Consider the following 142,980-nt stretch of genomic DNA (forward strand, 5'->3'; position numbering starts at 1 on the left):
CAAAAAAAGTCAACATTTTTTTTGACCTCAAAATGTCATAAAAAACGTCATAGTATAGTAAGGCGTCAAAATCGGACAAAAAAAGTCAACATTTTTTTTGGCCTCAAAATGTCATAAAAAACGTCATAGTATAGTAAGGCGTTTTTTTCGGCCAAAAAAAGTCAACATTTTTTTTGGCCTCAAAATGTCATAAAAAACGTCATAGTATAGTAAGGCGTCAAAATCGGACAAAAAAAGTCAAAAATTTTTTTGACCTCAAAATGTCATAAAAAACGTCATAGTATAGTAAGGTGTCAAAATCGGACAAAAAAAGTCAACATTTTTTTTGGCCTCAAAATGTCATAAAAAACGTCATAGTATAGTAAGGCGTCAAAATCGGACAAAAAAAGTCAAAAAATTTTTTGACCTCAAAATGTCATAAAAAACGTCATAGTATAGTAAGGCGTTTTTTTTCGGACAAAAAAAGTCAACATTTTTTTTTACCTCAAAATGTCATAAAAAACGTCATAGTATAGTAAGGCGTTTTTTTCGGACAAAAAAAGTCAAAATTTTTTTTGACCTCAAAATGTCATAAAAAACATCATAGTATAGTAAGGCGTCAAAATCGGACAAAAAAAGTCAAATTTTTTTTTTACCTCAAAATGTCATAAAAAACGTCATAGTATAGTAAGGCGTTTTTTTCGGCCAAAACAAGTCAAAATTTTTTTTGACCTCAAAATGTCATAAAAAACGTCATAGTATAGTAAGGCGTTTTTTTCGGACAAAAAAAGTCAACTTTTTTTTTTACCTCAAAATGTCATAAAAAACGTCATAGTATAGTAAGGCGTTTTTTTTGGACAAAAAAAGTCAAAATTTTTTTTGACCTCAAAATGTCATAAAAAACGTCATAGTATAGTAAGGCGTCAAAATCGGACAAAAAAAGTCAAAAATTTTTTTGACCTCAAAATGTCATAAAAAACGTCATAGTATAGTAAGGCGTCAAAATCGGACAAAAAAAGTCAAAAATTTTTTTGACCTCAAAATGTCATAAAAAACGTCATAGTATAGTAAGGCGTTTTTTTTCGGACAAAAAAAGTCAAAATTTTTTTTGACCTCAAAATGTCATAAAAAACGTCATAGTATAGTAAGGCGTTTTTTTCGGCCAAAAAAAGTCAAAAATTTTTTTGACCTCAAAATGTCATAAAAAACGTCATAGTATAGTAAGGCGTTTTTTTCGGACAAAAAAAGTCAAAATTTTTTTTGACCTCAAAATGTCATAAAAAACGTCATAGTATAGTAAGGCGTCAAAATCGGACAAAAAAAGTCAAAAATTTTTTTGACCTCAAAATGTCATAAAAAACGTCATAGTATAGTACGGCGTTTTTTTTCGGACAAAAAAAGTCAAAATTTTTTTGACCTCAAAATGTCATAAAAAACGTCATAGTATATATAGTAAGGCGTCAAAATCGGACAAAAAAAGTCAAAATTTTTTTTGACCTCAAAATGTCATAAAAAACGTCATAGTATAGTAAGGCGTCAAAATCGGACAAAAAAAGTCAAAATTTTTTTGGACCTCAAAATGTCATAAAAAACATCATAGTATAGTAAGGCGTCAAAATCAGACAAAAAAAGTCAATTTTTTTTTTTACCTCAAAATGTCATAAAAAACGTCATAGTATAGTAAGGCGTTTTTTTCGGCCAAAAAAAGTCAAAATTTTTTTTGACCTCAAAATGTCATAAAAAACGTCATAGTATAGTAAGGCGTCAAAATCAGACAAAAAAAGTCAACATTTTTTTGGACCTCAAAATGTCATAAAAAACATCATAGTATAGTAAGGCGTCAAAATCGGACAAAAAAAGTCAATTTTTTTTTTTACCTCAAAATGTCATAAAAAACGTCATAGTATAGTAAGGCGTTTTTTTTCGGCCAAAAAAAGTCAAAATTTTTTTTGACCTCAAAATGTCATAAAAAACGTCCTAGTATAGTAAGGCGTTTTTTTCGGACAAAAAAAGTCAAAAAATTTTTTGACCTCAAAATGTCATAAAAAACGTCATAGTATAGTAAGGCGTCAAAATCAGACAAAAAAAGTCAAAAATTTTTTTGACCTCAAAATGTCATAAAAAACGTCATAGTATAGTAAGGCGTCAAAATCGGACAAAAAAAGTCAACTTTTTTTTTACCTCAAAATGTCATAAAAAACGTCATAGTATAGTAAGGCGTCAAAATCGGACAAAAAAAGTCAAAAAATTTTTTGACCTCAAAATGTCATAAAAAACGTCATAGTATAGTAAGGCGTCAGAATCGGACAAAAAAAGTCAAAAATTTTTTTGACCTCAAAATGTCATAAAAAACGTCATAGTATAGTAAGGCGTCAAAATCGGACAAAAAAAGTCAAAATTTTTTTTGACCTCAAAATGTCATAAAAAACGTCATAGTATAGTAAGGCGTCAAAATCGGACAAAAAAAGTCAATTTTTTTTTTGGCCTCAAAATGTCATAAAAAACGTCATAGTATAGTAAGGCGTCAAAATCGGACAAAAAAAGTCAACATTTTTTTTGGCCTCAAAATGTCATAAAAAACGTCATAGTATAGTAAGGCGTTTTTTTCGGACAAAAAAAGTCAAAAATTTTTTTGACCTCAAAATGTCATAAAAAACGTCATAGTATAGTAAGGCGTCAAAATCGGACAAAAAAAGTCAACATTTTTTTTGACCTCAAAATGTCATAAAAAACGTCATAGTATAGTAAGGCGTCAAAATCGGACAAAAAAAGTCAACATTTTTTTTGGCCTCAAAATGTCATAAAAAACGTCATAGTATAGTAAGGCGTCAAAATCGGACAAAAAAAGTCAAAATTTTTTTTGACCTCAAAATGTCATAAAAAACGTCATAGTATAGTAAGGCGTCAAAATCGGACAAAAAAAGTCAACATTTTTTTTGGCCTCAAAATGTCATAAAAAACGTCATAGTATAGTAAGGCGTCAAAATCGGACAAAAAAAGTCACAATTTTTTTTGGCCTCAAAATGTCATAAAAAACGTCATAGTATAGTAAGGCGTCAAAATCGGACAAAAAAAGTCAAAATTTTTTTTGACCTCAAAATGTCATAAAAAACGTCATAGTATAGTAAGGCGTCAAAATCGGACAAAAAAAGTCAAAATTTTTTTTGACCTCAAAATGTCATAAAAAACGTCATAGTATAGTAAGGCGTTTTTTTCGGACAAAAAAAGTCAACATTTTTTTTGACCTCAAAATGTCATAAAAAACGTCATAGTATAGTAAGGCGTCAAAATCGGACAAAAAAAGTCAAAATTTTTTTTGACCTCAAAATGTCATAAAAAACGTCATAGTATAGTAAGGCGTTTTTTTCGGACAAAAAAAGTCAAAATTTTTTTGACCTCAAAATGTCATAAAAAACGTCATAGTATAGTAAGGCGTCAAAATCGGACAAAAAAAGTCAAAAAATTTTTTTGACCTCAAAATGTCATAAAAAACGTCATAGTATAGTAAGGCGTCAAAATCGGACAAAAAAAGTCAACATTTTTTTTGGCCTCAAAATGTCATAAAAAACGTCATAGTATAGTAAGGCGTCAAAATCGGACAAAAAAAGTCAACATTTTTTTTGACCTCAAAATGTCATAAAAAACGTCATAGTATAGTAAGGCGTCAAAATCGGACAAAAAAAGTCAACATTTTTTTTGGCCTCAAAATGTCATAAAAAACGTCATAGTATAGTAAGGCGTTTTTTTCGGACAAAAAAAGTCAACATTTTTTTTGGCCTCAAAATGTCATAAAAAACGTCATAGTATAGTAAGGCGTCAAAATCGGACAAAAAAAGTCAAAAATTTTTTTGACCTCAAAATGTCATAAAAAACGTCATAGTATAGTAAGGTGTCAAAATCGGACAAAAAAAGTCAACATTTTTTTTGGCCTCAAAATGTCATAAAAAACGTCATAGTATAGTAAGGCGTCAAAATCGGACAAAAAAAGTCAAAAAATTTTTTGACCTCAAAATGTCATAAAAAACGTCATAGTATAGTAAGGCGTTTTTTTCGGACAAAAAAAGTCAACATTTTTTTTGACCTCAAAATGTCATAAAAAACGTCATAGTATAGTAAGGCGTTTTTTTCGGACAAAAAAAGTCAAAATTTTTTTTGACCTCAAAATGTCATAAAAAACATCATAGTATAGTAAGGCGTCAAAATCGGACAAAAAAAGTCAAATTTTTTTTTTACCTCAAAATGTCATAAAAAACGTCATAGTATAGTAAGGCGTTTTTTTCGGCCAAAAAAAGTCAAAATTTTTTTTGACCTCAAAATGTCATAAAAAACGTCATAGTATAGTAAGGCGTTTTTTTCGGACAAAAAAAGTCAACATTTTTTTTTACCTCAAAATGTCATAAAAAACGTCATAGTATAGTAAGGCGTTTTTTTTCGGACAAAAAAAGTCAAAATTTTTTTTGACCTCAAAATGTCATAAAAAACATCATAGTATAGTAAGGCGTTTTTTTCGGACAAAAAAAGTCAAAAATTTTTTTGACCTCAAAATGTCATAAAAAACGTCATAGTATAGTAAGGCGTTTTTTTCGGACAAAAAAAGTCAAAATTTTTTTTGACCTCAAAATGTCATAAAAAACATCATAGTATAGTAAGGCGTCAAAATCGGACAAAAAAAGTCAAATTTTTTTTTTACCTCAAAATGTCATAAAAAACGTCATAGTATAGTAAGGCGTTTTTTTCGGCCAAAAAAAGTCAAAATTTTTTTTGACCTCAAAATGTCATAAAAAACGTCATAGTATAGTAAGGCGTTTTTTTCGGACAAAAAAAGTCAACATTTTTTTTTACCTCAAAATGTCATAAAAAACGTCATAGTATAGTAAGGCGTTTTTTTTGGACAAAAAAAGTCAAAATTTTTTTTGACCTCAAAATGTCATAAAAAACGTCATAGTATAGTAAGGCGTCAAAATCGGACAAAAAAAGTCAAAAATTTTTTTGACCTCAAAATGTCATAAAAAACGTCATAGTATAGTAAGGCGTCAAAATCGGACAAAAAAAGTCAAAAAAATTTTTGACCTCAAAATGTCATAAAAAACGTCATAGTATAGTAAGGCGTCAAAATCGGACAAAAAAAGTCAAAAATTTTTTTGACCTCAAAATGTCATAAAAAACGTCATAGTATAGTAAGGCGTCAAAATCGGACAAAAAAAGTCAAAAATTTTTTTGACCTCAAAATGTCATAAAAAACGTCATAGTATAGTAAGGCGTTTTTTTTTCGGACAAAAAAAGTCAAAATTTTTTTTGACCTCAAAATGTCATAAAAAACATCATAGTATAGTAAGGCGTTTTTTTCGGACAAAAAAAGTCAAAAATTTTTTTGACCTCAAAATGTCATAAAAAACGTCATAGTATAGTAAGGCGTTTTTTTCGGACAAAAAAAGTCAAAATTTTTTTTGACCTCAAAATGTCATAAAAAACGTCATAGTATAGTAAGGCGTCAAAATCGGACAAAAAAAGTCAAAAATTTTTTTGACCTCAAAATGTCATAAAAAACGTAATAGTATAGTAAGGCGTTTTTTTCGGACAAAAAAAGTCAAAATTTTTTTTGACCTCAAAATGTCATAAAAAACGTCATAGTATAGTAAGGCGTCAAAATCGGACAAAAAAAGTCAAAATTTTTTTGACCTCAAAATGTCATAAAAAACGTCATAGTATAGTAAGGCGTCAAAATCGGACAAAAAAAGTCAACATTTTTTTTGGCCTCAAAATGTCATAAAAAACGTCATAGTATAGTAAGGCGTCAAAATCGGACAAAAAAAGTCAACATTTTTTTTGACCTCAAAATGTCATAAAAAACGTCATAGTATAGTAAGGCGTCAAAATCGGACAAAAAAAGTCAACATTTTTTTTGACCTCAAAATGTCATAAAAAACGTCATAGTATAGTAAGGCGTCAAAATCGGACAAAAAAAGTCAAAAAAATGTTTAGCCTCAAAATGTCATCAAAATGGTGACTAACTGATAAGTGGGAATAAATTTATTGAAGAAAAAAAGAACCACTGCCATTAAGTGTCCCTGTGACGATATCATTATATTAGCATATCAATCTGTTCAGAATTCACATGCTCATCATGCCTGATTTTTTATGTGTGAAATTTCCTGGGGGGGTTAGGGTCATTTTCGTGGCAGCACCACGGGCAGACCATGTAACCCACATCAAAACATTTCATAACTAATGCCTTCTGAGCAATCTGACCAAAATTCAGTGAGGAGTTCATATGGCGTATGGCGAGTACGAAAGGCAAAATGGTGCAGTCTTTCCAAAATGGCCGACTTCCTTTACATGGTGGAATTTTCCTCCAAGAGGTTTTTTTTTCTCGTCTCAATGTGATGCATCTGTGTACCTATTGTCAAGTCTGTAGGTCTTACAGTGAATATTTGCAGAGCCGTTTGGCCGCGCCAGGGGGTCAAATTAGCCGACAAAGTGGTGGAAGAAAAATAAAAGAGGAGAATAATAATAATGCCTTCAGTTACAATAGGGCTTCGCATGAATTTCGTGCTTGGGCCCTAAAAAATAACATAAGCAGTCCGTGTTTGGCACCACTCTGTGTTAAGTTTCATTATTCAGTTCTCAGAGGGATAACTCCAAACACGTAAAGAAGCACAGGCAGACCGGGAGTTTGCCAAATACAAAGTTTTTATTTCTGTACACAAAGAGTATAAAGCAGCCAGTAACCCACATGTTATTACAGTAAAAAGCCTTTCTTCAGAAAACTTTTTATACAGATTAAAAACTCCAGAGAAAAGACAGCAAGAAGTGTTTGAGTGCTGGACAATAAGATAAAATCAAAAATCATTAAACAATAAACATTTGAATGATTAATGAGGTATATTAATGGTGATTTTAAACAACAACAACAACAACAAAAAAAACACCTCAGTTCCCCAGTAACGTATGAGTGTATACATATCTATTTGTGTGTTAGTGTTCTCAACTCCTTGTTTGAGATTAGGTGATTCATTGCCCTGTGTGAGGTGACATACAAGCGCATGTGGCCTTGTTAGAAGATCAGATGCATGATAGCAAAAACACAGACGTAAAGGCAGTGGCGTAATGATGGGGCTTGTTAGCATGTTGGCTGACTACATGCAGTAACAGAAGTGTGGACAATGATAGCAGTGTCCTCTGGGGTGACTCATACCTCTGTGGAGAGCCTTTTTCTTCAATCACATAGCTTCGGTCACGCCACAGGGAGCAGGGTGTGTGTGTTTGTGTGTTGAGTTTGTACGTGGATCAGACCTCAGATGGTCACGAAGTCAGACAGGGATGCAGCTGGATGACCACAAAAGTCAGTCTAGAAGCTGGTGTCACACAGCAGCAGAGTGAAACACAAGGACAAACAGTGTATGGTAATGTAACTCGCTGTCATTAAACCACATAGTAGTCTATTTATTTCATTCTGCCTCCGCTAAAAATAAAAATAACAAATGTTGACATACAGCCCTAAGGGAAATGCTTCCTCTTCTTTTTTCATACGCTGTCACTGTTACATCATTTTGTGTACCAACATACAAAAGTATGGAGATAAGAGTGTGAGGGCGCTGGGTGATCATCAATGTGTAATGAGATGTGTGAATACCAATAAATAAATGTCTATGAATAAACATAGCTTGTCATGGATTTTTTTTTCTCTCTTCAACAAGCTGAGCTGCTACTCTTTGTTCTGACTTGTGAGAGCTTTAACAAAACAAATTGTTAAGCAGTGCCGGTGCAGAGATGGATTCAACAAATGATAATGGCTATTTTCAGCAGCTGAACAGTGGCAGGTTTCAGAGGAGGAGGAAGTGATGGAGAGGAGAGTTGCGCTTGGGAAACAAGACGCTCTCTCTTGCTCCCCTTAAGGCTATTAGCATATGTATTATGAACGGCACATCACCTTTCCAACTCACAAACCTGTGCAACTGCGTCCTTGGGGACAGCTCCCTAGCAACGGAATCAAAACTAACAAGCGGCGAATGCTGAGGAGGATAATTTAAGGTTTATTTACCCAGAGAGGGAGTCCATAATGAGTGCAGCACATATGCTTCACACTCATGTATGTGAGGTCAGAGTGCCGTTTTAAGGTTAAGGATGAATTCTTAACTGTTGGGGGCGGCCATGGTGCAGCAAGTTAAGTTGGACTTTGGACCGCCCGGAGATTGGAGGGTCGACCAAGCACAATGGATACGCACAATGGATATGGGTGGTGGTGAAGGAGATGCGCCCCCGTGCCTCTGTGACCATGGCCGTGGTCCCAGGCACCGATCTACCCCAGCTCCCCGGGCTCCTTCTAGGGAAGCCCCCTGCCACAGTGTCTCTAGTGCATGCTTATGTGTGTGTTTCGTTCAATTTGTGTGGGTAAAATAATTCATTTCTACTGCTTAATCCTCTGTCAGAGTCGAGGGGAGCTGGAGCCTATCCCAGCTGACAATGGGCGGGAGGCGGGGTACACCCTGGACTGGTCGCAGGGCTGACACACAAAGACAGACAACCACACACGCACAAACTCACACCTACGGGCAATTTAGAGTAGCCAATTAACCTAACCCATGCATGTTTTGGGGAGGAAGCCGGAGTACCCGGAGAGAACCCACGCAGGCACAGGGAGAACATGCAAACTCCACACAGAAGAGGGGTTCGAACCTGGAACCCTCTTGCTGTGAGGCGACAGTGCTAACCACTGCACCACTGTGCCGCCCGTAAAATAATTTGGGTAAAAAATTATTTCCCCAGGAGGGATCAATAAAGTATAAACTTAAACTTGTATATCTCTGCCTGTTCTGTGTGAATGAGGCGGTATGACTGCTGAAAAACAGCCAGAGCTTACTTGTTTCAGGCAACCTCTTGTCCTGCTTCTGGAGATTTTGCCGTGGCAGGCACATCAAAGTGGATCTCTCTCACCAGCCCTTGAGCAATAAATGGATTGGTTTTTTTTTTTTCCACCTGTCCTCTTGTCTCTCAGATCTTTAGTCCCTCCAAGCATCCCCTGGTATCACGGGTTCACTCATAAAAGCCCTGTTTAACTGGCTTCAACACGTGGATGCTCACGCGCTGTGATCCACGCTTTTCTATGCTTCATGTTACTAGAAATGAACCACTGGTCTGTCCAGGGACTGACACTGACACACAAATACACACTACTGATGCAATCTCCCTTCCCTGAATGTAAAAGCACAACAACAATACAAAAAGTCTAGAAAGACAAACTCTTGTTTTATATGGATTCAGTTTGGATTTAAGGCATTAAATGACTGTGCTATGCTTAGAACAGAACAGACTCTATGACCCTGATGTGATGAGGCCAAAGCCATTTCAAGCACTTGTCTTTTTGTAAATCTGAAAGCAATTAAGTTCGCATTAGCAAGGGAAAATGAGGCATGTATAGTCAATAGCTACTTTCCTTTTCAAATCTACATGGAGAGGAGGGATTATTAAGGATGAAGTCAGTGTAGGATCACACTATGGTGGTGTGCCTTGTAGCCCCCTGTAGTGTCTGGAATTGGCCTTGACGAGAGAGAGGGAGAGAGCTTCAGCCTGGCAGCACATTGCCTGGAGCTCTTTCCTTCTCTTTCTCTGCGCACAGCGGGAGAGCACTAAGATCCCAGAGCGGACACCTGCATGCTGATGTTTATCGGCAGAAACTTCCTCAACAAAACCCCAGCGTCAGTCACAATACAAATTGGCTCAAAACTGATAGCTTGTCTGAATCCCGCGAGCTAAGGAGATGAAATGGATCTCCGTTTTTAATGAAAGTGTACTGTCTGTAGTCTGTATTTTTAGTGATACAGCACAGGACATATTATTGATCATGCAAGGAGGGTATTTGTGCACAATGAGGGAAGGGTGCATTATAAATAGGGAGCATTGATGTAGCAGCAGCATACATGTGTGTGCGTACAGTGAGTGCGAGTGGTTCTCTATGAGCGTAAAGGGCTCACTTAGAAGAGGCGAGCAATGAGAGCGACAAGCAGTTTGAGAGGATTAGAGGAAAACAGTGTGCGCATACAGAGGCGCTGTGCTAGCGGGCACTTTGGCTGTCTTAAATAAATCATGGATTTAACTGATGATGTGTCATTCTCACAAAGTAAATAAGCTCGTTGTGGGTGCTGTCAACTCCCTGACAATCTTCACCATGCAGCCACATGAAATGCAGTCAGCCCAGCCCTAGTTTACACAAGCGAGCTTTAACACACCACCTCCTTTCAAAAAACAAAAATAACCATGATAACACATTCAAGGAGAAAAAAAAAGACACACTGAAGATACAGGCATTTGGACAAAACAAGGGGATATCCTTCTTATTCTTCTTTGTATTTTTTAAAGTTCCTTTCATAGAATCCATAGGGTCCATTTTGTGCTGTGGACTGATATAAAGCTTCACACCTCCGAACGACTACACAGATACTGGTAAGCACAGTGTCTTGGCTGGGCATTTTCCTTTACTTTAGTCTCTCCCTGACCTGCTGCTAACGTTAGTTTCCTTTGGCTCGTTAACAGGCTGCGCCACTGAAGTTATCGAGCACAGCCTGGCCAAACAGACATCAGCGTGAGCCTTCAGCAGTTTGCATGAAATAGGCTTTTAGTGCACAAAGTTTCAGTGGAGGGTTAGCTCTGGGTATCATAGCTACTGCAGTGGTCACAGGGCCTGGTGTATTGTGGCCTGACCTCAGCTGTATGGAGCTCCTCCCGCTGCTATCAGGTGTCCTTTCAGGCTTTCACTTTGCTCCTCCAGGCCCACTCAGGGTTAGATGTGTGAGGTGGTGCCTGAAATTAGGAAACAGAAGAAGAGAGGAAAAAAAAGGAAAAGCTTTTGCAATTTCAGGAACACATGCACAAGACTGGAAAAATGTTCTTGGTTTAACTAAGAAGGCTATAATTATGATAATCCGTTTCTTTGTTCAAATTACAGTCTTTGCACTGCCCAGCAAATTGCGTTTTAAATGCTACAGGACAGTTTGCAAAGTGTGTGAACACTGACGCACCCTTTCTCTCTCTGCTACTGTCTCTGTCTCTCTTTATCTTACTCCTCCTCTCTGCCATTTAATCTCCCCGTCCCTCCCACTGACAATCGACCCGCAGCAGTACATATTTGCTCTCCTCTCTATCTCTCACTCTCCTGAGGGGTGATGGAGGAGGAGAGAGTCTGTCTCCACAGTATGACGTGCCACGGCGGCAAAGAACCATGCAGCCGCTACGAACTCACCCGGTTCTGAAGGGAAGACGTTTCTCAGCTGCTCGATGACTTCCTGGAGCTGCAGGACCGTGTCCTGCTCGTGCTCCATATCATCTCCTGGCGCACAGAGAGAGAGAGATAGAGAGAGAGAGAGAGAGAGAGAGAGAGAGAGAGAGAGAGAGAGAGAGAGAGAGAGAGAGAGAAAATTTTACACCTCTGTGAATGGATAAGGGCGGAATGGGAGGGGAGGATGCATGGTTCCACATTCAGAGTGCATGCATTTGTCAAGCCCACATCTGTGCCTGGCTGCACGTCGCTGACCTGCTGCCTCAGTGTCAGTGGTCTCTCTGCTGGCTGGCTCCCCGTGGTGGCCTCCTCCAGACACAGGGGAAGACAGGGTTGATGGTTCTGATCCGTTGGCCTCTGAATCATCTTTGGGCTGTTTTTTTTTTTATAGAAAAGACTGATTATCATTCAATCCAAATAATTGCTCATATCCATCATGTTTCAGACCTTAGAGGCATTTAGCCTTTCATATAGCAATGAATGTGATGGTTAATGGCACTCAGCCAGCAATCCTCAACTGGCATCTCTGAGCAGAATTATTAAAAAAAAATTCCCAACAGCTGTTACACAAAACCATCAGGTTACTGTGATTTGTGCTTTGATAGCCATATAAAAAAGACAGTGAACTGCACTGCACACAGCAGCATTGTGGAAAACACATTGACAGAGTTGAAGGGAGATCTCAAATCACAATCAGAGATGCATAATGTAACTCTTGAGGATATTATATGCAACCTACCATCTTTTGTATTGTTTTTAGCAACACTGTAGCAATACTCAAGAGGTGAGTAAGTTGGGTTGTTGCAGTGAAACTGAGATGTCTGCAGAGATTGGGAGGAATTTATACATACACTTCTACAGACTACAAAGGCAGATTCTACAGATTTTATTTTTTGAGGAAATGAAACTGTGATATTGGTCCAGGGAGAAAAGGATTATATGACTTTGAATAGCATTTTCTTTTTCTTTTTTTTTTGCAGAGGCAAAAACTTCCTCTTTCTCTGCAACCATTGCCACACTCTCTTTCACCTTCATACTCAATTTTCAAGTCTTTAACTTGAGGAAAAAGCATCCTGTCCCTCTTTTTCGGTGTCTTTCTCTTCTTTTCACTCATTCCCTTTGCGTCCCCTTTATTCAGTGACCTGCATGTGCAATTTGCATCTGTACACCTGCTGCTGACAATTTACACTTATTATAGTAACCCAGTGTCTGTGTGTCAGCTTCCGCTTTTCTATCCATCTCTTTCTCTCACCTTTCCTTTAGACTGCAGTAAATCCTTTTATATTACACCCCAGTGTGTCTTAGGGCTTATCCCCTTTCTTGATTCTTTCAATACTGTTTTTTTTCTACTCCCACTACTGGTATTTCTATCTTACCTTATCGCAAGTTCAAATTTGAATTTTTTGAAAAAGCTGCCTTTTTGTATTCTTTTTCACATATCTCCTTCATGTTTTTGAGCTTTAAAAATGTATGTGAAGCACTGTGCTACCTGACGTATGCACTGTGGCACATACAAATGTTGAAACTGCTGAAATCAAATATGTCTCTGTGCCCTTTATTTGAGCTGCAGCTACAGGTACATGTAAGAAAGATGCTGTTGATGGACACTTCATGTTTCTGATTACTAACCTTCAGAGGCCGAAGAAGTACTCAGATGCTCTTAAAATACTAGCTATAAACATATTGATACTATATTGATAGTGTACAGTATCAGTTCCAGGATAGAGAGACTGTGAGAAAAATAAATTTAACAACCATAAATTGGGATACACTTCAGACCAGTGCCAAGGCCCCACAAAAACACCATCATCAATTCATTCATTTTAATTTTTATTTATTTTTTTTTTCATCTTGCCCATTTGGAACACTAAGTATCTTCATACACATGGCATGGGACTGCCAAACAGTACAGTCCTTTTGGCAAGAAATTGTATGCACCATCTCCACCTTGACAAATAGAAATGTTCCAATGCATTCAGCCCTTCAGCTTTTTAATGACTCCTCAGAGTTGCTACTCCCAGAAAAAGCATGTAAGATATGGCTGACTGGTATGTCAGTGGCCAAGAAGCTCAATGCTGGATATCTCCACAAACTTTGATGTTAAAACACTGGCTCAACAGTTTTCTGGATGCGGCATCTGACAAACTCTCAGCTGCACCAATGATGAAGCTGCCGGGGAAGCTCGGGAAAGACCTAAGTTTCAGTCACTGTTTTGACCCATCACTGTGAATGGCAGATTTTTTTTTGACTGCTATTATCAATTACTATTTTGATTTAAATTTTTAGTATAATTTTTTTAATATCCAATGCACAGTAGGGGCTGGGGAATGGGAGGGGATGGGAGTTGATGACTGCAGGTATTGCATTTGAAAAGTGAATCCACAAAGAAGAGTGAAAAATACAATATATCCCTCCGAAATGTAGTGGAATAGAAGTATAAACACTCAAGAAATGTGCCTGAAAAGTACCTGAAAAGTGTGCTTGTCACTTAAGTAGAGTACTTAAGTGAGTGCATTTACACCACTGCTCAACTCTCTCCATCTCTACAACACCCTATCATCATCATGCCTCTCACAGAAGTGTACCTGTAGCAGTAGCTCCCTGAGCCTGCGCAGCTGGGACTCCAGCTGTTTGTTGTGGTCCTCCAGGATCTGCATGCGGGTCTCCAGGCGTGTCTTGTGTTGCCGCAGAACGCGTGCCTCGGCCAGGAGCTCCTCATCCTGCTGCCCTCCCGCTGTGGGTGAACCTGGACCGCCCTCTCCAGCCTCTGTCAGCATGGGAACTGACGCTGCCTCTTCGTGTTTCCACTTGAGCCGCCTGTACTCGCCCTGCAGCACCCTGAGGACCCACAGACGAGGGGTTAGGGGAGCAGTCAGGTTAGTGCAGCGTACAAAATATATACACACAACCTGAGTTATCCAGCTCCTACCTGACATAAACAGAAAAGCACCTACATATAATAATCTAACCTAATCTAACCTGTACTCATGAATTACATGATTATGATAAATTCCCTACATGCCTAAACACCAACACACAGAAACCACATGGAGCACAATCATCTTCATTTTGAATATCAGCCACACTAAATCAATTTCTCCTTTCTCTTACATGTGTGACACTAAGGCCATTAACTGATTGCACGCTGTGCTGTGAAACATTACTAAAGGTGGTTTGATTTATTTGGGTTCTATTTAAATGCCAAATTAGTTGTAACATTCTGTGTTTTATTGATATTGGCTTTACATTTACAGCTTCCATTGTTGTATATGTAACATTAATAATAATAATTGCTAATAATTAACCTGTTAAAGAGGACCAAGAGTCTCTAGGACCCCAAAAAGAACATTATGGTTAAAGATGTTTGATTCTGGTATTGATTTATTGTTCGGGTATGTGGCACATGAGAACCTACATATAAACTACAGCAGCCACTGTAGTCATAAATAAGGACAACAAAGCACACTGCAGTGTCATAAAAGGAGGCATACATTGTGGGAAACCTCAACTGGGTCAAGGTTTCAGACACCCAGAGGACATAAGTGCATGTGTGTCTGTATGTAACTGTGTGTCTAGAAAGGTCACAACTGAACTGAAGACAAGTGAAATTATTCATATGAATCATTCACATAAAGGTTGCCTCTAGTAACCAATTAGGTGGATAGGGGAAATGAATTTGCTTCATTTATGGAAAATATCTTAGCCTCTTAGCTACAGGACACAATAGTTAGGACACAATAAATTCAAATTCAAGCATTAACATCTAAACGAATGTGTTTCAGAGATGCTTTACGCTTCTATCACAGCAGTCACATCATAATCAACTCTTTCTGCCCCTTAAGCAGGACTCCTATAAATTATCAAACTGATGCAAATCAGGGTTTGAGGGGGTTCCTATTTTCCCCTCATTATTTAACAGGCTTTACTGTCCGGCATGCAGACAGAAAATCCTTCTTGTTTTCTGTTGGCTGTTAAAAAGGATTTACAGTGTGAAAGTGTTTACGCTCTACAGGAGGTCTGCAAATGGCAGCAGACATACCGAAAAGAGTGTAATGCCTACGGACAACCACACACATATTTGTGTTTTTGTGCTTATGGGGAGCTTTACAGATCAAAACCACAGCTACAAGCCTTATCCTAAACCTTAATTTTAACCCCATTTATAACAAAATCAAATTCAACACAGCCCTCAATGCTTACAAAAATAGCAAGCTTTACAGAGTCAGAGTACTTTGTTGTCATACAACAATGTGCACCATCAGTGTATTTCAGAAGGATTTATTGTGTATGAAAACAAACATACAATAAGGACTCAACCACCCAAACAAAAGAAAAAGGAACCAAGCTCCAGACTCAATGCACAATGTAATAAAACATTTTTTTTGTTCCCCTGGCTACAGACCTGTTCTCATTCTCCAGGCGGGCCAGGGTGCGCTGGAGCTGCTCCTTGTCCTGGTGCTCCAGGTGAGCCAGCAGCATATGCTGTCCGCAGGGTGAGTCATGGTCCAGGGCTGGGCTGGAGTGACGCAGGAGGTACTGATCTTCATCCCTGAGTCCCCCACACAGGAGACAGCACACTGAGCCACCAGCACACAGCCACCAGCAGCACAAAGCAGAGCCAGGGTGGCATGGGAGAACAGACAGACCGAAGCACAGCAAGGCAAGGCAAAGCAAGCGGGATGAGGAAAGTCATTACAGGACAAGACACAATGAAACAAGGCAAGACAAGGTGGGACAGACTATGACAAAGGTATTGCACTGTGCCAGGTTCACAATACACACCATTATAAACCAACTCACATTTATTAAAAATGGAAGGTGGATCATAACCTATAAAATAGTATAAATCCCTAAATTAACACTTCATTGATAATGGAACAGAAACCTTAATGTACAAATCTATGATGGCAGACCTACGGCAGCTAAACAATAAATGCATCTATAAATGTCTTGCAATTATTTTATTTGTACGTTTTTATGTTGCAATAATGCTTTGGGCTATGAAGCAAACTACTTTACTGAGCCAAAGTTAAAAGCAAGTTAAAGACTTTGCATTGTAAATTCATATTATATATCACAGCAATTTTTATAGGCCTAGTTTAAACAGACTGATTATGTATAGAGGTGGCCAGATTCATTTATTTTCCTCTTTTACCTTTACTTTTGGATTGAAAACTCTGTGTTATCTATATATTTTTTTTTATCTCAGACACATTTATATTACTAAATCAAAAACTGTTTTACAAAACATTTACATTTTGATCATAATAATATGAAAAGTTACCTGCTATTGTAATCAAATTAAATGATCCTACTTCATGGCCAGCTTACATTAGCTTGCTAACATTGCTGTAGTTGGATGGATGGTGAGTTGTGGATGAAATGCTGCCACAGCCAAGTACCTAAGTAGCCTATAGTTCCTTAGCAGAAAAGCGAATATTTGCAAGTTTAATAATTTGATTATGCAAAATATTTAAATCTTCAACATAAAATATTTGCTCTAACATGGACCATTTTTGACCAACTTATTGAAGGTCCCACTGACCTATGCACATAAGGGTTTCATTATTTTCAAGTCTATTACCTGACAATAAGCGGTGACAGTGAAGTCAGAATAGTGCACACAGGTGGAGCATTAAGGCTACACACACAGCCAGCATGGTTCAGGACAGAAAACAGTGAGACGCCAGCCAAACACCAGCTGGAGGCACAGATAGCACAGCAGCATGTACAGAGCCATCCAGCAGGAAAAACAGAGAGGCTCTGACTGACAGAAGGATTGGTTCACAGAATAAAAACACCAAGATACAAGGGCACAAGAGCAAAAAACAACGCTGCTACACATAACAGGTGTAAGTGAAGTGTCATGCATACAAACACACTCTCAGGCATAGAATCATACACACGTGCAAATACTACATGTACATGCGCTAATATACACACATTTTTGTGACAAAGTTCCACCCAAGCAACACTCTGGATACATGCACATGGACAAGAAGACATTGGGAGAAGGCTTGAGAAGAACGGCTGTCAGTAGTGTGATGGAAATCTTGTAAGCTGGTTAAGTCATGATGGAAGAAGTTTCAGGAGACCCAGATGTCTTAAGCAGAAGCATTTACTGAAGCTCAATGCATTGAGGAGAACAAAGACGAACAATACAAGCCGACACTGCATAATGTTACCCTATTCTAAAGGTTATCTTCCTTTCAGGGCATACATAAGAATATCCAAATAAGGATATTCTTCCTGGGACCACAGAATCTTACCATACCATAACATTTGAAAAGATTCTTACCAAATCATAAACATAAACACCTACATTATGACCATTTAGTCTCCCATCTGGAGGCTTGGTTTATATTATCTGTACAAGCATAGGGTCTGTGTTACGACCTTTGTTGCTATGGGACTGCCACTAGGGAATGGGCCAGCTGGACACTATCAGTATCTTCACAGTTAAACATCTAAAGACCAAAAGAAGGACAAATTTATTCACAAGCAGTAAAAAGTATGGCACTGTTGAAAAGTAGTTTTGTCTAAGCTTAAAACAAGCTTTTAATGTGGTTTCAATCACAGCTTTCTCTCAGAACAGACACATAAAACACGCCTGAAAAGAAATAATGAGCACACTTCACAGTGCGCACACACACACACACCTGGAACCCTAAAAGACCAGAAAACAGAGCTGCTGGGCATGCAACCTTAACTTTAAAGAGCGATAAAAAAGGAAAACCATCTCAGAGCGGGAGGAAACGGTTGACAACACACATAGATGTCAACAAAATAAGATGTGGACACACACAAACACATGATCTCATATAAGCCTAAACCACTCTCACTATCTCTGATACTTTCTAGGCTTTCCACAGTGAGGACTCACCTTAGTGGCTGGCTCATTCACATCAAACATCCCTATTCCTCTCATTGCTGTAACCTCGTCACTGCCCCACCACTTAGCCAGCTTCTAAAACAGACACACATGCCTCTCTCTCCTTAGCGAAGGATCTGTGTATCCACCCACAGCCATAGACTTTAAACACAGCAGGCATGTGCGTGATGAAGGGGGACTGTGTGCACGCTGCTCGCTGTGGGTCATTTTCATTATGTGGCTGATTATTTATGTGATTACCCAATCTTACTCTAACAGTGAAACATACATGAACAAGCCTGAGCGCACACATAAACACAAACAATCAGTGTATCGAGAGGAAAGGGTGAACACAAACCACACATATAATCTCCATGAAAGGCTGCAGCTTTAATGAGGGTGTTTGTAGTGTGGGGGTTGCAGCATACTCACAGACTTTCATCAGGAGACAGGCTATCCGTGAAGAATGAACAATTCTGGCTCTCCATTTCTGCCAATCTATACACACAAGCGCACAAGGAGAGCACGTGACACACAAACACACACGTATACAAACAGGCACACAAAAGAGAAATACAGGAGAGTGGATGAGTCAGAGCAAATCTAAGAAAAAAAGCAAAAGTAATAGGTACTATCACACACTGGGGAAATATGTTTTACACAAACACAAGCTAAAACAAACAGTATGAACAGTTTAGCTTATAAGTTGTATGGATAAGACCTCTGGCCTTTTAGCATTATGGACTGTAACTGAACAGCAAGCTGTCCAGAAGCATCTGACTGACAAGACTGCAGAGTGGCAGAAATTGCAATTGCCATGGAACATGAACTATAAAGATGTCCACAAGGAGGGGGATAAAATCCTGATAAAATACTGTACACTGTCTAACAGCATGCAGGCAATAAAAAAATAAAAAAGCCTTTTAGAAATGTGATGCTGTCCAGCACCACAGACAGTAACTGTAGTGTGTGAGAGTGTGAGGAAGTGGCTGTGTGGCTTTTCAGGACCAAGGACAGCGCTTCTCGTTCTGCATTATGTCCTGCTGACTGTCAGTGGACAGCTGCACTGTACACGCTGCTCTGTAAGCGGTTTCACTGTGACATTAAATAAAATGTGCTGCGGTAAGGGAAACATTTTCAAGTGTTTTAAAAAAATACAGGGTGTTTATAGCAGCTTGTGTTTGATGGTGTAAATAAGGAAAAATCACAGCTAGGACATTCACACTCCTGTGTAGAAACCAAAAGGTAAAAATGAGAAAATAATGAAAAACAACAGAAATTTGATTTGAGAATGAATGAAGCATATATAAATGTTGTTTTTAGTCACTGTCAATACTAGGTGTATTTTTTTTTTTTTTTTACCTATTGTGATTTCAATATAAAAGATGGGGAATGAAACACAGAGTCCTCATTCTTTGTGGAAAAAAAACATCACAGAATGAGGTTTATATGAAGTTTCAGTACTCTGATTTAGACAAATCAGGCGGATATCTTTCAAAGTCACAGTCTTTTCAGTACCAAATTCCTGCTTTGTGTTTCCCCAGATGATGTTTCCTTGCTGAAAGAAAAACACTTAATTTGGATAAGTCAGTCTGCTACAGCCTTACATTAGCTTCAGCTAAAAATTTTAATGGATTTTTACATCAAATAGCATGAATTTGTCCTTCTTCATTTAAATTACAATCATGTTAGGAAGGATCTCCTCAAGACCAGTATGGACAGGAGGAACAATTACAGTGACCAAAATTTGTCACAATGTAAATATGTGAGTGTTGTTTTAAGACAAACTTGAAAAGATGTGGACCTGTGTTTTAAAGGGGCAATGTGTAAGAACTGTGCCATAGTCAGACTGGCCATCAGGCATAACAAGACAAATCCTGGCAGGCCCTGCATCAAAAAACCCATAAAATTTTCACCAGCCCTCTCTATATACCTTTTGATTTGGGGTGTGCAGGAGAGAGTGCTATATGTGTCTGCCAGGACTTGGCTCACTGGCCGCTCACAACCAAGATTCAATCGTCATCCTCATATTGAGCCAGCACAGGCTTGAATAAGTCTAACCTCAGTACAGGACAATTGTTAACATGTTGCCAAACCTACATGGATTGGGGAACAATGTTTTCCACAAGTTTACTTTGCAGTTGATAATCAAGCATATTTTAATGCAAATATACCAGCTTTAATAAACATAAGTAGTCACAAAATCACAACTCCCATGTTATTAAATTATTAAGCACAGTCTCTTACACTCATAGAGTGTACGAGTGCTTTTGTTCATTAGAGTTGGCATCGTTCCCAGTTGTTTGCACCTATAGCTCATTTTGGTGTGCAGCTGCAATTTTCGGTGTTTCATGACTAATATACTAATAATCTATTAAACTAGACTGCCTGCCTTTGCTCACATGCGAACCCATTTAAAACAATCATTAGCTGTGTTTTCTTTGTGTGTTCATTACTGCCCAGATTACCATTAAGAACTAATTAATTGCAAAAGCAACATTACCAACAGTCCACGATGCAGCCACAAAACTTGTTTTAATACTGCTTTTTTTACTAAATAACTTTTGCTCTGCATCACATTCGCCTCCTCCACCTACATTTATAGCTTCTACGTCAATGCATCAGGGTCACTCATTCTCAGGCACCTGTTAAAAGGTAATGTAGGAAGACATTAGCTAAAATAGATACAGACTGAGACAGTTAGAGTCACAGTGGGTTCACCACAAATTTAATTCACCACAGACTGCTGCAGTCCGCTGAATATCACATGTTAATGATATATAACAGTGTCAGACGATCAAATGATGGGTCTCTCCTTCAAGTAAGGTAATTAACCAGCAAAGAGAACCAACCCACAGATGCAAATGTGCTATGAGCCTTGTGGCTGCCCACATACATACATATACACATACACACACACACACACACGTGCCACATGAAAGCAGTATTAAATCTTCACTGCATCATTCCCGGTACACACAAACACACATCGACACACTCTGTGCTGCATCATCTTTCGGGGAGTGTCGTCAGCTGAAAGAGTGAGGGATAGAGGGAGGAGGAGGGGTGAGTGATGTAGAGCCTGTCAGGGACATCCACATTACATCCTATTTCTCTCCAGTGTCCAGTGAGACCATAACACTGAGAAATTTAGGATTTATCCATGTCCTGTTACAGGAGGCCCGGCCTGTGAACCTGACCACTCGTAATTCAATCTGCAACACTATTCATCAGAAAGCACTCCACAAACCTAGAGAGCCACAGTCAGGCACAGCAGCAAATGAAAAAGGAAAGAGCAGACAGTAACAGGAAATAGTAATGTGTGGGTGTCTTGCGTATACATGTGTGTTTAGCTTCACGCATGAATGTAAATGTATGTGAGAGGAAACAAGAAACGGGAGGGAGACCAAGGGTAAGAGAGGAGAAATCCTAACAGAGTTTTAATAGGGTTTTTATTATCTTCTTCTCATTCATCCTTTATATGATGTCGACGCAGTGCTGATGATGAAAGGAATCAACTCTACTCTTGCATCGAAATTGGGGGAGGGGCGAATGATACAGAGAGAGAGGGAGAGAGAGGGGGGGGGGGGGGGGGGAGGAAGGCATGCCTACAAATCTGGCTTTCCTAACCCCAAAACATCAAATAATTTAGCTCTTTTGAGATGACTAGAGACTACGCTATTGACACAAATTAACATGTATACTCCTCATTGGCTGGAGGACACTTTGACATAAAAGTGAATACACACATACACATACACAGAGATTACCACACACACCTGTCTAATATATCATCCCAGGGTGAGAGTTTCAGACACTGACCTGCCAGCAATGACATTCAGTATTTTGATATCGGCTTGGCTTTCCATTAGTGTCCAAAGTGAGCAGTGAGTTATGATTAATACAGGAAATGAATTCAAATAAGGAATGAGATTTCTCCTTTTATATCCTGTATTAACTGACAGCAGAAAGAAAAAGAAAGAAAGAAAGAAAGAAAGAAAGAAAGAAAGAAAGAAAGAAAGATGATTGAAGTCCATTCTGCACGCAGAGTACAGATAAAACAGTCACTATTGCCATAATAAGGACTGTCTACTCGTATTATGATGGTGCTCAGATCATGCTGGAAAATAAGAGGAGTGTGCTCACGCTGTTCTATTTTTTTCTTGTGTCTAAATGTGCTGCTGCCGATTCTCATTCATTTTCAGCCAGTATAATTCCTTTATAGCCACTGAACCAATGAACCACTGGTAAATCATCTACACATGGAAGTGGGACAAAAATATAGACGTTAAATGCATTCTGGATAAAAGAAAATTTATATAGCATTCATCAATGCTCAGTCTTTTATCTTTTAGCCTCTCATTCACTCATTCATATAAACCCTGACAATGGCAAACTATAATGCTATGCACTCGCCTAACCATTGGTAGCAGTTGGGGCTCTTTGTCTCGCTCGAGGACACTGACATGAGGAATCAGGGATTGATCCGCCAACCCTGCAATTAGTGGTTGCCCCAAATAGCATGCAGCCCCGTTCAACACATATATGCAACAGTTCAACACATATGTGCAACATCTTCGTGTTCTTGTACCATGTGTGACAACATGCAGTACAATGATAAAACCAATAGATACTCCCCTATAATGAACATTTATTAGCATTATATAAACACTGAGCAACTGGTTTACAACACACTGGAACAGCCATGATGTAGCTGTAAGCAAACAAAAGCACATTTTAAAGTTTTAATAATTATTTGTAACTATTCCTCTGAAAAATCCACAACTGCACAGTTAATGAATTTTATACTTTAAAACTGTTTATAAATGTGTTCTGAATTCATATCATGACAAGAATGCAACCACGATATGTTATCAAGCATTATCTATTTCTGAACCAGTAACAAATGCTTCATATGAGGACGTGTTAGCAAATAATTACATTTTAACTGTCCTTATAGCTGTTTACAGCGACATTGCAATGTGTTATAATGTGCTATTAACCCTTTAATAATTGATTATATGGTGTTTATAAAAGATAACTATGAATTGTTACCATTTTGTGACACCGTTTGAAAGACGATGACGGGCTGTTTTCCCTCACTAATTGCTTCTCATGAAGGAAAAAGATGCTTGAGAAACAAAGATTCCTGACGTGCAAAAAGCAGAGAGACGAGTGATGTTGCCATGGTAAAAGAAAGATGGAGTGGACGCTTCTAAAAACAAATAAACAAAAGAAAACAAAAAAAAAAAAACTAAACTCAGCCGTGGGAGTTTTTCTGGCATTGTTCTCAGCAGGTAGATGAAGGTGGACAAACTTTCTCTGTGAATGTGTCTCATTTTTTACTAAATTAGACAATTTTTCCATTTCTGTTCTCCTGGTTTATTTTGGTGACGGCTATTGGCAGCTACAATCAGTGTATTAGGCTGGTTAAGATTTTTCAGAGTGACTCAAGTGCTGTTTGAAGCAAATGGTACTGTAATTGGCAACAAATGAGAAAATGTAAGAGGATATAACAAAAAAAAGACATTAAAGATTGGAGAAGAAGAAAGGGCTAGAAGAGAGCGAGCAAGAGATTGAAAGAGAGGGAGAAATAAATGGGTGGGTGAGAGACAATAGAAGAGAGGAATCAAAGATAAGAATAAAAAGAAAAAAAAGCAAATAGAAAACAGGAGAAAGCAGAAAAAAGGGAGAGATAAGAGGGGTAAAGAGGACAATTGTGCCTGCTCTGTTGTTGGTGTGTGTTCCCTCTGTTTTGGCAAGATGTAAAGCAGTTGTGTGTGAGAGCCTCAGGGAAGTAATACACAATGGCACACTTACCAGCGCACACACACAGTACCATACACACTTTGCAGGCTCTGTGGAAATGGATGTGAGTGTCCAGCTCTGCAGCTCTTTGGGCAGAGCTGCCAGGAGTGTGGGAGTCCAGTGCTGTGGCCTGTTTATAACCTGTCAGACAGACACTAATCCACACTGACAGCTCCCAGGTGACCAATGGGCTCACTGCCCTAGCAAGTGACAAGCCGCTAGGCACACTGACCCCCGCTGACCTCCACACACACTCAACAATCACAAACTGCTCCGCTTGTGTGCGCCAGCGTGTGTTTGTGTTGAGAATAAGAGTAAAGGAAACTGCTGGGCAGTACAGTCTCTACCCTGGCTGGAGTACAGTGCACCATGCAGCCAAATCAATACTTCAGTGTGTGGTGAAGGCTAAAGGGTGAGGGAGCAGCGATGGTGGGGGGGAGGAGAAGAGGTGGACGCAGGGGTGGAGTGAATGTAAAGAAGAAGGAAAGAGGAAAGTGAAAGAGGAAAAGATTTTGTTGTAATTATTTGACATATAGCACAGAACTGTGGGCCACGTACCTGCTGGCATAATGTTCAATCCTGCTGTGTGTGTCTGCGTGGGGCAACTTAGGTGAGGAGCACGGCCTGGGAACAACAGAGAACAACATCAACACTTCACCATGGCATTTTTAACACTCCACATTGTGAATGTGGGGTTGTAGAAAAGCCAAATCTAAACCTAATTCTCATATACTGCTATAATCCAGAAGAAGAGTTTTAAGCAAAAAAGCTGTACTTATCTCATATGAAAAAAGTAACTAGTTACTTTGCAGATTAAGATTTAAGACACACAAAACATATGATGGTCTTGAAATATTATGTAATTTCACTGATTAAACCCTTGGTTGCCAACAATTTTTGGCCCGTGACCTTTTATAGGCAATAATTTCCTACCCATGACCCAGACAGAAGAAGCAGCTAATTTTGAGGCAGCGCAATTGCAAACAAAGTAAATGGAAAGATAAAAATGAAGACACGCCTGCGTGAGTTGAAAATTAGTTTAAATGTTTCAGTTTGAGTGAAAAATCAACACATATCCCAGGGCTTTTTCAATCTGCTTTATGAACACATAGAGATGAGAGGAAAAAAGGGGAAAGGCTGGAGTGAAATGACAGAAAGAACTGGAGTTTCTGGCCATACAAACACACACAGACACAGTCAGTGCAGGCATTGCTAGCTTGATAACACTTATGCTGTTGGTACATTTGCTATTTGGGGCGAATGAACACCAATGGTCCAGCGGTCAAATTTGTGCAAATGATGCAAGACAAAAATTAATTTCTGTCTGAGTACACCTGTAGCACAGGTTGCATGTCTATTAGATGTTCAACCACAGAGTGATGTTCCCTTCTCAGATTGTTTAATTTTATAGTTATTAGAGTTGTGAAATGGTAGAGCTATTGAATATTTCACACACCGATAAACACAAAAAAAAAAGACTTGAGAAAAGTTAGAAAAAAAAACTGAATTTTGTGTTGCAGAAAAGATTTTTCTCCTTCTTTCTAATCTTTTTAATCACCTCTTGACCTCTCAGACTTATCTTAGGGGTTGTGACCTGTAGGTTGGGAACAACTGTATGAAAACTAGAGCAGAAAAGTGCAATGAAAAAAAAAAAAATCCACTCTACTTCCACTAGCTACTCAATGCTAATGCATTAATGCATAAGGAATAACAGTCAAAAAAATCTATTAGTCCAACAGTCTGAAAAGGGTCATTCTGTATTGTAAGTACTACTTAATTTTGACACTTTGTACATTTTGATTTGATTTTTAATGCAGGGCTTTTACTTGTAATGGAGTAGTTCTATATTGCTTCACTGCTACATCTACTTGAGAAAAGGATCTGAATACTTCTTCCTGCACTGGAGTCTCATGTCTGCTCTGTGTCAGTAGATGGGATTAACTCACAGACTCGTGTAATGTTTTTTTTGAGGTTATATAAAGTGACCTTAGTGAGACAATCAGACAAAACATGGACCCATAATCATGCTAAATCTTCGTAGCTACTATCATAGCCCTGAGCTACGCTTCTTGATGATCTCATGGATTTCAGTCTCATCGCTCTTGTTTTACCCTTTGGGTGGGACTCGCTCATGTGAACAGAGCGGCTGACCCAGACTGAGATCACAGGAATAACATTATGTTAATTCTGAACACAGAGCTGTCCCTTTAACCCATCTCAGTGAGTCAGAGTGCCCTAAATTGTCAGAGCATGATAATTAGCCGACAACAGCAGGAGTTTGTAAGGGTGTAAGTGTGAGAAAGTGAGAGACAGATGACAGAAAAGCAGAGACAGAGAGATGATTGTGTTTGTGAGTGTTTACGTGTGGAACTCACGTTTCCGAGCTCTCAGCTTCCAGCACAGATTGCACTGGCAGGTAACCCCTCTGAGGGTGCTTGGTGAAGTACTGCTTTGACCTGAACTTATTCTTCAGAGTCTTGGCAAAGTCCCTCATCTTCTCTCCCGAGGTCGTCTGGAGTGTGATATTAGGAGTCGATGTGGTTGGGGTTGGGGTTGGGGTGTAGGAGGGGTGAGATATGGCGGTGGTGGTGGAGGCAGCGGGAGTGGATGGGTTGGAGACAAATTACGTTACTTAAAAATTCTTGGAAATGTTTCTTTCTCCAAAATGACCTCATCTGAAACAAGTCTTAGGGCTCGTTTGTCTTACTTTCACTTTAACTTATTCCTCCATCTGATTTCCCCTTCAGTTTCTGCTGCTCTTTCTCTGTGCATCCTTACTTCTTTATGTCATTCCAATACTTCCCTTTTCCCTCTCTCTCTGGCTCTTTGGCTCCTGCTCTTTCTGTCATATTAGAAATCTATGGGCGCCTGTCTGCCTAGCCGCTGTGAAAAACTGTATCTAGCTAATATAAAATATTGTCCAGTGAAAAAAAGAAAATCATTGTAAAGCTGGCCTTTTGCCATATTTTACAGCTCAGAATTGATTAGAGATTAAATCTGGCAGCATCTCAGTACACTCCAGCATCCCCAGCTACAGTACTACAGCTACTCCTTTGGAATTAACTCTACTTCAGGCACTGTGCGTGCAATCGCTTAGGACTTGGGTTTTATTGGGGTTTAGTGTGCAACATGTGCTCCAAATAGCACTTTACGTGAGCACTATGTGAGCCAAAAAGGATGTCACTGCTGAGTGGCATTCAACTTCTACTTGTTGTAGATCTGGAAGCTTAAGCATACGTAGCAGTGCACACTTAGAGATGATGGAGATCTTACAGTGAAGTGGCGACTAATCTATGTCTGGCAGCAGGAATCGGGAGATAGTAGAATTTTTTTGAGTACAGCTGAGTTTTCATTTGTCCCTGGAGCCTTGAATTTGTATTCAGTTAAGGCGGTACATAATGTTTGTCTTACTGGGGTATAGTACTCCATGATGGGGTAGTGCAGCTTCTTTCCCTTGGTAGTGCGGCCAGTTAGAAAACATGTCTGGCAGATGTCCACATTGAACTGCTTCAGACTGCGATACCTGTCAAGATCAATATAACAGAGAGGCTGAACTGATTTTTGCAAGAGAACAGAGTAGGGGTGTGTGTGTGAGTGTGTGTGTGTGTGTGTGTGTGTGTGTGTGTGTGTGTGTGTGTGTACAGACTAAAGGGTCAGTTTGTGTTTTTGTATTGAATTTATATGCTTGCCTACATACAAACTGTTTTCAGGGACAGGGATGCACTCTATTAGAGCCACATATTTTTGTTGACTTTCAGTATCTCCAACAAGCCTTCATCTGGTGATTATTCTAATCTATACTGAAAACAGGAAACACCAGCTGCAACTATAAAAATCTCTTTCACTTTTAAAGCATCCCCAAGTAATACACATATTCTTGTAAAATTAACAATCTGCAATTATATTGCAAAATTCTTTTTTAAAAAGTGTTGTTGTTTTTTTCTTATCATTTATCAAAAAATTAGCCACTAAACAGTTTTAACCTTTTAACTCCCATTTTTTATAATTATATTCTAGGTTTTATTTTACTGTTTTATTTATGTTTTTTCCCTCTGTTGTTGGTTGTGTATGTGTGATGCTGCAATAGCTTAATATCCCCACTGGGATTTCTGAGGAATCATTTTATGTCATATTACATTGCCTTATACATCCTTTATACATAGTACATTCAAAGTGTGTCCATTTACGCACTCAGGTACACCTACCTGAAGCCTTTGATGGGACACTGTTTGCAGACATAGCATTTGGCTTGGTGCTTGGTCGACTCTGCAGCAGCCACACGGTGGAGGACAGGCAGCCAAACCATCGACTGGGGCTCAAGGCTCATCCACTCCAAGAAGTGAGACACCTCAATGGCAGGTTTCCCTGGGGCCTGGAAAAGGAAGGTGGGAGGGAGGAAAGAAGTGCAGGAGACTGTAAACAACCCAAATATAGACCAACAGCAGGCCAAGTACATAAAGTAATGAGAGGAGAAGGTGTGCTTCCTTTCCAAAGGTGGTCCCGCAGTAGGCTATTGTAGAAAAAAAAGAATCAAAGAGAATATTAAAGTTATGGGAAGGAAAGAGAGGGTGAAAGAAGATGTACTACACTGTGGAATATCTGTTCCATGCTTTTATGGAATTACTTAAACAATTAGAAAGTTAAAACACATAAAAGACCCATAAACCCTGTGTCTGTGTGTATACTGTTTGTGTTTGTCTGCATGTGGTACATCTATACCAGAGACACCTTGTTGAGAATTCCAGAAAGCGGGATAAAAAGGAAGTCAACCTAATAAAAGAATGACTCGCCAAGCGCTGAAAATCCGTGATGTGCTAAATTCTCATTAAGTCTGCATCAGAGACGCAATAAGAGGTTGATTTCCCTGGGGCTTCCTCCACTGCTCAAGCAGAGTAGCATAATAAATGTGTCTGTGTGTGCGTACGGATCACACAGACTGTGAGTTGTACAGAGGTGTAGAGTCTCCCAGGGATGAAGGAGCTCCTCTCTGGTAGTAGAGTAGCCAGAGCTAGCGCCATGTGGGAGGTCAAATTGCAGCCCCTTGCATACTGAACTCCCGGAACAGGCTCTAACTATGCTGAGCATGCTGCTGCATCACAAAGCAGCACGCTGAACAGATGGGATACATTACACATCATTGGAAAAGTAGAGAGATAAAGATTCAGACATCCAACAAAACTCTATAGAGACCTACAGAGTATAGACCTATTTACGGAATGCTAAGTTATTTTGCCAGTCGAATTTGCCCCAGTAACCTCTGCAAATACCATGACTTACTCTGCATATTCTGTGTCTCAGATCGATTTCATCTTCTTCTCTGCCAGCAGAGTCTAACAGTCAATATCTGTGTGATGTGGCAGCAAATGCCGTAGCCATGTTCCCAAAAACTGATGTCACTCATTTCCAAGCCAAATGATAAATGGGCAAATGGGTCACCCCCCAATCCACATTACATGGATATTTCATCTACAACTAAATGCCCTGACACGGAGCAAATCGAGAAAGGAACTGATTTTAATCAGCCGTAGCTGAAACAGCAAGCATGGACCAGAATAGAGTGTATATAATTAGGATCTGCCTTGAAAATGAGGGAATTAAAAGGCTTTGCATAGGCCACCTTCCAAAAAAGCTGTGGCCTGTTCCTAACAACTCAGTAATTATCCTGCGTCCCGAATTGAATGTCACACAGTAAAGTTCCTGCACCAAACATACAAGTTCAGACACATTTAGAACAAGCAAAGGAGCAAATTAATTAATGCTCTGAACATGTCTCCTCATTAGTTGTTGCACTGTGCGGTACTGGACTCTGTGACCTTGCTTTATCATATCAATATTATATACTTAACATCCCCAAATAAACTCCTATAGTCTATGTGGCATTTGTAACATCATGCATTATCTACCACTGACTGTATTTTATGTGCATTAAAAGCAATGCAATGCAATATTAATGCGAAGTAACATTTGTAAGGCAACATTCTGAATATGTGTGGTGCAGCTGGGGCTAACTTAGGTAGAATAACTTCTCCATTCCCTGAGATGGTGCAATTAACTTCCTTCCTCTGCAGGAAAAACTCGAACTCTGCCGATGTCAGTAAAACATGCTTCACATAGCCGGCAATCTCCTGGTGTGACAACATAATTTTTTCATATTTGTTATTTGATGGAAAGCATCTAAAGGCAAATGTTTGATTAAGCTATTCTTCTTTTTTTTTTTTTTGGCCTTCAAAATTCTGTTTCTGCATTTGTAATATCATCTTGGTACAGATAACTTCTGTTCTGGTGATCTGGAGGTCACTCATTATTTTTCTACATATTATTTTGTAGATTAGCAGGTTTGAGGTACATCGGTCTTTCTTCGCCTGCTCCAAGTGTTAATATGGTGGTGCAACAGAGGCATTAGAGCACTGAAATCCATAAGAACTTCACAGCTGCAGTGGTTGAATCTTGTGGTGCTTGATATAGAACGATAAGACTACATCAGCACCAGAACAGTGTTTATCAGGTCAAATGAGGTAAGATGAACTCAGCATATGTGTGCATGTGTGCAGCAATCTGTTCATGCACCACTGCCTATCTGTGAATGTGTTTAGGCGTGACGTGAAAATTATGTGACTGTGTTCTCACCATACGGAAGCAGCTTCGGACGCTCGGCTCCACATTGCTGCCCCCAAAAGCAGCGACTTCACCCAACTGGCGGGGGATCTGGATGGCTTCGTGGAGCAGCAGGCTGAGGTGACGCTGGTCTGTCAAACCTCCAGGACCAGACACCTGACGGAATAAGTCTGCAAAAAATACAGTTATACATCAATTATGCAGTAACTAATCTGATTATACAACAGGGAGCATAACAGCATTATCTCTGCTCTGTATTTGTATGCATAAAAGACAGTTATTTGCATTTATATTATTATCATATCTGCATTTTTCCTACACGTCTACATCTGTTGATTTTGAGTATTTGTATGTGTTGCTATATGTGCTGGACTTTGCAAAATGTAAATTATGAATTTCTTTGCAAACACTCAAGGAAGCATCAACAGTTTAGAAAATAATTCAAATTGCAAGTCAACACTGCTCTCTATATTGCTCATCAGGGCAAAAACTTCTCGATTGTGCATAGTTAATCAGAAATTTAATGGAAAAAAATATGAATGTATATAAAAGGTAAATGACAATATAGCAAGGATTGGGTTGTGTCACTAACGACAAATTTTACACTGCCTTAGCATTCCTACACTGACAACACACTGAATAAGAAATTATTTATTTTACAGCAAACTGCATGCAGAGTTATAATAATGATAATAGTAGTAATAATGATGTGGCTCAAAAAGAATTGGGTTAGCATATTATGGGTTATAAGCTAAGGGGTTATGACCTATCGCCTTTAGGAATAGAACCCTAAAAATGGCACTGCACCATAATAGACAACTGCAGCATGAACATAAAAACCATGTTGAGTTTGTCAACACAGTAGCAACACATGTAGTTCTCATCTCATTTTTGAACAATGAGCCTAAAGGCAGTAAGCTTACCAAACCTAGTTTTGTGGAATAAAACTCACTTCAGTGACACATAGACAGAGACAGAATCGGTATTTGTGGTCTGGCTAGTTTGCTTGGAGATGAAAGAGCTGTATAAGTGGAGTCTTGTCAGGTTTCGAATGAGGCCTTTACCAAGCTAGCTGGGACTCTGCCTGTCACTGAGGAGATGAATGCTGACAGGCGTGTGAGGGTGCTGCACAATGCCAGTATAAGCATCCCATGTGTCCCCTTCTCTGTGTACTTATTCAACCCTACAGGGACAACACTTGGCTTTAACACCTGCATCTTAAACAGCCTCCTCTAAAATATTCCTCATAACCAGACCTGCGGCGTGTTTGACATTTTAAATGTTCACATTGAGCTGTTTGATAGTGATGAGGTTTAGCATGTTTTATGGAGACACAGTATATAACCCTATTATGTCTGAAATATGCAGTTTGCAGTGTTGCAAACCCTGCAATGAGATAATGTGTTCCTGGATTTGTCTGCACAAGCCACAGGCTTTCAGAACATCCTTTACTTTGTTTGTGAGGGCTTTAATAAGTTTTCAATAATTACTAGTTCATATGAAACTACCTCAGCATGCTAACACAACACAATGACAATGACAGTGCTTGTGCAGAGGCAAATGTTAAAAGCATGCAACTTAAGATGTAGTATCAAAAATTATTGTCACCATAAAATAATCAAGCTACTTTTGAAGAAGTAATGGCAAGCATATTTCTTTTCTGAATCACAGCCAAAGACTGGTGATGATGGAGTAAACACCCACCATCTGTATCTCAAAGCGGGTTGATGCAAATGCTTCAGATTTATTTGCAAATATTATTTCAGTGACGTCTGGAGCTGGCAAAAATGGGATCATTCAGAGAAATTACAAACTGTTAAGGCCACCACATGTCTACCTGAACCCAGAAAAAGAGGGCTTACTCACCTCAGGGACTATTCAGCTGAAGGCAAATCTGTTATCTTTCACTCTTTAAGAGCTGACACAGATGGTGTGCCAAGCATGAATAATCCTGGCATGGGGTTGGTGGTGTTGTCTCACATCCTGTTTCAACTACAAGCTGTTCCAGGTCCAACTATCAGCAGCTCAAATGCTCACTCTCATTTTACCTATATTTACAGGATTACTTGTAAACTGGGGTTACAATAGACCAGTAAAAACATATCTCAGGCTGGAGCGGTGCACTAATAAAATATTACAGCATAATTTATAATCAAAAAAGGAGAAAGAGAAAGGGCTTAGCTTTTTGCTAGCTGGCATGTGATGAAAAATGAGACTCAGAGCCATAGACAGAGAGTGTTCATGAATGGTGTCTTTGGCAAGCAATCCTTTTAAGGCCCCTGGCGTACTTTGCAGAAGTAAGGAAAGCTTTCTCCATTATGGCAGCAGAGTCATTTCCTCCATTAGACTAAGTGGATGTCTTTATGTAATACTGGCAATCGCAGCCGTTTTGTTTTGGCTCATTGTTTGCAGTTGACGAGATGCATTAGGCACATGAGCAAGCATCAGACTCACATTTGTACTTCTCCTGGACGTCTGCGTTGCACAAGCTCACCAATCCCATCTTGAAGCTGAGTGCTCTCATTTTGCCGTTTCGAGCACTAGAAGAAAGAGAAGACAGGGGAAAAAGGTTGCAAGGTTAGGACTTTGAACGGTGAATTATTCTAAAATCACGGTGTATTGTGTTGTGGTAATATATTCATACGTTGGTTGAGCCCTGCTGGGAGGGACAAAGTGTAGAGGAATTACGTGGGTCAAAGCTGTACAGTACAGGTCAGCGCAACAGTGTGAAATTGAATTAGATCACATCCACAGTAACTAAAGGCACTACAGGACTTGATGAAGTGTTAAGTCCATGTGAGTTTATGCCCAGAAGAGCAATAATAAGCTCACATACACCATAATGTCACTATGTCGCTTGCCGGCAAATATACATACATGCATACTGCATGAAAACACACACTTAAAAACACACTCATGAATTACATACAATTGTCTGATCACTGGCAAATGGCAAGGCCAGTGAAATAGATGGGATGTGCCCTGACCTGAGCCTAAAACAGTCACATTAACTTTTGTAGAAACTGTGGAAAGACTGGATTTGAGAGCCAAACACACCGCCACTGTGCCGGTTAAGATTTCACAGCTCTGGTGCCAAAACAGCCAGGAAAATTTTAGTGCTGAGCTGAACAGCACTGGCAGAAACCACAGGCTTATCGAATTAACATTTGAGTCATTAAGTGAGGAATCAAGAGCATCACATTCATCAGAGAACATCAGATCAATGAAGTATAAAATTGAATCAAAGAGTGAGTTAAATTTCCAGAGCTTGATGTTGCTTTGAATGTGTTCAAAAGCAAAGCACAGGCACTGTTTTTTAAATCGCCCACAGGTCAAAACACGATGAAGTGAAACATTAAATTGGAGTCACATGGAGAAGCATGAGAAGTCATAGGAAGAGCATTACAGTGGTTCCTCTATTATATTCAGGGCTGCAGTGGGTCCACAGGAGCTAGAGAGCACATGGGGACGACTGGCTGTCAGCACCTTTCACACACACTCTGCGGTGCGCCACATGCCATCTTCAATATGCACCCCTGTGCTGCTCCTCAGGGGACACGCCACTTCTGCACACCCAGCAAGTGTGACACGCCTCTGGAGGGCACGCACACGAACACATATGTACTGGTATAAACACAAACAAACACACACATGAAAATGGCCATAGAAGCACACACACACACAGACCTCATTCAGATTCACTGCTGCTATTTATTGGAAAACAAAAAGCAATTACTGAAATTTATGCGGAGGGTAAAATCTCTGATTGTCTCTCATTAGCAGCAAGTAGTTAAGAGCCACCGACCAAATTTACTGCACTCATGGGGTTATTCCTGTGTTTTTGTGTCTGTGCTTGGTGCTTTCTTTTTGAAGATGGCACGAAATAGTCAATCAGGAGGAAAAATGGGGAGAATGCTGGTGTGAAAGAGGATTTATTTCCCCTGTGTCTCAGAGGGGATGATTGGCCCTTAGCCTGGACTTTGTTATTGGAGCTTTAGCCATGCTGTGGCTCTTTATAGATATCTGTACAACAAGCCATTGAACTGGTTACATCAATCTGCAGGCAGACCTCTGTCCCAGGACTTTGATTGTTCAGAATAACTTTTATAGTAATGGTTTATGGTGGCATCACAAAGATTGAGTGTTTGTTCATTACCTAATGCTCCTTTACTTTTAACGCTAACACGTATGACCAAATGTAAAGTTAAAAAGTCCTTAGCAGTGCTAAACCTGGCTCTGTAGCATTTCTAAACCTGACACAGACCTGTCATACTATATGTCACAGACAAAGACTAACTTACATGGCACAGATATTTCTAGCATTTAATGAGAGATTTTATGCTCATTATGTATGAAATAAGAAATTAGGAATAGGAATCCACTGGAGGGAAACTGCAAGAAAACTGAGAGGTAAGAAGTTTACTAGTACACACTGTCTATAGAACTTTCAGTACTTTTTTTATATATGCCTAGCACCGGTATGAAATCCTCTGAAAAGGTGCTTTAATATGAAACTTTATGAGCATTTTATCGAGTGTAAAAACAGTACAGAGATGAGTATACTCCACCTACTTAGCACTGGACTCATGATAGACAGTTATTCAAAAAGTATCAAAATTGATGCAGAGGGACCAGAGGTATTGTATTTTTTTTTTTTTTATTTCATGCATTCTTCCTCCTTGTCAAAACCTGGTGTTTACATTACTGATATAGGCACAATGCAGCTGTTGATAGTTTGGTCAGAGACTCAGGTGTGTTATGCTAGTAGAGGCTAATATGGCCTCATGCTGCAAGCAGAGATGAGCTGCTATAGACATCTGGTAAAGTCATTTCTTTCTAACTCCACATCCCAAGATCTGTTCATTTTCAAACTTGCAGTCTTCAGCCCCAGCCGACCCTGACTCAAATGATATCACTTGAGACAATTTATCAGACTTCGCACAGCTCTCTCTAGAGCCACAAAAAGCTTTATACAACTTTTTTCACTTATGTACTCCAAAAGACCTGTAGAGTCTGATGTGAAAAAGTGGCACAATTCCCCTTTGAGTAGCCATTTAGGCCAATGACAAGTAGTAAAACCATCTTGGAAGATGGTTTATTGAACTTAAAAACTCCAAAGAGACACTCATGTTGCTCTGTGTCTGCTGGATGAATAGACACTAACTTTATTAGGCAAAAAAATTACTTGACGTAGCTTTCAACAAAAGTAGGTTTTAATAAAAAATCTCCCTCATTTCTACAAGGAAATCGTTCCCACCAGCTTACCCACCTGTCATAGACGTTGAGCAGCCAGTTCAGACACATGTCAACGCAAAGTGGAATGTTGACCAGGATGGACCTCTCCTCCTCCAGCCTCTCATACAGAGCCGTCAGACCGTGAATCACCTCCACCACATCCATCATATGCTCCCCTTGCTGCAGCTCCTGCTCCCGAAACACCTCCACAAGGCTGCTCAGTGCTACTAAATCCACTAAAAACAAACATGGATAGGTATTAAGCAACACAGGTACCTGGGGACAACAAACTCATCTATATTCAGCTGTGCACTTGATAATTTGTAATTTATGTGCATTTTGAGAACAGGTAATGCAAGCAAGTTTGTAAATTGATGCTTGATTTGTAAATGAATGTTTTTACTGTGACAGTGTGCATGTACTTTTTGATGCAATGCATGTTATGTGCAATATGCATGTGTGATATTTTTTATATTTTAGATGTAATCTTTTTTTCATATGGTCTGATAAAAGGTAAATAGAGGTTTAATCAAGGCTTAAAAGCACATTCACAGGCACGCAAATTCACATGCTGAAGTGTAAACACCTACATTCATACATACATGACTGCACGTTCATTTTCAAAACACAAACACACAGACACACAGAGGTGAACCATCATCCTCACCTCAACAAATAAAAGCACAAGCGGCAGAGGTGCATTTTACCCTTTTTGCCCACTTAAGCCCCACCAGATGTTTCAAGAGCAGTGACACAAATTTGATTTTGCTCTTCTAAACTAATTTGATGGCCCATCCCTTGGAGTGGCGCTAAAAGGGTGTCCACTGATGCCATGTATAATTGGATAGCACGATAATGAGGTAGAACAGAGAGAGGAGATAACAGGAGTGTTCTCAGGGTTGGGAGGGAATCACCTAAAATGTATTTCTGATGGGCTCTTATACAGTACTGCTCAATCATTCACAAAGTGTGCAGAGAAAAAGAGTGAGAATTCTGCTGTTATCAAGGCAGCCTGGCAATTAAATTCTATAACGATACCAAGCAGTAGACCAGAGGAGGGTGAGATAAGAAAGTGGGTAAGAGAAAGAAAGAGGTGGAGTCATTTAAAGAGGTTTTTCACAGTGGTATGCTACGTTTTTATTACAGAAACTCACAGAACAGGGATGGGAGGAAGGTTGCAAGAGAAGACAGAGAAGGAGAGGGAGTAAATGTGAATAAGTGCCAGTGGCAAGTGTGGGCTCATCTGGGGTCAGCGGGAGTTAGAGAACTGCAGGTGATGAAAGATGGACGAGATTAAGGGGCCGAAAGCGCAAAGATGGAAAAAGAAGGACCAGGTTTCAGGTAGTGAAAAACCAAGAGAGCAAAGACAGTACATAATACAAAATTATTGTCAGGAGAAGCACTGGAGGAATAAGCAATAGTTAGAAAAATAGGCAGAAAGTGAGAGTAACAAGTGCTGTGACCCTGATGGGGCATGCATTCCAGTCTCACCCATGCGGCAAAAACTAATTGCCTTCTCTTTTGTAACTCAAATGGACCAATTAATAGCTCTAATTACCTAGCATGCCGACGATGCAGGCCCTCATGAGAATGAGGAAGGAATCAGGTGGTTGAGTGGTTCTAGTGGCTCTTGAGTTTATCAATACTTTTGATTGCTGCGTTTGAAAGCTAATAGTGATGGAAAATACAGAGAATATTTTCAGCTACGTTTCCAAGTAGTGTTGAGAGGAGAAATGGTTCCTTCGACAACTGAATAAGGAAGAGCGCTGCAGCTAATCGTTATATCTCATTCCTGAAGAGAGCACGTCATAGTGGATTACTGATGGTGCAGGATAACAGTATGTCACTTAACCAACCATTCCAGCGATGCAGACAGAAAATACCATAGATGAAATGCCGTAATACGTACATCTCAGAGCCTTCTGAACTCGTCGCAGCTTCATAGCTGTTCTGTATGCTGAGAACTTGATGTTGTTCAGATCCGCTAATGGAGGGAGAGAGAGCGATAGAAAAAGAGTAGAGTAAATGAAAAAGATGAGGGGAAAACAAACCCATCCTGCACCACCCCACCCTGCCATCGAGGAATTAGGCATCACTATCTTTCCCCCTGTTCATCACACCATTGCAGAAGTCATTAGCAGTGTGCTGTATTTCTAATATTATCTGTGTATGTGTCTGTGCCATTCATGTATGTGTCTGTGAGAGCATGTGTATGCGACAGCGTGTCTATCTCCCCTGCAAGCTCCCCGTGTCAGATCAGATTAATAGTAAAACACATGATGTCGTTTAATCACAATTAATTAAAGGCTAAGCGAAAAGCAATCACAGCACAGCAAATTGGGCCTCGTAGGTTAATGACAGTAGCGATGTAGTCCCTAAGGTGTTTGAAATACTGGGCCTTTAATGAGCTGTGTGACAGGGCCTTCAAAGCAGAGCCCCAGTGGTGCCATGCTCCCCGTGCGGCTGCAACCCAGTGGGGTTCCTGGGCATATGAGCAGGACTCGGAGGGTGCTTTAATTGTCTCTTTACTCACCGAGCGCTTGGTACAGTTCTGTCATCTTTGGATGGTCCCAGCACGTTGTCTGGGCCTGATGGCTGGAAGAAGACAGAGAAATGAAACAAAGGCATTTGTGAATACGGCAAAAATGGAGGTGCACGGGCCAAAAAGATCAAGGCAAAATGGAGCACAAATGAGCCAAGAGAGCAGAGACAGGCAGGTGTGGCAGTCAGTAAAAGGAGTAAGATCAGAGGGTAGTAAGTGAGAGAGAAAGAGGAAAATGAGAGGGCAGGATAGGGCGGCCCTTGTTTACAAGGGATTTCAGGCCTGTAAAATGCAGACATGCGTCAAACATGATAAAGGAGTCAGGTTGAGGCATCAAAGTTATGTCTCACGCCTGCTCTGCTGGAGATATGCTGCCAGGAACTTAAAAGGTAGAAATCCCAACACACATCAAAAAACACAAATTTACACACCTAGCTCTATGGGCATATTCAGAAAATGTATCCTGAAAAAACACACATTCAATAAAAAATGACAAGCGCAGCAAAATAAATGAAAAACCCCAAAGCGCGAAGTCTTCCAGGACCAAGGGGCCTTTCAGGGCAGCACTCATTGTTTTGCCTGTGCAGGAGCACATTGATTGGTGCCCAGTGGAGTTGTGCACAGATACTACTCCCAATCCATTGGTACAGTAATATAGCCCATAAAGAACTGACTAGCAGACTAAAACAAAACCCAAGAGGTTGTATTTAAAATGATTAAGAAAATAAATACTCCTAGTCTGCAGAGGAACAAACTGTGCAAACACTTTCACGGTTACAAACCTTCACGCATAAGAATACCATCCTCTAGCTATAAACACACACCTACCTCTACACATGCACGCACACACACGTTCGCAGTTCATTGATAAAACCAACAGCTCTCTAAAGGTGAAATACTATTGATGAGGTAAATAGATAAACAGATGAGTGCTCAGGCAAACAGGGCTCACAGTAGCTCAATAGAGTTCCTCTCTGAATCATTTAGTATTTATCTGCTTTCTAATGGTGCCTCTGTACAAGTATATGGCCAGTAGAAATCTCTCTGAAAATATGAGTCAAGCCGCACTTAAAGTAAAGACGATGGGGGTTAATTCTCTTCTACTGAACCTGCTTGTATAAATGACATGTTACATTAAAAAATACTGCTTTACAGGCTGAGATCAGTCAGGTCACGAGCTGTGAGAATAATGTCACAAAGAGCAAGATAACAGCTGAAGTTTGAAATTTAATTGGACTGTTGAATGTGGAATGCTTACAAATAATCTGTGTTTACCCTTGTAACTGTTGCAAATGGCTTCAATTCAGGTGTCGTAGTAGATCCTCATTTATCTTAACATATGGATACCAAACACCAGGAACAAATTTTCAGAGAGAATACTAAAAGAGATCCTCATTTTTTTTCACATAAGCTCACAGAACAGAATGAATGAATGAATGTCTCTATTTAAGTTTCAAGAACTGAAGCACTACCCCTCACTATTACACCGACTTTTTGATGTGATGACTGCACCATTTGAAGTTGTTTTGAATCGGCTCCCATTGAGAAGCCACAAATGACAAAAAAAAAGGAATACTGCCAGTCAGTCACACTACAATACTACAAACAGGTTGTTTCTGTAGAGCAAATTATGGTCAAACCTAATCTTTGGTGAAAGAAAATGCAATCAATGTGACTCACAGATGTAAAATAGTCATGTTATTCCTCATAAAGTATAAGAAAATACTTTTGCTTTAACAAAGCCTCCTAACCTGCCCTGGAAAAATGCAGATGCTGACCCTGAGTTTGCACTTACTTGATGTAGTAGGGCACTTTGTTCGGCGAGATGGCGCGCTCCCATGGTATCTGCACTGAACCTGCACAAAGACACAGAAACAAAATCAATTTCAAAACAGGCATGTCATACATGAAAAGCCATTGTGCGCAGTTTCCCTGACAGCATGTCCAGACACCGTGTCCATTCAGACCTTCTTAACAGAGATGCTCTGGTGTACAACAGGTGCAGTAAAGCCAAAGGGACAGGTCTATTGTGTCCGGTTTCCACAGAGCTTTGGTTTGTTTGGCACGGCCTAACAGAATACCGGGAGGCAGGGGAGCCGGTGAGACAGGGTGAGTGTAGCATTTTAACTGGCCTCCAAGCTGAACCACAGGGGGTTCAGCTGAGGATCAAAGCGGACAGACTGCACTGGAAGAAGCAAGAAGCAGACACACTGATACAGAGGCATGCATGCAACTACACACACACTCACACAGAAACACACACACACCATCATGTCATTGTCCATTATTGTATCATGAGATGGCACAGTGTAGCCTTGTATGAAATTATTAATGGGTCAGTAAATAAGAAATACAAAGTTCTGCTACAAACATATGTATTCATTTATGTTTAATCTGTAAGAATGTATTGTATTTTATAAGATTATCCATTTTTTAAATGTAAAATCTTAAATTCAAAAGTAACCAGTAATTATAGCTGTCAGATTAATGTATAATGGAGTAGAAAGTACAATTTCCCTCTGAAATGGAGTAAAGTGGCATTAAATGTAAGTACTTCAGTAAAGTTCCAACTGAAGTACAGTACTTAAGTAAATGTGTTCATTTAAACCTCACCTACTTATGTACAATAAGGACCATATGCTTCTACCATGTGCTATTTTAAACTACATAACACACTGAAATAAAGGCATGTTGGTGCATAAAAAACCACACAGTATGTCCAGATGTTCCTGCAGGGTACAGTGGGCTGTACTGGCAGTGGAATAGTGCTTTATAAGCCACAGTGTGGTATTTCTGAGCCAGCGTGACAGCGGTAAAACTGGATGGGGTTGGTCAGGACATTGGAAACACTCAAGTACACAGCACCACTCCAGATCCACTCGCACAATGTGCCTTGCAACACACAGCCTTTCCACTTCTTCATCAGTTTAAACTAGGCAAAGTAAATCACATTGCTCAGCCCCCCTGCTACCTCTCTGTAGCCTTTGAAGAGCAGCAGGTAAAACAAGAGACAGAATTCACAAATATGTATCTCTGTTCAAATGAGATCAATGACTGTTGTGATGAGCATCGATGGTGATGCTTATGCAACAGTGTGCTGGAATTGATGAAGACAGACGAACAAAGGCTGCCAGCTCCACCTCTAACCCAAATACACACACAAACACAAACAGAAAGGCAGCATTTTATAGCGTCATCACAACAAAACTTTAATACACCTAACCCTCTTTTCATCCCCCCACACTCCAAGATGGTGCCTTGGCACAGCATGGCACAGGCTGGTGCGACATGAGGCACCAACTTCAAATAGCAGAAGAGGACTCTTACTGGAAAGGAAATGCTGCGATCCGGGGCCAAAGTCTCTATGTGCATCCTGGAGCTGCTTCAGCCGCTCCTCTATGGACCCCTGAGGACACACACACACACACACACACACACACACACACGCAGACTTAAATCAAAGGGAATCGTGCTGTTCATCCCTCTCCACCACAAATCCCCACAATAGAGATGCATACACACAGACCACCTGCTTCTCCTCCATTAGTTAACTGCGGAATATAAATTATGTCTTTTTCTTTTGCTGCCCCTCTTGAAGGACTCTGAAAGCCTTTGAAGAGCAGCAGGTAGGAAATGAAGACAGAGATTAGAAAATAATATATTTTGTTGAAATGAGGACAACGCTTCCTGGTTGCAATGTCACTGTGGAAAAGAGCTGGAGGAAAGTAAGAAGAGAGAAAGGGGGGTTACAAAGCCCCACATGTGCTGCGTCAATAACCACGGACTGAGTTGACAAAATTAAGTTTGCCATCGCCTGTGTAAAAGCATTTCATGTCAGTTTTATTTCCCACCAAATGGGATTTAGCCTGTCTAATCCTGGTTTATTTGAAATGTACTGGATTTGGCACATGAATCACTGTCAGTTGGATGTTTGAAACACGTCCTCGAACAATGGGAGGTAAATCCACTCACGGTGAGGTAGTGAGGCAGATAAAGAGAGAAAGAGAAAAGGGGAAAATGTGAGGGGCCGTTAGACTTCAAAGAGAAGCATAATGTGTGAAGTTAGATATGTTAGCATTTCTCAGTGTAGACACGTCATTGCTCCCTCAACACAAAATAAAACAATATAATCTGAGGCGTGATTTAAATTGGTTGGGACTAATATAGAGCATTGTCAATGTGCCGTGGAGATGTTACTGCCAACTGTGCGGTGTTGTGCAATCTATTTGTTGTACAGACAATTTTGGCTGCCGTAAGGAAGACAAATGACTAAATTATCCATGATCGACAAATATAAGCAAATCAAATTTGGAAATACATTTTCGCTGGTGTCTGAGACGCCAAAATCAACAGGGCACAGGATGTTGGGATTTAGCATTTATCATTTTAATTAACAGAGAAATTGGACACAGAAAGGGAGACAAAGAAATAGGTTTCTCCATTCTGCTTGCTTTCACACAAGACGTCAGGTCTGTGCATCTTATCGCATTGAGATTAATTAATGTGGATGATAGAGATGGCAGATTGACCAAGGTGCAAGGCAGCTTGAAGACAGCTGAAATACACAGAAAAGGTTGTGTTTTTTTCCCCTCTAAAACCATTTGCAGCACCTGTCTCTTCATACATCACTTGGGCTCTACTGATATCACAGAAGCTCTGAGACTGGTCCAAGATCTGGGAGATGAATATCTGCTGGTGACTATGGATACTAAAAGCTTTTTTAACAATGCTGATCATCAGGGGGGATTAGAGACTCTCACTTACTTCCTGAATCAAAGACGAGAGGACACACTGTCTGCTGAAGCACACAGTGCATCAAAGATTTAGAAAGAAATTATCCTGTGAAAGAACTTTTTTATGAAGACTCTTTTTACCTCTAGCGCAAGGGAGCAGCAAGATTAGTCCCAATTTCTGTTCTTTCTATGTAGCTCTCTTTGAAAAAGAATGTGTAGTAAGTCCCAACAATAATTTCCTAAAATACACAGGATGGTGGTGACAATCTTTAGCAGATGTCTCCTTGACAATTCAGGCTCCAGAACGTGTTTTGTTGGAGTTTTACGAATGCTTTTAATGATCACTTAAACTTCCCCATGCACCATGACCCTCATGAAAGAAACATTTTCAGGCATTTTAATTGAGACGGTAAGAAGACAGTACTACTGATGTGGGAAAAAATAAGACTGACAGATGTTTCTATTTATGTGTGAGCTCGTTCCATCCCACGCTGAAAATAATGCTGCTTATCAGTTATAATGGCTGTAGTTGTAGGATAAGAAGTACCTCTGGTTTTTGAGAAAAGAGCACTTTGGTCTGGTTTGGTTTGGTCAAATGAGCATCCTAAAAATAATCAACATTCTAAACAGTACATACTACATACTACATACTGTATACTGTTTTATCAGTTAGTATACAAAAATATCAACATACTTGAAATGACAGAATTAAGTGCAACATCAGATGTTGGTCGAACTTTTGTTTTCGAAGATGTTTTGGAGTTGTTTTACCACCAACTGCAATCTATTATTTTTATATTATCTTTTTTTTTCAGTTGCAAGCTGCTCCTCCATTTCCTTTGTACATTGCATTGTGGGAGAATAGTGTGCATCACAAGCACACTCAAAAAACAACGGAATTTAGTATGCATGATGTCTGGTTTCAGGATACTTTTCTTGCAAGAAAAACCTGCTAAGAATCAGGGTGTGGTATGGATTTGGGAAAGGGTGTAAAAGTCTTTTAACATGCTAATTTGCACAGAACACGATAGAAATGTAATTACTTTTACAGTTATTTAGTCATGATGTTGTGATATTTCACTTAAAACCAGCCCGAAGGCTGAGACAAAGGCTGAGAGATTTCAGACTGGACTATGGACTGAAAGACCCTCGAACCATGCTGCTAGCATGGCTAAAAATGACCTAAATCCTTGCATTAACTGCGGCATACAATATTCCAACCTAAGCTGAGGAAGATGTTGTGGAAATCCTCAAGAAGCACCAGCACGTGACTCTGTCTAGTTGTGATTAGGTTCTAGAAACAATCCAATAGGTTTCACTCAGAGGACAGAGGCTTAACTTGAAGGAATTGACTTTATTTGCTTCACTCAGAGGAGAGAGCACAGAAAAACACTGGCTTACAAATCAAACCCACAGCTATACTGATCTGCTCTGTTTTGTTGCGTTCTGTTCTCCTCATGAACTGCTTCATTCTGGGCTATTCGGGGCAGCAGAGGCAGGAGCAGTGAGCATGCAAAGTGCATACTGGATACTAATTTCTACATGAAAAAGAGACAGAGAAAAGGAGAGGCTGGAGTGGCAATTAAAACATCATGAAAAGACCACAAATGACAAGCTGTGGATAAGGTGTCATGATGGTTATCTAATAGGAACAGGGTGTTCTCTCATGGGGTGTAGTGAAGGCTGAGTGGGTTTTGTTGTGCTTATAGGAGCACTCCAGAGGTCGCTGATGGAGTGTGCAGCCTAAGCTTGAAAGTTGCACACTTCCGAGTTACAGTAATGTATCCATACATTCAGTTGAGCATCAAGGTGAGGGCAAGTCCAGTTCAATGCATCCAAGGCACTTTATCCTTGAAATTTTTAAAAGGCACTAAGAGTAAATGCCTTGGATTCATTGAATAATTGCCCTCTTCACGTGCGAGCACAGATTCAAATCTTGATTCATTTCATTTTCATCATTCATTCATCTATGTTGCAGCTTTTCTCATTTCTAGTCTGTGCAATGACTCAACACATTAACATTCTGACCAGTAGTTATACTCTATAACTAATGAGAACCATCTAAATGTTTTCTCATCTACTTTAAGTACGGTAAGTCATTAAAAAAATATTGAGCTCAACTCATCACAGGAATGAAGTGCAGCAAAAAAAAAAAAAAAACAGATGTTAGAAAACAGGTCCATACTTAGAATGTCTGACCTTTTGACAGCAATACTGCAATATTCATGCAAACTCACCATTTGCTGCAGCTGCTTCAGTGTGAGCAACCTGTCCATTACTGTGATGCAGCTGCAGAACGTGCTGTCGACACTAGTGACAGTCCCTGATGTTAGTTTACCAGGTCAGTCAGGTCTTAATTCAGGTCTTAAAACCCCCCTTATGGACCTTATGGTTAAACATATTTTAGTCCATTTACTACAAATCACTTTCATTTTGTAAACTGAGCTTGTTATATGAAGTTGGATGAATTTTATCAAGGTATCTCTTGGTGTCTATTTATTTTTCTTCTTTTTCATTTCTGCTCACTGTGGTAGGTTACAAAACACAAGCAATAGCCTCTTAATTGATTTGAAATGAGATGAACAGCAATAAACCGCTGCCCCTGGAACTGTGGGAAAACTAAAACTAAAACACAGCGTCCTGGTGGTTTTAAGATACTGAACACGTAACATGGCCCTTCATTCATCCCCTAAAACAAACCACTGACCTTCACAAGCTCAAAAAGGCATAAAAGACATTAAACAGTTGCAAGTCTGAGGTGTGGGCACCATTGAAGCCTCACAGAAATCCTTAACTTACATTAGGACAAACATTACACATGGAATTACCCTCTAATGTCTCCCTTGAATTTGACTGCTGGACAAGCTGCTGCTGACAATGTCAAACAGACAACACAGACCTGGCAGTGAACCCTACCTGAAGCACTTTCCATCTGCTATTGAGATGCTCCAGGGCGCGGGCATTCTCCATCGACAAATGGACATCGGAGATTGCCAGCTGGTGGGCCAGATCATTGATGTGCTTCATGCCCTCCTTCACCTGGGTCAGCTCCTCCTTAAATAACTGCAGCAGTAACAGAGAGAGAGAGTGGGACGAGCAGAGGGGCAGAGAGAGGTAGACGGAAATGAGAGCAGTGAAATAAATGAGAAAGAGAAAACAGATGAAGTACAAAATAGATTAAATATAGAAAAATATCAGGCACAGGCAGAACAAGAGAGCAGCACATTCAGTCTGGACAAACTCCACTCGGATTAAATAAATAACAAAAAATCAATTGAAACGTAATCCATTATAGCTTTCAGCTCTGTTTTAGAAACTATTTGGCAGAAACCATGTATTAGCTTCCTAAATCATAGGGAAAAGAATGCATAATGATATTGGACTAGCACCAGCCTCTGTTCATAGTAGATTTTAAATGTGAACAATGAGGGAAATAAGGGAATTTTTACAGTAAACAGTGTCTAACTCAGGATACAGCGTAACAATAATGGAGTGTGAGTGTGTGGGCAGCTCATGTGTGCATATAGCAGTCTATTTATTAATCAGTTTGCAGTGTTGGGGTATGTAATCATGTTTTTTTTTTTATTACATTTTGCCGTTGACTTTAAAAACATCTTGCAATCTCCACAGTGCCACCTTAGCTGCACTTAAATTATATCTAAAAAGATTTTTTTTAATACGTTTGTCATTATTTGTCCCTACATAGTAGAGATATTAATAAAAAACTGGAAATGAGAAGTACTATGCATCATTTAAAACTACTGAATTAAACTAGCCTCAGGACAGCCCGAAGTCACATGATTTTCAGGGATTACTTCCCTGCATTTCTTCCTTAGGGTGCTATTTGAATGACAGGAATGGGAATTCATGTAAAAAAAAAAAAAAAAAAAAAGAAAGAAAAATTAACCGCATCAAACAAATGTTGCTGAAATCTAATTAAGGTTTCATGTTTAATGTAACTCTTTCACTGAAACTCTTCTTCACACTGTATAGAGGTGGAATTCGCCAAATGCCTTCTTCTGATGGCAGGGCATTAATTCCTGATATCTCCAAACAAGCAGACTGCGTTTAGACACCGGCAGAAGTGATGTCAAAAAGGAAAGGCGACAGAAATGACGAGCACAAATGTGAAAAAATACATCATCCTTATCATAGGAGAAAGTGTTACGCGCTCATTTGGCCATGTACACCTGTCAGTGTATACTGTATGAGTGTCGAGCTAAAATAATTAATAACTGGTCAACCAACACAAAATAAATCTGCAACTATTTTGATAATTGATTAGTGTGAGTAATTACTGTGATAATTAATAAATAGGGAGGCTGTGGCTCAGGTGGCTGAGCGGGTTGTCCACTGATTACAGGATTAATGGTCTGACCCCCAGCTCCTCCTGTCCACATGTTTAAGTGTCCTTGGGCAAGACAATGAACCATAAGTTGCCTCACTTGTAATTTGCTTTGAATAAACACATTTGTCAAATGAGGAAATGTATTGTACTTAACAGTGTTATATGTATGTATCCAAGTCTGCATAATGTGTGCGTTTGTGTCATATTTGCATGCGCTCATGTGTTTTTGTAAGTGTATGTGTTAAGTGTAAGTGAGTGAGGGAGGACAGACGAAGTGACAAACATGCCCTGAAGACCGAGCTGAACATGTGCTGGCTGTGACAGGAGTCCAAACAGTGACATGATTATTGTGCAGTGCCCTCACTTCTAATGAATAGCGCCACACAATTACAGGCAGCGGCGGCACTCGGCACTCGATAATGACTAAACCAATGACCTGCCATTTGTTCAACAGCATCTATTCAACTGAGGATTGTAACCCCTGCCATCTCACCACGTCAGTTTGACGACTCACGTCCTTGTCATCATCTGTCAGATCACAGCTACTCCGACAGGGATGTGTACACAGGAAACCAAAACAAACATTTTAAAGCAACACGGCCTGATACACACTGCTTGTTAATTCATGAGCAACATATCATCTGCTGTGTTTTTCTGATTAAAAAAACAAAAAAACTGGATGTCACTGTTTTGACGTTTGTTTATGACATGCCACAGTGTCACAATGTTCACTTTTTCAGGGTTAGCTGGAGGCAATTTTCTCACAGGAGACAATTAAGTTACTCCACAGGTAAAACCAATTTATATTTAGGATTCATGATAATGTGTTTGTGTGTGTGAGTGAGATAAAGAAAAGAAGAGTGTACATAGTGTGGTTTTCTGCATTTTACTACCTTGGTAGCATCTATGTGGTCCTGCAGAGAGTCAATGAAAAGGTCTCCAACAGGCTCCCAGGCATCTCTCACCCCCTCTGCCTGCTCCAGGGCCACTGCCAGCTCCTCCATCGCTGCTTGGATCTGGAGTAGACGCTCTAACGTCCTCTCCATATGTCTGGAGTTTTGTTGAAAATGTAATTCATCACAGTTAACTTCCTGCACCATTCCAATTTGGGACTAATGCAGTGGCATTCAAACACATTGTGCATTCAACATGTAATTACATTACAGAAAACATTTCAGGAGGGCTACGTGCTACGCACATATTTTTATAGCAACATGTCTAACTGTTAACTGCCTAAAGGCCTTGTTTCCCTGAAAACACATTTTTATATTCTGAAAAGTAAGTGAATTTTCAGTGATCTAAAATGTGATAAATTAGATTTCTAAGTGCTTCTGTTATGGATTACACTTCCTGCATTTTGTAATCAGGTTATAGTAACTGTATTATGTTTAATTTATTGTTGCATAAAATTGCTCTGGATCAACACAACCACAGAGTCACAGGGAAAAATTACACTCGAGACTTTATAGCTCTAAAAGTTGTACGGGAAAAACTTGTTTAGTTATTTTTCTTGTTTTGCATAATCTTCTTAGTATTTAATTTTCCAACAAATATACATGTCTTTTTCCATCACACATCTTTGAACAGCATTACTCTTTCACCTCTTTCGGTGTTGATCAATTATTCAAATCACACTAAATTTAGAGATGAAATCTCTTTGGTGTAACAGCTAACAACTTCAAGACACCTGAAATGTGACAATAGGCCACAACTAGAAATTGATTTTATGTACCAGTTAACAAAGCAATAAGGTTGGAAACGAGTTGCTTATCATATATTTTGAAATGTAGTGGACTAGAAGTATAAAGTAGCATCCAGTGGAAAGTAAATTTACCTTCAATCACTGCAGAAACCACACATAATCTGACCAGGATATACACAGTGTAAAGAAAAGTGTCTGACCTATGGCGGTCCACACAGCGTGCCGTTAGCTTTTCCCACAGGTCACTGGCCACATTCGCCTGCTTCCATACTGAGCGGCTCACATTTAAGATTCGCCGGCGTGGAGACACCTCTGCAGAGGATGGATGAGGTTAGACAGGGCAACACAGGGTTAAGAGAATAAAGGTGCAAAGTAGGTAAAGAAGTAAAAAAAAAAATAGAGCACACAGAGAAAAAAACAGTGTGGAGAGGAGAGCAAGGGTTAGAAGTCAGACAAAGAAAAGAGCAATGATTGGAGAAAGATGGTGTACCAACTCAGTGAAAGGAAAGGAAGTGAAAGGAAGGGGGCATAAACAAGTTGGAGAACAAGGAGAACATAGTAAGGCAGATTGCTTTAGTATTCCCCAGGTGAGCATCCTGTGGCGAGAGCCAAACATTACCAAGAGGACTTGTGGCCAGAGAAACAGCCGAGCTTACTGTATTATTGATCTGAGCAGATGGTACCGTAGAGCTGGTGAACTAGAGCTAATTGGTCCCCGACCCTGATACTTTCCCTAAACTCAGTGTGACTCCAGAGGACGGATCACTGTTAATAACTACTAATGGAAGATTTCACCTGCATGAGTCCAACCAAATTAACTCTGGGGTTCAGCTGAGGCGGTTTGAGAGTGGGATAGTTTGGCTGGCACAGCAGTTGGCACAGAGTATGACGGGAGCAGACCTTTTCCATCGGTCAGGGTCTCCTCTGGCTCCTGGAAGGGGTGCTGAGCCAAAAAGGCCTGGGCAGACTCCAACACTGAGTAGATGAACGGCCCGCGAGACTTGACATCCTCCATGAACGCCTGATGGGAGACATGCAGAAGAGGGGAAATCATTTCTGAGTGGAAGAGAATGAAAGACGTCAGCTGTTTCCAAAGCGAATTTCTGGTTTCTCAAAATGATGTAGCTGAGAAAGATGAGTTATGTAGGCTAAGCTGAACATGTGTCAAAGCAATCGGTCGAATGACTGAAAATTATTGGACGACAATTTTGATTATCGAATGATATCTAACTAATTAGTTAGATAGCTAGTCTCATTAAAATATAATCAACGGGATAACTGATAATGAAAACAGCTGTTAGTTGTAGTCCTACTGCACGAGAGCCTTCCCTGTAAACTTGTAACATCAAACATTTCCAGCTTTATCAACAGAAAGCAGCCCTCAAACTACTGACAAATTGGAAATACCACTGGGAAACCGTGGCAAATTCACTGATCCCCAGTACAAGTTGCGATGTTTCACTTCAACACATGATGGAAAACTGGCAAACAATGCAGCATATTAATGGTAAACACATTCATAGTCCCATCTGACAGGAAGAAATCCACGCTCCCTGACAAAAAAGGTAGAGGAAGCTGTTCAGAGCCAAAAAAAAGAATCAGTTTATTATGTGTGCACTATAACGAACACAGCTCACAGACCATGTAGGCTAATTCAAGAGACTTAAATAGGCTATCAGACACACAGCAATGGGCAATCAGGAGAAATGCTGTACAGATTGTAAAACCTATAAGATTAACAATGTGTCTTTGGGCTATAGAAATAAATCTGCCTTGACTTCATTTATCAGTAAATCCCAGTGATTCACAACACGCACAGGCTGCTAACAAGAACAAATAGTTGTTTACATCTGACTCACTCACATCCTGCAGTAGCATTTTCATTGGTCTAGTTCAAGTGATGTATCAACACTGACCAATGAACACCTGAGTGAAAATACCTGGTAAACAGTTTCAGACTTTCAAGAGTTTGCCTGAACGCACCACTAGGCAACAGACTGGGGGACACTGACACTTGTTTTGTCCTCCAAATTTGTCCAAAGGAAGACTGCATTTCTGTGTGACATTTGGAAAAAACTTTTTAAATGAAGCCATCTTTGTCAGCCTGTTTTCACAGATTCATTTTAGAGATGTGAACTTTGGAGGAACCTGAAATGAGACACAACAATAGAGAGAAGCTGGAATCGAGGGGGAAAAGACACCACAGCCACAAGTGGCAGTTACAGCAGAATGGAAAATGCTAAAACCTGGTGTAACAGCAGCACAAGTAGAGAAGACTTATATTATTTTAACCCTAATACGTTTGCCAGCTCTGAACTGAGAGCCATGTTTCCATGGTAACCATAAATGACACCTGTTGACCAGTGGCACCGAATGACAAAGAAAGGGAAGGGGCGAAACATCACTCATAACGTGGTTCTCTAACAGTATTGTGAAGCAAGTATGAGAAGGTTTTTAAAGAGCACAGTATCTTGGTGGACACTGAAAGGTTTTTGTACTGTCCTTTACTGAATTTAACTGATTTTAAAATGTCCTATAACTGTTGATTTCCTCCATTAGGCAAACATTTCCTTGCTGTTGTGAACAGAGTTGAAGGGTTTGATGTGTTGCTCTGTCATTCACATTTTTTAACCAGTTAAAAGTCCTAATTTACCCACAATTAATATAAACTTTTTTTAAGTTTATATTAATTGTTTAAGTACAAAATGTACACAGTTTTGTGCAACGGATGAATTTAGACATCTATGTGAAGTCTGACTATTAGTTCGATCTAAGCCACAGTGAAAGCGTGAAACAAGTCCCATAATAAGCAAGACTGTAGTAGCAGACCCCCCAAGTGTACTGAACTGGGTGAGGGTGTGTTTTCAAGTTTTGATTTGTAAGAGAAGTAATATGTTATTTCTTCAAATCTTAAATAGGCTCGTTTTAAGATGACACCATGCCACACAGGCTGAGGAGCAAACAAACACGTACAGTACAAATGGCAAACATGAGCGAAAACTGGCCCGATAGAATACATGGGTTTTCTATAGCAATCACTGAACACACCACACACACAAACACACACTGGCATTGATCTACTGGCAGGACCACATGAGATTACATGGCTGTCTGCTTGTGCTGAGCACCCAGGGCACAATCAGAGACCAAATCTACTGGGAGCACTGGTCAGTTGGCCTACTTGCACAGAGGAGCCAATTAGCTGGAGAGCCCAGCTCCACTGGTCCACATTCAGCAGCACTCCCTATGCAAATGACAGACGAGGAGCTCAGCGGTGCAAGAAGACACACACAAGCCTTTACTCCACCACTGAGCAGATACCCAGAGCCTCCCGAGGGCCTTGAAGAAAGCCAGTGCGTGAACCTTCTTCATTCTCCTACACTAATCTTTGTTCTGTATAAAACATACTGCAGGTGTGTGAATTAATGCCAGGGATATTCCCTCTCTTCAAAGTAATTTATTTAGGTGAAGCCAGCGTCCTCAATCCTCTTACGGTATGAAGAGATTACAATTTTAGCTGAAAATCTACATTACTAGCTGGAATTAGCGGGGTTGTGCAGCTGCAGCTATGACAGTGTTTCAGTGCCTATTAAAAAAAAAAAAAAAAAAAACAGGACCAGAGCCCAGCAGGCCTGATAACACCCGGCAAGCAGAGTTAAACAGAAAGCCCCCAATGAAACGCCAGCAAACACCAGCCGGCACCGAGCAAACATGCTAAAGTGTGTAGCGGTGGGGAGCTGTGGCATGAGATAAGATTCCCAGTGCAACAGTCATGTAGAAAACCTGCTGTCTGTCTTTTCCTCTCTCCCACTCTTTCTCTAATGACAAACAAATTCCCTCCTCAACCTCACTCCATCTTGCTTCCTTCCTTTCCTTCTCCTTTACCCCCTTTTCATCCTCTTCAGCTCTCTATTCTCTCTGTTTAGCTGCTTTGCCGCCCAAAGAGGATCCGAGGCATGGATTCCCTGAGCCAGCTGTCATGTTAAAACTTTAATTCCAGCTAAATTTCACACTCAGAGGCTTCGTCTTTGGTTGAAGGAACATTAAGAGCGAAGCCTTCAGATCAGATTAAGATACATTATGCATGGAGTAGAGAAAGTGAGGGAGGAAATGACTTCATTGACTCCGTCTAAACATGTTGATGGCATTTCTTTTACTCCTCCCTTCGGACGGTCCTCTCTTAATGTGCTTTTGACAAGACAGAGGATAAATTTTCATTTCATTTTCCCTCTCGCAGGAAGCAGAGAAGATTCTGCAGCTGCTACAGATTCTCAAAATCCCTCCTATTGCCGAAATGCTCACTTATCCCAACACCCAAACACACGCGACACCCTCAAAAACATATCTTCCTACCCATACTCTCTGCCATCCCCAGCCCAAAAACACATACAATAAACATGCTCCCGAACCATGCAGACGCACACACACAAAAAAGAAGTAGCACAGAGGGAACTTGCACTCTAACACACAAAAACGACATCAGAATAAATCCACTTAAGATCAATAATTCACATTTCTTAAAACGCTTTAATTCTCTATAGAAAACTGGGATGCAATTTCCCTCTCTGCTTTGTCGGAAAAGTTTTAGAGCGACCAGACGCTCGGGAAGCGGAGGCATCTCAGATTATAAAGGCGTGCTGTGCTGAAAATGGGACATTTGAGGAGAAGCGAGGAGAGGAAAGGATAGGATAGGAGAGGAAGTTCAGTGATGTTCAGCAGTGAATACTACTGAATAACATTGTGCAGAGGTTTTCAAATTGTAAGGACAGTTGAAGGGGAGGCACGAGTCAAAGATACTGCACGAGGTGAAAAGGACAGGTGCATGCCGGAGCTCTGAAAACAACAGGAAATGAGTTATTGTGTTCTGGCATCCTGATTTGACCTGATTTGGCCTGAAATTCTTATTCCCTCTCATAGTGATAGCTCAGTCAAAGTCTGAACACACAGATGTGATACATATATTTCAACATTCAGTGCAACTTAAATTTCCCAAGGATATCATTATCGCCGATCACCATCTCAAAAAATGTGATGGTTGTTTAAAGATTGGATTGAGCACTCCTTGTAACTTGCCTGTGAACTATCTTTTTACATTTTCTTCAGTATCACAGTAATTCAGTAATAGTTGTATATCCATCCAATGGTACACTGCAAACAGGAACTGCAATAGCTAATTCTGTGTACTTTTAATGGTGCAAATTTGCCAAAATTTGCACTATCCCTCAATCAACGCTGGAGGGATAGTAGTGGAAAGGGAAAACAGCACTTGCAATTGCAGGGAGAGGAAGGGGGAGAAAAGCAACCACAGTATGGTGTAAAGTGCAAGTGGTTTTTTTGTTGTCCTGTTAATTGGGAGGCTGATTTCAGAGTGCACTAGCTGAGGTGGGAGTTGGAGTGGGATGAAACGGGAACCACAAACCTCTCACTGTCAATACAAGTCGCCTTTCAGAGACACTGCACAACATGACAAGAAAGAAAATTGCTAGGAGGGTGGAAAGGGAAACTGTTGTAGTTACAGAACCAATTACGAGTGTGCGTCTACCAGTCCCCAGTTCATGGGGTTCATCACCCACAACTGAGGTGATTCACTGGGAAATGAAGGAACATTCTGAACATCCCAGGCAGCATTTCTCCAAATGTCAGACAGAGGGAAGAATCCAAAGAACATAAATTTTAATACTTCTATCCTTCACACACACAGTCAAGCACATTTTAATGCCTTAATTTAAATCTTGTTGAATATTGTTTTCTTGATTTATATATCATGGGAACTCAATATTGTTTTATTCCAAAAATAATAATTAAAAGCATTATTTCCATTATGATTTGGATACTGCATCAGATTGTGCTTGTCTGAGATATTTTTGAACAGGGCAACAATCTGTATGACTCTAACAGAAGACAGGCGCACACACACACACAGACACACACATCAGCCTGCTGGGCAATTCCTGTCTGCACCAACTTTATGAGAGTCTTCCCCAACTCTGCACACACAAGGCTATATAGCATGTCAATTAAAAAGATTTCAGTGGAGAGGCTTTCCTCTCTTAGGACATCTTGGGATTTTTGTTGTTGTCCCACCAGTGGGTATTTTTAACACACAGGAAAGCCACGTACTTTCTTTTGATCTCTTCAATAAAACAAATGCTCCTGACATAATATTGAAACTATTTCCAATTATTCTGTCCACTTTCTAAATTAACTAGAAGTCTGATTCAAAAGCCCTGGCAAATTGAATGTACATGTGTGTTTATGAATGGCCAGAGGCTTTCAGGTCAGTGTGACAACAACATAGCGAAGTATGGTCCACCCACACAGGTGCTTTCACTTATTTTCGGTATGTAAAAGCCCAGGCATTGCAAAACTCAACAACCATTTTTTTCTTTCCATCAGATAAGAAAAAACTATGAGACAGAAGTGAGTGTTAAGAAGAGATTTAAAAAAGGATACTGCTACTGTGGCTTGGACTGTACCTTATTTGTCCATCACTTTGGACAAAAGCATCTCTCAAGTAATAAATAAATGTAAATGTAGTTTTAGGTCTGTCCAACTTGCTCCTATCTAGTTGTGGAATCACACTGAGATGGGTAACAATGGCTAAACTAAAATAGAAAATAACAAAAAAGTGTGTGTACATGCCAACACATGTCAACACAGACCTGAGAAGAAGATGAGAGAGAGAAGATGTCCAGGAAGACAAAATAAAGGAAACACGTGTGTGGGTGTGTATAGGACTCAAAGAAGTCTGTTGTATGTAGAAAATGTTATTTGGTCTGTGTTCCTGAAAGGGAAGATTAATATTTAAATTTCTGTTGAACTCCTGTCACTCAACCTCCAGACTGGGTCCTGCAGAATCAACTGACAACCAGTAATTTAAGCAAAATTATGATTCAAGGTTTTAAAGGCAGAATTGATTCGCTGCTTTCAGCGTGAGGATGAAAATATTTATTGGGAAGACAAACAAGTGCTGATTTGTGCCACGATCAATGAAGTCTCAGTCTCTGAGTTTTTGGGTTTGTGTGCCCTTAAAGGGATTTAAAGGCCAGTTCAAATCACTGAACCATGGAGGAATTATCTGAAAAGGGGAAGAGGTGGCTCACTCCTCTGTCAGCAACTCTAACTGATGTTCCCTAAAGCCTTAAACTTTTATTCTAAGTAAAATGTTAAAATGGCTACCAGTTCTATCAGCTTACCCCTGGGTAATCATCACAGTTTGTATTGTGCTGAGTATTTGGTCTGCAGTAAGGGTTTAGACACGATAAAAAAAAAAGCTCATTTGTGGCTTTTATTCAGCACACACATCACTATGAAGCGTTGCACACACCATCGGATTCTCACAAAGATTAAAACTGAGGTGAAACAGCTAATTCTACTCTAAAAGAGGAGACAGACAGCAGCTAGCTGGTGAACACAGTGTAGCATTTAGCAGCTGAAGAGCCAGATATTTCCTTCAGGAGTTGGTGGAGACCAAAAACAGAGCTAAAAGAAGGATGAATATTGGACTTACATTTGCAAAGTAGCTAGAAATACAATTCAGAATGCATGATGATGTTGCTCCACAAATGAAGGATAATGTTAGTCCAGGCACACCACTCACATAGCGCTTGTATTGGCCAACTGGTCCTAGTCAGTGCAGTATCCTTTTCAATGCTGCGATCATCCACATCTGTGTAACATCATGAAAATCATGACCTGAGACTCCCTCACTGTTAGGCCCCATTTACACACATCAGGGCACCTCAAAAACAACTTCGCATCAACCCTATTTGCTGCCACAAATCCATCCACCACTGCAATCTCCTCCTTTTGTGGTATTTTGTGTTGGTTAAGATTCACATTTGCGTAGGGGATTAGCTCTCTCAGCAGAATCCACATCACTGCTTGGATTCATTGAGAGCTCCCTCACCAGCAGAACCTTTTCTACCAAACTGTGTAACCATTTGGTATAAATGGCCACTTCCTTGGTCTAAGTGTCTCTGACTGATCTGCAGTGTGTGAAAACAATCACGTTTTCGAGGTGAACTTAAAAGGTGATGACTGTGTGATGTAGCTTATTTCAGCTGCATCCAAGAGGCCAAAGATATCGGTTGCTGCAGATTTAGAGAAGAGTGAAACAAAATATGTGGGTGGGGTTTATTTAAGAAAGGGATTCAAATCTAATCCTTCAGATTTGACTGGATCACTTGAAAGTGGGCGCCCGATTGGATGAATCTATGTGTACACCCGCATGTTTAAGATGAGTCATCAAAAATATTTTAATGTTGTACAGGAAGGAAAAAGAGAGTGATTCTAACATAAAAAATTAAAAACTAAAAATTACTTCAATAAACCACTCATTTTCATTTTGCGCTGCCAGTTGGAACTATTTTTTGGCACTCCCAAAGTACACTGCAGTGCACAGAGCCTCACCTTCATCAGTGGTATCAATGATAGCAGAACTTCAAGAAAGTTTGAACTATCTAGTATTGACTCAGGCTGGACAATAAACTCAGCCTTGATCAATCATCTCTGATAACTACAAAAGCTGCCAGCAAAGACTCTCTGTTATCTACAAACTCCCAGAGCTCCGTTTTTTTCCTCACCTTTTGTTGCTGCCCTGCAAAAGCACAAACACCTATAACACTGCACAAGTTTCTTTCCCATGTTAACAGTTTCCAGCAACAACAAATTCTCCCCCTTCTGCAATGACAGAGCCATCACAAGCATTGCACAGATCATAGCACATAACCCTGGGCACACCCTCAATCCATTTTTCCCACTGCTCCCATACTGGTGCAGATACAGGACTTTAAAGTTGAAAGAGGCTGACTGTAAAAGTTTGTATGTGTGTATCTTTGTCATGGGAGAGCCGACACACTGTGGAAGTTAATTTCCCCTTGGGCAGAATCAATACTCTCTCCCATCAATATTTGAATGTGTAATATTTGTACTCAAAAGGTATTATTGTCCACTTTACCTGGTGGAACTCCCTCTGGTGCTGGACGGCCCCCACATCGCCTCCTATGGGCAGCTGCTCCGACAGCTCCTCATCCTTGGCTGTCAGCCATTCTATGATCTCCTGCAGAGAGAGCTGCAGCTTCCCGCTGTTGTCGGAGAATGCCTCTAGCCGCACCCTGTCAACACACACACAGTTAGTTTGGCAAACGGTAACATTCTCCAACGCACAAACCAAATACTGCAGATGACATTTGGTTACTGCCTCCCACTGTCCAGAATGTCAACACATATTAGTTTTGTTAGCATCCAAACCTTAATACTTTAAAGATGTCAAATATATAGAATTTAAATCAGTTGCAATCCATTAATAATGCATGGGGTGTCTCATAACTTTCAGACCCTTTGCCCACTGATCATCTGGGTCAGATTTTTAAAAAATGACATTGTAGCCAGTCAGCGACCTGTTAACAGTGAAAGCTGAATAAAACTGCTATGTCTTTTTAATGTCTCAATGCAATTTATGACCTACTGTAGGGTATTTAGCACATGACCTTCATTGCCTCTTTAGTCCAAGCTATTCTTAATTTGGGCAGCTACTGTATACCAATTGCAGGTGTGTGAGTTACTGTTCCTGCGGACCATACCTGTGTTTGGAATGAGTCATATTGGATTGAAATACACTTGAAATTTCATTGTCACTCTGGAAAATGCTGTATGTGAGCATGGGTGGTGATAATTATGATAACTGATAATTAATTAACCATTAAATTTGTTAATGGTATTACTATAACAGACTGGTCACAACGAGCAAATGCACAGTGTGGGAGGTGGTTACAGCTAACAGGTCTGTCGTGCTCTTTACTGGATTTGGGAAAGTTTACACTTCAGAAAACCCTCATCAAATTCATGACTTGATATATAACCCGAGCATTAAAGGTTCCCTGTGGAATTTTTGACCTCTAGTAGCACTATGGAGCAAACTTTTGTTTGTTTACAAGAAAACTCCGAAGGGCACCTTAAGTTCACCAAACACATCAGTTTGTCCACATCTTAAAAGACTTTTCTCTTGTAACTATAACTGAAACAAACTGTTTGAAAATAAGAACAATAGAGAAGCCTGCCACGCTTTTCCAAGTATGTATGCCAAGCATCCAAACCCACCCCGGTTTGGATGCTTGGCATACATACTTGTCAGTTTGAAATAACAGTTCAATCTTTTATTTTTGTTATCACTTTTACTAGTGATAACTAGATCTACACTGCTCATACATCTACCCTACTCTGTATATTGACGTCTTCTACATAAATCATCAATCGTCAACCTTTTTCAGTCAGCCAAAGACAGCATTTTCGAACAAGTCATGGAGCTAATGTTAACTTAATTATCTCGCTAGAGCAGATAGAATCTATCAGTAACACTTGTCATTTCAGCTGGCAAAATCAACTGTGGCAGACTAAAAATGAGAAGCTGCTTCTGTCTACCAGTGTTTGAAATCAGGGACCTAATATTTAAAAAATTACTAAGCATTCTGACGGTAAATCTGCCATCGTTATCACGGTAAACTGCATATGGACTGTGAAAACATGAAAACCTTGACAGCCTGTAAGGAAAATGGGCCTTTGCAAACTGTCATCTGACTGGGTGTTTTGTTATGTATGAGTAATCATATCCAAGCTGAATCATACTCCATGATCCAAAAACACCAATTCTTAATATGGACATCACTATACAGTACATGTATCTGCATCAGTGTTATATCACAATGCTGTCAGTCGCCGCAAAACAAGCAGATAGTGTATATGTTGTGGCACATGCAAGACAAGGTGAGAGACACAGAGTCAAAGGTTGCTGCTGCAGATAAACCAGGAACAAATAACAGAAAGAATTTATCTGCTTGCCACCTGCCAGCAGCATGAGAGATGTCTGAGGAAACCACTGCTCTAATTTCAGCGGCACAGCTGGCACTAGAGGGGTGGGGTGTCGGGGTGTGTGAAAGCGTCCCACTGTTTCAATTACACACCAGAAGCCAGCACACAAATATCATTATTCCTGCACATCACAATTTGCCAGCACAGTCACATCAGAGATGACAAGTGGGAGAGAGAGCAAGAGTCAGAAAGAGTGTCACTGCTCACGACTGTAAATGAGGGGGAACACTACAAAAATGTAATTGGACTGATATTCAGACGACAGCATGAGTGAAACCAGAGGAACACTTTAAGATGAGTCTGAATGTAGTCAGACACAAAAATCCCAATGATACAGTTCTGCAAAACAGAGGTTTAACTTATGCACAACTAAATGATGAAGAGTCCAAGGAAATAATCATCCAGCATTTCTGGTCGGGCACCATTGGCAGGCCACCGTCAGCAATGTCACATTTGTGACTGACAAAGAACTGTGAGGCAATTTCCTGCAAAGTGAATTTGGCACAGATGAGTTCTGACACATGAGGGATTAGGTGTCACTTCAGGGATGCCTGTTACAGGAGGGCATGTGGGAAAAGCTTTGAGACTTTAAGGGTAAAAGACAGAAAGGTGAAATCAAGCTTGTAAGTGCACATTCAGAATTGATAGGCCTCTTTGTTCAACCCTGTGTCAGGAAACCTGTGTGAAGCAGACCGTGCTGTCCCCTAGCCTCTTGTTGCCCCTCCAGCTCTGCTTGCTGTGGTAATTGAATAAGAGAGGAACTGTTTTTTTTCTGTGGCCCCTGCAGAACAGGCTCTCAGTCCATAACAGGCGTGAACACACACACGTACACACAGCAACACACGCGCACACAGTGTGAATGGAGCAAGGTTTCTGAAGCTTTCAAATCAGAGCGAACCAGGGCCTCAAATATGTCTAAGTAAGGTCATCCATCAAAGGACGACCCTGGCACTTTTGAGGAGAAGCTTCAAAACACTTCACAGCACACAGCAGAGATTCACACGCTCATGCAGAAAACATTCACAAACAAACACACACACACACACACAGCTCACAGCTCACAGCTCACAGCACACTAACCCATCACTGCTACTTCCATTACACACACAGAGGGTGAGACAAATAGAGCACTGCCTGTGCTGTAATGGAATCGTCGTCATATGGCGGGTGCTGCCAAGAACAACTCCTGCCCTGCTAAGCTGTAGGGAGGTTTAAGGTCTGCCAGTATAGGTGGCTGACTGAGGCTATTTTATCTCCACTGGAAACATCATGATATTAATTTAAGTGCTATTTATGGGCCAAGTTCTGATCCATGAAATGCCAGGGTTTTTGAGTGTGTGTGTGTGTGTGTGTGTGTGTGTAGAAATGCAGTGAAGAAAGGACCAGAGGAGGAAACAGGCAAAGTGAGTGTGCCCTACTATTTTTGTGAAAACTTATTTGACTTAGGCCTTGAACCTGCATGATTCAACATGAACCTGCAAGTGAATTTTTTTTTTTTTTTTTTGCCACATTGGGACAGAGCAGCAACCTGTAAATGCAACACGGACATTATGACCTTATAAAGTTGGTAATGCAAATTTGTTAGCAAACTGTTGTTGTTTTACAAATCCAGTGGACGTCTGAAGTCATGATTTTTGCAACCAAGCAAATGGAAGTCCTGTATCTCCATAGAGCTGAAAAGAAGATGGCTTAAAACGAGGTCTGGTGATACTCTGTATTTTTGTTATTGTCAACAAGTGAAACAACCAGTCATAGCAAGTGTTTAGACCAGGACTGTGTATGCAGCATTGACTCAAACTAAACTACAGTTCCCATGTTCATGTTCGTGGAAAATTGTCACCCAGTGCAACAGTGTGGCTTGTTGATGTGTTTTAATGGTTTGGAGGAATAAGCTGTGACAGGCTTTGGATACAAAGATAATATTTGCTATTAGGATCACTGCACTTTTTCACTTGGTATTTTCATGGGATTTATTGGCAATAAGACAAATATAAAATATCATCAGACTTATCCTTTAAGATTGAGATTAAAGGCTAGGGAGTGCAATATGCCAATGAAGGTCCTCACAAGTCTAGAAATACAAATGTGTGTGTTGTGTGTGTTAGAAAGTGACTCATCCTCACGCCTTCAGTTTATTAGGAGATGTGTTTATTTCTTGAAGTGCTATTAAGGGTCTGTTTAGAATATCTTTTTGACAAGAAGCCATGTATCTGTCTGAGGATAACAAAGAGCCAAAATCATCAGAAACAAAAACTATTCATGTTGCATTCATGTTTGTGCTGTGTGTGCGATGGCAAGTGTGCGTGTGTCCCCACCTTGGATTGCTCAGTAACACCCTATAGGCCTGATGACAACGCCAGCGATAATCAATATGAATGGGTTAATGGGATGCTGAGTGACTTAAGTGCATGGCAGACTGCTTCCTGTGTTTGTCCTCTGCACGGGATATGCACTCAACATACGGAGTCATCTGTTCGGCATCACAGACAACAGTTTCAAGATTGAAAGACGGCCAATCTCAACAGGGAAATGATGATGATGAGATAGTCTGAACTGAGACGGGTTGTCAAAATAAGAGGTATTGTCATAGTAGAGATTGTAGACCTTTTCATTTCCTGCTTTAGTTTCATGCAAAGGATTCAGAAGAGATAAAAATATGCAGCCCCAACATCTGAGAAACTGACCTTTGTTAGGAACGTGAATACACAGATTCATGCAGCAACAGCTGAGGAAACAATCAACAGCCATGTGTCCTTGAGTACGACACTGAACTGCTATCAGCTCATCACTGTTGGTGGCTGTGGATAGGAATCCTAATCACAATGTTCTGGGTGTAAATATGAAATTGCATTGCTGTTTAGCAAACCTTGAGTTTTGTATTCAGTGTAACTCCACGAAAACTCTGCTGCATGCTAATTACTGTTGTATCCCCACATTTCTTGACAGTTAACATGCAAAGTAAATAACATTGTCAAATAGAAATCCAACTCCCCAATCAGTCAGAGAGATAACAGAGAGAAGCTTAGTGCTCAGTTCGATGATTAATTAATGCGTAGGAGATAGAAGCAGTGTTTCTGCTGTTTTAGGAGAGAGGAGCTAGCTAGTGTGTTGCCTCAGGGCCCAGAGAAGCTTTGAGACAGCCCCATTCCTATCTCCTTTCTTCCCCCCTCTCTCTGTCTCTCTCCCTTTCTCTCGCAGTTGAGGAGCTGTTGCGAGAGCTGGCAAAAAGTGCGAGGGTGTGTGTGATGGGGCCCGGTTGACAGAGCTGCACTGCATTTATTTGAAAGGTTATATATTCAAAGGTGCGCATACGTATATTTTTTGAAAATCTCCCGGGATGCCACACTATGAAAGCCTTAAATCAAAGTAGATTGAGATATGACACATTCACCGTGTCATGTTGTCCCTCTTATCTAGTTTGTTAAGACTGGGTTCAAGTTTGGGCAGACTAAAGAGGTCATGATGGAGAGAATCTGGCAATATGCTGAAAGAGAAACTGCTTTGTGTTGTATTTTATAGTCGTTGCATTGCATTGTGTCACTACAGCGAAGAAGTGAATACAAACTCACAGAGAGGTCATGAACACAAATAACACAGCATAAAGATTAAGTCTATGTACCTTATAGAGGTATAACATAAAGTCTGTCTACTGTCTGTATGTGTTCATGTCACAACAATAACTATATTCATATCTGTATATGGATTACATTACTCTAAATTCAGCTTTTGGTTTCCCAACTTCTGTCAAGCCTCAGACAGTTTCAGGGATCTGGATTATGAGATAAAAATAAACACCACCCCCATGTTTTTTTTGTTCAGAGCACATTATCTGCGCATATCAGAATAACGTCTTTGTATTCAGTTACATCACTAATACCTTGAAATGATAATTCAATGATTGTGTGAAGAAGTAATTTCTCCACTGACTCTGTACAACTCAATCCAGCAACCCATAGGAGCTGCTCTGATTTGGAGCTTTGTTTCAGACCTTTGCTCCTCTTATGCTCCAGTCATTTTAATGCAAGTCAAACCCTTCCTGTTGCTGCTTCACGTTTAAAGCTTTCCTCTGCCAATCCAATGGAAAACTCTTATTGTGAAGCAGCTACAGAAAGTACAGACTTAGTTCATTTCCACACGTCATGCATCTGAACCAGAGTGCATCTGTCCCCTCTTTCACCCTGGAAAAAATAGTGTGTGGAAACGTGTTAACCTTGAATGTTATTTTCTGCTCATAGAGCTGTGAGGTATTTTACTCTTTCTGTTTTCTTTCTTAGAATCCAGAACAGTTTCCGGTGGGGTTATAGTGACACACTCACTCCCAGGTTTATAAAAAAAAGTGTTCATATTGTTAAATTTCTCCCACATTCAGACTAGAGCCTGAGTGATATTGAATTGAATTTTTGAGGGTGAAACTGGTATCCATAATTGATATCATCCAATAGTACCTTTTTTTTTTGTTTCCCTGTAGGCAGATCAGTTTTAAGAGCTACAGAGGATAGCTAGACAAAAAGGCCCGTTGCCTTGATCTTGTCAATAAACTAACTAAACTAACTAAATATCCTATAGTTACCTTTACTGTCATGACGTATGGAGACACAAGTAACCCCACTTCACATGCTCTGATCATAGTCACTCATGGTACAGCCAACCACAAATATCCCAGCATAATGAAAAGTCAACTTCATACCCCGGATCACTGTCACTGGGAGCAGCTGCCATCTCTCACCTGGACTGAGCATGCTGTGTGAGATTAATGTAGCCTACATGCATGCATTGGTGGTCCCAAATGACAGCAGTAGGTAACTGAAAAATTTCAACTTCAACTTCAATAAATCATGTGGCATGATAGCTGTAAACTGCATGTTCATGCTTGCCAGCCTTTCCTTGATTTCTCTCTCTTTCGGCTTCCCTTTCAGATTTTCTGCACTGTAGGGGTAGAGTGTGTCATATGTGATGCATTCAGGGACTTATTCTAACGGTGGAGGAGTTTTACTGATGCCTTGCCTAAAGCGTTTCTTCCAAAAACCGTCTAAGTGAGATTTGTGAGTGTAGGATATTTCTGAGCAGAACACCAGATTTAGACTTTCCTGAGGTGTGATCCATTCCAGGCTACCCCCAAAAGATACACAAACCCTTCAGGACTAGTTCTTCGCCAAAGAACGACTGGTGTTTACATTCAAAGACAATCAAAGACCTCCTGGAGGGCGCAGAAGATCAGACCGGATTAACAAGGGACTTCTAATGGAGGGGCCCTTGGAGGGAGATGTTGGAGATTACACAGGCCCCTCTCGCAGCAGGGAAGGGGAGGGGGGCTTTTGCCTGGGTGCGGCCTCTAGAACTTTCTTGTAACATACATAGAACTACATACAAAAGAATATCAAGATGGGATTAAAACTTAACATCCCTGTTAGACCAACAGAGCCAAGAATGGAGCTGCAGCTTCTGATTTTCCTTGTTTCTTGTGCTAGGTGTCCCACTCTGTCTCTGCATTGTCCTGCCAGTTTCCACAGAAGAATCTTCACCTCCACACTGCTGCAGCTACAACACCACCTTCCTTTTTCCTGATACTGCTGCCGTTCCACAGACATGTAAGTACACTTCTCCTCTGCTAACCAGGAGAATTGAGAAATCACAATTGGCTTCTTGATCCGAACGTGACTCTGAATTTATTACAGTTTTTGCCAGCTGCTTCCAGTGATGGCAACACTAAACGGCCACAATAAACTTCACACTGCGGGCTACATGCTGATTATCTTACACTGATGAATCCAGCTTTCTTTTGATTCTGAGTTTGTGTACTGCTATTCAAAAATCACTCTTAACTTTGAGGTTTCAAATCACAAATAAAACAAATTTGCCAACTCTCAGTTGGAACATAGAGTCGCCTCCATTGCAGTCTGATTATGATGCTGTCATTTGAATAAGAACAGGCTTGACTTGTGTAGTTTTAAAGCAAAATTATTTGACTACCTTAAAATAACACCTTCAAAATCATGTTGATGATACGCTGATTTGAGTTAGGGAGAATGGTGCCTTTTTCATTCTCACTCCCTGCCCTATGGGTACAATCTCCCACAAGAAGTGCGTAATACTTTATGGCACAATGTCATGCATCACCAACTATGGGTCCTCAGCTAGCGATTACAAGAAGCTAGCTCTGTATTCTCAGTACGGACCTCATGGCAAACCATCTACATTTCAACACACCTACAGTAACATATACAGAGATGCCTACGGTATGTACAATAAACATCGACATGGTAATATTATGTGTGTCAGATTAATAAGGTTCATGTATTGTTGGGAACTCTCATTCACTCTATACTGGTATGTAAAAATGTGAGTGAATCTTGTGCCTTTAAATTGTTCTGTCAAGTGGAAATGTAGACTCATGGATGTACAGAAACAGATGAGCTCGCAAAGATGAAAAAAGAAGCATATAATGCAGCATAAATGCAGAGTTCTGTTAGTTCAGCAGATAGTAGAAGGGGTGTAAGAGGTGTTGTGGAAAAAGGAGACACTTGAAAATAATAAAAGATGTCAAATAAGATGCAACAGAGACCACTATTGAAACGGTCATAAGACAATCCCACTCCTCTCTTTAAACAAGAGTGCTGCATGGTCAGTGTATGTGTAAGTGTGGAGACTATAAAGTGAAGCAGGGATAGTACTGGTCAGGTTTAATGTGTGCATGTGTGCCTTGTGTGTAAGTGTAAGCAGTTTCCATCAGAATTATTGTTCCTTTTTACTGCATCAGTGAGTGTTTTTGTGTTCATGAGGATATAGATCTGTGTGTTTATCACCATTTATGTGACTGTGTAGAATTATTACACCAATTCAGTGTTTCCCTTATGGTGTTCATCTATAAGGCTCTGACATAAAAAAAAAAAAACATGCTGATTGGGCCATGCAGAAAACAGGGATTCCCTGTTTTCCTTTGTGTCCAATGGGTGGTTATATTACTAGAATAAATATCAATAGTTTTGGCTACAATAGTCCTCGTGAACCTGTCCTCCCAAGAAGAACGACAGCTGAAGTCATTTTAACAAAAGCCAATAAAGGACATATGTTTATGTTCAAGTGACAAAGCCTCTAGCACCTGCAGTATGACTTGAGTATGTAGGGTGGATGGTTGGGACAACAAAAAGACTTTAATGCAAGATAGTTCGTTTCTGTTTTCAGTCAGTCAGAGTTGGTTTCTTTTGACCATGACCACAGACATAAACCACGAGGTTTCAAGACACACCAAGTCGTGTTTATGTCAAGTGAAATTTTATATATAATTTCACAAATCACAGATTTGCCTCAAGAGGCTCCCATGTTGTATGAGCAGCTCATTTCCACTGTTGTCAGCCATTCTTGTCCAATATTTGAGTCCAACGGCAGCATGAGACAGGATGCACAGTTGGATGAGAGCACCTGTTTGTGGCTGCTAGCCTAGCTGCACATCTCCTGCTGAACTGTGACACTGTTGTAGCCTATCTGACTTCCAGCACAAAATAAAAGTTAACTTTGATTGTGATGTAAGATGCTTTTTATAAATGGTTTATTTTGCCTCACAGCTACTCAGCAAGAAGCTGACAAAAACAAAATATCCCTACATCTTGTTTTGGTAAAGTAGCAGTTTATGGCATTTTCATTATTCACATATTTAATAATTGGAGTCAAATTGACAGTTAACCTACTTAAAATATTTTCAAGACTGGGATTCCAGACAGAAACATGGGGTTTAGGGGATTGGGGCAGACACTGGTGAGTGAAGATAGGTCATTTATCACAGTGGTTCACTAAAACACAGTGTGATCAATGTGCTGCTGGACATTTGGCAGAAACAGGCTCTAACAAATAACCAGCAGCTTTTGTAAGCTGGAGACCCATAATGAGAAACGCAGGAACAAACAGTGCTTAGTGGCTGTTGCTGCAAAAGTCACTACCTCTTTCAATAAAGTCTCTCTGTCATCCAAATAATAATAATCATTATTTCTAGTGTTGTGGTTGCTGCCCTTGCTGTTGCTGATGTTAGTCTTACAGTTATTACAATAATAAAGTCTTCCTAGCTCCCATTTAACAAGGGATGATATAATCATCTCCAGTCATCATTTCTTTAAGTGACTGAACTTCAGAGAAACTCTTTTCCCCTCCGAAACTATTTATTCTTTACTCTTTTCTTTCTGTGTCAATGAGACACATGGAGGCTGTATTTGTATTTGGTTTTCTGGTCGGTGTAAAGCAATGTCTAGCCTTTTCTGTCAAAAGCTTCTGTTCTACTGTTTTCATTACATCCAGTAGCTTTAAACACAACTTCATTGTCTGCAGTGCACTATAAAGGGGTGGGTTTGCACACCACCAGTGTAAGGCACTGTATAAGATCAATACTCTATAGACAGCACCACAGTCTCTGCTGTCAGATTATCCCCTATTGAGTCAGCTTGACGCATAAAGGAGATCAGCGTGTTTTTTTTTGCCTGAATTCATCAAAGTAATTCCACTGTTCAGTATCTTTTTGAACCAGTGAAAACACGCAGAGTTCAAAGTGAGCGTAAATGACGCCTCAGGCCGCAGGTGTCATTCAACTGCATGTTTTGGAATTGAAAACATTTTTCTGATTCACAGGTTGAAGAAGGTCTGTTTAATTGTGCGTACAGAGGGCAAGTTAAAGCACTCGGTAATTGTCTGCATCTTAGTGAACCAAGTTTGAAAAATGTGTGATACTGTAGCAGCAGCTCTTGTGCTGAACAAGGCCGTTTTGAACATCACTGTTTCTGTGTATGGAAGCATGAAATGATTGTCATCCATCTGTATGTGCAGGTGTACTAGCATATTAAAAGACAACATTTTTAGTGCTAATGTCCTAGTCACTAAACATCAAAACGCAAGACTGGGACCTGCTTTCACACTAAATGATTAATGCTTTGATTAACACTTCACAATAACTAAATTAAGTTGTTGTTTTATGATGCTATTAAAGGTTCATTCACATGAGTTAGTTTTGTAAACAAAACAGTAAAACAAATGAATTATAATCCACTGAAAAACATGCAAAAAGCTGATTTTTCATTTATAACTCAAACTCCTTGATTATGTACATGGATTATTGGACTTGTCCTCTTTTGACCTCAATACAGGTCTTGGTTTGCAGTAAACAGGACTAATGTGCAAAGCACATCTCCAGTCCTTGAGCCCTCATTGTTCTTGCAGCTCCAACAGCACAATGTTTTCGCTCCTTCTGGGATTTGATTTGCACCATATAAACCGTTTCAGCATGCCTGGGTACAGTGTGTGCACAAAACCTGATTATCTTCTCCTGCTAGTCAAACAGACACTGTAGTGCTCCAAAAAGTCCAACATTGTCCCTAATCTGTGCAAGACCACCTCTGATTTGTTCCGCACCAGATGATGGGTAAGAAGGCACAGCTCAGTGCTCTCCTCACAGCCTCACTCTTGTTTAAGTTCAAGCCCTACATACTCATGCTCACACACGGAAAGTAGTAACTCAAATTATTCATGGAGCTCCTAATTCCCCAGTGGTTTGTTTTATCATTAAAGTGTGTCAAAGTTTGTTTTCCTCAGCTCTGCCACCAGATATGGCATCTGTCCCAAAAGTTTTGGAGCTGTGATTCCTTCTTTAATAAATCTTCAGTCACTGGTTTACCAGCCTTTACCCAGTGAGATGCCCGTGACGTCAAGGCAGTCTCTCACGGAAAAGAGAATGGGTCTCCGTGTGCAGGCTGTATTAATTATTACAAGGCTTAAGTAATTAATTGCAACATCAAAAAATGTCACTAGCTTACAAATGGAACATCAGGTAAAAAACCTGAAATGTGGGTCACATTTGCAATATTTGGCCTTGCAGCTCAAACCACATCCATCAGTATTACAGAGTAATACTGTGAACCTGAGCAAATATACATATACATAACATCCTGGAAAAATGCTGCCTTTTTCTTACCCTGAAATAAACCGCTGAATCTCAAAATGATTCTCAGGCAGCAGTGAAAGAAAAAAACCTATTCCTTCAAACAGCTGATTGAATGATGGCTCAATCCCCCAACAGAGTCCCCCACACCTGCCATCGTATTGCTAACCCCTCTAGCAGCACCAGGTTTTCACCCCTGACCTTGAACAATAGAGTTATCATTAAGATGTAATTGGAGCTAAATAAGTCCTGCAGGCAATATACTGTAACTTGCCTGAGGATGATGTAGGGAAAGTGGGGCACAGAACCACCAAAGGGCATTGCACTAAACCTGGGATGTCTGTAGAAGGCACTAGAAAGGATTAGAGGATAAGGAGAAGAATAAAGGTGGAACAGTATGAGAAAAAAGTACCAAAAGCGGAGAAGACGAGAAGAGAAGGGAGAGGAAAAAGGTATAGATTGAAAGGGAGAGTGAATGGGAGTAAAAGAGACCTCGAATGAGCAGGGTACCAACGCGTAGCTTCATTTGTGAATAGAGACAGGAACATTGTGGTAATGACAAAAGCAGACAGAGACAAAAACAGACTCAGGTCTCCCCTTGCCCTCAGACAGACGCTAAGCGTGGGTGGTTGGCTCTCTGCAGTTATCTGAGCCATGCGGCAAATAAATTCATAGCATGCCACCAAGCCACCCACACCAACCCTGGTGGGCATTCCCTGCAGTGCAAAACAGTGGGCACCTCACTATGTGGCACAGCCCAAACCTCAACAATGCCTGGTATTGTTAGGGGTGTGGACAACACTGTAATCAGTTTTGTTAGATGGAAAAAACTGTTTGAACGAATCTAGTCAATACCTGCAACTGACTAAGAAGCACTCTGTGCTGATTCTTGATTGGGTGAGATTTGTGATAATTCAGCAACAAGCTGTTTGTTTTTGACTGCCACAGCATGCAAAAGCAAGAATAGGATGCAGTAGAGCTGGTCTCAGCGCAAATATGCCTTGATCACATCACTAACACGAACACACAATAAGCATGAGTTACATCGAGACTAAGGACTGGGTTATACTGGAATAGAACTAGTTTTATCGTCTGATAGTTAGCATTTGTAGTTGTTCCCAATGGCCACACTCAAATGTAGAGTGAACGTCAGATGTTGTAGAGAGGGGGCAAACTTTCCCCCAGAAAGTATTTAAAAAAAAAAAAAAATATGGATGAGTGCGTCCCTGTTGGCTGACCTCAAATCATTCAGTTGCATGCACAAGCCAATTCGTCCCATTTGTCCCAAAGCGTTGTTGAGAGGCAATATTATACAACTATAATAGCTTCAGAAACAGAGGGATTTGTTGGATTAAAAACAAATTTTCTTTTATACTTTGAAATGTATCATTCAAGTGTCTGATAAAAAAAAGAGCTGCATATGAGCCTCACATGCTTTTTCCACAGTCTAAAGAGACGTCTCACTCGCACAAGTCATGAGGAAGTTGTCATAAGCTTCATTTTCTGGTTTTACAAATGTGTTAAAGGCATGTTCAGTCCAGCTGAATGGACACAAATGAAGGACTGAAGAAAGAATGCCAGACCATTACCTGATTGTTCACTGAATTACACAACCATTAGAAAAATAACACCATTTTCTCAAATACAGACAGTCTATACTGAGCAAATAGCAGAAATTCACTGAAACCTCCCACACTCACACTGTTTTTTCTTACACAATAGTTACAGATGGCTGAATGGCCTCAGCAATATGCTTGTGGTAATAAATGCCTCTTTTATATATATTCATAATCATTCAGTGGTGATTATCATAGACACAGCACAATACACTGCTGGGGTCCACTTGTTTAGTGCTATTATCTCAATTCCACATAAGACATTAAACCACAACTTGATATAGCACAAAGCACACAACAATAAGCACAACATGTCTATATTATTTGCCAGTGGCATCAAAGTATTGTTTTGTCATCAACAACACATGCAAAACAGCTGGTGTGTGTGTGGAGTGGCTCACAGTGTAATGAATTTGCCTGCTTCCAATACAAGGTGCCAAAAAAAGTGATCAAACATCTCACGTTGTGTTGTCAGCGTTGAGTCCAATTATCTGAGCGACACTGTGTCACACTGATAAATTCTCTGTGCTGCTGCCATCTGTAAATGTTTAGAGAATTGTTTTGCTATTTACTCCTTAACTTAATTACTTTAATTTGTTAAATCTTCTGCATCTTTTCAGAAACAGGTGCATGTAGATGCTTTCATTTCATCATGATTATTTTTTATCTATGCTGGCAGGGAGGGGCTAGTGACAGCAATGTTGGTCAGTCAGCCACTTTGGTCTAGACAGAAATATCGAGACGCCCACCCAACAGACTTTGGTGATTCACTGACTTTCCCTTTGGTGCCACTGTGAGCTTTGACGTGATATTTGGTGAAATTTCTTAACACACATTCATGTCTCTCTGAGTATGAACTGAATGTGAATGTGAAAAGAGGCAGGCTGCCTGAACAGAGAGTGGAGCTAAAATATGGAGGCCACTGCTTATTTGTGGATAACATGTCAATTAAGTCCCCAGTCTCATTGTGCATCACGGAACATACATTCTGTGTATATTCATTACATCCATTTTATGACTTAATCTTTGCCTTTAGTTACTGATGGGAACCCTTGGGCATAAAAATGTGTGTTATTCTCAAATTAATTAAAACAAATGAGCAAACAAAACACATTCAACATTAAAAAAAAGACTGATGAAATGAGTCTCAGTGAGTCTAATACCTGAATCCTGCTGAAGAGTCTTAGTCTTGTTCAATTTAATTCCAGTCAAGGTACAGTATTATACAGGGGATAATGTAAAAGAGAGTTTAAAGGATAGAAGGAAACAGTCATGACTTTTATTGGAACAGAGCCTCAACCACCTGTCAATCAGTGTCAGACAGGCTATTATAAAGTCAGTCGTCTGCGCTTGTCCAGCCGCTGGCATTAAACGCAGTCAGACGTTTCCTCTGGACAGCACTCACCCTCAAGGTTAGACAGCTTTTCACTGAAGCTCTTTGTCATTCATTCATTCATTCTTATATTCTTCTTCCCTCCACCCCTCACATTTCATCCCAGCTGTCTGTTCTCTCTCTCCCTATCTCTCTCTTTCTATCCCTCCACTGACTCCTTCCTGTACCACCACCACCCCCCACCCCCCCAATTCCCCCACTTCCTCTCTCAGCCTGATGAAGTCAGAGTGTAGCTCGGGTATAAACAGCCACTGCAGGCCATCTATAGTGATCTCATTACACAGGACTGCAGGGGAAACTGTCTTAACCAATTTCACAGCTATCCTTCCTTAACCTCCCCCTCCCTCTTCCTAGATACATCAGGGTCAAGTAAGCAATTAAGGGGCCAATTGTCTAAACAGAATGCCAGCTGAAGTGAAGAAACAGAAATGATGCAGCAAACCTGGACAGTTTCCAATTAAGCATCAAAGAACAACATGAATGCCCTCTAATTGTTTTTCACTGGCAAATCTCTGGAGTGTATCTTGCGCAATGGCAGTATAAACCCATATTATATCAATAATTAAGAAGCTGACTGGAAGGAGCATTGAAAAATGCATTATTGTCTGACAGCACTTTCTTAGACAATACTTTTTTAATTGCCTGAAAACTGACCCTGATTGGCAACAAGAGGAATCGTTAGGACGGAAAAGAAAAACAAACAAAGGCTGAGACAGGAGATGATAGACATCATTAGGCTCTATTCCCCGTGTGAGACTGGCTAGACTTAAACTTGAGCATATAAGCATAATGTTTCCTTACAGATACAACCACAAAAAAGCAACTACCATAGTCATTAAAAGAGCAATATTCACTTATTATTTAATTAGCAAAAGTACTAATTTCCCAGCAATTAAGAGTGTGTATAAAATTATGACTTTGGGTAAGCCAAAAGCCAAAAGAGCAATCTAAAAAAATGCTTTTATTAGTTCCATTTACACATCTATGTGCAGTCAAGTGGGTACGTGCAATCAGTGGCTAATTTGAAGCAAACTGGGTTAAAAAATTGAATTTGTTTTATAATAGGCTCATTGTGATGCAGGAAACCTTTTGGTTTTGTGTCTTGATCTGTCCCAGCCTGAGGTTGTGGCCTAAGAAATGTGCAGTAAACTCTCTATACAAAAAAAACAAACAAACGTGCTTGTGAGTGATGGCACGGTACTAACTGGCAAACAGTTTATATAAAACTGAAACTGATCAAATGTTGTGTTGGGAAAATGACCCCATTGAAACCTAATGTATGCTGACAAAGCCATGAAAGAAATTAGCATTTTTATATTTTTATTTCTTTTCAGACAAGATGTATATGAATAAATGAAACCCGCAGTTTTGTTGCCATAGAGCTGAGCATCTCCACAGCAGCTGACAAAGCGCTTTGTATGACCTCAGAACCTTCCAGTGCTGCCACTCTCTTCTCTCAGATACATACAGCATCACAGCTCTGAAAACATCCATCCTTCCAGACTATTACAGGTTTTTATAAAATGCTTTGTCCCCCTGTGAAAATCAGTGTGAATGTCCTCTTACCGGATGTTGTGGGACTTGCGTTTGATCTCGTTCCAGCAGAGGTTCATGTCTCCTGTTTGGTGCGGGCCGCCTCCTCTCAGTCTCCTGCACTCGGTCCCCTCCTCCTGCCCCTCACCGTCCACTGTGGACTGGCACGGCACACAGTGGCATCCCGGCCACGAGGGCCGCCCCGCAGCTAAACACACACAGACAACAAAAGAGAAACAGCAAGATACCAAGTAAGTTTTATGATCAGCTGCTGGTAATTAATATTTTGTGCTAATACCTAAAGCCATTGCAACATCATTGCAGCCAGCAAGGTAACATGAATGTTGTGTAACAAAGATGAAAACGATTGCCACAGTGATAACTTTCTAAAGCACTGAAGTCCTTTCACATCGTACCATAAACCATTGTGCTGTGTTTTGGAGTCTGATAAGCCTTTAAAGTCACAGATTTATTTCTCAAACTTATTGTTTGCACTGCACCCAGAGCAACACATACTATACAGCAGACCACACCAACATTCGGTAAATAGATAAGGAGGAGGGTCCAAAGGAGCATAACAGCAAAATGCGCCCTGGGGCTTCCTGACAGGTTAATCCAGCCATGAAAATAGGAGGAGCCTGGACTAAATCCATGTTTGTTCTTGAACTAGGACACTTGACCTAAACCTAGAAGCTTAACTTCATGTTAATAAAGTTAAAGCTCCAGTTCATGCTCGTATGGGCTTAAAATTCACAAAAAAATATTCAACAATATCAGGTTTAGCAGCTCTTTAAGATGAGACCCAATCCAGGTCTGGGGCAGAGGGAGTCCTGGAACAAATTCTTTATTAAAAATAAACGAATCTAGAGTTAAGTCTAGAACATTTGTAGAGTTTTGAGGGCAGAACTGTTACTGAGCATTAATCAATCACAGCTGGTAAAGCACTAAAAGACCAAACAGATACATCTACCAGTCAGCCTCTGGTGAACATGCCTACCTTGTTAAAGAAATCGCAATGCAAACCCACACTGCAGCTCCACACAAAACAGAAAAAGAAAAAAAAAACAATCAAGCCAAAAAATGAGAGCCACGTTGAACAACTTTGCCCTGAGTGTAAGCTAGAAAACCTGAATCATGAGACACCAGCAGTTTTCTCCCATTATTCCATTCCATTAAACTCAGGGAAACAAACGCAGACAAAAAGCCTGTTTTTTCACAGACTTTTAGAGTGAGGGGGCATGTGAGGATAGACTTGAAGAGGTGCAAACCCCTTGATGGAGCTTGGGGGAAAAAAATATCAAGAAGGCAGCCAACGCACACAAGCACTGTCACGCACACACACATACACCATAATAAGTGGCATTCAGGGCAGGAGGAGCTTTTCCAGGTTCACAGGTCATGGTAAATCTTGTGTTTGGCCTTTGGGCTGTCAGAGGCTTCCTGTCTTCTCTGTTCATTTCACAACCTTTACCTTAACAGCAGAAGCTGGGCTTCTCAGCTAACTCCTTCAACCTTAGAACATACAAATAAACACACACACACACGCCATAACCAGGAGCTTCCCTTGTGTTTGCTCAGAAGGCTCTTATCACATTGTTTTTTAAACTGGTCGATATGATTATTCCCTGCAGAAGAGCACAACCTCTAACCTTTACTGCAGCAGTCAACTTCATGACTCATTCCTCTAATGCAGCATACGCACACAGAAATTACACTCTCACAGAGGTACTGTTATCAAAATTTAACCAGTTAATGGTTAAAGTAAAGCACATTTTGACAACCTGCTTGAACCAACCTTAGGCCAAAAAGACTCCCAGGATGCACTTCTATTTTCTGGCTGTTTTTGTATTGAACATTTTCACAGAATACAAAAGTCTTCTGCTTATAAATAGTTATTCTGTCAGTATGATTTCTTTGGACTTCTTTTAGACTTTTTCACTGAAAATACAGTAACTAACCAGGCAACCATAAATCCAGGGTGGCACAGATCAGACTGGTAAAAACAGAGTCACATGTAAGCACAACAGCAATTCACAGACACTGAAAAACTTCCCTCTGATCAATGAGGGCAGGGCAACTCCTGCCTAAAGAGTTTATCAGTAGAGTTTAACAGTAGATTCAAGTGGGACAAAGGGATGGAAATTTTTCACTATATTGTGATATTTTATAGATGAAATGATTTATCAATTGCTGAACACAAACTTTTGTTGTAAATGTTCATCTTTAACATTTGGTAGAGATGCACATTTACCATAAAAGGACATGGCAACTGTACGGTAGAGGATCATAGTTTAAAAAAAAAACAACAAAAAAAAAAAAACAGTGTTGTCCATTGTCTGTTGTGGGTGCCACCCCCCTGGATGGGACGATTCAGCGGTTAACGTGTCTTACATACAGCTTCTTTTCAGGTATTTCTCTCTCGAGCACAGGTGGTTTATCTAAAACAAACTGAGCCTGAAATTAACCAGGAAGAAGAAACTTTTTTTTTTTGCAGTGTCAACATTTGAGTGAACGACTCCCCAGTGAGAGGGAGGGAAAGACTTGCTTGCAGCACACTCTTTATCTTTACCCTCCTCATGTACATATTCATTCTTCTCTCTACCTTTCTAGTTTGTTCTGCAGACCACCTCACCTAAGATTGGCTGGATGTTTTTTTTTTATTTATTTATCTTCTTTTTATCAGTTTCACATGAATCATCGCCATCTCGTTCCCACTCCTGTCTCCCGTTATTTCGCCACTTCTTTCCCTCCCTTTTTTTCCTCAGACAGCTCCTGTTAGTGGAGGTGAGTCTTGTATGAATCAGCAATACCCTGCACATCTCTCCCACTCTCTCCTGCTTTCACTGTTTCCCTTCGCTGGTAATCAGAGGTCACATGTGACTCTGCATAGTCCTCACTTGAGCTCAAATACTTCTAAAAATAATAACACAAACACCTTTGTATTCTGTGTACAGATTTGATTCACACTACTGTTCTGTGCTCGTGAATAAAACATGAAAGTGAATGCAAACAAGGCAGCAGAGGCCACACATGACACAATGAAGTTTAAGAGCAGAATGGCAGCATAATTGTTTGTTTGCATTGGAAAGCTGCCTCTTCAAGATGTGAAATGGAGGTGAACAATGACAATCATCAACCGCACCACTGAAAACACCAAGAGAATACCCCGCGGGTAAAAGATAGCTCTCAGAGAGGTTTGTTTCTGGAGTGAAGACGGAACCGAGTGACAGACAGCCACGTCAGCGACCTCAAATCTCTCTTCTTCCTCTTCAACTATTTCTCAGATAGCTACAAACAGGGATTCACATAAAGACACAAACTACATACATCAATGCACCTGGAAGAATGTATTCATGAACTTGCTTGAATATTAAAAAAAAAAAAAAATCAGTTCTCGTTTTAGATGCAAGACACATTGAAAGCCATCAGAAAAGGGAAATGATGTCTCCAAAAATCATGTCATGCAAATGTCTCTATCATCTCTGCCTCGTACTGTAGGCACACATCTGCATCGCGCAGAACGTAGCAGCCCACAGTGCAAGACATTAGGTGAGTCTGTCTCCCGCTTTAAACTTCAAAAACATTCAAGCTTTAAACATGCATTATTTACGGCCTTGATTGGATGTGGCGTTGCTCAGTCAAGCATATGTGCTGCATGTTTTCCAAAGATGCTGAAAAGCCAGCAATTTCACTGACATGCCACAAAGAGAGAGACAATTTTCATCTTTATGCTACAGCTCTCACCTCCCTGTACCCATTACTGTTTTCTACAGGTATCATACCTGCACACTTTTATTTAACACATTTTTATTTTAATTGCCCAGTTACGTGAACAGCACAGAGAGAATATCTGCCTCTTGTCTTTTTTTCTGCTCCTTTTTTGTGACCACTCAAGCCAAGGCACCCTGAAAGGGCATTTTTCAGACAACGTGTGAATTTGAAATCAAAGGAGCTGAAGACGATAAAAGATAACACATAAAACTTTTCTGGATTTCACAGGACAAAAAAAAAGAAAAGACACTGTTCAGCTGTGCAGATAAAGCATCAGAGGATCAAAGCCACTGTGCCGCTACACCATGTCTACACGTTGATATTAATCTGAAGGAATCAAGACTGTAGCTCTGATATCCCTGAGAAGCAATAAGATAGCTAGAATTTACTCTCATTACTGGAGCTCTGCAGACAAGTACAATTCTTTCACAATGTGCAGTGCTTACCTTAATGGTACAGACTTGCTGCGCCGTTACAACTCCAGTCTCATGCTCATGTGGTTAAACCTGTCACGAAGGGTAAATAAGTGTTGACATTATTTACCCTGTCTGTTGGTTGGCTTGGCAGAGAATGCTGAGATAAGTTTGGCATGCAGAGAAGGATAAAAGAAACAAACAGGGAGAGCAGTGGAGGTAGGGAGGGTGAGGAGGGGAAGATAGGCACGGAGAGAGATGGGTGACCTAATAAGCAGAGGCTTCTCTCTTGGTCAAAGACTTCTCTGTCCTTGTGCATTCCTGATCACACCTACATGTCCCCCCACTCCCTACGACCAACGGGAAGAAAAGGCCATCTGCCTGACGTCCCTCAACCCACACACGGACTCTGACCATTGCACAAAAACCTGGGAACGGTCTCAAGTCAGAGAAAAATAAAGATAAAATAAATTCTTATGTTCCTACAGCAGAGGGTTGCATCCTACAGTATGTTCCCACAGTACACATTATTGGCTGGAGTGCAAAGGTCAAAGCCAGGGCGCAGTGAAAGAAGCAAAGAAATAACAGCATGAGTGAAAAGGTTACGTTAACAAATCTTTAAAAAAATGAAGCGCGAGTATGAGGTCATTCTTTCTCATTTTTAATGATAAAGTTTTTGATGTTAGTTTTCTGTGTTTGGATTTTAAGTCACACTAACAGCGTGGCTCGAGGATCGGTCAGTCCACCACTTTGGTCCAAAATGAAATATCTCAAAAACAACTGGATGGACTGCTGTGCAATTTTTGTACAGTCATTCATGGTCTCTAGAGATATATTATCTCTTTTACAAGAAAGACCTAGCTGAAATGGCAGCATAGCGTGATTATGAAAAAGTCACATAAAAAAACATTTAATGTTCAATTATTTTTCAACATTAACAGATATGCCAGGACCTGAGAGGCATAAAAGAGAGACCTTGACCAAAGCAATTACATTCTTCAGGAGACATGTTTGGAATTTTGAATGTCTGCTATGAAGGCAGAGTTTCCAAATCAAGCTGTGCAGAATGAAAATACAGTTTTGCCAAGTTCAGAACAGAATTGGTGGAAAATGAAAACTATCCATCCAGGTCAGTGGTTCCCAAACGTTTTGGCTTGTGAACCCTCCTCACAGGTTAAGGCCCTGCATGGGTTGTGAGGAATTCAAGTGTGAGTGTTTTACATCACTTTATTTGAAGGATTTGTAGAAGCTTAAAAAGGTGAAAGCATCTGAGGGGGGGGGGGGGGGGGGGGGTGAGTCTCAGCCTCCAAGCTGGATACTGCTGATTCTACTGACAGATTACTGTTCATCTCTTTAAGAGGGCAACGAGTGAAGAGGCTCATTTGGGGTGAGGCGAAGGACTGGCCAAAGGGAGCATAAGGTTTTCCTCAAGGGTATTTCATTCTCACATATAAGACATTCACATTAAAATATACATAAGATATGACAGATGGAGTGATTGTACTGAAATGGAACTAATTTCGTACTGTAATTGCGAACATATCCTTCTGTCAGGAGGCGAAAGCCAACAACGATTTGTAATGCTTTTACACCCACAATTACAACACTCTACAGAAGTGATAAAACCATTATGCACTGTCCAAAAGAACTGGCAAGCGCTGATACTGACGGCCAGAACTCAGCGGCTCGGCCTCACTGAATGTGCCCAACACTGATTTAACTTCAATTTAACTTCAACAAATATATGCCAAGCCAACAATGACTCAGAGTATCAGTGTCCAGGAGGCCTGCTGGTAAATTAATATGAGCTGCTGCAAGTGAACTTGTGCATTTCTGTGAATGTGTGTATGTGTGTCCTGGCTCGTTTCAGTAGCAGGCTCCTGGCTTTGTGCCTGATGGGGGTTAGCGGAGGTTGGACCACTGCCTCATTGCTGCTCTGTCCCGCTGTCCCACAGCCCCTCAACAGCCACCAGTTAGAAGAGAAAGGGGAAAACACACACATACACGCACACACCCTCCAGCTCTCTGTCCCTCCCTGCTGCTGATGCAGGATGAGCAAGCTGAGCTTCCCATCACAGCTGCAACCGTCACACACTGCTGGAGAGACTGGAGGAGAGCCAATGACACAGCACACACACATATCCACATAGGCACCCTTGAATATCTTGTATTAAATCATAGGAATGCACAGAAACACACACATACTGTAAGAACAAAACACACACACACACACTACATCAGCTATGCCCTCCACACCCCTGCTCAGTAAAGGCAGCTGTCAAACTGCTTCTGTTCCTTGCTGAAACATTGCCGTACTCTTCCCAAGCTTGACTCCTTTGGTCTTCCGACATGTGACGCAGTGATTTGTGATTTGAAGCACCAAACTGAAAAGCAGGAGCAAGGAAAGACTTCTCCTCCTCCTGCCATCCTCCTCCTGTACTCCCATCACGGCTGCACATTGTCATGCTCGCAGTGTTTTGCCCTCCAACCAGATATTTCATTACCCTTCGTACTTTATTATCTTTTCAATGACAAAGCAATTTCCCTCTGGAGAAAACATGCCATCCACACACTTATTTATATGTACATGGTGCCATTGCTTTTTTTTTTTTTTTTGCCCCGAAAAGATGGCTTTGAAGTGAGAGCTCAGCTGACATTAAAGTCATTATTGCTGGGGGTGGAAGTGTTATCTGAACACTTTTATAGGACGCTCATTGTGTTGATTCTAGCATCAGGTGAGTAATGGTTATGCTTTTCATTCAACTGTGTGATGAGTGGAGTGCTTCTAGGGCAGCAGTGAAGCATCAACTGACTCTGAAAATATTATTCTGTAATAATTTGTTTTTATTGTGTGTGTGTGTGTGTGTGTGTGTGTGTGTGTGTGTGTGTGTGTGTGTGTGTGTGTGTGTGTGTGTGTGTGTGCTGTCCTCATTCTGTCCTCATTTGGCCCTGTCCAGTGATAATACTGTATCGACAGTAGCCACTTATTTCCCATGAATATCTGCACTATAAAAATCCCCCTTCTCACCTAAGATAACTCTGACAATTATTCATTATTCATTAATTATACTTTAAACTTTTAATGCTATGATTTCAGGACTCAGCCACCTCTGCTGTGGAGAAAAGGCTAGTCCACTGAGCAAATAAGAGTAAAAACATCAGAGAGCAAATCCAGGACACATGTGGCACAACTGCATTGCTGTTTTTTTTTTTTTCTTAAGTAAACAGGCCAGTGATGCAGGTGCTGAGAGTTTCAAGCCCAAGGCCAACATCTAAGATCTGGAAGTGCTCCAAGTACCTGTACCAGTGCCAGTAAACTAACATATGCAAAAATGTACATGTAATCCAAAAACCCTGGACACCCTGAAACACTTCAATCACTTCATAGCGCTATTCTATGTTCTTTCACAATGCTGCCACCCATTTTTAAAAAGCTAGTTGATTTGTTTTGGAAACAGGCTCAAATACTTGTAATATACTGGTAGATTTTTTTTCTTGACTTGTTTGAAGAAAACAAGACTTTTAAATCTCAACAGCAAACAAAAATATTTTCGCAGCGTGCCCTGAGTGGTCCCATTTTCAAACAGCTCCCCCAGCAAGGAATAGATCCCAAGCAAATGTCCACTTTACTCAGCTGTTTTGTTGACTCCACTAGTGCAGACAGCATCCTAATGAGCTTATTGTGAACACATTCCATTTTTATTTCATACAGTCATCTCAGCGTCCACTTTCTTTCTTTTTTTTTTTTTTCAATAAAATTGAATTTACAGCTGTGCAACCTTAATAAAAGCTGAAGAAACTCATGCAATTTCACATATGGCTTACTTAACCATAATGCTTTTCACACTGTGTGTATATGTGTGTGTGCTCATATTGCATGCAAATAACCACCTTGAGATTCATATGTCATCTGTTCAATTATGTTTATGACTAATGAACGGGGCTTAATAGAGTTAAGATTTAAGGAGCTGTTTCTAGTCTTGAATCTATTTTAGAGAGGCGGATGACAGTTGAAATATTTCATGTTGAATCAAAGAAAAAAAACAGCTCCTTTGCTATAAAATGGTTCCTGAAAATGACAAGCTGATATGAATCAAAGTTACAAATTAAAAACAGAAGACCACAGGGCTTGAAATTACCAGTGAAGGAATAAGAAAATGAACTTGGCTCATTTTAGGGATGTTAAAGCTCATTACTTAAGCAAAAGCAAAAACGGTGATTAACTTAACAGATTGGAATACTTTTCTCGGGTGAATGACTTCGAGCACACCTTTGGCAAACTTGAGCGAGCAGACTGAAAAATGCATGGACTAAAAAAGCAGAAGAGCAGCTTTGAGACTGAGCAGGGAGATGTAAAATGAAATCCTATTCTGCTATGGGTTTTAAATGTGATAAAAATTGTGATATCCAGTCCGCTATAACCAAAATTAAGTGGCCTAAACATCCTAACAATGTAATTTTCACAGTGTGAGCCCTGTAAAAGAAAGTGTTTAGTAATGCAATGTTGTGCTTAGGATGTACGCAATCCCTTTAGTCTACAGTGGTTTAATATATGCAAGGCAAGTGGCAAAGAACTAAAGCACAACAACAAAGCAGAGCACCACGAAAGAGGATTTAAAACATATCAGTCCGTATCTTAAACAGATTATTTAGTCAGTCCTTTATAACTATATCAAAAGGCATTTTAGGGATTAGCCAGGACAAAAACATTATTAATCTCAAAGGACTTCATATTGTGGCCCTGGCTGCATTGTTTGGACTGTCGCACAAGAAAAAAAAAAAAAAATTAAAACTCCAGAGTCGATAAATTAAGACAGTCCCTTGTGTTTGAAATACCCATTTACCAACAAGTGCATCTGCTCTGTTTAGACTTAATTAAAGGAAATTAACACAAAGAAATGCACGTACCGCCTTACAATTACTGTGTAAGCAACAATGATTAAAAGTCAACCCTGTCATTGCTTCCTAACATGCACTGATGTGTGGAGAGGGAACGCCTGGTTCAGAAAAGAGGTAATTTAGCAAACCCCAGTTGAAATCCCTGCTAATTAAGATGAGTTTCTTCCACTGAAAAGTCTATGAGATGAAATATTCTGTTGGGAGAGAATGAACACAGAGTCAGCAGAAGTTTACAACAAAAAGATGTTACTTTTTTCCTTTCTAATAGTTTCTCTCTTTCATAAGTTTTCTGGCTAATCACACATTTTTATTCCACGTGCACCCACAATGAACAATCTTCATCATGCTACATATATATATTGTACCATAACTGAACAGCATTAAGTTTTGATTATTTCTGGACTTCCTTAGACATGTAAGTAAAATAATTCAGTAAAATAACCCTGTGCAAACAAAATGCAAAGGCTGCAACCGGTGGGCTGAATAAATCAGAATTATGCACTGTACCTGGTCCCAAAACCAACAGGGTAGGTCAGAAAACCTTCCAAGTCTAATTAAACACCCAATGCAAATAAGCGGACAAAAAGACACAAGTAATTTGGTTTAGTGATAGCACAGAAGCCAACAACAACATAAAAATAATGCAAATTAAAAGCAGGAGTTTTGTTACAACCTTGTGCAGCATTTGGGATTAATAGTGCATGTATGAAACAGCTGGCACTCTCTTGAACTGAGGCAACTAAAATGACCATTTTCTAATGTAAGTTTCAAACGAATAAAATAACAAAAACACCATAAAAGCATTAAATAGAAGAAATAATAAAATACATATATAATTTCATATTCACAGAATTGGTACGGCTGACCTTGTCTAACCTGACTACACACCATATATCTGACTTTGGTTCCAAGTAATGCATTTGCACCGCTTTCACTGATAACAGCTTTGTTTATTTGGTAAAATACAAGCTGGGCTCCGGCTCAAAAATGTAATTTAACAAACAAGAACTTACTTTTATGTGTCCTAACATATTTCTCATGACATCCTACTAGATAGAAGTGAAAAGATATGAATAGTGACATATTTCAGTATTGGTGCCAAGAGACATGAGTTTTGGTGGAAATTCCATCTGTCTTTTCTCTCTAAAATGTAAGGGAATACATACGACAAGGTTTTTAACTGTATCAACTTAGAAATTTAGTAAAAGTACCACAATTGTGCCTTGAAAAGGCTTCTTCTTTGAAACTTGAGGTGCTATTAAAAAAACATTGCTCTATTCGTATCAGTATAGTGTCTGCCCAGCTTAATGTGTTGTATTGTATTGTATTGCAACACATTAAACACACTGTAGGGATCCTATGTTGATCTTTTTACTGTTTATTCCTGGTTTGAGGGACTAGGCAAACCAGGTTTACTTGACCGGTAGATTCTATTTCTGTGAATCCATTTTCCTTGTTACTGGGCTTTTCATTCATTTTGATTTTTGATTCATTTTGACAATATAATGTAAAGTGCTTGTTTATCTTCGTCTGAGTTGTAATCGCTATAATTAAAATTGCAGTCCAGTATTGTTTTTACAGTGTCACGGCTGCTTCCAGTAAAAACTTCAAAAGTGTTTGTTTAAAGTGTGTTTAGCTCTTTGAAGAGCGGTGCACCTACACACATACTATTGTAAGGGCAGAGGACTGAAAGACTGACAGAGTGGTAGATGGTAAATGTGCGACATGTTACAAAACATCTAATTTCAAGTCAGAACTGTGAAATTATTAAAAAAAAAAAAAAAAAAAAAATTTGCTCAAAATGCCCCTGAGAGAGGTTTTCATATCTACAGGAGTATAAGGTATAATTATTGAATATGCACAGCGACCGTGCATAGAGTGCTGGTATGTGCTAATGATGAACATCCGCTATAATAAAAGCAGCAGAAAGCACAAATCAACAGGGAAAGCACTTTAATGGATTCAACGCGCCACCGAGGCTCATTTGAAAGCACGAATCTCATTATAACGGCAAGAAAAAGGCTTTTGACAGGGAATGGTGTGACATTTGGCTCTCTGCTCAAATGTCCACACTCACTGGCCTGTCAACCTTGTCACTTCCTATTTGCTGAGGGAGCCAAAGAGATTCCAATAGATGGGAATCTGGTTGACAGCTTGGTGTCCATTAAAAAGGTGACAATGAATTCCACAGAATATCTGCAGCCTACACTATGAGCTGCAGCTACAGCATAAATCAGAGTTCGACTGAGAGAGAGCAGCACTGAGGAGCAGTGCACTTTTGCCAAACAGAGGAGGAGACGGAAAACACACAGGAGACATACAAATTTAACAAACATTACAACAGAAATAGAAAATGCAACATTGATGCTTTGCCTGTGTCACAAAAACACTGGGACATTAACTCTGTGGCTGACTAACTATGTAATTGGGACAGGCACAAATCCAGTGTGAAAGCAGCTGTTTGCATAAACAGGGTCATGTCTGTTTTCCTCTCACTGAACACAAATAAATTTATTGAAAAAATATGTTTCGAGAATCATTTACATGCACCAAAACTGGACAGACTAAACTGAAAACTCTGTGATAAAATTGGGACAGTGAATGAGCACCAGTGGAGGAGCAAAGAGCGTTTCAATTCTTCAAAACCTAACCTAAATAGCAAGTCAGACATGAGTAAAATCAATGCCCAGGCACTATATGTTGCTGATTAGCTGTAAGTAGATTGCAGGTAGGGTTAAAGAAAAGGAGAGAATCATTTGTTTCCATTAGATGAATCTAGGGTGGATTTCAATGCACTAATGAAGAGCTAATGATAGAGGAGGGTTTAAAATATTCAGGTAGCACTCATCCGTGGTGAAACTCTGAGACCTGCATTAACATACCCTCACTTCTTTTTACTCTTCCTCATTCTTATGCCCTCAGTTCAAGGTCTATTCATATGTACTCCTTTTGATTATTTCAGAGATTCCACCCAAAGGAGAGTAAATCCTGTTTTAGACCCACACAACACTTGCCGTATATCATTACACGTGGGACAGGATTGCAAATCTGGTTGGAAAAGAAAACGCTGAGTAGGCCTTGGAAACACATTTCCAAACAAACTGTCCTTTCAGTGAAGGACAGTAGGCAGAGAGTTGGACTGGAAAGAACTGACCTGACATTCAAGGCTACTGAATATACTGTTGCATAAAAAGTGAACTCTGAATGAATCATTTCTCTTGAGTTTGGAACAAGTTTGGTACATAAAGACACTGCTCTCCTGTAAACACAAGCCTATAGGTCGTTGGTGCAAGTAGCTTATTACAACCTATTGTTATGTTATTATTGTTAGGTGACGTCTAGGTAGGGGACAAACAGGTTGGAGGACTTGTTATGCATAAAGGCTATGTTACATCAAGCATTGTGATGATGGTTAAAGATGATAAAGTGGTGAAGGCTGTTCAATGATAAACAACAATCAACTAATAATTTCAGCTAAAGCCTAGGGATAATAAACACTCAAACAGGTGTCAGATGTCAGGCCGGTAGAGACAAGAAAAATAATCTGTAATGGAAGATTTCCACAATCCTAAATGTCAGCCTCATGTCATTAAATTGTAGCCAATCAAATTGCTTTTCTGCTTTTTTTCCACACACTGGTGGATGTTCGATATCTCACTAATGGAGGAAATAGATTGTACCTCAATCCCTTCTGTCCTATTGGTACTAATGAATAGTGTTCACTCCCTGTGCTAAGTAAAAGTAATGGGTTAATCATGTTTTTTATAAGTACAAATAGTGATATGACAATTAGAAAATTCTCTGTTACAGGTAAAATTTGAGGTGCAAATGAATATGCATGTAAACAATTACCAGTCTAATCTACAACAAGATGATTAGTTCTGGATGTAAAATCTTAATCTGCATAGTAACAAGTAACTTAAGTTGTCAGATGAACATAGCAGGGTTGCCAAGGTTACCTAAAGGTTTAAGACACTGACCATGCACTTTTTGCGATCTTTGTGATCTTTCTGTCTCTTCAAGTTACAAGTTACAAGCTACAAGTTACTTCCTGGTGAGAACAATTTTATTGTTACTGATATGCGTGACCAAGACTATGACTATGACAAAAGTTTGGGAAAAAATGAAAAAAAAAAAAAGACCCAAGTTGTAATAAATCTGCATCTACAGCCATGCTAGCTTTGCAGGTATCTGGTAATAAACCAAAGTGTCTGACAAATCAAATTTTGGCCTTGTGATGGCACTAGAGGAAAAGTCAGGTAATAATGTTATTACAATTTATGCTGAGGGGGATATAAATGTCACAGCAATCCATCCAATACTCGTTGAGTTATTTTACTCAACCACACATGTCAATGCCATTTCATAGCGATCCCCGCAGCAGTTGGTGATGGACCGTCCAATATTGCTGCCCACAAAGCTACACTGCCAGTGTGGTTGAAAACAATACTTAAATTAAATCAAATTTACTTTGTCACTTTGTGCCAGTTTTGATACACAATCCAGTTACGTAAACTTAAAAATGGAGAATCACTCGCGCGCTCCCTGTATCCTGGGACGGGCCAGATGGCACAAGCAGCACTAAGGTGCCAGCCTCAATCTATACCTCCCACTAGTCGATGCCACGCAGGTGGCAGGGACACATTTGATCTGCAGCCTGACAGTGAAGAACCAATCACTTGTCAAAATGTCTGTATACATTTGCTGCTCTTCTCTGAGCAGCACACTTTGCCCTCTTAGTGCCAACTCGTCATGAAGTCAGAACACACACAGAGCACATTGGGGTTGACACTGACAAGATCTCATGAAATAATTATTGTCCGATCCCCAGCCAAAGCTAGACAGAGAACTCATACGGGACGTGGAATCCACCCAGGTAGTTTCTTATTTATCCACTCAGGCTTCTTATGTAATATACAACACTGCAAACAGATTCTGTTAAGAGCCCTGCTCTGGAGTTTGATCAAGGTTTTCTATATGAGCATGCGAGTTCTGTTTGATTTCTGGTGTCAAAGTTTGAAGCTGCTAATGGTCGCTGCAGTTTTTCATGTTGCTGAGGGAGGAGAAATAAAATGTTAATGACTCTGAAAGGCGCTGCCCTCTGTAAAGATCATTTAAACACTAAGCTATAGCTGACTACATCACCGAGTTTCTGCCAGAGTTTCTCCATTAACACCTGAACGACCTATAATCAATGGACAAATAAGCGTTTTTCATTTGTCAGATTATGTCGTTAAATCTTGTGTTTTCTCACCTTTTCATCTTAATTTAAGTCTTATAAATATTGAAGTGCCACACATACTGCACCCACAAATGAAAGAAAGACTTAAATCTCTCTGTGTCTTTTTTGTGCTCCAGTTGAGGATGGAGCCCCAGTGGAAAGCAAGTCCTTAATCAAGTGTCTAAGCAGACTCATAAACCATCCTGAAAGGCCTCCCTTAGGCACCTTGCTGGGTAAACAATAGCATCACTTTGTCATGGTCCTGAATTAAGATATTACCAAATGCATGTAATTAACATTTGTATGTGGGCCCAGAACAATATTTCATCTTGATTAAATAGATATTGAGTGACACCTCTATGAGAAATGCTGTCTTGGTTTTTTTTGTTGTTTTTTTGCAGTGAGCAGTAACTGGATTAAATGGGGGGGGATTTTCAAAAGCAGAAAACAGGACATGGAAGGTATTTCTGGAGCACAAAAATAGCAAACCCCCATCAAAGCAAGTCTTCTCTCCTCTCCCTGAAATATCAAGGCAGTGGCCCTGCTTCAGATATGAGAATTGTCCACAGTGGCACATCTAGCTTTTATGGTCCAGCAATCAGCGAGGAGGAGAAGTAAAGAGAGAGCTGGCACATGGCGACTTGTCTCATTTTTTAAGGGATTTGCCTGTGGGAGACAGTCATGAGCCATGAAGGAGTGAGAGAGCGACATACTGTGACTTGGCGTGGAAACTTTAATGAATGAAGCTTAATCTTTTAAGGAACTGCCACTATCATGCTTTTAACAGAAAATGTATAACCTTAATGTCCTTTTTACTAAAATAATTAGGAAAGAAAAGTCATTTATACACAAGGAAATGGGGACATTGTTAAGAAAAGAACACAGCTTTGAAGGTTATGTGAGCTTGTAAGTCTGCAATGACGGGATCAAAAGTTTGAGGCAACAACAGCTTCGTGCCTGCAGCCAGCCAATACATACCCTCTCTCAAGTGAGAAAACATGGGAGCAAGGGAGTGAGAAGGGACTGAGGGAGAAGAGGCTTTGAAGATCACATTGTTGCCATGCAGTCTGGTGTTTTGTTCCCCAGAAGAAGACGCTCTCTTTTTCCAGTCATCTGAGCCACTTCCTTTTTTCTTCTCCCTCGTTACCTTGTGATCTTTTACTCAATCCCAGGGAAGATGCGAGATGTGAAGGAGGATGGGGATGTTTTCTGAGGGTTCTCGTATCTTTTTTTATTCCCATTAGCTTTGGGTTGTCGCAAACTACCTGATATCAGCGTAACTGCTACACAGAGAGAATAGCACAGAGACAATAAGTGACAGGGAAAAGTGTGGCGATGAGGGACACAGGGAGAGTCGATGAGAAAGGGGGAGAGTAAAACAACATCGAAGCAGTCGATGAGAGACAAGGAACTGAGCGGGAAAGAGCTTAGCAGTAATCAACGAGGGCAAGCCCCACTGGAGGATGCGCAATCTCTGAAGAAACAAATCAACATTTCCAGGAAAACGACTCGCTTGGACAAAGACTTTTTTAAGGATGATGGGTAGAGGAGGAGGAGGAGGAGGGGGGGAGTGAAAGAGATAACAATGTGATACAAGAAAGAGGGAAGAGAATTTAAGCCAAGACAGACACATGCTACATTTCACTGGCAAAATCACTGCTGCAGCTTCAGTGCTCTGAGACAGACAGGAGCTATTTCTGAACTCAGCACCAACCTTGCACTGATGGCAGAAAGATTGCCAGTATCTTCAGCTGTGTGTCAAACCCACCAGTCGTCCACATGTTCCTCATACAACACACCAAGTTTCAAACTCAATTGACTGTATTCAGCTTCACACTATTGTTCTGAGAGCTATCGGTCACAGTAATGAAACACATTGGCATCGTAGTGATGCCTGTAGCACTTCTCTCCACTCAGCCTCAGATTTTCCCTCTATGATAGTTTTTGAGTGTTATGTTTAATTTTTCAGACTCAGTCGTACTCTACCTGCCCTCTTGTTACCTCTCTCTCTCTTAGCTTCTCCACATTACGCGTAAAGATGCAGTCACATTTGCTTTTGGTCCTGTGAAATAGAACTTTTTCACAGCAGAGACTTTGACTTGTCATAGCAGGCAAAGCACAGGTGCAAAAAATAATATTTATGATGGCTCTGTTCCTTTTAAGTGTCCAAGTAAGCCATGTCAGTGAGCCAGCATGCTCAATAGCAGGGCACTCAAACTGCAATGTTTAAATAGAGAGGAGCCATCATCCGTGTTGTTAATTACACCTTTGCCTTTCCTGCTATGACAAGTCCAAATGTCTGCTGTGAAAGAAGGTCTGTAGCCCCGCATTCAGCACTGAAAAAGAATGTCATGGGTCGGTTCAGAAAATGAAGACATATTGAACAGAGCGGGTATAGAGTTTAAACTGTCTTTTCAGTGGAGATATTTTCACAAAAAAGAGCTGGAAGCACAAAAAGCAGAAAAAATAAAATGAATGATTACTGAATTCCATTTAGCTGCAGTTTCAGGGGCTTATAACAGTGTGGAGCCATTGTTAATGTCATTAGTAATAGTGCTTTTCCTACTATGAAGATTCAAAACGCCTGTTGTGAAAAAGGTATGCGAGAGCAGTGGAAGGGTTAGCAGTCTGATGGATGGATTTCCATTCAAGAACAGTGCAAATCTTAACCTCATTTCAAAACAGACCATCGGTCAAACTTCAAACAGTGAAAAACAGTATACAAAACACGATGGAAATGTGGAATTCATGTTTGTTTCATGTATTCATTTAAGGAATGCAATAATCTCCTTATCACTCCACACAAATCCGATGTGTTCATCTGCTGCTATCTTCTCTTCAGTGTAGCAGATGCTTCAGTGGAAAGTCTGCACCCGACAATTTATGAACCCTCCAAAGCCGACAATTCAACAAAAGTGCCCATTTCATGCAGCAATTGGTCAGGTGTGCTCAGGTAAGAAAGTATACAGCTTTGAAATTTCTCTCAAGCTCTCTCTTTTTTTTAATTATTCTTTACAAAACTATATGTCACTTTTCAGAGCAACACAAAAGGCCTTTGAGGAGAGACTGTCTCACTCTTATGTCCATTTGTACCATTCATCACAGCTTGCCCTTTACACTGTGACTGCAGGCTTTCCACCCCACATCCAGTGTGGCCATTCAGAACAGCTACTGTATAAACACGCTTTTGCCTTTTGATTTGGTGAGACTACAATTTCTATGAACTGTTTTTGTTTAGAGCATACTGTATCACAGCCCTTTGTCTCTCAGTTTACTACAGTTTTTTTTTCTTTCCCAAATTGTCTATGTTACCTGCCGCGGTGGTTTATCCTGAATGCCTGTACCGGCTCTTCTCTAACTTTGCTGCGGTTTTCTGCTTTTATCCTCAACATTTGTTTACCTGTGCTGACCGACATTTGAGTAAAGCCTGTTCTTACCGAATCTGCCTTGTCCCAGGAGTCTGCTTTTTGGTCCCTCTTCATTAAATTTAACAAATATAAGATCGAATTCATCTGAGCAGCAAGGCTATGTAGCTAAACCTACATAAAAATTTCAGATGTTAAAGGAAAGCAAAACAGTTTCACTCTCTCAACAGCAACACTCAAGAGACCATGCAGTAGCAGACTGCAAGCTAAATACATCTCTCTCCCCTGGTATGTATGTGTGTGTGTTGGCTGGCAGGCTGGTTAAGACGTTGGCCGTCACTGGGGTTTCTGGTCACGCTATTCTGCCTGGCATTATTACACCACCCATCACTCAGGCCCACTGTGTACATTATTCATGCCCCCAGAGGAGTTCGTCAGAGGCTGTGACCGCAGGTGCTGTGACAGCGCTCTCAATCACAGGCGCTCACACCGTCTGCTCATCCGACCTCACTGTGACATGGCAACCCATGGTCCAGCTCAGTTCAGCAGTGGTATCGGGCCCAGAGCTGGACATCCATTCACAAGTTAATCCAAACACAAAGTAATCTGGAGACATACGTTCAATGTTCATTGGTGGCTCTGTGTTTTAGATGAAAGCCTGAGGGTCTAAGACGGTCGCCACACAAATAACGACCCGTGCCACACATATCAGCTCACGCCTGTCAACTTTAGCGCACTCCTGGGTAACAAATAGCCGGGGGACTTTATTAACTTGTTTGTTCAATTTCACAGAGCCACATAACTCCTGCTGCCATCTCACATGCGAACATAGAACTTCTCAAAGCAGCAAAGCCTGTGAGCAAGGATGTGCATTTCCACTCTGCCGCTCAGATGTGTCCTGTCATCTTTCATGGTGACGAGTAAATTCTAGTGGTACATCTTTCTGCTGACAAAGTGAAGAGAGGCCTGCAAGGCTATTTACCTAATATTACCGCAATTGATAAATTTACATGTGATCTTTCACAGCTGTCCAGACGCCACATTCACCGTTCAATCAGACATTAGAGGGAGTCAAGGTGAGCTGTCACTCGCAAAATGGGGTATTATTTATGACTGTGTCTGCCTGATAATGTGGGTAAGGTCTGGCACATCAGAGCCATTTCTCTCCTGTGATACCACTCAGATCCTTGACTTATTACCTCACAGAGTGGCAGACCAAGAGCTGCCTGCAGAACTTTGCAGAAAAACACCTGCCCTGTGTGTGTAATTATTCTTTTTATGCCAAGCACACGTGTTATTAAAGCATAGTGCAGTTTCAGCGAGATAACACCATGCTACCATAAGTTGGAAGTGGGAGGCTAGATATGTAATGGCATTTTTCTTGGTGGTGAAAATTAATAGCCTGGCGGTAAAAACTTACACTGCAGCTCCCAAAAAATCAAATCAGTAGTTAAATATCGTCACTCGTATATATACATATATATGTATGTATGTATGTATGTATGTATAGTACTATTTACTGTGGATGACAGGGATTGCATAAAAATGTTCAGGAGAAAATCTGAAGCAAATTAATTGATGAAATCCATGTATCTCCTATAAGTGATATCGAGTTTTGGCAGAGCCTTGAGCTGTTTAGCTCCTTCCTGGACTTTCTGCATTAAAATATTGCTGATTATCTTTTTCCACTCCTGCCAAGCCCTGTGAGTGTGAAACAGAGCAGCATTTTCCCTCTTTCCTGTAACATTTGGTGAAAGCAGGTCTCAGACTTTTAGCACCTTTTAGAACACTAACAAACCATATTCTGCATTACATAAGACAACAAATCCTCTTACTAATTTTAGGAAAGCAAAAGGGATTTATTCATGTTTAATTACGCCTTAAATTTTACAAGCTTGCTGCTCAAGCTCAGATGTTGCAGACAGTGCAAAGACATAAACTACACATTTATTGCTAAAAAGTGATTAAAGTATACAGGATTAGCCTTCATATTAGTTTTTATATTGGCATATTGGCAGAAGGCCCTTTGTCCCTGTTTGTTTATGTGTTGAAGGGGTGATTTTGTGATCTGCTTGGCCATGAAATTATAGTAGTGGAAAAGTAAGTAAACAGAGATGGGGAAAAAACTGAATCCCCATTTCCCACTCACATAGCTGAAGAAGATGAGTAAGAATTTGTACAAATATCATGGCAAGGACACTAAGCAACCCAAAGTTCTGCCAAAGTTCAATATCTTTTTTAAACATCTCAGTATATAGAGTTTAACTAAATGTTCAAACTGTTTATTATATTTGTGCACAGCAGTGTCCATGGCTTTGCATGACCTTTGAATGTCATCTTCACCTAAATATAAGTTTACGGGTTCAGTTTAGAGGTTCTGTTTACCCACAGGTACAATACGAATGTGCATAAGGTTGTGTGGTTGTGTGTCTGTCTGTTTGTGTTAGCCCTGTGATGAACTGGCAAGCTGCCTTCAGAGTTTCACTGCCTTCTGCTAAGAGTATGTTTGGATAGACTTTAGCCCTCATGGAAACAGGTAAATAGAAAAAGAAAATAAGCTAAATATATATACTGGAACATCTCCATTTTTCCAGTTGTTACTGAAATTTACAGTGTAATATGTCAGTGTACTCTGAAATTAAAGCATACAACAAATTAATAATAAAGATAAAAAAAAATAGAATTATAAAATGTGAGTTACAAAAATGTGTCAAGTGAGGTCACAGTGACCTTGACCTTTGACATTTGGCAATCAAATTCTAATCAGTTCATCCTTGAGTCCATGTGGCCATTTGTGCCAAATCTGAAGAAATTCCCCGAAGGCGTTCCTGATGTATCACATTCACGAGAATGAGACAGACGGACAACCCGAAGCTGTCGCTTTATTTTCATTTTCAGAAACTTTAATTCTAAATATAATTTCAATTTTTTTTTCTTTCTTTCCTTGGGCACTTAACCGCTAACCCTTGTACCATTCAAGGTTATTGACTGGACTTGATTAAATTTCAATAAAAACAGGAACATTTGGGATGTTCGATGTACTTTTGACCAGTAATGTTTACCAAGAGTTATGGCTCAGGAATGCAAAACATCTTCCTGGTTGTTAAACTCCAGCTAAAAACAGCAGACTTGTCCTCATCACCTCATAAAAATGCCCTTTTCCAACAGAGGTTATGGAGTAATGAATGTGTTGACTTCGGCAGAGTGCTCTTAGTATCTGTCTCCACCACTATAAGCAGGGATTAACTTCTTCCTAATGAGGGGCAATTCAGTGTTGGTATTAGGACCAATGGATACCAGTGAGAAGATCCTATGTCCCTCACTCTCACAATTACTGTGCTCCAGGATTAGCTCTAAAGGTGTGAAAATGTCTACAGAATACTAAATGCAGGCTGATAAACAGCACAGTGTGCACACAAACATGCACAAGAATGCACACCAACACCCACAATCATACAACCTGACAGCTACAGAAGCTCAAACAACTATATGGGTCTTTCATAGGTGCACAGCTAAAAGCAGAAACACACGCATACACAAAAGATCAATGACTGCTCCCCCTGAGTCCCAGTTTCATAGCTCCGCTAATGGCTCATAACACATTAGAGTGACAGCATCACATGCACACAGCACCCAGCTACTTCTCAGTCACCTCCATTCATGAACACATGATAATGGTCTTGCCTGCATGAAAGACTGTGCAGGGTGCATGATGCTTCCTCATCCCCTACAGGGGTAAATGATGAGAGAGTATAACTTATTCTTGTCAATGCGACAATAACAGTGATAGGTCTTGCAAAAGCAGTAATGCCACATCAGCTATTATTAAGCTAAGCCAGTGGTGGAAGAATACTTAAATCTGTTGTTAAAAGTACAATACAGCAACGCAAAAAATATTCCAGTACAAGTCAGAATCCCAAACCTTACTTATGAAAAAATAAAAGTGGCCCCGTTTATATTTGATATTATTTGAATGTTACTATTGAAGCAACAATGTGCATCATTTCACTGTTGGGTAACATAGAGCTTGTTTTAAATATTTAATACAATCAGGTAGTTTAGTCTCATAGTTCCCAACCTAGGGGTCAGGCAAGGGGTCATAAGATAAGTCTGAGGGGTTGTGAGATGATTAATAGTGTTGGAAAGAAGAAAAAAATTAAAAAATATATACATACTTTTATATTCTTGTATTCCTGTAGTCTTTTTTTTTAAATGACAGTGGCTAATTCAACAAATTTAACAACAAAATGCATCATTTGTAACTACACCTCCTGATCTGACCAATGCATCAGTTTTATGATGTGACAACACCATGGGGACCTTCATCACCATGGTTACAGTAACAACCACTTGGTTATGGTTTGGGAACGATTGTGGTCATGGTTAAAAGAAACCCAGGTTGATGGTTGGTTGGAAATGTGAAATGAATGGCTGTCTCCTGTGTTAAAGTCTGATGTTTTGTTGGCCCGTGCATCCACCCCAGCCTCCTGCCTACACTGTCTTTATAACAGCATCACAGGGCTTCCTCTTTTGATCACATCAGATTTACTACATCTGCTAGAGGGCTTTGTCACTTGAAGGTAACCTAAGATATACCTTTACCTCACACACACACACACAAACAAGCATGCCAACTGGTGAGGTAGTTTGCTTTGAAGAAGCTCTTTAAGAAAAAACTCTGCCTGTTTCAGTTGCTTTAAAACACTGATGTTATTACTTTTTTTAGTGTGCTACTCCCACACAATAATGGTACTTATGCATAAATGATAATCACATTTCCTCACTGTGGCCCTTGGTGACATCCCTGTGACATCCACTGTGCTTATGTATAAATGATGTCCACATCAATTTAAGTGTTACTCAACAACCCACATTATGGCCCCATGTTGTGCATTTTTACAGAAATCTTTCTCTTCCACTACAAAAAAACATCAAACATGTTTGTGAACCATCTATGCATAAAGACATTCATTTAATACTTGCAAATTTTTTTTACTCAATTGCGTGTGCTTTATGGGTTTCATGTAAAATAATAGAAACCATTTTTCAAATCAAATCATAGCCGTTACTTCAAGCAAGACTGAAGTCATAATATTGTAATTTAGGAGTTAATTGACAAATCAGCATGTGATTCACAAGGACATCCATCATACATGAGCCAGATGAATTTTTAATTTCTTCCACCTTTATGGAAATACACATTTTCTGTAAACACTGCACTTATAGAATGCCAAAAAATACCTGCCCTTCCCTTAGGCTTGTCCTGAAAAAGGAAAAAAAAAAAAATCAGCTGTTTCAGCAAGATAGCCTGCATTCATAAAATCAGCGTTTATGGTCGTCTGTCTGCTGAGGTGAGAGTGTGTACTCTGAGCTAATTGGCTTCAATATGGCATAAAACAAGGCTTTAATCTGACTCATGCTCTCATAATCACACTGCCCTGTAATAACAATATCAGAAATCAAATTAATGGTGAGAACAGGTCTTGCTATGGGCAGGCACGATAAGTGAGGGGAAACATCCTCAGTCTGAGATGAAATGTAATTTGGATGGAGGACAGAGGAGAGGGGAAATGTTCTGAGGGAACTGGAGCAAGCATCTGTCTCTGACGAAGGAAACGTCAGGTCCTGTTAATCTTATCTGAATGGCTGCCTGCTGACGTGGATTTAATTTTACACAAATGCATGCTGGCTAAGTCGCATGAGTGTACACCAGAAAGACTGTACACACATACATATACATATACATGATGTGCTAAACACACCATTTCACAAAGCACATTACAGAAAATATTTTTAAAAAATTAAAAACACATTTTATCTAATTTAGCAAACAAATTAGGTAACGACAAAAACAAAACACAACATTACAGAAAACACAGAAGGTAGAGACAACAACTTTTCTTCTTTGTGAGTTTCCAAAATTTTTCTGATTTTTTTTTAAATGTTATTTTGTTTTCTGTAATGTTGAGTTTTGTCCAGCAGTCTTGTGTTTTGCACCTCAGGGCCACATATGCAGGAACACATATGCAAAACACCATCCTCACACACCACTGACCCACACCCCACCACTCAGCCCGTGTGCACACATATATTCTTGTTCCCTCAAATGGGAACGCTGAAACGCAGCAAACATAAACAACACACCCTTACCTCCCACGTATTCCCACACCGGCATCAAGACGAACTACCACCCATTTACCCATCTACACTTCAATAAAACACACAACCACATACACACACATCACAAGAACAAATAGTGAAGCTGATTCTGTGGAGAAGCTATATCTCTGTTCCTTCACCGCCCCCATTCCCCAAGCATTACCCATCATTCTCAGAGGCGACAGGCAAAGAGAGTGAGGGAGAGATACATGCTAAGTGAAATGGGAAATAAAGGAGTGAAGAGGAGGAGTGGGAGATGTGACAGCAAAAAGGGAGACTAGTGAGAAGAGGGAGAGGATGATAGGGAGTGCCACATTTGTTTCATCCTCAGGCCTGCTACACCACACCAGGAGCCAGTCCTCTGGAGGACAACACACATGCATGGCAGCGTCCGGCTCATTGCAGCACACAACACACAAGACAAATAACAGAGGAGTGAGAGTAGGAAAATGTAAGAGGCAGGCGAAATATTTAAATGAAAAAAGAGATGTGAAGATCAAACTGCAACCAGGGAGTCAAGGAAAGTGGAAAGAGTGGAGAGAGAAAACATAGTGTGGAACATGATGCTCCAAAAAGCCACCATGTTGGGTCCAGTGGTGGAAAATAACTAAGTACACATCAGAAGCTTCTTGTTCTTTCCTCTCCCATTAATCTGGTGCCCCCTGAAAATAAAGCTGTATAATGTAGTTCGAACTAGCTCCATGTCCAGCAGCTATTACAGTAACATGCTACTTACACGCTGATGCTTCAGCATTAATAATTTAAGGCTGCCAAATATAATAATATATACCACTCAGACGGACCAAACCAGTACTTTTACCATAATACTTTAAAGCGTTTTACTGCTAACGCTCACATACATTTACTCAAGAAGGATTTTTCATGCAGGACTTTTACTTGTAATGGAGTATTTTCACACTGCTGCAAAGATACTTTTTTTTCTGAAGTAAAACATCTGAATTCTTCTTCCACCACTGGCTGGGTCTTTAACACTGTGACACACTCAGGGACATTCAGGGTGGGCAAGCAGGCTAAGCTGCCTTGAACATAGATTAGTGGAGAGCCACAGGAACAGTGAGAGATGTTAACACTGAGCTCTGCAGTGCAGAGTTCCTTCTGTGGTCACAAGGAGGGTTTTTAAAAATCTAAGGCACTAATGTGATGTTAATATATTTAGCCAGTTTCAGTTATACCAAGCAATCATGTGCTTTATACTTTATTAACACACGGATTATGATATAATGCAGAAAATTATGCAGCAAAGGTTATATGGTAATACGTGGGAATAGGCATAGACAGAGGAATTATAGGCTGGGAGCTTTGGAGGGGATAAACCCTGAGGGAAACATGTTGATGATTGCTGTTCATGCTACTTTGTTGTTGATTAACATGGGTATACAGTGGTGTGGGTGCTGCCACATTAGCTCATCATCGTACACACTTGGCTGGGGATGTTCTGTGACACAGGAGTGCAGCAACATGAGGAGAGGCTAATTCCAGCAGCTGAACAGATGAACACATTAGGGCATAGGCTTATGGTGCAGTTGCTGCACAGGTTTGTATCAAAATAATAAAGAGCGCAGACTCGACTTGCAGACTGTCAATCATCAGCTCTGACAACAGTGCAGCACCCCACAGATAACAGAAGAGGAAAAGGGAGAGAGGAAAATCCTCCTCGCTGACAAAGAACAGTAAAACCTTCTCAAATGTCTCGGAGTGAGATAACATTTTAACAGGCTGCATCTCTAAAACCAGATCTCTTATGTGCAGCAGTTGAGGCGAGGCAATGTTTCCTCTTGCCACACCAGTTGGATGACTGAGCGAGCACTGCACAGCACTAATTTCCAACTGCCAACCCCGGGCATTGAGCTGGGCCCGCATCCTCAGAATCATTGCCACCTCATTGTGTATCTGCTCACAAGCTCTTGCCTCATTTCTGTCCAACAGCTCCCTTTTATGACCTTCTCTAAGCTCCCTCCTTGTTCCCTCACTTCCCTCTGTGGTACTCTGATGTGAAGACCGGACTGAAGCGTAGTAATTTGGAGTCAGAGATAAGGGCAGGCGGAGGATATTACTTGTGGGTAGACAGTGATTGAATTGGCTCCAGAGGGTCAGACACACCTAAATGACAAGTCAGCGGAAACCCAGGCCTCGAACAACAGGCCCATAACAACAGTTAAGTGTGGGCGGACCTGATGATGAAATGCACCGTAGCAGAGCTGGAGGGGGAGAACAGAGAGGAAAACAAAAAGGACATCACGGCTTGCACCTCTCTTCATGTGAGGCTAATTTATGTGTTGCAAGGAGACTAAATAAATCTCCAGGGACGTCATTACAGCCAGGTCATTTAAGGGCTTTCTGGAGATGGGAAGCAGGAAAAGACAAAAGGTAGAGAAACTTAGATGGAAAAGGGGAAGAAATGGTAGAAAACAATGGAAAATTGAAGTCTAATGTCTCACTTTCCATCAAAAATGAGTTTTCCAGATGTGGCTAAGGAGTTGGATATTGGGGTCAGTAGCACAGCTCAATGTCAACTGGACCATGAACGAAAATTGTGTAGGAACACACAAGCTGATGTTGATTTTCACCCAAACTGCTGTAAACACAACACTGACATATTATAACATTGTAAATCAGTGAATGCGTTAGCAAATAGTTGCTTACTACACATCAAGTAGACAAGAAAAATGAATGCAAATAGTAAATGGACTGCATTTATATAGTGTCTTTTCTAATCTCCACTCAAAGTGCTTTACACTACATTGTAGTTACACTCACCCACTGACACGTTTAGGGTTCAGTATCTTGCCCAAGGACACTTTGACATATGAACTGGAAGAGCCAAGGATCAAACCACCGATCTTCTGATTAGTGAACTACCCCCTCTACCTCCTGAGCCACAGCAGCCTACTGAACATCAACCCTTTTTTTAGCTCTATTTTGGTCTCAACCAACTCCTGAGGGAAATATCTGGCTCTTTAGCTGCTAAATGCTCCACTTTGTTCACCAGGTAGCTGCTAACTATGCCCTTCTGCTATTTGGCTGAAAACAGCTGCCTGCTGCAACTGGAAACATCGTCAGTGAAAGCTGTGAGAGTGAAGCAAAACAGATGCTGAAATCTCTCCACAGAACTGAGGAGAGCTGCAGAGTATCTGTGGGTTTATCACTGCTGGCAGCTCCTTTCACATTGCAAATAGACTTTTGATCCATTGTCAATATAAGAATTTGATTAGTGCAGCTTTAGGAATGTTTGTCTGATGGATTCTGCATGTCCATCAGCTCATCAGCAAGTCTAACTGGCTTGTTTGACATATTCTGTTCAGACAAGGTAAGATTTCATACACAAAGCTGGGTTATCCTCTGCTTTTCTTCACCTCACTGAAACTGCAATTTGAAATGCAGCTGCTGAGATTGACACAGTTCAGTAGATGACACCTGGAGCCAGAGCTGAAGTAGTCAATGGACTTAAAAAAAAAAAGACGAAGACACAACAGCTCTGATCAAAACCCCTCGAGATTCCTCCTGAGCCCTCTAGCATCTGTGTGTGTGTGTGTGTGTGTGTGTGTGTGTGTGTGTGTGTGTGTGTGTGTGTGTGTGTGTGTGTGTGTGTGTGTGTGTGAGAGAGAGAGAGAGTGTATTGCATGCTTGGCTGGAGAAAATGCCTTTTACATGAAAAATGCACACATGAGCGACCCCAGAAGAAACAAACAAGCACAAAAAACTATTCCAAAAACAAGATCACATAATCTCAGACGTCTGTGCCTCGCATACCCGAAAAACTCAAAGGCAGGAGTGGTCTGCTTGCATGCTTGATAGTTACCCAGCGGCGAAGACGTGATTGACGTGGCTGCAGGTTCAGAGCCTCCCTGGAATTGAGCCAACGCTTCTGTGGCTGCCCTGCACTGGCGGAGGGGGAGGAGGGGTGGGGGAGACCTGGATGTGGAGTAACGGCGGCAGCAGCAGCGATCTCCTCACACTGTGGGGGGACCTACAATACAGGGAACAGGGTCAGAGACTCCTCCCCAGTGGACTGAATGAGACTTGATAAGAGGGTGAAAAAGGCACACCATTTAACAGCTGTCTTTTGGAGTTTAATCCTTTATTGGCGCTGGGCTAAAAGCCAAAGACACAGTCCCTCCTCAGCCCCCCACCCCTTTCACACAAGCCCAATGACATTCAGACCTGGGAGCAAAGCAGTAACAGCAGGGGTTTTAAAACATGGTGACATTGAGCATTAAGTAAAGGTTTCCTCCAACCTTTGAGCCAGACTAGGATCTAACTCAGCAAACCTCTATGACTCTGACCCGGTTGTTGGGCTGTTTATTATCAGCAGACAGCACACTTGGGCCTGGAATATAGGACTGCTGAGACACTGGGTGCTGGCCGCCGGGAAGAAACAGGGAGTGAGGCAATGCAGGAGGAATGCCAATGAGTGTCCCCTCTCCTACAAGAGATTTCATTTGCTACTCTGGCACAATACTGCCCTGCAAAGCAACTCTATCCCAAGCCTTTTCTCTGGTTCCAAGCCCGTCCATTAACAAACACCAATAACCGCATTAATCCACTTTGATACAGCCCATCCAAGTGGTTCGCAGTGACACCCAAGCACAGACAGACTTGGAAACAAGGGTTCTTAGAAAATAAGAGGATAGAAGATATTTAGAAAAAGTTTGTCAGCAAGCAGGTTGGCTTTGAGGTGTGTCTCATTTCCAATAAATCTACCAGGGGTGCAGTGCAGAGGTTGGCAGGAAAAAAAAACCTCTTCTTCCCTCTGCCACAGTTCAAAACAGATATAAAAGTTTAATCGCAAGCTGCCAGCAAGCAGCCAACAGAAAGGGCATTCATAATTCACATAATAGTTTTATATGAGGAAATAGAAGGTTTCTTCATACTTATTGTCTTCTTCTTTCTGCCTGTAACACCATACAACACTGATGGCTGAGCTCTAGTCACTGTGTGTTTCTTTGGTTGTTTATTTACATTTGTGTGACAGAATATTTAATTTGTTTGATGGACTCAATATGCTAAATTTCACATGACATCCCTCGAGGATGTCAGAATGAAAACTAAATGAAACAGCCTGACGTTATATCACCAACAACTGCATGAGACAATGTGAGAGACAGTTTTCATTTTCATATCAGACAGCCAAAATACAGCACAACAGCTATTTCAGACTCTTAATCACAATAAATTAAATCTTCCTGTTCACAGCTAATAAAGAGCTGTAATAATATGGGGATATTAATATGATCAAAGGTTGCCATAGACATTCATTTAGTTACAGCAGGACCACCCAGGGGGAGGAAACAGCGGGGAGCAAATGCGATAAGAGGGTGAGAGAAGAAGACACCGTGGAATAAAATGTTAAATACAGAAATACATGTGTTCACAAATAAGACCAGACAAGGTGAGAAACAGAAAACTATACTGAGCTGTTATATCAGTGTTTGTCTCAAATGTTTGTCTCAAATGTTATGAAATGTAAAGACAACAGTGAAGAAAGAGAGGTTAATCAAACCGCTCCATTTTTTTTTCCTTAGCCTGCAGAAAGCATACACAGAAGGTGCACACAGATGTCTAGATACTGTGCAACAAGCACCTACAAAGTCTGCCAATACACTGCACAAAAGTCTGGATGACAAAACCAATGTTACTTTACATAAGCATGTAACTTAGATTGAAACACAAATAGGAACGTTAAGCCGTAGCCACAGTAATGGCAATAACAAACCCCAAAGAATAAACGTCTACTTTACTGAATTAGAAAATAAAACCACAAGAAATCACTGCGCTTCCCATTGGATGAGTGACAGAAAACAATCTTTTCACTGCACAGGGCAGATGTTTATGTACTTTTGAAGCCTGTTCCATCTCTGTATCTACAATGTGGGAAACCAAAGTATATCAGTTGCTCATTTCAATTTCTGTGTTAAACTGATGACAAGATGACAGAAAGGCCTGACAATACAAAGTCCCAAGGCAAAATGTTTGGGCTTAAAAAATCAAGGAGGGGGTTCATCTTGAGCATGAAATTCAGACTGCCTGTTTTAAACACCAGATTATGTTATTATTCATCATCTTTATTTATACCCTTGTGTACAAAGAAAACATTTGTATGCTTAGTACTTCTCAGAACGTGAAGTGAGTTAATAAAGTAATAAAACAAAGAAATGTGGTGTCACATTTGAAAATCCTGACATAAATAAACCTGAAGAAATGATCTGAAGCATAAGAAAACGCTCTCATTCATTTGAATGGAGCCAGGTTATTGGTGCAGCAGAGCTTCAGCAAATAATACAGTCGTCTGGTTGAACCTGCCCAGACTGAACCATGGCATCTTTACTGTAGGACAGGGCTGAGTCCTCGCTGAGGTGGCGAGGGTGGAAAGTGGGAGCGGGCCAGAAAGCCTGTGAGCATACAGATCTATCAGCCTACAGCAACACTGTTAGTTAGTCCATAGTACTCAACTTATGGTTCTGGCCCATTAGAATTTCTACTGAACCTCAGAATTAGGATTCTCTTTTGAATGCAATTCAGTCTACCTGTTTTTATGCATATTTTCAATTTGTCCATAAAAAAACTGAGCGGAAAGGCTGGAAATTTGGGGGAAAAAAGCGTCACATAAAGGTTTTTATGCTTGACAGAGGGGGAAAAGATGGTGAATCGATAAAAACAAAAGACAGACTTTGCAAATTAAGCCTGATGTGCATGAAGCATGTGACTTGAACACCCCACTGAAGAGGTGAAAAACAGTAGCAGATGGAAACATCAGACCTGACTGGAGAATTAGAGCCACCAACTGTTTATCTCAATGAGCCGACTCCTATTATTCACGTAACAGCAGTAGATGGAAAAATACATTTATTAGCTATTTTTTCAATTTCCTTGATTTTTTTTTTTTTTGGCAATAAATTTGGATGAAAACGTGGCTTATGATTAATATTTTATTAAAAATAAAGAACCATGAACAGAGCAAAATCCACAATGATGATGCTGGAGAAGTCATTTTATCAGTAAGTCGGTATCACTGCTCTTATTCCTGGAAAGTTTCAAAAAGCTGATTCAAGTTTTTTCTGGATTCCAAGAAAATCATTCATGAAAGCGGGCAAGCCAAAAGTGTCCTTGACAGATATACAGTGACAGACAGCTAGACAAACAGATACCCTGACAGGAATGATGGTTCCAACTTAAGTCCAGCTCTGTCACTCTTTCACAGGAGTACAACACTGACACTAACATGATGTATTACCACATACCAACATTCCCTTTCTGTTTCTTCTTCACTTCCCCTGTGGCCACCCACTGACCCTGAGTGTTTAGCTGCCTCAAACAACAACATTTCAAAAGAGATCCAATCTGTCCAGGCTTTCATGGACGACACCAGGTTGTCAAAGCATCTCTCTCTCCAAGGTGGATAAGGGGCACTCATAGCCCCGAGCAATTCTTACCCACTCTCCTGCCAGCTTTCCCCCACCAGGATAGGGGTATGAGAGTTTAGTCATATAGCTGCAGAGGCTGCTTGTCAATTTAAATAGGACAGCACACTGAAGTGCACTTCAACCATACAACGCAATTCATCATCCACAGTGTTAACCCCCCTCTGTCACGTTCATGCTGGCTGGGTAATGAAGCATTTTGTCATTGGGAATGAGCGTGCACTCACACAGAAAAGTCAGTGATGTTTCAGAGGCATGAAATAGCTTTTGATGGTAGTGGTGCGATATGGGTTGGATTGATTTAATTGAATAAAACTTTTTGAAACGGGCCGGAGATTAAAATAAGTCTGGTCGTCGGTCACCGAAGGAAGAAACCAGAGCGACCAACCTATCAACAAGAAGAAAGGGGGCACCTACACACACGGGTGATCTCAGACACACACAGTTACAGTGTGTTTTCACTGAGAGTTTAAAATGTTGTATTCCCTGGGAATAAAGCAGAGTTTAGAGCAGTAAGTAGTAGTAGTAGTCTAACAACTGTATTTGTAAGGAAAGAACATTAAAAACATAGAGGGTCAGTGAGCTTGCGGCATTAGCTTTCTGCTAACAGAGATTAGTTCTTACTATACCAGAAAAAGACATGTTGCTGTTTAATAATAATAAAACTAAGTATATTTTACCTAAAAATACAAAACAGTGTTTTGTTTTGTAATGTTCAATGCTTAAATGACCAACTGGTGTCAGTTAGTTTAATCGGATTCCCGCTCATTCTAAACTGCATGAAAACTACAAACGCTCCTCCATATGTATATTTACATATTAATAAATAAAGTCATACCCTCATTTACAAAGGACTAATTTGTCAGTTGGCCCCCTGCTGTTGTTTTTGGCAGCTCTGTTACAGCATGTGATGCTACAATGAATAACTGGCTGTGTCTGATATCAGTCTCACTCATTCACTACTCTCCATATAAGACAGTCCATAGTTTGCTCAGTAGTGAGCAGACAGTGATAGAGTCAAACAATTGTATGTTAATTTTTGCATCTATAAAATGTGATCCACTGCTTAGTGGGATTGTTTGCAGAATGTAGTGTACATACTACAGACATTTTCAGTGCATTGTGGATTTTTTGAAGGCACTATGTAGTAAATACATCTACACACTCAGAACACACACTGAAATGGGGAATAATATAATGATAATAGTATAGTGCAGGAAGTGACTGCAGACACTGTCTGCAGGGCTGAAACAAATAGTCAATTTATCGATTAGTTAATCAACATAAAATTCATCTGCAGCTATTCTGATGGTCCAATAGTCCAATAGTCGGTACAAATTTAATCACTTCGGTCAAGTTAGTTCTGACTTTTCTGTCCTTGGCCATATGTGAAAGTGATACTTTTAAATTTTGAACTCTCTCTCAGACAAATCAAGCCTGTGAAAAATTCACATTTTCTCCAGAGAACAGTAATGGGCATTATTCACTCGTTTCTGACATTTTCTACACAAAACGATTCATCGAGACAATAACAGTCACATTAATCAATAGTGAAGGTAATCACTGGTTGCAGCTCAGCATAAAATTGCTGGTGCAACCTAGTACAGAGGATGGAAAAACAGACTGATCAATAAAGAGAGTGAAAATCAAAAAGGACACAAAAAGTCATGATAGGACAGGGGGAGAGAAATGGGGGATAAGTGAAATAGGGAATCAAGAGTCAGAGCTAAAGAGAATGGCAGATGAACAGGCTGGATATCCTATATTTTGTGAGAGAGAAAGTAAGACACACAGAAGTGCTGAACACATCCAAAAAGAGATCCCAGGAACATGGCAGCAGTCTTGGTCCAACAGTTCCCATTAAGCCAAGGTGTGTGCAATGCAAAGTGAAATGCTGGGAGGACTTGCTGTCACTCTCACTCATTTCAAAAGTATGTCAGCGATCCCATAGCAGCTCCCTGCAGTCACTGTTTGGAATAAGAACTATCTTTACCATTATACAACAGCTGGGTCCCAGAGCACACTGAAACTAAAGTGTTCTCCACACAATAAACAGAACGGAGCTGTAGTGTTTTAGAGTTATACAGTGCACAGTGACTGGCCAATATGATTCACCCGCCATAAACAATAAAAATTGAGTTGCTGAGTTGACCTTTAAGTCTATTGTGCGATTTTTCACTGTAATTTGGTTGTTAAGATAACATTATTGTCACTTAACGCTGTAATGTTTCTGTACTGCTCAGCAGGCCTTAATAGAATCAGTTGTGCAGGTTTGTCTAATAGCTTGTGTCTTGCAAATGCTATTGTTTTTCTAAAGCACTTTTTTTTTTTCAGTTCAATTCAAAACAGTTCAATAACTGTATTCATCCCCAGTCTGGCAATTAAAAAAAGCATACGAGCAAAAGAATGGAGCTGAGCACACAATGAAGTTACACAATAAGTAGATAAAGGGTATAAAACCATAATGGCTAAAAGTACTCAAAGTCTACATACTTTTGCTTACTTTTGTTTGGGGTTGTTTTTCATGGTTTGGGAGACAGACTCCTTAGTTCTAATCAAAAGAAAATCTTAATGATAAACTCTAATGACGTTTTAGTTTGAAGAAGATCCTTTTCTTTTTCAACATGACAATGCTCCCATCTACAAAGTGAGGTCCATCAAGAAACATGTTTTCTGAGTTTGTACAGGGCAGCTTGTTCTTCCACACTGGAGTACTGACCTCAACATCAACCCTATCCAGTGCTTTTGGGATGAACTGGAAGGCCTGACCTGAGCACCCAAAAGCAGCGTTGGGCCTCACTGAAAGTCTTGTGGCTGAATGGGAACAAACGCCTGCAGCCATGTTACTTTTCAGAGGAGTGGGCTCATTTACAGCAGCATTATTACTGACCATGGTTTTGGAAATCGATAGCCACATATAGGTGTGCATGCTAACATGCTAAACTGAGATGTTAAACATGGTAAACAAGTTTACGAATCAGTGTGTTAGCATTGTGCCTGAGTACAGCAGCACAGTCACGGATGGGCTGTTGACTCTCAGTCTCGTTCATGTGGCACTGAAGTGTGAAAATCACCTTTCTGGCTTCGGCTTCAATCAATTTTAGCAGTTGCCAAGTTGTCAGTCTTGCCAGGCAGCAGAAATGCAGTAATCAGAGACAGCAAAACCTCATAGCACGTAAGCAGAATCCATCCAGCCAATCATCCCTGCAAAACATTTTATCCGAAACATATGTGAATTATAAAATGGAAAATCCTAAACCGCCATAATTCAAATAGACATGATGAAGAACCTTATCAACAGCAGAACATTTCCACCGAACTTCCTGGAAGAGCTCATCTGTTTCTTTCACCTTTTTTGTCAGCAAGAGTCAGAGTGTTGGCAAAGAATTTAATAAATATCTGCCCACCCCAGCGTAACAGCTTGGTGCCCAGCAGAGGTGGTGAGCCATACAGAGTGACCATCCCTGAGCATGTCCTCTCCATTTCTGTGTCCTTGCTGCCACCCTGCTCTCACATTGCTGTCTCTCTATTATTCATACTAAAGCATGGCCAAGAGTGATCCAAAGGTAAAGACAAGACAGACTCAGAGTTTCTTTGTGTTGCTGAAATCATGTAGGAGCAGTGGGGACTTGCCCTCGGGGTACAGGGGCTGATGAATAACAGCAGTATGGTGCACACTCTTCAGCATGGATGGCTGAAGTGTGAATCAAAATCATAACCCTCAGTGTTGTGCTTTACACATTAATCTACACAATCAACAGCAGAAAGTTTATTCCAGCTGTGATGCAGTGATGGGAGTGTACCAAGAGCATGGTATTCAGTCTGATCTGATCAGTGTCCTAAAATGCAAAAGTGTGCCCTGTGCAATAAGAGAAATACAGTATGTATCTTTAGAATGAAAGGATTATGTGAGAAGACGTGACTGGAAGCTGGTAGTAATAACATACAGGCAGGAGTGTTGAATGTGCACTTCCACCCACCTGCAGCTCCTGTGAGCTGCTCATCTACTTGTGCTTTAATGCCAGGTTTTCTGTGGCAAGAAGTTTTTTTCATTTTTTAGCTTAATTTCTCACTTAACCACAACCACAGTCTTACCCTAACCTTAACTTTTCCATGTGACAAAAAGGTAAATTGCTGTGCCTGATTAGTGCTATTGTCACATAATCAGCTGGCAGTGGAGCAATGCAATCATCACATAATTCATGTCTGAAACAAGTAATCTGTTTTAAGACTTGGTGCTAATTTATCTAAATTTTAGAGGACGGTATAATTATACCTCAATTTCAGAGCAAAGATCCTTTGAGCGGGGAACTGAAACCCCAAATATTGCACTGCTGCCAATCATAGACTCTACAGGAATGTATTTGCACTAGGTTTTGTGAATGTGAACATCTAGGATTCCAGTTGTGTTGTACAGCTTGTAGAATTTCACGTGCGCAGATTCTGTTGAGTTGTCGCCTCAGTCCCACATGCCTCTGGGAACATGTTGACGGGGCCCTGGCTCTGCTGTAATACTTTGCCTGAACTTTGAACGATTTCAGTTTCCAAATGGGAGGAAATTACACGCTGCCCATGTATCCAGTCAGACGTGAAGTTTTTGCTTCTGAGTGTCTTGCGACTGTGGCTCTCCAGAGGGTTAAGTGTTGGGATTACTCGTAGGCCATCTTCTCTGGTAATGAACCCTGTCTGGGTACCAAGATGTAGTTGAAGGGGCACATTAGCCATAGAAAGCGTCCTCATGCTGATTGCCCGACTTAAATAGCTTTTTTTCCACTTGGGAGACACAACCACAAAACTTTACAGCTCCTTATGAATAATTATGTTGACACCTTGTGTTATTGCACCCCCTGATAGTCCGTCTTTGATACCATGGCCAATAAATATGACCATTAAATCTGTTTTCAACCACATTAACAGTGCCCCTGATACACAGCAATTGAATAACAATTTAACTGAGCAACAGAGGTATATTAGAGTTGCCAAGCTTGCTGAATGTATCAAGTGAACCCCACTTGTCACCTCTTTTTTTTTAAACTTACACTTAATGAGTTTCACTTAAATAATGTGTTTATTTCTGCACAACATTGTGAACCTCTCCTTCTATAATCTCTCCTCTTCTTGTAAGCTTCTGGAATATGCAGTAAGAGCATTTTAGGGTCTCCTTTTCTGTCTTTGTCTGTCTGTCTGCATAAATTGACTTCCTTAACATGCACCTTTATCGAGCTAAAGAAAGGTTTTCTAACAAAAGGTGAGTTCTAACAATGTAATGCACAAACCTTGACACGGGTAAGACCCTTAGATCAACATTATTCATTCCTATACTGTAAAAGCCATTAGATGTAATTGCATTTTTTATGAAGCTCCCATAGAAGTGTGCAGTGGTTAATCAATAAGAAGGCTTTCATTTTTAGGAGAGGTCACTGGCTTTGTGTGAGGTCATCGTACAATCCTCCTTGAGAGGTCATCCAGGTCCATTACCCTGCAGGTCAGCATCACGCCGCAGCCTGATGATCACACTCAGAACCTGGAGGAGAACTCCTTTCTCTAATACCCCTCTATCTGCTCTTATTATCACTGAGCATGCTGCTGTAATGGGCTTTCTGTTGACTTGGCAGATTGTTATCTCGCTCTGGCTGATGGGTTACAACATGCTGCACTATCTCGAGGCCATATCGACCTGAGTGGATGGGGTTAATTCTGAATTTATTTTATTTTTCTAAATGAGGGACAGATGGACTAAGAAAAGAATCACAATCCAACCAACGGCATTAGATAAATTAGCTAGACGGCAAATTTGTTACGATACTACAGGATCAAAATTATCTACAGTGACCTCACTATGATCCTCTGAGCAACAAACCAAAGCACTGCAGTAAGAATTGCACAGCATAGCTTCACCACAGTTATTTACTGTCCAAGGGCATAGGAAGCAGGAAGAACACAGAGGAAACATCCGCTTCAGTGTTTAAGAGGATTAAGTTGTCCCCTGCAAAAGTCCAAAACAAAACAAAAAAATACTGCATGGATCAATTAAGCTCCTGATTGTAAACAGGGTTTTGATGGTGGCACTGTGTGTTTGTTTAATGGAGAATGATCTTTTGTTGCCCGACCATGTTTTCTTAACCATGCACAGCTTCCATGTGCAGATACTGCAGAGAGTGAGACTTTTCAAAAACATTGGCATTAGACATAAAAAGCTGGATTTGAATGTAATTCAGGGTTTTGCAGAAATATCCAGTATTGTTGCTCAGCTCTGAGAAGCTTTTTAGCTCCTTTTTGACCACTAATTTGGTTTTTCAGCCTGCAAACTCCACTCTCACCAGCCTAGTTTACTGACGTAGTCAGTGTTTTAAGGAAAAGACTGAGTACACATCAATTTCCCAGCACCAAACAGCAGACAGAGAAGCGAATAGCTATTAAAGAAAGTGAAGCATCTAGCAGCTATAGAGCCCAAAAAAAATGCCAGGAGTTGATGGAGAACAAAAATCTTTATCTAATAATATCCATGCCATAGTTGCTGTGCATGTAATACATAAAAAAAATAAATGTAAAGACATTGTCATTCAGCCTAATCAAGGTTTTGGAGAGCTGTCCAATACTAACATTCTTGTCTGCTGACAGGGTTGCTTCATAGAGTGCCCCTCAGTGGCCAAAAAATAAAATTAAATTAAAAAACATCAATAAATCCAATTTTAAATAGGTGCTACTGCAAACTATTTAAAAAAATATTACATGATGTGTGACATGGACACAACTGTTAAGTGTTACAACCATTAGCTGCGAACACCAAACATTCACTACTTGACAAGTGTAAAGTAGTATTCAAGCAAGTGCCACAGCCAAACCATCTGTACTGTTCTCATTTTTTTCATACTTGGTTTTAGCACCACTCCATAGTAGCTGATAGTCACATTAGCCACATATGCAGAAGAAATATGTCAGTAAACTACTTATTGTTAGTATTGGTTTTCCTTACAAATGGAACAGAGCTCCCTCATGGTGTTTATTGTTCGTGTTTGGTATATACCAGCAGGCCATCTTAATTTATTCTCATGGTCACAGCAGAGCTTGATTTATGCAGGACACAGAGACAGCCTCCTCAACCCCAGAGAGAGCAAACAAGCGAGTGTGAAGAGCTTGTCCAGATTCCAGGAATTAGTTGCCGAGTATCAGTCATCTTCCTCCTCCACAGCATGTAATAAAATGACAGAACAAGATCCAGGAAGAGTGTTGTTGTATGTGTTGGATTAATCCAGGCCAGAGACAGCCTCCTCCTCCTCACCAGACAAGGGCAGAGAGAGGGATACTAAATAGTGTGATCTAATTGCTAAGGAAACTGTGGAATGAGAAGCAGTTTCAACACAAGCACAGATGAACACTTTCGTCCATCTTTTCAAGTTTCATCTTTTTTTTTTTTTTTTTACCACGATTCAGATCTCTGGTGTCAGCATAGGGCACCAGAGATCAACAAGACTTTTTGTCCACCCACTCTCAGGTTCTATGGTAATAAAGTGGTAAAGCTACTGCATCTTTACCTCACTGTGCCGATGTCCAGTGCCACAGCTGAGCGCAGTTTCTCAAGTCTCCGTCGTTTGAAGACCTGCATCTGATCTACAATGACAGAGAAACGGTTTAACAACCTGCTTTTCCTGCACATCTGCTAAGACCTGACTGATGAAAAGAACAAGAACCAAGTGTTAAATAGCTTTTGCTTTGGGACTGATAGGCGCAGACAGTACTTTGGAGGACAAGCCTAGGTGACTAAACCTCGTTCTCCTGAGGTGCTGTCTATTTGTATGTTAGTAGGCATATTTGATGTAGAGTTTTAACAAGTCAAGTATTTTGATTCTGTTTCAAACCTTTATTTAAAAAATATAGTTCTCAGAGTGAAAAACACAAGGGTCTGTACCAACAGGAGCTAGAACTTTGTCCTTTTGAGTAATGACCCACTTGTCCTTAATTTCTAATGTAAGAAAGCACATGAAGTGTTTCTCAGAAAAAAAAAAAGCTGCTACCATTTCTTTCCATAGTTGTACAAAAACAGCAGGCTAGGCTGAGACATAAAGGAAGCTGATGTGAAAAAGTTCACAAGCCTCTTACGTCATTGAAAGCCAGATGCCCCCCCAACTTCAAAACTCGTTCCAGCACCGCTGATTCAGATGCATTTGACCAAACAACTAAGAGGTCCCTTCACGACCTGATATGATCAGATTTCAGTAAACAACTCCCGCCACCGCACACACACGCAGCCAGTGTTTGTCCCTCCTTCCAGGTCATTTCTGAGTAATGGAATGTTAAAACCAAGTAAATACACACATAAGACGTATTTTTTAGCAGAAATATACAAAGATGCTCCTGTTGCCTTTTGATGAGTGATTTGTTTGGACCCCATTAGTACTGACTAAAATTATTTCTTCAGTAAAATGTATGAATGTGTCCAGGATCACTCCATCATTCACTATCCCTTATATAACAAACACTTAAAGACATAGTTAATTAAAAGTTATGTAATTTCCCCATTGTGAGACTAATAAAGGTTTATCTTGTCTTATCTTATCTTAACCCTATAGTGAGTGGTAAATTGAGATTTTCGACACGTGTAGGTCATTGTCATTTTATGTCATTACTGACAGGTGAAGACAGGGGTGTAATTTCCACTTTTCAAAATCCTGTTTTTGTCACCCCAAGTGTTTTTGCCTTGGTTTCTGCCTTTCATGTTACACGCAGGCAGGCCGACCGTATTGGGGAAGGTTGTTGGGCCTATAAGTAACGTGCAGACACTATGTAGGGCTGACAAATCGTACTGCCAAAAGATGCTAGAACTGGACAAGACAGTAAAGAACAATACTCTTTGTTGATACTCAGAAAATATCAGAAACTACAAATTATTTAAAATAAGGTTAGCACATTAAGAAAAATGATTTAAGAGGCTTACATAGCATTTCTATTTTTTGGTCTATTGCCATTATAGAAAGCACAATGACCATTTTATCATAGGTAGTTGTGTACGGTATATATTCTCTATATGGAGAATAGAGATTTTGGTCGCAGCCTTAGACTGTGTTGAAGAGAAAAAAAACTACAAATAAAAAATAATCCTACATCTATCAACCTCAACTGCTCTCCTTCAAAGGCAGGCTAAATGAAAGAGGGGTAATCTTAGTACACATTTCATTTTTGGACACCCACCCACCCATACACAAACACATACATACCCACTTGCAGACATTTTTAAATTCACACACAGATTTTTTCTTCTGTGGGATTTACAGTCCTTCTCTTATATTTACTTTCTAATGTCTAAATCCAATCATGGCTGTCATGTTGAATTTGAAATGAGCCGCTCCTTATCAGAGCACTGCACCCCCTTCCACCACCTCCTACCTGAACCTGTCAGGAGTCTGGCTGAGGACAAACAGATGTCACCTAACCTTGTCCTTGTGCTAACTGTGCTAGCCACCACTAAAGCACTGACGCTACCAGACTTCCTGGGGGCTGTTCCCTCCACAAATCACCAGGTTATCATCCACCTACACCCATCATATGTTTCCCAGTGCTTCCGCTTTTATGCTCAGATCCTTGAAATGCCAGAGTTCAGAGGCAAACCATGGCGGTGTCGGGCTAAATGCAGCTGAGTTATGTTGACAGACACACAGATCCCTCAGTCCCCCCTCCCCTCACCCTCACCCTCCCCTCAAAACAAAGTGACATTTCTAGATGAATGATATTTAGGAGTTTTATTTTGTGCAATGAAATTAGCCAAGGTTAAAGAATGAAAAATAAATGCAATCAGGGCATTGATTTTCAGAAAGAAAATGGCCATGCAGCGATCGATTTGTGGCAATAAAGAAAGACCATAAATAAGGGAGCTTACAGCATTGAGCAGTGTTATCAGCCTTAGTGCTCTACAACAATACAACATTACTGTCCTTTTATTTTCAGCTAAAAAATGCAGTGTTCAGACGGAGGAATGCTATTTGACCATGAAACATTTCTAACCCCCAAAAAACATATTTTTTCAATACAGTTTATCCAAGTTCTCAACTGTGGTGAGTCAGACCGTTCAGCATTTTACCTGAATGCTTAAGTCATCATTCTCTCTGCAGGGAAACACTGTTACTTGGTAAGGAACAAGCTCAACCACTGGAAAATTACTACCTGTCCTTGTCAGTCTTTATATCCTGTGTATCCTGCTTCTCCTCCTATGTGGTGAGATATGAGAAGTGCAAGAGCAACTTTGTACCCAAAAGTGTATGAACGACTGTGATGACAACTGAGTGATGTTGGCAATGATGCCCCGGCAGTTAACAGCATTAGGCTGTCTCACGTATTGCCTACATTTTGGAAGATATGCTTATTTTGTTTTCTTCTTGAAGAGAATTAGATGAGAAGATCAATGCCACTCTTGTATCTGTGTGTTAAATATGAAGCTGCAGTCAGGAGACCGTTCGCTTAGTCTGTCATAATGAGCTGCAACGGGGGGAAACAGTGTGTCTGCTTTTGCCTCAATGTTAGGTTATTCAAGAAAAGAACTTGTTTATACAACACATTTGACGTGTTTAAAGCTGTTCCAAACAGCCACACTTGACAATGGGGTGAAAAGCCACCTGTAAGAGGGAATGGCAAGATGCTATACCGTTTAAATATCAGGATAACTACGCACAATTTCAGTCAGTCTCTCCTTGAAAGCATTCATTATGTTGCCCTCGTTTGTACACGCAAAAAGTGAAAGAAATAGATGTGCATGAAAGTGCTTGAGAGAGAGATTCAAGCCTTGCTAAACTTCTCACCTCCACACACCTGGGCTATTGTTGCATGAAGTGGTTGTGCTTAATATTACTATATTCAGTCTGCCTTTTTCAATCATTTCACACTGGAAAGCGTGTTGCATTATTATGTACACATTCAGTCTTACCACATCAAGTGTTATTTATGTCATATATTATATGGCTGTACATTCAAATTTGTCGCATTAGCTGTATTTCTGTTTTACTGTAGGCACATTATATTGCATGAGTCACATAGTTGGAATTTTATTGTTAAATTCAGCCTGTTTGGATGAATAAGTGGGTGCTTGGTTCTTATCTGGCATCATTGTGTCTCAAAGTCCTACCTTGTGGCAAAGCTAAGAATGGCAGCGAATCCATTTGAGCAAGCTGTTATTTTATTTCACTGTTTGCATTATATTATTCCTACGTTATTAATCTCTCCTCCGTTCAGAAACCACACACACACATGCATGCATGCATGCAAACCTAGACACACACACACAAAGGCACCTTCCTATACACCCTGACAGGACTGTTCAACAATAAAGTTCTCCTTACAGGAACTCACAGGACTATTTTTGATTCAATCATGCACTTCAACCCCTTAATGTTGAAGCTGGAAAGTTGTGGCTTGAAGGGGTTTCTGAAACAGTTCAACCATCCAAGCACTTCTTTTGAAAAAAATCTCCCCAACCAGAACTTTTAAAGCCAGAAATCCAACTGATGGTGTGACAGCCACATCGTTGATTGTTTAGTTAACAATCAACCAAGTTTATCAGTTAACCCTAATTTAATCCACACACAAACTGCAGTGTAAAACTGACAAATTGTGGTTTCAGAGGATTATTTCTTGGCTGGGTGCAATGACATCCCGCAGCCTTATCATCACCACATTACACAAAACTACACTGTATGTTCATCTCAGTGATACATCCATAACTTGACTACCCTATCTACCATGAGAAAATATCTGACTCATAAATAGGCCCTAGTAGCAGATTTACATATTAATGTCACACTTCAAAGTCCTCTGGTATCGTTGAGACTCGAGATAGACATAAAGCATGAAATAACCCTTCTGTCTGAAGGTCCAATGAGATCCACATCAATAGCCTTCTTTCATTTAAATAAGAAATACATAGCAAGCAAAGTACGAATGGTGGAAATTCCACGCCCCTGAGCCAGACATCTTGAGAAGAATAGACTTCTTCCACTGCCAATTCAGTAAAGCCTGCACAGCAAATTTCACACAACCATTTTGCGCTCTGCTGATAAAACACTTTGAAAGCCCAATGACACAGACAATGCCTTCAGATAGGAAAAAGCCACGTTTTGTCCCCATCCCTTTTCATCAATGTCCCAAATACAACCAAGCCTAACTGAGCAGGGGAACAGAAATACCCAACAAAAACTGACTCCAGCATCAAACACCTGCACACACTTCAAACAAACTGTCTGGTGTGTGCAGCTGAAGCAGTCCTCCAAAAAAAAAAAAAAAAAAGAAAAAAAAAAAGACCTGATTGTTTTTTGCTTAATAAATCACTCAGACAGTGCGGGCATCACTGTTCTAAGCACTGTTTGTGATTAGGTCTATTAGGCATGTGAAGAGGATCTGGCACAATGGCACTAGAACTCCGCACCTGTCGCCCTCTCATCCACGCCCCACTCAATTTCTGTCAATGAATGTAGCTCACTTCATTTCCAGGTCCCACTCAAGCTCTTTATTGAAGGCTAAAAAGACACCACCGGCGGATAAAAGCCTCATTTTTACTGAGTGAGAATCCCGTATATCACATCAGGCGCCCCCACCTCATTGGGTTTTACTGATCTTGTGAGGGACTGCCTTCATTTTGATTAAGATTTCGCATCTGGAAGCCTCTTAACATATCCAATGTCATCATCTACACCAGTGGAGCAGAGAATAAACTCACAAGCCCTGGCTGGCAGACCTTTTCCCCTAGTAGGCTGTCTGGGAGCCGATAGGAAAGGCTGTTCAATTAAAAGGCACTTTGGAAAGTCGTCTCGGAGCCCTGACTGCTTCTTGTGTCACCCTAATGCACTATCTCGACACCCAATGGCTCATTAAAACAGGTAAGCTGTTCAATGAAAACAGCAATGAAATTAGGAAAGAATGAAGTCTTTTTGTCTTTTTACTGGCCTCCCACCATTCACTGAACCCCAAGCCTGAACGGTGATTGTCTAACATAACTATTATAGTCACAACTTTGGATTTCTCCACAATAATGTGCAATACTTGACATTTAAAGAGTTTTTAGCCTTTCTATAACCAAAACTACAGGAGCAAGGTAGGAATTGAAATTTAATAAATTTGTGTTTCAAGCTTTGAGTGGTAAATCTGCTGCATGTATCACTGCAAACTGTACGCTGGGCCGTATACTTGGCATGTGACAAAATGCCATGTATACGGCCTGACAGGTGTAACAAAAGGCTTACTGGACAGTCAGTTCTCCTCTTGTCTCAACTGATGATATCTTGTATTTTTTAGGTACAACAGGATGAAGAATTGAGTACGTGGCCTGACAGAAGAAAAACCCTCCTCCTATAAACTGCCCATCACTGAGCACCGTACTTACAATAGCAGGATGGATGGAACAAGTAATTTTGTAGCGCACTTGAAATTATAGCCACAAACACTCTGTTGCTGTCTTTCTGTTGGTTTTATGCTCGTCTCCGAGGCAGAGCGGTGATGCAGTGCCTCTCCTGGAGAAGGAGAGCAGTGGCACACGCCCTGCTGGCTCCACACACACCACACTCAGCTCCATCCTCCCTAATTCATCTAACAGTGCCCTCCCACCACCTTGTCCTCCCGCCTTTCACAACTTCAAAGCACTGCTTTACCCATTACCCTTGGGCAGGAGCTGCCCTACTCTGGACCACATTGACATTCAGACGCTATTTAGAGCCATTAGGCCACCAAGGTCAGCACTTAACTTACATTTTCACAGCTTCAGGCAGCACTATTTTTTTTTTTGTTGTTGTTGTTGTTGTTGTTTTAATTCTTTAATATTTTCACGTGCTATTGTTGTTTTTTGCGGCACGCTGCACACAGGGCAGTGAATTGCTCATTAGCTGGGGCTTCTGGTGCCATAACGTGCACTGAGAAGGGGGAGGTGGGGGGAGAAAGCCAGAACATTGAAGGTGACATTTTTAGTCATCACAGTTAAAGCATCTGACGAATTAGCTCACACCGCAGGCTATCCTTGTAACCCTGTGGAGAACATCTTGATTCTTTAAGGGAATCATGGTATAAAGGCCAAAGATATGTCATTTTAATCACAAGACAACTACTAACTTTAGCAGGATAAGACAGAATAACCCCGAACAGCAAGCAATGACAGACCATCAGGCAAGTTTCTTCTGATAGACCAGTCAAGGTTCATAAATTTCTTGTTGGAGAGAAGGTTGACTTGGTCAGGACTTTTACAGAGAAAACCACAGCTTGTCAAATCTGTCTGTGACAGGGCAAAAAATGAAATATGGTATCGAAAGTCCAGTGCACAACCCTTCAAAGTAATAAAAGATCATACTTTCACAAATAATCCTGTCAAAAAAAATCCACAGATATAAATCAGACTATCTGCTCATGATCATATCCCTATTACATTTAGTCTGCCATGACGGAAAGCAGTAATTCTGGGTACTGACCATCACAGCAACAATCACAATCTTTTTCACAACAATATATTAACATCAAGAATCTGCTCAGAGCATTGTTATATAATCATCGGTGCAATAATTTGTCCAGTGAGTAAAATAGATGCATTGATCATAATAATGTGTTAAAATCATTATAAAGATAACAGATAATTAAAGATAATACATTTACTTTAAATTTTTGGGTTTGTGTTTTGTGATGGTGCATTTTCAGTAATGTTTCAACCAGGAAAGGCATTATGAGAGTATGCAAATGTTATTATTTAATTCCCCTGCTCGTATTACAAGGTGATGGTGCTTTTGTTATATTTGTCCTTGTGAAATGTTGAGAATGTATAATGGCGAGTAACTAAAATTAACTCAGCCCTGATAGCTTCAGCTGGGAGCAGAGTATTCAGTCAAGTAATTGCATTGAATTGGAAGATAACATGAACATTTTATTTGCTGTGTGTTTCTGTTAAGCCCTGCAGCCATGTGCTGAGTATCTTTTGTTTCTTTTATTTTCTCCGCTTAAGATGTTTGCCAATTGATCAGTTCTCCTGGAGCAAATCCCAGTGTCACATCCCAGCCAAGCAAATGAGAAAGCCGTAAATTAACTTTAATTTCCTAATGACAAATGCAATTCTGCTGCAGCAAGGGTATGACATTCATATTTGATGAGCCACTATATCTCACTTCAAAGGTCTCAATAAAGCAGCTAGCAAGCTTTTTTTTTTTTTGCAAATATACAGCACTGCACCGAGCAGACTGCAGCCACTCATTGCCTGGCAACTCCCCATAGGCTGCTATTGCTCATTCACAGCTCTGTGAGATGTCAGGGTTTGGCGCTTATGAAAATTGAACTCCAAACTCATCTTTACTCCAGGCCAAAAAAAAAAAAAAAAATGCTGAACAATGCCTTGTCATATTCACACAGCGGAGAGACTAATCTGTGAAGTGAAGCAGGCATCAACAAACCTAATGTCACCGTTTGATGTATTGACAGAGGGAGTAAGGGACAGGTGTGTGTGTGTGTGTGTTGTGTGTGTGTGTGTGTGTGGCGGATGTGGTGAGGAGGTTCAAGGGGGTTTAAATGGAAAGTGTGTGTAGTGAGAGAAAAATGGATAAAGATGGGGGGGGGGGGGGGGGGGGGGGGCGTAGTGAGTAGAGGGAGGAGTTGCCTTTATTAAATTCCACCAACATGTATTCCAAAAATGAATTTCATTGCACTATCAGAGCCATTTCAGGGTTGAGGAATGAAGGAAGTGCAGGAACAAATCGCTTTCAAGTTCCACAGAGCACTCCCTCTGGATGGCACAGACTGGGACGCCTCTCACTCTAATTAAATCCCCCTGTTGTTTTTAAAAGCATAAGATGTAATTAGAACATTTAGTTTCATTTAAAAAAAAAAAAAAAACACTTGAATTTTTTCCCTCCTACATGCCACAATTTAATTATATTCAGCATCTCGTGGAGTCCTGACAGGAACAGAGTTGCTATAGCGATGACCACGGCTGAGCTGTGCTTGGAAATCCTTCAGAGTGGTGAGCCTTCACACAGAGAACCGAGCACTCACGCATACGCACACAAACAAAATCACTATATGCAAAACAAGCACAAGGAAGAGACGACCTCTCTCTATCATTTTATACTGTACATTCATGTAAATATGCAAACATGTGCAAACTGCCACATTCTTAACAGCTCAGCCAGCCAGCAACACCACCACCAAGCAGCAACAAACAAGCACATTATTCAATCAGCCGTCAGCCTCCTGCACAGATGCAGGCCACAGGAGATGCACCTTTATCACCAGGAGCAGAAGCCACCCCCCCCCCCCCCCCCCACTCCCTGCCCGAACTGACCTCCCTCCCTCTTTTCCTTCTTCTCAGTGTCCTGGGGCTGCAGATGCTGCCTGTAGGTGTCTTCTTCACAGCTCTACCACTCCAGTCTGGATCGGAGCTTTGAAGACAGCAAAGCAGAAATCGATGGGAATGTGATGGGCGCTGTCACAGTCATTAGATAACCTTTTCTGATGGAAGAATGGACTGTATTCCTGATCCTCAATACAGATCAATTATCCTGAACCGCACAAAGAACAAAGTCAGCATGACACTTCACACACATACTCTCACACGCTTGTTTTCAGACCTGTTTGCCTTTCCCTCTTCTTTAGCTATAAACTCATGTACTAGCCGTAGTGAGTCGCACTATTCCTCTGCAGACCAGTCTGTGGTGCATTTAAGATTCAGTGCTGAAAACCGTTTCTACAGACAGATTCACCAGTCGCACAGTGATTTAGTCTCTGCTTTACAAATCAATAGTTATAATACCCTGCCATTGGCATCTGGCAGGAGAGAGGTCACAGATATTACAGAGACGGGTCTTTGTGTCATGCAGAATATACACTGTAATGCTTCAGCGTCTCACAATGCTCAGCTTAGACATGGCTGCTTACCGTCTGGTGAGTAGGGGAAGCGCACTCACCAAGTAACCACTTCTAGAAAAACTCAAAGCACAACACTGAGAAAACAACTTGAAAGACACAAACATCTCATTCCTGAGTCACAGAGACCCTCGTACTTGATGCCTTGATCCTGGATAAAAGCAAAATAATTATAGAAAATGTATAAACCATGATTTCAAACTAAAGTCTACTTAAAGAATCAAAGAAGAGCAAGCCAAAGCTTTTGTTTGATGAAGCTTGTAAAGAGAATGCAATTGAGTCACTTTTCACAATAAATTTATGAACAAAAAACTCTCAAAGGCATAAAATAAAAGCAGGACTACCATAAAGCTGGTGTCTGTGATGTTTTTTTTTTTTTATATATCCATGTGTATGGTGGATTAAAAGGAAACTCAAAGCTCAGAAGATTAGTGTGGTTACAGATGCTCTCAGCCATTAAAGACACTGCATAGAATTGTGATCATGGAGCGTTTTAAGTCATTCCGATGGAAAACTTTTATTTTTTATAAAATTAAGACAATCCCAGAGAAAATCTGCGCAGTCTGCATTCACATATTGCCTCGGGAGGAAACCAATTCAGAAATTTTCAAATTGAATCAATGGTGGCTTTAAATGTCGGTTGGCTTGTTGAGTCACTCCAGTTGTAGTTGACAGTGCCACTAAAGTACACACGCTGCATGTGACGTGTTTCATGGTCAACAAGTCGTCACACTGCAGCAACAAGTAGGTCACTTGTTATTTCCTTCAAAACACAAAAATAGCATCGTCCATTCCTTTGAAAACTGTCACAAATCACAGTCAAGACAAAAAAAAAATCACAGTGAGCATGGTTTGATCTGCTTCTATATTTAGGAGATCATCCATTATGTTTATGTAACTTAAACTATTTGGTTAAGGTTTGGATGGATTATGATCTAAATTAAAGCTGCCCTACCCCTTCACACTCACACAGTGACTGGACAGCTGTGCAGAGCTGAAAAATGTTCACATTTAAACAATACCATGTCTCCCCCCTCTCTACGACAGCTGGCTTTTAACCCTGCCTTTGAGTGTAGTTGTTCGAGCAACACATGTCGCACAAACTGGTTCTGTCTTATCATTCCTGGGCCTGAAAGAGCAACTTTACAGTGGCTGCAAATCTTTTTTTTTTTGTTGTTGTTGTTGACCGCTAGTGGTTTAACTTCCCAGCTTTCAGCAGTGATATAAAGTGCACTGCAGGATATGTTAGAACACATCACTGCAGGGTGAAGTTACAGGTAAAAAAAAAAAGAAAGAAAGAAAGAAAGCATTACTTGTTTTTTCCACTGGCTTCTCACTTGAAGTTTAAACTATGGTGGTACACTGAACTTTAAGCAGTATTGTTACTCAGTGATATCAGTGGCTGATTTAATAATGAAGAGAAAAAAATGAGACTAGAAACCATTTTCCCCAATAATCCTCAGTAATCCTTTTTTTTTTCTATTGTAAACATTTGAATTGGAGTCTGAAAGTAAACATCACAGTACGCACAGCAGGGATCATCAAAAGCATGCTTGTTTTGGATCATTCCCTTTATTACAGAATGAATCAGGAGCCATTAAGTGGCAATATAGATGAGAAAACCTAGTCATGATTTAGAAGAGCGTCACCTGATTCACACAGCTGGTGCGGTGATGATGATTCAAACAGCTGCATGCAGCGGATTGAACAGTGAAGTCCCAGCAGTATCACACGTGTCTAACTAGCTCTGCAACGGCTGACTCAAATAAACGTCAAGTCTCCGCACAACCTGTCAAAACAACTCTGCCCTCTTTGCTGCAGGCTGAACATTTCAGTTACCTCTCGATTAACTAACTTAAGAGTGTGTCATCTTTGCTTCTAACCCGGTTGGCCTCTCATTTTACATGGTTTTAAAGCGCATTCAGAAAACACATAAATCATTCTTTTTGACTACAGTGTCCCCATGTTAGCTTTTAAAATCATGATCATGAAATTACAGAAAGACTTAGAGTCTACGGCCACGCTAGAGGCTCTGTAAAGGTACTTAGGCACAAGCTGGTAACTTTTCAAAAGCAACAATCTGACATTCACAGTCACTTCACACAGGCACTGGCAAAGGTATGCGGCAGTGAGAAAGTAATCAGGTTTTGAAAGTTCCCTTTTTTCATTCTTTACACATGTACTTCTGACACTTTTCATGTGAATAAACAAGTACAACACTATAAATGTCTTCCAAGAGAAAGCGTCTGAAAGCGTACAGTGTTACCTGCATAAACGGTAATTGTCTCTCTATAATGGCCGGCTTTTCTCCCTGCCTTCGAGTGCTGGTGTTCAGAACAGCTATAAAGTTTTTCAGTCTTTTTTAAGTCTTCAACTTAGTCAAGCAACAACTTAGCTTAGAGCTTTGACATTAGCTTTCCTCGCCCCCACTCATGGCCCTCTCTGGGTGGCTTGTGTGGTTGTTAAGACTGTGAGAAGGGAGGCGTTCACAGGTTTGACACTCAGATGACAGCAGTGCTCTATGTTGCATGGGGTCCGGATGTGCCAGGCACATCTAAATGAGACATGAAGAGGTGTTTGCCTGTGCGCATGCATGTGTACACGCTAGTATACTTGTGTGGATAGTTGTGCACATACGCTTGTGTGTCTATGTGTTAGCTTTGCATATATGTGTTTGTGTCTCAATGAATATCTGCATGGGTCAAAAAGTGTCCAGAGGACCCGTGGTGAGGGAGTTGTGGTGTGATGTCAAGTCTAATTAGCCAGCCTCGCCTAAGGCTCATTACTCACAGTCCACTAGGAGGAGAAAATAGGGCAAAGAGGAGGGGGAAAAAAATGAAAAGGCCACATGGGGAGCATTCACCACCATTTGAGCTTCATCTCTACTGCTTTCTAACTAGGAACGCGACAAGACTTTGATAAGGGCACACGCACCCCACTCAAGACCTTGTATCATCCTCCTCCTGTTCCTTTGTGCCTCCCCACGCTCCCACAACTCCCTCCCATCACACAGCTGCCTCTTCAAGACTGAGCAAGGGAAAAAAAAAGTGTGGGTTGAAGTTAAGTTGATACAATCTGAAGATTAAAAAAAAAAAGGCTCTGCTGTTACCATGGAAACAAATTTGTGTCCATGTAGGTTGATTGGAAGAGCCTCACCTTAATGATGAAGTGGTTGTCAACAAGATATATGTGATTAGAAACAAAGACGCACACCCAGGAATTTTCTAGATGAGAGCCAGCAGGTAGCAAAACAAATTCAGTTTAAGGCCGTGTTCTGAAAGTGCATGTTATTCACCAACATCAGTGGTGAGAGCTTTCATTAGGATGGTTATTATTAGTGAATATATGGCTGATTATACTGACAGGTTAAGTACAATGCTCAGTAATCAACCCCATAAAAGAGCTACGCTCATTCAATTATAACCATCCTAACATAGGCCTGTTCTCTAAACAGTGAATAAAACAAACTAAAGCAACAAAAGAAGTGGGCCTACCTTCATTTCAACCAGACTTAAGTGCAAAGAAAGTCAAGAGGTTAAAAATGAGGAGTGTGTGAGTTTTGGTCTTGTGGGTTGAAATCTCAAAGACTGCAGCCCAGAGCTCCATCTTTCTCAACTCCACCTCTAAGACTCTGTCAATTCTGTCTGCTATTGTATTCACTGAGAATACAAATACCTAAAATAATACCATTCCCTCTGACAGTTTTCATTTCATCTGCTGCCCGTGCATTGCCCTTTGGGTCCAGCGGATGATTTAATCATCTGTTCTCAACTCTTCCCCACCTCCTTTGTACCAGGATCAAAAGATGTGTAATGCATCTTTGCCTGACACTGAAAACAAATACAAAATCTCTGGTTCAGTCTGCTTTGTTTTCACTTAACACATCTGCAATGAAAGGTGCAAGATCACAAAAAGCACCTCTCCAAGTCAAGGTTAGAGTTTGAAAAGCAAGTATGATAAAAAGGAGCCAGGTAGTTATGATGATGTGAAATATAAACATATAAACAGAATGGGAGATAGACCAGGACTGAAGAAGCCTCTTGGATGAGAGGTGAAATGACTTCAAGATCTACAAGTCCAGCTGCCCTCGATTCAACTCTTCTTGGAGAATAGGAAATAGAAGAGATGTGCCAGAACCTGTAAATGAAATTTAATTTGCAACCTCAATTCTGGAGATGACCTTTACATTTTATAAGACTCCATGATGGAGTTCTCACCATTTGTGGCTGTCAGACAGAGGTGTGAATGCAGGTGAGTGAGTGTGTCTGTGCATGAAAAGAGTTCAGGAGTCTTGGATCACAACTAACAAGATGAAAGTTGCCTTTCATTGCAAAACTGATAACTGTAATCGATCAGAAATGATAACGGAATACTATTATTAATTAAAATTACAGATTAAAAGAGATTTTAAAATTATGCATTACTTTAGTGAGACAGATGATTTCTTGTGGGATGGGTTCATGTCTACTGGCATTTTTCATAGAAATGGAAAATCAAAATTTTTAATCATCCAGTAGTAGAAGCAGTAGTAGGAGAAGTAGAGCAACCCAAGCCTCCTTTTCCTCAGAAACATCTCAACTGCTCAAAGCTCAGGTTGGAGACCTTAAAACTGTTAACACTTTCCTCCTGCATGTGCTTGAAAGACAGGCAAAGGGAGGCAGCCAGAGGGGCATCCATGCCAGGTGTGAAACTTGCCTTGTGGCATAAAGTAATGACTACATATAATCTAATGCAATCACATTATGGTCTGTATGATCTACAATCCAATTATGTCGTATCTATTTGAATGTATAGGTGTGCTTTTCAAATATAAACCACATTCAGTAACTGTTAATTGTTCCTTTATGTGCATTTCAGTTGGTTTATGTGTTAAAATAAAGAACACATTTCATAAATTAAGCACAAACGCAAAATTATGTCTACAAGTTGAACAACTACAAAACACCAGTTGGCCAGGCTAGCAATTCTGTGAATGGTGTATTTTTGTAATACTACTGTAATATTTTAACCCTTTCTCTTTACATGTATTTACTACTGTTTATGCACTGTTTATGCAAGTTTTTCATCCTTTGCTGTTTTAGTGTATATCAAAACACTGAAGCACAGAGGATTAAGTACGTTTTTTACACTGAGAACAGAAAAAGACAATGTTAAGCGTCAAAGTGAAGACAAATCACTAAATCGATTTTGGCTAAGTACAAATGTCAATATTTGGTAGAGGCAGCACTTACAGCCTAATCAGTGCCGCACACGACTGCCAAAAAATTTATCAGGCTCTATGGGAAAAAAACAGATATTCTAAAGTGAAAGTGAAACAAATTCTTTTTAGCTCCATGGCTTTGAAATTGTTGTTTTTAAGTCTTTTCTGAGGTTATTGTCTCACAAAAGCGCACCTAAGGGCCTTGCACCTTAGAAATGGGCGTAACTATGCTCCTTCCAGGTGTTCTTGTAATATATTCTGCACATTTAATAGCAACCTGGAGTTTGAACAAGGTGTTTGTTATGATCAAGTCCAAAATCTCAATGCTTTTTTTTTTTGGTCTGATTATGGAGACTATTTCTTTCAGTTGCACCCCTAGAGGTATCTCAGTCAACCATTTTTGGGTAAATCTTCTGGTGCAGCTCTCCACCAGACCCCAATCAATTTCAAGAAAATGATTAAATCCCTGTTAGGTGAATATATGCAAACAGCTTTCCTCTCTCCTTGCTGCGCTCGTTTCCAAAACATCATCCATCCACCGGTCTGTGAAATATGGATCCAAATATCCAAATAATAGTGTGAAAATTGACGTTGTGTTTTTCAGCTATATTCTTTGAAGTGTAGAAGTAATCCAAATGTAATTAAAAGTTTATAAATGTGTGAGTATGCATGGTGAGAGTGCTAATAACTAATATCATAAACACTGCAGCTCATTTTACATTCACCTCCCTTGGATGACCTCATTCTAAAACTTCATTCTTCACCTGGACAGCCTGAGGCTTCCCCATGATGCAGATGAGATGCCTCACTTCACAGTGAAAACGCACACATACATATGCTCACAACTGCATTTCAGTCTAACCAAACGTGATGCACGCAGTCCCACATGCAGAATCCAACACCTACTCATCTCCCAAGCAGCATAATTCCAAGATTGTCCCTATGTCCTTTCTTTGTTTCCTTTTTCTTTCTTTTACTCTTCCTATAGATGATGCATGCTCAAGCACAAAATAACCCTTACTCAAAATGATAATAAAAAAAAAAGGCGCTAGCCTTTTCCTTTGAATTTCCTCCCAGGACCATATTAAAGAGCTAGAGTGAAACAAGCTTTGCCAAATCTCTTGTGTTTTGAATAAGAGCATGAAAGAGTACAGGGATAAGGACTGCCAGTCTGAATTCCAGAGATAAGTTTTGATGTTAAGGCTGTATCTACGGAAGACGCATTCAGACTTTGGAGTATGCAGAAAAGACAAGGCTGGCATTCAGAATAATGGCAACCATGACAGCTTTAGATAAACAGTCAGGTACTATTGAGGTCAGTGTCTTTCTAGCTCAACATCTGCTTCACTCTGTCATCTATCCATCCATCTATCTGCAGCTCCGCAGTACTCAGCTGATTAAACATCAGTGATTGATCTATGCAGCAATCTAAAGTTCATGTCTTTTACTTGTCAGACTCATTTGCATATAGAACAAATGACTCTTTGGAGGATTTCTTTAGTTCTTCCAATCCATTCGATGCAGAGTTAAAACCTTGGCTGTGTTATCTTAACTGGGAACTGGGCTCAGTGGTTAGCACTATCACCTCACAGGAAGATGGTCCTGTTTGACTCAACCAGAGTCAATTGCATCGCATTGCCCCAGTGTTCATTTGGGTTCCCTCAGAGTGCTACAGTCCCTCATACGAGGCAAGACGAGGCAACTGTACTTGTACAGCGCATTTCATCACACGGTCACTCAAGGTGTTGTACATGGAGACTAAAAAAAACTGACTGAATAAAAATAGTGGGAGAAAGTCAAAGCAAAGAAAAAAAAACTAAAATAGCCTCAGAAGTCTAAAACCAGACTAGAGTTTAATTAAAAGTAATGCCAAAAAATGAGTAAAAGAGTTGAGGAAAGTCTCAGGTCTTTTACAAGTTTGTTCCAGATTTGCAGAGGATTTTAGTTAAATGCAGCCTCCCCATGTCTGTATTTAATTGTGGGAACAATTATCAGCCCAGTGTCAGTCAACCTTTGTGGGTTGATACTGTGGCAGAAGATCAGAGATGTATTTTTGTCCTAAACCATTAGTAGTTTATAAATGAGAGGCAGTATTTTAAAATTGACTCTCTGTCAAATTAGAATCTGGTGCAGAGATTTCAGACTTGGAATGATCAATTCCACTTTTTGTTAGGACTCAAGCAGCAGCTTTCTAAATGAGCTGCAGTTGTTTGAGAGGCTTTTTTTAGACCTGGGAAAAGCTCATTACACTAGTTCAGCCATCTACAGACAAAAGGCATGGATTCATCTTGTTGTTTGGATGTGAATTCTCAAATTCTTGCAAAGGTTTTTCAGTGGTAAAATAGGCTGAATAGGTTTTGTTGTTGTCTTGGGGGACGTTCACGACATAAAGTCTTAGCATTTAGCTTAGCATAAAGACTGGAATCACAGGGAAACAGCCAGCCTGTTGCTGCATGCCAGGAAACAGTTCCAGCACAAAACTCCATGTAAAAGCTTTGTTCTTTTTGTTTGTGTATGGCTTAAACAATATACACAAAAACATTTCCCATGTTTTGTGCTAAACTAAGCTAACTGCTTCCTGGCTTTAGTTTCATATTTAATGGAAAGACATGATAGTGGTATTTCATCTAAATCTGATGAGGAAAGCAAGTGACTATATTTCCCCAAATAATTGTGTCATTCATACACCTTTTAACTGCTGGGCCATTTGTGTTTATTCAACCAGAACAGCCAATGTACTAACTGTAGAGACATTAGCTGTGAGGTACAGGATCTACTAACAGATGCACAGACCGGGTCTATGGCAGCTTCCTCAGCCCCTGACTGAACTCCTGTTCTATCTGTTACTCCCCTCCAGTCTCTCTCATTTTTCCCCTCATATCTGTACATTCACAAAGCAGGTTCATAAAGCCCAGGATACACAGTTTAAAAACTTTCAGCTTGCACAGACACATATTCATTTCAGTTTGTGCCTTCTCCAGGTGAATTTGCATCTACTTGCATATTTTCAGTGACTTTGCTGTGCCACCTCTAAAATATGGTTCACATTTTGTCTCAATACACAGGTAAACCTAAGGTCTAAAGGTCCAACGATATGTAGGTCAGGTGAAATAAATTCAAAATTGCCAGTGGGTGTGTGTGACTGTGTTACTTTATAGTCATGTATAGATGTACATGTTTTCACAGTGTGAACTGGGATAAGCTTTGGCTGCCACACCAATGAAACAGGTAAAAAATATATATTGACACTGATTGCTGATCTGTAGTGCAGTAGGATTTTTTTCTTTGTTTTTTTGCTGAACATTTCCCTCGTAGGTGAATCATAATGAATTTGACGACAACTTTCATCTGCTCAGCTCTCACACCTTTTCCTTTATAAACCCAAATCCTTGTGGGATGTTTAAAATTGCAAAAGCCTGGAGTGCATTTCTGAAATGTCTTCTGAAATTATTCCGTAGCCCTAAACTTCAAACAGTTTATTCTTAATGCATGTCATACAACAGTTAAACCAAGGTATTTTCTATCCTAAACCAAATATTAAAAACCAACATTTCTTTGTCACTGGAGGCCTGCTCACTGTGGTGACTGCATAATTACCATAGAATGGGCTACAGAGAAGTGCTTTCCAGCTGCTACATGTAATTTCAATCAGCAATGACAAACTGATGCTTAACCAGTTCAGATTAATGAGTAAATCTCTCCAGTTTGCCAAAAAGCAGCATAAATACCTAAAAAATTAACCTCAGAGCCTGCAGATCTGTCATCAGCAGTGACAACCTTAGCAGTCTCAAACTGAAAGATCCTGAAAGTATTTTTAATGTAGCACATAGTTTGCTATAACTTATGAGCTTTCAGATCTACTTAAAATGAAAGAGCTGTTTTATTAGGCCAATTAATCCCGTTAAGCCCATTAAGACTACATGTTAACCAGAAGTCACTTCCAAATCATTTCCAAGCTGCTGCTCTGCTCTGCTAAAATCCTGATTTTAGAACAGTGACATCATTGGACAAAATCACCACACGCATAAGTTAAAAACATTTACTCGTAAAATGATCACTCAGAGAGAATGTTAGAAGCTCATTCTATGTCAGCTACTGTGTGGTAAATTGAATGAAATGCATAGATAGGTGTGTCTGTAGAGTATCAGTGACTCTTCCATGGAAACTAGCTGAGGTTTGCCCAAAACGTCATCAGATTTGTCACTTGGTACTTGTGAAAAAGAAACAGTCTGGCCTCTAACCAGTCATATACAAATAGTGCCTTGTGTATTTACACATATTCGTATCCCCACCATCCTCATTTTTGTTATACTGCATGTGCATGTGTGATTCCAGATCTGAGAAGCCAATAAAACTTAAAGAATATGTTAAAACATTGACATAGGGTTACTTAATTCATGTGATTTACATATATTCAACTTAACAGTATGTGCATGTCGTCAGACACTTGCTTGGTGAGAAGCAAATATGCCTCAACAAGAGAAATAAGACTCTGCTTGATAAGTGAGTGGGTGTATCAAGTGTTTAGCGAACATCCTGCTCCAACTAATTTGTGATACAGAAAGCCAAATGATGCCAAATCATTTGGTCCTTACCCAGAGTCACACCATGGCAAAACAGCATAAATCAAAGCCGGCACAGAATCCGCCAGGATGTTTACCGATCAAAGAAACATACTGTATCTTGTGGGGAAGGGAGGGGGGATTTTTAATACTGCCAAGCAATATAGTTGGGAGATGCAAGGTTCCTATCACACCATGGGGGTTTGGCAGTTCACATTCATTGGTTTTAACATGACTCACTGCCGCCTCACCAACAGGAGATTGACTCTAAAAATAAAGACCAGGCACCATCAGCATTTCCTCGCATACTATACATCTTGCCCTGGTACTGACACAGCCGCCGAGGCGTTGTGCACAAAGAACCAGTAAGTACACTCCTTTAATAAGAAAAGGAAAGTAAGAGCTTTTGTATGAGCAACATGAGGAGTAGCAGGCTGATCTCACAAAAGGCTTTTGGTGCACATTTGTCGACGCAAACAAGGATCTCTAGATTTAATATGTTAAGAGCACAGCAACATCTATAGTCATATGAAAAGGTCAACATGAATGGAGAGAATCTGGAAGGACAAGGCAGTAAAATGATCAAACATCTGAATCATTGTGGTTTAGTCAAGGTTTATTCCACAGATCTTGAATCTTTGGGAGGAAGCCCAAAGTAAAACTGCAGGCTAAGGCTTTCGGCTTTCAGTTCAGGACCTGCTGCCCCATCCCAAAAGGCAGTATTTAACATAAAGAAACACTGTCTACCAGGGTAAAGAGGTCTACAGTCTTGTAACATTTCACCAACTATTGAATTGGTCTGCATAGCAATAAGTTTGAACTCTTAACACTGCGGTTTCCATAGGAACTAAGTAAGGCAGCTATCAGCTCACAAGACAGACTGATGAGATGCTTTAAGTGCAGGACACAAAATAGTCTTGCTATTTGTGTTCAAAACACAGCCACTAGGCAAAAAATGATTTGGGCATTAATTAAGAAGGATTATAACCTAGCTTTATGAAACATATTGAAATAACTTGAGATTTTTCATCATGCAAGCTATTTCAACAGCACAAACATCACAAAAATAAACATTGCCTAAGGCAAGGTGCCTGAGATGGAAAGTCTTTGCCATCAGAAAACACAACTGTAAAATGTAAAGAAGCAGAAAAACACAGCTGTTGTATCCGCCGAGAGGGGAAATCCACAACAGGCAGTTAATTTACTTGACTTTTGTGTATGAACGTTTATTTAAGTCAAGTGATTCTTTAAATAGAAAAACTATCATTAGAAGTACATCACTCCTAACATCTGATGCTATGATCCATATTTTTTATCTTATTTGAATTATTTGTTTTGCCTTTTGTTTGTTGTGTGTGCATATATGCACATATGGACATGTGTATTTTTAATTCCATGTAGCTGATATTTTTAGTCATGCTGGTGGCGTGGCTCCAAGGATGACAATGTTAGTCAGTCAGTCCACTTCTTTTATCTAGACTGAAGTATCTCAACAGTTACTGGTTAAACCGATTAATATACAATTAATATTCATATACAAAGTGTGCAGGGGTTACTTTTTTTAAATGAATGCTGATTTTCCATTCTCTTTCCATTTTCTCATCATTCCATTTTTAATCTATTAAGCATTTGGAAGTTCAGTGGATAAAGTTTGGAGGAATAAAAACATTGCTCTGTGTCATGGTTGCTCTCAAAAGGTTCAACACCTCATGAAGACTGTCTGAAACAACTATGCCATGGGCATTCAGCCCCTCATACTGAACTGTTATTTTACATAAATACCACCACTTCCTTTGCTCCCATCCTGCAGACAACCACCGTAATGACATATGTCACTAATGGAGCGAGCACTCCTGAGCAACACCAAATAAAAGCAGACAGAATTAATTGCAGCCTGCCATAGTGACCTTTTCTGTTTGATAAATCATAAAGCCTAGGAGACTGGCATTAGCTTCGTAGATGGGAAACACAGCTTTGAGAAATGATCTTGGTCCTCAGGATCTAGAGCTGTATCGACCTGGCCAGTTTGTGCTTGGGGCACACATATAGACACATACACACACACACACCTACTCAAGCATGCAAAATTTGTATTATTATGCCCATTTTCGCTCGAAATGGGAGAGACGCCGGTGCTTTATTGTCTGAGGAGAAGTCAAATCCCCATCATCATTCAGTAAAGAGAGGCATTCCCGTGGTGCTCAATTAAGCTTCAGCAGGAGGAGCCACACTGGTCCCTGGACTGTGAATAATGTAGACAGTCACTGGGTTCTTTTCTGGTTCATTTTAAGAGGCAGCCACATTTCATCGGCTTTTGTGGGACAATGTCAGGGCAGAGGCTTTTGAACTTTGCAAGGTGTTCATGCTCAATTGTTCATTTGCAACTTTTTGAACAAAAAAATCAAATGGAGAGCAATCAGGAGTTAGACAACACATAAAACTAATCAGGTAATCATAGATTTAGAGAGGAGCAATTATTTTCAAGGTGAGACATAAGGTTAGAGAGTCAAGTGTGATTTCTCTGCGATTTCATCATGATAAAGCAGTTAGGCTTTATTATCTATTAAATACTGCACAATATGAGGTCATGAACTCAGCATGACCGTGTGAAACAGCTCTGTCAATGCGGCTGAAGGCTAAAATGTTCACCTACAGCCAAAGACTCAACTCACCCCAAATTAATTACATTCGAACAATTCCTCCAACCTAAACAATAACACAGGTCCCCACACAGGTACCTGTGGCAGATGTACTAGACTTTTGTCATTATGGTCACAATAATAAACGCGCAGTTAAGGTTGTGGAATGGTCATGGATAAAAGAAACAACAATGACTATCAGTTTCAAATGGAAAACGAACGGCAGTCTCCTGAGTGAAAGTCTCCTGAGTTTCATCGACCCATTCATCCATCCCAACCTTCACCTAATGTGGACTATTCTGCTCTGTATACCAAGTTTGACTGAACTACTATGGCTGCTAAAAGCCTCCTAGCAATAAAAAGTAACTTTGGGTCATAATAATCTGCTGACAGACGGCCTATTGGCTTTTTTTTTTTTTTTTTACATGAGAACAGCCTCTTACATCTACACTCTGTTAAATATCTGTTAAAATAAACATTTTACCTGACATGAACTACTGTATGATTTCTTTTACGTGTCTAAAATCAACCAGCATTAAGATACAGCTGTATCTGATTGTGCTTTCTGTCTTAATTCTGCAATGTGTTAAAATAGGCATAAGTTATGTTATTAATAGCATATGCTGTAGCACAGAAATTCTACAGTATATTGAACACTGGTAAAACTAAACTGAAAGATTTTAGATTTTATGTTATGTAACAGTTTACATCTGTAAGACAAGACCTATCCCGAGGCAAATATGCCCGGCTTTTTAATGTCTACTTATACTGTCAATCTGAAATTGTATCACCTCCAAAAAAGGCTTCATTTTCTATTAATGTTCAGCAACATTAGGGATTTATTTTTCGGTTTGGGCTCTGTTTTCATAGTTTTGGCCTTGATTCTTACTAGTCATAATAACCTGTGAAATCTGCTCTGCTGTGAGGATTTTGGAAACTTCGCTAATTACATATTTATTTTGATATTCAGGCAAGTTGTGTATGACAAATGTTTCAGCTGCATTTCAGTTATTACATTTCCACAGATAAAAGTCACTGTACCCCCTTTATGAAACCCTTCACTGCTGATGCACTGATCGGACACAATGGATCAGCATCTGTGTCAGTGCTGGCCAAATTAATTGGATCAGCCAAATGTGACCTTACGCTATTGTTACAAAATTTGGAGAACACAATCTAAAGACCAGCTGAACATCAACTGAAAGTCTTGTTTGTGATGACCTCCAGTGGTCAGTACACTGCTGGATGTGGTTATAGGTGAAACGATAGGTGCTCCACTGTGCTGGCTGGGCATGTTTCCATACCTTTTGAATTCAATTCCTGTACCAACAGCATCGTAAACAATATAGACTAATAAAAACACACATTACAGCACTTCAAATGACTTGTAGTGGCAAAATCCAAATAGAAAAAGGTCAGTAGTGTCTTTGCCAACACTTTAAAGCCCAAAGGATGAAACTGAAATTTACTATAGTATCTCTACAACCTGCTGCTTTTTGATTATCAGCTGACATCAGTGCCATACCTGCCACCTGGTATGCTTGCAGGCTTTGATTGAGCCATGTTTCCCCTACCTCACTGCTACACAACAAGCTCTGTGCTGGCACGACAAAATGGACAATGCAATGCATACAATACAATACAATACAATGAGTCTAGAGATGGTATCAGAGGAGAAAAAGGGGAATCGGTGCATCCAAGAACACTAATACTTCAATTTCTACCAAATAAATTTCAAAACCAATAAAACAGGAGCAAAACTGAAAGAAAACAACATTGTAGACTTTCCATTATAGTTTCCCTCTGCACTGCAGATTAACTTCAGGTTTGACCACCATTGTATTAATGAGCACACACCTTTTTTGCTTTGAGAAATCCAAATCATAGGCTGCCTGCTGCAATGACTGATTATTCAACATATAATTATTCTGAGAATGTTTTTCTCTGCTGGCCTCACTTTTTTTTAACTTGCACGCAGACAAAGAGCAAAAACAAAATAAAAATAAAGAAGAGACAGAATAGACGATGTGCCATCCTACAGATGCTCGATTTGAGGAGACTGCTGCAACCACTGTACACTGAGCTGACCGAGAGAGAGAATCAGTGCTGTGAGGAATGGGACAATAACAGCCATGGAAAGACCCACAAGGGTCCTCCCACGCAAATGCAGGAAGTAATGTCAGATCACATAAAGACAAAAATAGGCAAAGAAACAAAAAAATGCCAAAACATGTTCCACCTGGCAGATTATGATCTTATTTCTACATTTTATTGCTTCAACCACACAGACTATGACATTAAACCCTATCCACCAGTGAACAATTAATAGAAAAGGTTTAATTCAAAGACAGATATTATACCTACTAAGACTTGCCAGAAATGGTCTCTAGCAGTGTTTTATCTCTTTCATGGCCTGAAGGTTAATCTGGGGAGGGGGGAAGATTGGGAGTCATTTCTAATGAGTTCATCACCTTGTATATGGCAAGGAGGGATTTAAAATTGCAATAAATACTTCATTATGTGTCTAGAACGATATGAAGCCAGGAGACTCATAGCAATTATCCAAAGCAGCCAATGCCATTTTCAGGATCTAAAAATAAGACATAAAAAACAAAAGCTGAGTTGTGGGCCAGAACCACAACTTACTAAGGGTCTGCTGCATAATAACAATGTGCTCCACAAAGTTTAAGAAGAGAGCTGAGATACAACAAAGATGGAGTTGGAGGAGATGGAGGACAGCCACCCGCGGTCACAGTGCCAGACATCGTGACACCGTGCTGATCAGAACATGTCAGCTTTAATTGGAGTGTGTTAGGAACAAGGAGAGAAGATGAAGTGTGACCAGTGGAGAGCAGACCTGACACACAAGAGCGATGGGCTCACTTGCAAATAGAATTTACTGGAAACAGTAGAGCAGCACTTAAGCCATTCAACACAGTTTGGAAAAGAAGCTGTGGCCAGGGAAACAAACTCAGCAGCAGCCACAAGAAGTATGTTGAACTCAGTGCAGGAGCCATTAACTCCAATTAGAGGGGAGCGGCTGTAGGGGACTGTGCTGATGCAATTTTATCGACCAGAGTGTCTTCTACACGCTGAAGATCCATCCTGAAAAGCTGTATATATGAGGCTCCATATGAACTGATGTGTTGTTTTGTATTTAAATGTTACACCTTTATTTTGTGTTGCCATGGACCTTGAAAGCATTGCAGTAGCTACTAAGCAAGGATAGAGAATTCTGCAAAAACTGAAACGACTTTTCGTAAACAATGGATTTTAACTTTGAAAAGCATAAATCGTTGATCGCTGACTAATTGTCACACGTTCAATCATTCATCTGTTGTGAGATGCTGCCGTCAGATGGGGAAATTGAGTGTTATTCAACATAAAAGCAGAAACGTTCAGGCGGTGAATATTTAGTCAAGCCCCTGTCCCACATGCTGACAAACTAAGATAAAAGGGAAAACAAGCAAAGCCAGCATCTCTATAGCTTATAGAGGATGACAGGTTTAAGAAATAACATCACCTTCACATCTGTAGCTCACCGCACTACCGCCTGATACTGGGCAAAATGTATGATCTCTTTTGGAAATGTGGACTTTTCATCTTCCCTTCACCTGAAAAATTTTAAATAAGACAGAGAGTCTACAGCCATGCTTTCAGCTCTTTGAGGCTGCACTGAGGCACACTGGTGCTTTGAGCTAAATGCTAATGGCTGCATGCTAACATGCTCACAATGACCACTAAAGTCATTAGGATTCAGAGGAACCATGAATATCTGTACAGTACTGTCTTTCACAGGATAAGTAAAAACTCAGACCTACTGGTGACACTAAAGAGAAATGGGGGTCACTAAAGTCAGCAGAATTCATCCTCTGGGGAAGATGAATGTACAAAAATTCAATTACGGACCATCCAACAGTTATTGAGATATTTGAGTCTGGACTAAAGTGAAGAACTGACTGACATTTCCATCCCTAGAACCACTCACCGTTGTGACCAGAAACACAGGCTGACATACAGAGATGCACAGAGAGACATTTAGCAGCAGCACACATGCAAACTTAAGTATCCATCGCTTACTCGTATGCTTTTCTATTTCTGTGTCATTTACATATCTCCTTTCTAACACGCTAACAACATCCCCCCCATGTGCCCTTAGAAACAAATTGTAAATTAAGCAACTGGTTGCTACTCCTCTCCCCCTCCCATCCTGCCATATTAAGGATGAGTTGCCACACGGGGCCACACTCTGAGCTGGCCCTCCGAGCAGCTCCCAGAGCAAGGCCTGCCTTGCCGGGCAGTAAATAACCAGCATAAACGTGTCGCGGGAGACAACCTGCAGACACCAACCCATTTAATGTTAATAGGAAAGCATCGGTTACCAGATTCTAAATAATAGCTTGCAGTCACCATGGCCAAGGATAGGTACCGCAGGCGCAGGAATTTATGGAGTTAGAAAATTGCGTTTCTATTCCCATTCTTCCCCCGTTTGTCCATTTTGCCATCTCTCTCAGCACAGGGTGGGGATGATGGAGAGGTGCAGGGAGATGACGGGACTGTTGCAGCCTGCTTGACTGAGCACACCTGTCCTACAGCCACAGAGCTCAGGATGATGATGCTCCGAGGTGTACAACAACTATCCGTCCATCTGGGTCTCAAGAGGAACAGCCATTTGACAGCACTCTGAGATATTTTTATTCCAGCAGGGCCTGAGGTGCTTGGTTTTGACCGGTGGCACTTTTGTTGGACAGGAATTGTGGATGCACAAGACACAGCTGGTCTGTGGTCAGCAAAGTTAAAAGAGGTTACATACTGGTCGACAGTATGCTGTTCTCACATGTTTATTGCAGGCACTTAATCCCGCTTGATTACTATTTAAAGAAGAATGATGGAGGATTCTGTATTGTCAATTTTAACAGTAAATTCAATTACAATAAATTAAATGTATTTCATTTTTTGTAAAGAAAAAATTACAGTGTCAGAGTTAGTTAAAGTGTAAGGATATAGCTGTAAATATGATCAGTTATATTTATGTTAACAATCCCACAATGGTGCATATGGCACTCACTGTAAATCTGTTTTTTGCTGATCTCCAGTGGTTTGACATCTTACGTTGCTGCCATGATGTACAAGTGTGCTCCAGGACCCTCTGATATCACTGTTAAGTGTGGTTACAGGAGCAACAGAGCACAAGAAAATTTCCGGCAGCAGGACAGAGTATGTGGGATCGACTCAAAATAAAATACACAGGCCATATTCATCGCAGTAAAGGAACATGTCGCCCAGTGCAACAGTGTGGCTTATTGATTTCTTAGTTTTTCAACAATGAAGGTCTATGACACAGAAAACTACGTTATATCAATCTTTGGCTACACAAACAGTACCTGTGAGTACGATCAATTCTTTCTCGGTTTTGGTCTTTTTGCAGGAGTTGTTGACAATAAGAAAGGTATAAAATATCACCAGACTTAGTCTTTAACTGTGCTGGCACCTTACAAAGATAGCCTAAATAAGAGGACATGGATATGACAGGATTTTCAGAGATTACATTCAGACAGATTTCTGCTTCTTCAGGTGATTACCAGCATGCCAAGTATCAGTGTAAGTCAACCAAAAATGATGTCAGGACTTAATTAAGAGTGTCTAACTCCTATATTGTCACAGACACCAATTTACTCATCTAATCAGATTGTCTTACATGTTCCCTGCTCTCTGCATGCATGGTTAGAAATTAAAACATCAAACTAAGGCAAGATTAAATGACACAACAGAGACGCCTTGACTAAACCTAATTAACGCGTCACAGGATACAAACTCAGTGGATTATCAAGCATTTTTAAAGTTTAGTGGAAGCTGTTTATCATACTGTGAAAGAATGAACAGCAACAAATGGCTTCTTCTGAAGGGAAAAAAATGAGCCCTTCTATCTCCAGCTATGCTGACTGTGTTCAGTAAAAATACAGTACATTATTGCTAATGATATTATCCTTTAAACACAAAGAAAAGTTAAGTCACAAAAGCTCTCTCACTGCAACTGTTTAGTCTAGAAATGCAAGGAAGCACAGAAAAACAAATCATCAAAATCTGTCTCTGCCCCACTGGAGAGAAAGGTGCCATCAATAAGGTCAAAGCCGGGGTCAGCTCTAATTAAATCACTACAGCAGTTTGACCAGTTGAACTCCATGAGGTCTCGCCGAGGCCACTTCTTAACTCATCACTGCTTTCCTTTAGAATATGAGACCAGACTAATTATTCATGATCACAGAGCTTACATGAAATCACAGCATCTGACCTACAATCACCTCTTCATTGTAAATAAAGAAAAATCTTGTCAGTAAGAATATGTAATGTCACTACAACAGTTGGTAGGTTGCTAATTCTTAACGCTCCGCTTGAGTTACTGAAGACCCGAGGCAGACTTTAACAGAGGATGACATTTTCAGATCACTCTCCTGAATTAAAAAAAGGGGGAAAAGAAAAACATGCCCGAGACAATATTTAACACAACTTGCTCCCTACATAACAGCAGCCTATAAATAATGCAATCCCAAAATACTTGTTTAGGATTCATCTAGAGGAAATGAAAGCTTGTCATGGAAGAGACTAGCTCCCTGCCTTGAAGTACTGCATATTTAGGATTAACCTTTCACCCACCCAAAGCTGTGAAAAGACATGAGTTCAGAAAACAACAAATGCCTTAAAACAGATATTTCCAACCAAAGCTAGCTTACCTGTGTTCCAGGGGCTGTTTCCGCAGTGACTAGAGGGTATTTGCAGCTCAACAAATTTTAACAAAATAAATATTATACTTTGATTTAAAAAAATAAAATCCACATTTTGAGCGTCACTTTTTGGGACTGAAAGCGTGTGAAATCTAGTTAGTGAAGAAGCAGAAGTGTAAAGTTAGCCAAAAAACATGGATAACTGGCTGAAAGGCACAGCTAAAAGAAATAAATAAACAATTTAAATGGTTAGGTAAATTGGCTAAAAATTAGTGAATTGATAGTTGAATGCTTAAAAGTTATAAATAGCTGAAGTGCTTAAATAAAAATAATGAATAAATGGTTGAAATTGTAACAATCACGAATAAACTGTTGAAATTGTTAGCCAAAAGTAATAATAGGTTTAAATACCTAAAAGCATGACTGCATTATAATTGAATGCTATTGGTAGATGGCTGAAATGTGGCTAAAAGTAAAAAAAAAAAAAAACAACAACAACAACAGTTGTAAAACTTAGCCAAGAGTAACAAATAAACACTTGAAATAGTTAAAAAATAATGAAATTCAAATGAAGGCATTGGGAACATGGCGGTTAGTGTCAATGAAGAGGTAATTTAGCTCATCTGAAAGGACTGTGGGTGTACAAAGGCAACAAAGGTCGGGAACCACTGTCTTAACATTGCCTGATACAAGTGACAGTGGCACTGTCCTCTTAAGGATAAATAAAAGACAATAAAATGGGATGATGCTGTACGCTCTAATCTATATTCTCTAAAACTCTGCTGGAGGGAGAGTGTTGAAAATGCATAACATAAAACATGACCAGAAGGCATGTAGATGGAGATAGGCAGTGACAAAGGAACATCCTCGTAATCCTTTTAGCGTCTTTCACAATAATAGTTCTCTACTGTGTGTAGCCTTAAGAAACACACTTTCCCTATGCCAAATCTGGTTACAAAGAGTAATATCCAAGCTGCTATGGTCATAAAGCTGTATGTTACTCATTATTAACCGTTAATAAACGCACACATGCAGAAGTCTTCCTCTTGTTTATTTCATTTTCAGATGTTTTGCAGCAGTCCTGGAGATCTAAAGACATGTTATCCTACCATCACATCACACTGGATTTGCCTGAAGAAAATTCTGATGTGCTCTCGTTCGGCTTTTGGCTTCTGAGGAAAATGGTTTTTCAGTGTAGGTACAGGAAGGTTACTGTCCATGAAAATTAATTTAAGCTATTTTAAATGAATGCAGATTGGCTATTTTAAAAGGTCCTGCAGAATGGAAAT

General features: G+C 40.2%; 2 protein-coding genes across 2 annotated transcripts; both read right to left on the reverse strand.

Annotated features, from left to right (window-relative positions):
* Positions 1-8,639: 8,639 nt before the first annotated feature.
* LOC121188127 (dystrophin-related protein 2-like) lies at positions 8,640-24,867 on the reverse strand. Its single transcript, XM_041047701.1, has 8 exons — positions 24,864-24,867; positions 24,489-24,554; positions 23,943-24,071; positions 15,654-15,828; positions 13,837-14,089; positions 11,507-11,624; positions 11,216-11,302; positions 8,640-10,776 (listed from the first exon to the last, which is right to left on the reverse strand). The coding sequence occupies exons 1-8, from the start codon at positions 24,865-24,867 to the stop codon at positions 10,757-10,759; spliced, it is 852 nt and encodes a 283-aa protein (XP_040903635.1). The 3' UTR covers positions 8,640-10,756.
* Positions 24,868-26,301: 1,434 nt separating this feature from the next.
* LOC121188991 (dystrophin-related protein 2-like) lies at positions 26,302-74,631 on the reverse strand. Its single transcript, XM_041048964.1, has 16 exons — positions 74,466-74,631; positions 58,065-58,221; positions 50,006-50,126; positions 49,306-49,417; positions 48,297-48,453; positions 45,972-46,118; positions 41,650-41,728; positions 40,118-40,178; positions 38,314-38,375; positions 37,690-37,764; positions 35,815-36,016; positions 33,000-33,085; positions 30,558-30,715; positions 28,136-28,302; positions 27,342-27,453; positions 26,302-26,442 (listed from the first exon to the last, which is right to left on the reverse strand). Exons 1-16 carry the CDS (start codon positions 74,510-74,512, stop codon positions 26,302-26,304), a joined length of 1,884 nt encoding a protein of 627 aa, XP_040904898.1. The 5' UTR covers positions 74,513-74,631.
* Between the last annotated feature and the right edge of the window lie 68,349 nt (positions 74,632-142,980).

Source organism: Toxotes jaculatrix, chromosome 10, assembly GCF_017976425.1.
Source record: "Toxotes jaculatrix isolate fToxJac2 chromosome 10, fToxJac2.pri, whole genome shotgun sequence".
In the NCBI taxonomy this organism is placed as follows: domain Eukaryota; kingdom Metazoa; phylum Chordata; class Actinopteri; family Toxotidae; genus Toxotes; species Toxotes jaculatrix.

Bases quoted from the DNA above. Each gene is read 5' to 3' on its own strand.
- LOC121188127 (XM_041047701.1), bottom strand. The intron at 15,829-23,942 runs GTAAGTGTGCCA...CTGGTGGCTCAG, and splicing joins GGTACTGTGTGTGTGCGCTG to TGTGCTGTCTCCTGTGTGGG. The intron at 14,090-15,653 runs GTCTGTAGCCAG...GTGGGTCCTCAG, and splicing joins CGCCTGGAGAATGAGAACAG to GGTGCTGCAGGGCGAGTACA.
- LOC121188991 (XM_041048964.1), bottom strand. From the start codon at position 74,512: ATGAACCTCTGCTGGAACGAGATCAAACGCAAGTCCCACAACATCCG. The intron at 46,119-48,296 runs GTAGTAAAATGC...TTACTGCTGCAG, and splicing joins ACCACATAGATGCTACCAAG to TTATTTAAGGAGGAGCTGAC. The intron at 40,179-41,649 runs GTAAGAGTCCTC...GTCTTTGTGCAG, and splicing joins ATCGCAGCATTTCCTTTCCA to GTTCAGTGCAGATACCATGG.